General features: G+C 41.0%; 8 protein-coding genes and 1 non-coding gene across 17 annotated transcripts in view; 2 read left to right on the forward strand and 7 right to left on the reverse strand.

Annotated features, from left to right (window-relative positions):
* The window catches only part of maml3 (mastermind-like transcriptional coactivator 3), a 102,449-nt gene extending 95,591 nt beyond the window's left edge, over positions 1-6,858 (reverse strand). The window contains exon 1 of the mRNA XM_076091118.1: positions 6,401-6,858. Coding sequence (XP_075947233.1) covers positions 6,401-6,772 — 372 coding nt within the window. The 5' untranslated portion in view covers positions 6,773-6,858. The remainder of the gene's footprint in view (positions 1-6,400) is intronic.
* A 16,953-nt stretch (positions 6,859-23,811) lies between these two features.
* On the forward strand, positions 23,812-27,379 carry scoca (short coiled-coil protein a). Of its 2 annotated transcripts, none has more exons than XM_076091123.1 (4): positions 23,812-23,941; positions 25,076-25,147; positions 25,260-25,340; positions 25,640-27,379. In XM_076091123.1, exons 2-4 carry the CDS (start codon positions 25,129-25,131, stop codon positions 25,780-25,782), a joined length of 243 nt encoding a protein of 80 aa, XP_075947238.1. In that variant the 5' UTR covers positions 23,812-23,941; positions 25,076-25,128; the 3' UTR covers positions 25,783-27,379. The 2 variants fall into 2 exon arrangements, with proteins under 2 accessions (XP_075947238.1, XP_075947237.1); XM_076091122.1 differs by having other exon boundaries at positions 23,880-23,937.
* Positions 26,534-35,266, reverse strand: clgn (calmegin). 3 transcript variants are annotated; one of them, XM_076091121.1, is made up of 15 exons: positions 35,073-35,266; positions 32,728-32,988; positions 32,530-32,603; positions 32,298-32,356; positions 31,848-31,989; positions 31,566-31,647; positions 31,166-31,358; positions 30,852-31,041; positions 30,539-30,652; positions 30,302-30,458; positions 29,847-30,062; positions 29,577-29,693; positions 29,267-29,456; positions 28,979-29,124; positions 26,534-28,339 (listed from the first exon to the last, which is right to left on the reverse strand). In XM_076091121.1, exons 2-15 carry the CDS (start codon positions 32,986-32,988, stop codon positions 28,265-28,267), a joined length of 2,016 nt encoding a protein of 671 aa, XP_075947236.1. In that variant the 5' UTR covers positions 35,073-35,266; the 3' UTR covers positions 26,534-28,264. The 3 variants fall into 3 exon arrangements, with proteins under 3 accessions (XP_075947236.1, XP_075947235.1, XP_075947234.1); XM_076091120.1 differs by having other exon boundaries at positions 28,979-29,130; XM_076091119.1 differs by having other exon boundaries at positions 28,967-29,130; positions 35,073-35,265.
* A 684-nt stretch (positions 35,267-35,950) lies between these two features.
* On the forward strand, positions 35,951-40,099 carry exosc9 (exosome component 9). Its single transcript, XM_076091131.1, has 12 exons — positions 35,951-36,110; positions 36,370-36,464; positions 36,891-37,010; positions 37,139-37,241; positions 37,325-37,462; positions 37,762-37,844; positions 38,208-38,340; positions 38,602-38,690; positions 38,802-38,948; positions 39,055-39,248; positions 39,509-39,587; positions 39,677-40,099. Exons 1-12 carry the CDS (start codon positions 36,045-36,047, stop codon positions 39,738-39,740), a joined length of 1,311 nt encoding a protein of 436 aa, XP_075947246.1. The 5' UTR covers positions 35,951-36,044; the 3' UTR covers positions 39,741-40,099.
* Positions 40,100-40,220: 121 nt separating this feature from the next.
* Positions 40,221-40,292, reverse strand: trnaq-cug (transfer RNA glutamine (anticodon CUG)). The gene has a single exon. It is a non-coding gene; the product is annotated as a tRNA-Gln (tRNA).
* A 3,554-nt stretch (positions 40,293-43,846) lies between these two features.
* On the reverse strand, positions 43,847-64,373 carry LOC142949473 (high affinity choline transporter 1-like). Of its 6 annotated transcripts, none has more exons than XM_076091125.1 (11): positions 63,964-64,373; positions 63,067-63,113; positions 57,420-57,495; positions 56,655-56,863; positions 56,382-56,495; positions 55,102-55,257; positions 50,626-50,774; positions 49,354-49,497; positions 49,058-49,211; positions 48,077-48,294; positions 43,847-47,154 (listed from the first exon to the last, which is right to left on the reverse strand). In XM_076091125.1, the coding sequence occupies exons 4-11, from the start codon at positions 56,836-56,838 to the stop codon at positions 46,612-46,614; spliced, it is 1,662 nt and encodes a 553-aa protein (XP_075947240.1). In that variant the 5' UTR covers positions 56,839-56,863; positions 57,420-57,495; positions 63,067-63,113; positions 63,964-64,373; the 3' UTR covers positions 43,847-46,611. The 6 variants fall into 6 exon arrangements, with proteins under 6 accessions (XP_075947240.1, XP_075947239.1, XP_075947242.1 ...); XM_076091124.1 differs by having other exon boundaries at positions 63,021-63,113; XM_076091127.1 differs by lacking the exon at positions 63,067-63,113.
* A 1,216-nt stretch (positions 64,374-65,589) lies between these two features.
* LOC142949475 (high-affinity choline transporter 1-like) lies at positions 65,590-78,347 on the reverse strand. The gene is made up of 8 exons (XM_076091132.1): positions 77,939-78,347; positions 77,614-77,727; positions 77,163-77,318; positions 76,926-77,074; positions 74,254-74,397; positions 72,821-72,974; positions 71,882-72,099; positions 65,590-71,713 (listed from the first exon to the last, which is right to left on the reverse strand). Exons 1-8 carry the CDS (start codon positions 78,192-78,194, stop codon positions 71,162-71,164), a joined length of 1,743 nt encoding a protein of 580 aa, XP_075947247.1. The 5' UTR covers positions 78,195-78,347; the 3' UTR covers positions 65,590-71,161.
* Positions 78,348-81,149: 2,802 nt separating this feature from the next.
* Positions 81,150-93,478, reverse strand: LOC142949974 (multidrug and toxin extrusion protein 1-like). The gene is made up of 16 exons (XM_076091872.1): positions 93,014-93,478; positions 91,534-91,635; positions 91,328-91,396; positions 90,958-91,106; positions 90,024-90,066; positions 89,834-89,878; positions 89,646-89,743; positions 88,788-88,885; positions 86,516-86,697; positions 85,735-85,843; positions 84,978-85,053; positions 82,430-82,499; positions 82,202-82,334; positions 81,989-82,083; positions 81,462-81,525; positions 81,150-81,379 (listed from the first exon to the last, which is right to left on the reverse strand). Exons 1-16 carry the CDS (start codon positions 93,191-93,193, stop codon positions 81,150-81,152), a joined length of 1,743 nt encoding a protein of 580 aa, XP_075947987.1. The 5' UTR covers positions 93,194-93,478.
* Positions 93,479-114,996: 21,518 nt separating this feature from the next.
* On the reverse strand, positions 114,997-135,476 carry frmpd1a (FERM and PDZ domain containing 1a). Its single transcript, XM_076091981.1, has 14 exons — positions 135,358-135,476; positions 134,852-135,015; positions 129,088-129,190; positions 128,908-128,953; positions 127,728-127,832; positions 125,342-125,437; positions 124,729-124,854; positions 124,428-124,547; positions 123,469-123,605; positions 122,886-123,105; positions 122,573-122,755; positions 121,237-121,381; positions 119,847-121,124; positions 114,997-118,538 (listed from the first exon to the last, which is right to left on the reverse strand). Exons 1-14 carry the CDS (start codon positions 135,474-135,476, stop codon positions 114,997-114,999), a joined length of 6,384 nt encoding a protein of 2,127 aa, XP_075948096.1.
* Positions 135,477-144,179: the final 8,703 nt, after the last annotated feature.

The following is a 144,179-nucleotide window of genomic DNA, read 5'->3' on the forward strand; positions in this document are numbered from 1 at the left end:
TTACCGTTTGTGTGTATGTGTGAGTACATGAGGGGTGAATAGAACAAAGATGGGTTCTCATCATTCACATTTAAGGGATCTGTTGGTCAACCTGTCTGTTCATGTTACATGTTTAAGTAAAAATAAAATAGTATATTGGCTAATATACTGTTCTCAGATTTTTTTTAAGCCTTCAAAAACGGATGTTAGCCTCAGAAATCCAGTATTGATCGGGATATAACCTCTCGACTCAGTGTGCTGCATCATAAGAAGGGCGGGAACTAGGGATTACTTTGGAATTACTTTCATTAGTTATTACTTTGGAATTACTTTCATTAGTTATTACTTTGCAGATTACTTTCAAAATCTTCAAATGTCTTATAATTTATATATTTTTTCAGTTTACTATTATGACATGACAAAGAAAAGTAGGACATTTTAGAAACTTTTCAATATTTCTACTTTAAAAAGACAAAATCAAAGTCAAATCAAAGCCCGCTGACCGCTTGTAACAAACCTTTTCATTTCACAGTGAAACAGTACACGAAAATATGTTTCTGAAAACATTTGAGGCGAGAAATAGGCAATACAGTTACAGCATCTTGATCTAATTTGATTAACGCGGTCTTGTTTGACAGTTTGATCAGAGTTCACAAGCTTCGTGGGCAGTTCAGTTACCAAGTGTAGCCTTAAGCAGGAAACTAAAACACAGTTGTCAGGTGGTGACTAAAAAATGAAACTAGTTGAGCAAATATTTGAGGACTGAAACATGAACCAGGCCTTCTGTCATTCCCTGTTGAACCATTACTGATTACAACCTTCTAAACAGGTATGCTTGTAAGTAATTGAGTGCATGACATAAGATTATATATTACTAGTTTGATTAGCTTTGAGCTTTATCTTAAAGATATTTACTTCACTTTGAGTGATTGAAACTTTCTGGACAGGAGTTTGTTGTCGCGTCCAACTATACGGAGGGAACACTGCTCCCTCGCTCATTCACACCGAACGTGTGTGTGTATGTGTGTGTGTTCCTGTAGAACATGTGAACAAGCGTGGGTGGAAGGGAATGTGGTCGCAGCCGCCGCAAATCCAAAACATCCAGAGTTTGTGTGTAGGGGCCGAGGATCAAGAGCGAGAAGAAGCACAAATAAGTAAGAAGTGACAAAAAAACGGGATAAAGTGCGCATGAAAACAGAAAAGATGAAAGGACGAGTTTGAAAAAGACAGTCCACAAAAAAAGAGGGGGAGTCAGCTAAATAAGCACGTAATGAGTTAAAAACAGCATGCCTGTGATGTCACGGGTGTGCGTCGACGTCACACTCTGCGTGTGCATGTCGAGTGTCAGCTCCATGCCAGCTCAGTGGTTTAAATATAGCACTTGGGTAACAGTCCCAGTAGATATTAACAATGCTATAGCCACCGAGACCCATCTACACTATATTAGCGCTGTGCTAACACTGAAACCAGAGAAGTGGTGAACAGAGGGAGGGAGGAGAAGGAAGGGAGGGAGAAGGAAGGCCTCAGATTCATGAAAACTCAGCCGCCCACACTCCGGCCTCTGCTGCCAAGAGTTGAGCAGGACAACAGTGTGTGTGTGTGTGTGTGTGTGTGTGTGTGTGTGTGTGTGTGTGTGTGTGTGGGGTGTGTGAGACATTCCTCTGTGAGGTGGATGCCAAGGAGCGAGCCGAGCTGAAGACAGACTGTCCTGATCTACTGTGTTTTAGTGGAACTAACGAGCCCCTCAATGTGCACCTCGGCCTCGCAGCTGTAAACTTGTTAGCGATTAGGTAATCAGATCCGACTGGATGTTTTTGTCAGAAAGTACAGGTCACAATTCGGTTTTTAAGCAACACCGTGGCCCGTTGGTTCAGAGACAAGTGCCTGTAACTGAAAGGTCACGAGTTCGATCTTCACAACAGTCAACAAAGAAACCTGCCTGCTTACAAAAGAACAGTGAAAACATGACAGCTACTGGTGAACACGTTGTGTAGTTTGTCTATGCTCTTCGATAACTAGCCAAAAGTAGAGAACTTCATATCATGTTAGGACAGTGAATACAGCCACAATTAAGTTTGACAGCAGACCATTTTTCAGTGATAGAAAACGTCGACAAATGTCACTCGCTCAGTATCAACATGCAATTTTCATTTTTAGACTCAAAATGCTGTACTGGCATTTACCCATCACATAAAAGAAATAAAAATGACAAATCTCTCCAACAACACCGATCTCAACACTCCACAATGCTCATTTACATTTACCTCTAATGCAACGGTTAATCACAGACCGACAATATCAAACAATACAAGATTATTGAAGAAGGAATTCCCTGTTTATTTCTGGTGTTCTAATGAATGAGTGGCCCAGCCCATTTGAGACTGGATCCCGAACCATGAGAGTGAAACTCTAAATTCTGTCCTGGCATTTAACACCGTTTTGATCGTTCAGCATCTGATTTCACCTGTTGATAGCAGCACTGCAACACGTTACTGAGCCTTTCTTCGACTTGCCTTGTGTTTTTTTTTCACTATCAACAATATCCAACACAATCTGAAACCGGAGACGACACATGCAACCCAAGTTGACCAATCACAAAGGCCTGCGTGATGCAAATGTTGCTATCTGCCCATGTTCGCAAGGGTCTGCATGGACCCATGTGCGCCCACGCATGTGCAGCGGAAAGTTTATGCGGCATGTATGCAGACACCAAATGGAGTAAAAACAGACATGTGCACATGCACGTCCACCCTGCTGTATATTTGGTCATTAAAGGGGACTTATGTTCATTTTCACGTTCATACTTGCATTTTGCATTTCTAGTAGAAACATGCTTTAAATATTCAAAAAAAAGATGTTTTTCTCTGTCTGTCTGAATATCCCTGTATTCATCCTCTGTCTGAAACACTCAGATTTATTACCCGTCTCTTTAAGCCCCCCCTCATAAAAAGGCCCAGTCTGCTCTGATATAACTTGCAAGAAAAATATGATACACCTTTATAAAAGGTATAGTTCTCAAGCCATGGGTGGAGGTACTCAAAAAGTGGGGCAGTATATTCTAATGAGTCTGCAAGTGAAGGGGAGCCAAATCTGAATGAACCATGTGTTTTCTGATCAGCCCACATAAAACTCACTGGGTTGTCTTACTCACAGTTTGTGGGTTGGTAGGCCCTCCAGATACCCATATGTTTGTGCCAAACACTGAAAAAGCGAGACATTATACGATGTGTCACGGTTTTGTTGTAGGCCCAAAGAGGAGCTAATAAATATGTTGTCAACTACATATTTAGGAAGGTTAATCAGTTAGGAGAGTGTGAATCTAGTGATGATGTGGAAGCCACAGTTGTGGACCACTTTATAGGTATAATGTTTGTGTGTGTGTGTGTGTGTGTGTGTGTGTGTGTGTGCACGTGCACGTGCAATGAACATAGAGCTAATAACACGCCTTCAATATCCCCCGAGGAACTGTAATTATCGGCTTTTACAATGTGCCTGCAAGCTGGACACCGTCTGTTTGCTTCTAAACCATTATATCACCCATTTTGCCCACCACCATAACTAACAGCATTTAGCAAACAACTAATCCAGAGTATAGACAGTAGTGGAGAAGTTCTTAGTATGTAAATGAATCATTGACTATCCCAGTGTTAGTGCAATATTGTGATACATGGTTTCTGGCAGAAAGCAGAGACGTGGCCTGTTGTTTCACAAGCGACCCTCTCATTATCAGACAATTACGAGTTTGTAAGTGTCCATCTTGTGAAAGTGAATAGCAGCGATGACCGTGTCCAACCTCACTATCTGGCTGTGTGTGGTTACACTGGGATTATCCCACCCAGGCAGGTATACCCTTTATCTGCTGCTACTGCTGCTTCGACTGTTTTGTAGTTGCTGCTATTCTGCTTTAGTGATGTCAAGGAAATGGTGGGAAAGCCAGAACAAGCTCCCAGTGTCTTCTTTTCCCTTCTCAATAATAGTTAGCCTATAAACACAAACACACGCTCTCCATAATTATAGGCTTGCCCCTGCCTCGATGTGGGTGTGTCTGAGAACCGTTAGACCAGAGCGCAGTGGGATGCATATGACAATACCGAATGCTCCAGAATATCACACCAAGACAGTGTGTGGACCGTGGAATTACAAGTCTATTATTTCCAATGAATAACTACAATCTGCCATAGCTGAGTAACCAATTTGTCAAACACCGTCTTGCCCCTTTTAGAAACACATTGATTTTCTTCTGTTTACTTTTTGCACATTGTAGACATTCCTGGCATTCTTCAAACTGACAATTACCACGTTAACACTGCAAACTAACCAGTACAACAGCCAAAGAGTCATTTTTGTCACTTTAGCCTAATGTTGCGAGGACTTCATATACAACTAAAATCATGACATGCGAGCATATTTGCCATCTTTTTGCTGTAGGTGAAACTGCCTTCAAACACACCTTCTCAGCACAGTATACTGTCTGTAACAGTCTGTAACATTATCCCTACAGATTGCAGGGTGCACTGTGAATGCGATGAGTAGTTACATCTACAGCACACTTGGCTTTCCTAGAATGCCTGCTTCTGTAGTGACTACATACAGCCATCTAGCTGCAGCTCTGTTCCTACGAGGAAAAAAACGGGAGAGGGACGGCAGACTTTTCTCTCATTTCCTTTTATCGTCTTAACAATTCATGCCTAAACAAGAAGGACTTACAATGTAGCATAAGAAGGGTACGAGCATGGAGATCTCTGTAATTCAGCTATTGGATGCTGTGTGTTTGCATTTGAGGTGTCTCCATCAGTGACTGGGAGAGGAGCAGATAGGCACAGCGCGGAGGGATGCCACTGTGTCTTTAAGCAGTAATCATTCCATTCTCTGAGCATTTGTTGCCGGCCATCTAATGGGCGGTTCAGTTTAACGTCCACAAGGGCCGCTGGGAGGTCCTGCACTATTAAAATCACTACCCCTCTCCCTCTCTCTAAAGCCGGAGCTGGTCAGGCTCGCATGGCTCCTAAATAACGACAGAGGCCGTCTCAGAAATCAAAGACGTTCTGATTTTGCATTTCAAAAAGGAGAGGAACTGGGCTCATTGCAGCAACAAAAGGGGACAACAATGTTGACATTCCCGATGTATCCTTTGGTCTTTTCTAAAGAAAACTGGAGCTCGCCCACAAGAGATGCGGTGTGGCAAACTACACAGTTTGGTGGTGTCTGTCTCCATCTCTATCATGCAACAGCATCTAAACATCAGGGCATTTTATTTGTAAATTTCACAATTTGATCCTTTAAAGATCTGATCTGCAGACCGGTTAAGAGACAAACACCATGGTCCTCAAAATACAGCCTTAAGAAACTGAACAATCCTCCATATGTAGACTGCCCCCTACCAACAGGAAATCACTGTAGCATTCGTATTAAATCTACTGTGAGTTTTCAGACTCTATTGGACTTGCAGTATGTATATATTTACTGAAGCATCACTGCATTATTATACAAGGACATTTTTGTGGTTGAAGTAGAGCCTCCTTGTGAAACGTGTCATGTGATCACTGTGTTATTAAGGTGACACTACAGTCAATTATGAATGAATCTCCAAAAGTTAATTGCAGTGTGAAAATGTTCAGTAACTATGCCATCTGAAGTATGTTCTTTTTTTTTTAAGTCTGATGACAGGGTACTTTCAGTGAGTGGGTGGCTGTGATAAGGTGTTTGCAACACTGTGTGGAGTGGCTGTTTTGAGAGTATGTTACAAAGGTTACAAAACAGGCTGGAGCATAAGCTGCTACTGCTGAGTGCAGGGAAGCAATGTTGCAACATCAATGCTGTCTGTCTCGCAGAACAATCTGCACCTAATAGCAAAGGAACAAGAAAAAGAGAAGTTGCTTTCTTGTGTATATATATATATATATATATATATAAAGGCTGCCATCCTCCAGAAGTTAGTTAGAAGTGTCTGAGGTGAAAATCTAAACTTGACAATTAGCAGTGCCTTCCAAATGTTCAGCCTTCCTTTGAGCAAAAAAGCAGCACTGATCTTGCTAAAGATCAAATATCAGCTGTCAGGCTTGTCATTTCTGAATCCTGCAGCATTCAAGCACTAGCAGCCTTTTTTTGCTTTCAGCGAGAGTTGGATTTCTTTGTAAACAAAGGCAATAGTTTGCACTCTGGTTTGAAAAAGTGAAGTGTGTGTGTGTGTGTTTCCAAAGCAATTGCCAGCGCTCAGTCAACGTGTTTTCAACAAGTTTTCACAGTGGTGAACAAGTAGTAGGAGTGCAGCTTGCAAGCCTGAGGGGGGTCCAAGAATTTGGGGACGGAGAGATGGAGGGGAAAATGAAAGACAGAGTGTATACTGAAGTGTATGCTGTGTTTATGTGTGAGTGGAGGCTGTCTCGGGCAGTCTTGGCCGTGGTTGAGAGCTCGTCCTTACCGCTATAAGCGTGTTATTCCTCTGTTCAGTGGAGGAGGCAGAGTCCGGGTCCGGCTGCTTGCTCTGCGGCTGCTTGCTGCTGCCGCCGGCCGACTTCTTGGCCCTCTGCTCCAGACTCCGCTGGTACAGGCTGACCGTCTCCCTCCGCTCGATCTCCAGCTGCTCGGCGTGCGCTTGCTGGTACCTGCTCTCGCAGTTGACGTGGTGTCTCCGGCAGCCCTCTATCCGCTGCCTCAGCCTCTCCACCACGGTGCTGTGCTTAGGTATGCCCACCGCCCCGGCGGGCACCACGCTCCCGGCGGCCGGGTTCATGCTGTTGTTGATGCAGATACTGCCGTTGGGTCCGGCAGCGGGGGAGGCGAAGTCCCCCATCACTAGGCCGAGTGGCTGCTATTTTGGAAGAACTTTTCTCCCCGTCAAGCTCACCACCACCGCCACCTTCTCCTCCTCCGGCCACCTCCTCCTCCACCTCCACCGCCTAGTGTCCTCTTACTCTCTGTTCTCCCCCGGTGAACGGTCCCGAGCAGCCGGGACAGAGGACGGAAGGTACGACCGGTTAACAACAGGGAAGGTTTAAAGGGCTTAGAGCCTGGTAGTCATAAGGTTAGGGGCTCGTTTCTTTCCCCCCTGCTCGGCACTGTTTCCAAAACTAAACCGCTCCCGAAATCACAAATAACACCCGAGCCGTACTCAACAATAAAGCCATTGCCACGCCACTAACAACAACTCCACGAGAAAAACACAACACTACCGTGGAAGTATGAACGTTAGCAGGCACTCTACGGTCATATGCACACAATCCGTCCCACGGTGGAGCAGCGGCGGCGGCAGCAACAGTCCACTCGCCGTTTTACGGTGTTGTCCTTTGAGAAAAAGTTTTGCTGCCTGAACCGAACGGGCTCCGGAGTTTCCCAGTGAACTTGCATCTCATATGGTTTTGGTTTGAAAGAAATCCCGGTGAAGATGTTGTTGAGTTGGTGGGGGGGGTTGAAGGGGGGGGGCACACAAGCGCCTTCGGTAGTCCGGTTGTGAGGCAACTAGAGTAGCCCAGACGGCGCAAAACGCGGATATGGGAAGCAGTGGCGGAAGTCTGTAGTCACTGGCTGCCGCCTGCCACCATCACAATAATCAGGTCCGCTTCTCCACCATGCCAGCGGAGTGATATCAGGACAGGAGTTGAGTAAAAACCAGCTAGAGGCTGTGAGGAGCCCGCTGATGGTACTCAGAAAACCCGGACTGGAATTAGGAGTGTATCCCGCAAAGGACCGGACTGATCCCACCTACGACCTGTGTGTTGTAGAAGGCCTAAGAAAAAGTAATTTTGTCTCGGTCTCTTTCCCTCTCTGTCTGTTTTCTTCTCCAATCTCTATGCCTTTGGTGTAAATAGATCAACTAGCCAGTTCGCTAGCAAATAAGCTTATTTCTTCATTACCACGTTTCATATGAGGTTCTGACTCAAACAGATTAACCTCTCCCTTTAACATAAAAACATGCAGAGCTGCATACAGAGGCCCAATTAGTCAAACGTTAATTATAGTATAAATTAAGTAATGGGCATCATAACATCACCACCAGAAGCAAGGAAATAGGGCAGTGATGTAGAGGATGAACTTTTATTAAAGAGAACACTTTTCATGAGCTGGCTGTATAAAAACACCATGATACTGAAGCACAATTAACAATTTTGAATTGGAAAGTTTTAGTGGCAAAGTGCTAGACAGTTTAATAATAGAAGCAAATTTAAACTATCTATGATACCATTATCATGATATTACCTTTATTTACAGGTTGCTGTGATGCTATTACATATTTTGGGTTTAGTAGTGAAGTGTGAAGCTGGTTATACAAATGACACCAGCTACTTGTACTTGATATGAACATGTCACACACACACACACTTTATATAGAAAATACATTACATTTCTTACATGGATTGAGAAGAGTGGCGTTTGGGAGGTTCAGCGTCAAAATGTATTATTATTATTATTGTTATTATTGTAATTATTATTATTATTGTCATTATTATTATTATTGCTATTAACCCTGAAGTAATGTTTTTGAAATGCACCATAGAAACTCATGCTGCAGTGTGCAAGTTACATGCACCACTACAACCATAAATCATCGGAGGTCAGATCCTTTCTCAGAATTTAGATAATATTCACTGGATTGTGAAAAGACTTGCAAGAAAACTTAGATTTTTTGTCGTTGATGAATCACGACTAAATTAATTGAAGCCAGATCAAATGTATTAAGTGCTGATAGCCTTCGATGTGAGCTATTGGTTAGCCTGCTCATGTCATGCATTGTTTGGGTGTATTGAATGGTTTGTGGAAATACATACTGCATAATATGCAATACGTAGGTTAGTAACACCTGGATGAAAAGCTGGGGGCTGGAGCTTCCCTACAGTAGAATACGTTTCAGTTCCATTTAAAGACAATAATAAGGAGAAGTATATAGCCAGTGTGCTAAACTATACAATTTCTCGAGAAAGAAGTCACGACTGGAGATGAGTCTGTTAAATTAGATATGAGTTTTATCTTATTTTTTACCTGGGCCGATTAATTAGATTAATCTATTGTTCTTAAATTGGAAACTCTCATCTCAAGCAAAATTTCAATCCAAATTTAGCGCAAATCTGAAAAAAAATCAATAAAATCAGTGAAATAAAATCAGAATCAATGCATGTTTCCATCCGCTAATCTTGTGCAAATATTGGGAGCTAAATTATCCAAATAAACAGTTGGCGGCAGTACTAGTCAGGTGCCATTAAACCCTTACAGAGGAAGAGGACGTAACAAGATGACTGGATTAAAGAGCGCCAGCCAAATGTCAAACAAATGAAAACACTGTGGAAACCGTGATGGAAGGTCACAGTCTCCTCCTCAACCAACACACAAAATCAGATTTTATCCGTTGTATTTTTCCATTGTTTAAGTTACATGTTTCAAATACATCAGGATTCCATTTCCTTTGTCACATATTGCTTTTATTGATACATAAACTTTTCCACATCATTCATTCATTCATTCATTCATTATCCAAACCGCTTATCCTGTTCAGGGTCGCGGGGCGCTGGAGCCGATCCCAGCTGACATTGGGCGAAGGCAGGGTACACCCTGGACAGGTCGCCAGTTCATCGCAGGGCACATGTAGACAGACAAACATTCACGCTCACATTCACACCTATGGATTGATATGGATTTTGTTTTTATTTCCAGCACTAATAGACAAACAATAAAACAACTGATGTGTACCATCTTGTCTCACCACTGCTAAGATAATAAAGCTAACCTTTTACGGTAAACAGTTAAAAGCAGCTGAATGGATGAAAAAGAAGACCAAACTTAAATAACTTCTCCCAGGAAATATTATTCTTAGTAGCCTAATGTAGATACTGTTTGATCACCAAGTAAACTGTGATCAGTACAAAACCACCAAACAGCAAAAACATTAGCTCCAAAATGTAAAAACAGGGAACTCTCATTCCATCGTGACATGACAATGGCATGGAAAGAATAACAGTGGCAGAAGCAAATTAATATTACTACACTCTTTCTGACTGTTGCATCATCCCCCATCTGCCAGACTTGAAGCCATGAGGATTTTCTTGCAACATTTGGGCTTTCTCTTTTCTTTGTAGTCGGAGGAAAGGCTTTGGTGTGCTTGTTGTTGTTCTGGGTTGCGCGAGGAGATGCCTCCACTAGCCCTGGGCGAAACGTTGGCTCAAGTATCTCTTGCCGGTGCTTCTTTTTACATGGTTATAGTGCACTACACCTTAGAAGAGAGTGACCTCTTGACTGAGAGAGCACCTTACCAATTTCAGCCAGTGACTTAGGAATTGAAATTCAACAATAGATTCCTGCACCAATGATTCTTATTTTTGTGTGAGTACACAAAGTAGCCTACTGCTGGGCTATTGGGCCACAACTAGATGCATTTTCTCCAGACCCAGATTATATCTATAAACCTATGAGATGTCAAATAGATTGGTGTGGTAACCCTGTAAATTATTGTTCTTATATATAACAGCTACATAGTTGTCCTAGTACTGACAAACTACTGGTTAGTTACCTCTGACAACGTAGATAAAAGCTTTCTGGCTTGCAACCCCTTGTTACCTGCTCTGTAGCATCTGAAGCTAACGCTAGCTTCACGGACTAGCAGCACAAACTGCTTCACAAGTCCTGAATCCTGGAGCAACAGATTCAGCTTTTAATTTAATATGCTAAAAAACTGGGTTATTATGATTTAAAAAAAAGTTTACCTGGGAATTTCTATAACTACCAGTCATTATCTGCCAGCTGTCAGTCAATCGATTACCAATGAGCTCGGTGGTGTGTTAGCTGTGTGATTAGTCCAATCATCCAGAGAATGTTCTTTTTGAACAGCAAAGACACACAGTCCACTCTTTATCTTTTACATCTTAAAATGAATGCATAATGGTGCTTACTTTTCAACAATTGATTTTGCAGTATGACCAACTGTCAATTAGCTAATTTACAGTTTTGTAAATCTTTGCTAATCTCAGCACGCTAATATGCTTTCAGTGACAGTACAGCTAGGCTGATCAGAATATCATTAGTTAGTATTTGGTCAAAAGCCAAAGTATTGGACAAAGATTAAAAGTCACGAGATCAGCAGAGTCAGTAGGATTCATCCTTGGGGAACAATGAATGTCTGTAGCTAAATTCATGACAATCCATTTTGTTGAGAAATTTCAGCCTGGACCGAACTGATGGGACGACTCACAGTCCAACAGACTGACATTACCATCCTTACAACCACATTGCTACAAAAATGAACAGTGCATCCTGTACTTTCATTTGTTTACCATTGATGTGCACCATTACTGTGGTTTCCACCTCTGATCAAATACAATTCAAGCAATTCCTTCTTAAAAGAGATACCATGATTCCCCTTTCCTGCTGCAAACACTATGTTTTCCTAAGTTTATTTAATAAGACTGGGAAGTCTTATTAAATAAATGGGATTTGATTCCTGCAACGACCATCATGACAATTAATGTTACTAATGAAACCAAAATGAGTGAGTCATGTTGCATTGGGCTGGACAATGACAGAAAAGTAATGTAAAGTCAATGTTATAAATGTCTGGACACTATTACGCTGTCCTTATTTGCTTTCTATTCAGTTTCGATTCAAGACAAAAGGAAAACATGATTTGAGAACATTTAGTTTTGGTCTTAGCCTCACATTGGCAGAAAAAAAATCACAAATATGAGTTAATGTGGAACCTCGATTTCCAAGTTGGTTTATCAAAGAGAGTGGACCAAAATGCCTCTGGACGCAATTGGACAGACCTACAGTCAACTAAACACTTGACGTCGTGCTGGTTGTGATTGGCCCGTCAGACCTCAAGTTGCCGGAAATCTGTTCAAAGCAGAGGGCGACCAGACGCATTGTCCAAGTAGCTCTACAAGCACAGTTTTAGTAAGAGACTCAGCTGTGTGTCCATGGATGTGTTTGTGTGTGTGGCTGTAACTGGTGCTCCGGTGCTGCTGCCCAGCCTGGCTGGTTTAGTTCATCAGGAATGAATGGAATGTTGTTTTCCACGAACACACACACACACACACACACACACATACACGCACACACACACACACACACACACACACACACACATGCACACACACACACACACACACACATACATGCACACACACACACACACACACACACACACACACACACACACACACACACACACACACACACACACACACACACTTTCTTAATTACTTGTTTTGACCCAACTTTACTCGTCGTCTATGTTTCTTCTCCCTCTCTGCTGCAATAATACTGACCGATCTTCTTCTTCTAAAACCTTTCTTTTGAAGTGACATGGTTTTATTTTTTATGCATTTTGGTTGTCAGCACTGACATTTTGGGAGAGGATGTGGATGAGTGTATTTTGACTCTGAAACAGCCATGGTTAAGATAAACTACGAGTTTCTTAATATAAAAAAGCTCCAGCCTGAGCTCTTTCAGTGATGCATTAGAAAGCCTATGCTACAATGTGCAAAGGTATAACAGTGCTGCAGATGACTTCTAACACTTGTAGTTAGCCAGTCATTAAAGAAGAGAGTTGTTTTTGAAAGGTTAAAGTGATTATTAGGAGATGTTAATAGCTGTTTTTACTGGATCTGCTTCTGCGGTGTGCACTTAAAACAAAAGCACAAAATATAATTTGTTGTTTGCTTTTAAACAAGGGAGAGACGTGTTTCTTCTCCTTTCTTACTTTCATGCCGGTTTGTCTGCTCACAACGTCAAGTGTGGGAGGTAAAGAATGAGTTTACACAAAAGGCACACACATAGAAACATGCTCAGGGTTGAGAACTAAGAGCTGGAGGGAAGTAGTCAACAGGGGCCGTAACAATTTTGTTTTGCTGTGTGTTGCTGCCTTTGTTCAATCATAAACCAATCAAACACATTCAGACCAAACACAAACATCCACAAATAAAAAACAACAGAGTTGTGCTTAACCTAATTTGAGGATTTCCTCCCACACGTACACCACATATCTCCTACTCCTCTTCTTTTTCCATGTGGCCTATTCTGTGTTCCTCTGCGCTCACAACATCGACTTCCACGGTGTTTTGACATTCAGACTGCGCTGTTCACCCTGTGATGACCCCCGACACACGCTCAGTGATACCCAAAGGGAAAACCGGGCTCTCCCACCCTTCGGGCTCTTCCGGAGACTCCCCTCCCTGGAGTGGCAGAGAAAAAGAGAGAGAGAGAGAGAGAGAAAGGTCTGGAGAAGTTGCTGGGCTGTTGCACTAGACCGTCTGTCTCTAAATATTTAATGTACACGGCACTGCCACAGAGAGCGAGATAAAGAGAGAATCAGGGTGGTTGATATATTGATGAGCCACAGGGAGGGAACAGGATTGGATGGAAGGAAGGAGGAGGGGTGAGAAATAGAGGAATAAAAGGAGAAGGGAGGACAGAGGGATATGAGAGACAACCTTGCTCAATTTTAATTCAAATGCTGTTAAAATATTAAATCCAAACTGTGTTTCCGCATTGTTTTCTTAAAGCTGACAGACATATTTTAACATGTGGATGGTGCCGGTGTAAATGTGAGGAAATTCCCAAAGTCAAGACAATGACAAGCCATCCAATATTTCCAATATATACCGCTATGTAGCTAAAAAGGAAGAAGCTATTATGAGCAGTCTGAGAGACCCAAATTAAGTTAATATCTCCCTAGCACAGTCTTTCTAGTACGAAATGCCCTCGTTGAGTTTCCAGACACTCTTTCCTTGCTGAGCTGCCATAGAGGTAACACAAAGAGGGAATTATGTGCTAAACAGGCTGCAACTTTGGAAGATATAGACTTAATTGGTCCAACTGTTGAAGCCTCATGTTACAACTTGTTGCATCTGACTGAACAGATAAGCTTCCATTTTAATCAATACAGCAACACAGGCCGAGTAACGCATCTAATTGCTGAAGCATATTTCTACCAAGTTTATTTTTCTCCGTTTTATGTGCATAACTACAGTGATTGTCCCTGCATACTTATTCTCTCAGCTCTCTGCCTAAACATGATGTATTTATAAGTCCTCAGTATGAACATGTTAACAATATGACTATGAGTAAATTACAAGTGTAACAATTCTATTTTTAAAGTGGTGAATTGGTTGTATAACATGAAATGGTGCACTTGGTAAGCTAGGTAACTCAACTAGTCATTGTACTAAAATTACTTTGACTTTTCATGGCGTGCTAAGTCTGGGCTGACAGTATTGCTGACCTGTGCATATATATTGATCCACGTATTTCTATGTTATTGTATTTTGTATTGTGTATTGTGAAGGCTTGCCAGCTAATAACAGACACGTCCATGCGTGTTAGGTCTGAGGTGACTATCTACAGTAATAAAAGGCAGCTCACAAACAGAAAAAAGCTGCCACACAACTCAACTCAGAGTACAGGTCAGTCGTATGAATACTGTTTTTCCGAGAGTGCACCAAACGGACATACTGTACATCACATGAAAACATGTTACTCCATTATCAGCATTTTTAGATGAGCTCTTTTTCCCTGTAAAAGGAACTCACATAAATGAAATGATAAAAAAAAGAGCTGATTAACAAATTAGATGTTAATTTGACAATTTGACAAACACATATCATACATCTGTATGGAATTTATACTTCACTTTTTGCACTGGAGTGAGCGCTTGAATATTACCATCCTGAATATACTGTATGAAGCCAGTCTACTATATGTGACTGTGTGGGATACATTAGTCTTTACCCCCAACACCAAGGAAGCTGTCGAAACTGAAGATGAAGCATACACTCCATCCTCCAGACTAGACCCTTCTTTGTCTGTATGTACCATTATAGAAAGCTAGTAGGTCTAATTTTAAGTTTGATGTCCCACTTCATGTTGCACATGGTCTCATGGGAAACGGAGAAAAAGATTATGAGGAGGAAGAAAACTAAATCCCTCAGAAATCAATGCAGCTACTACTGTGTGAGTTTCACTTGTCGAAAAAACTGTTGACAAGAAAGTGTCTTATTGGCAAATATGACGAGCCAGTGCACATTAAATGAGCATACACTCTCCGCAGTGTGTCCATGGCCTGGCATTTGACAGTGATGTGCTGCAATAACTGCTGCTTTGCATACAGGAATGCTATTGTTACCCACACATATGCACACATTACCACAGTGTTTACTCCCAGTGCACAGTGCCGCAACGTTCTAAAACCTCTGGCTGGTAGACAAGAGGTGGTGACCGCACTCGCCCTGAAGGCTGAAGAGAAGAATCATATTGTTTTCTGCTTGATCAGCTGTTTCAGAAGAGTATGAGGCAAAACAGAAAAACTGTTTGAAACTAGACTTCTACTGAATAAGCCTGGTCTGAGAATTAAGGTACAATTTTATTTTTTACTGTTGATTATTTTGGAGTAAAAGAGACTGACAATATTTTCAGATGGTGAAAAGAAAAAAAAAGAGGTATGAATCAAGAAAAAAATGAGAGATGAGATATGAGATGTGAGAAAAGAACAGGCACAGAGACATGGGGGTGGACTTCACTGCAAACAATACACACATACGCACACTTATACGCAGATCTACATGTACGTGTCATGATCACAAAGGATGCTGGGTAATTATGCTAATTATCCCATACTGAGATGCATATGCCCTCTCTCATTAAGGAACGACATCTTCTTTCTTTTCAAAATATGTTAATTTCTTAAGAACCATGCACACGCTACTGAGACACACACAGAGGCACACACACACACACACACACACACACACACACACACACTTATGACTGACACATCTTAACCCTGTATATATATACACAAAAACACACACAGGCCTACACCTTGGCAATGCTTACAAGCACACATACACATATAAACACGAGGCACCATTTGAAAATGAGGCAGATAGACCTGAGGAAATGATGCGGATTAAATGGCTGCCATAAACAATACTGTGACATCAGCGTTTATGGAAAACACACACACACACACACACACACACATACACACACTCACATTTCACAGATCTATAAAGAAGCTCACCTGCACATGTACATATACTGTATGCAAAATGTCTGCATACAACAGTTCGTATGAAATCTTATGAAAAATATTTTTTAGTATTTAGTTATCTTTTGTGCATCCTTCTGGGAATGTCCAGCAAACATGAGCAGCATGCTGAGCAGAGCGTGTTGTTCGAGTCACAAAACTACTTGGTTAGATTTAGGAAAAGAGCGATTCATTCTGACTTCCAACATGTCAAGAACCAACGCTTGGTCAGTGGGCCAACGCTTCCCACTACAATGCTTTACGTACCCCTCTAGAGTTTTGGACGCGGCGGGGAAGGTGTGTCAGTTTCCACTCATTACAGGAAAAAAAAGTCAAAATAAACCTCTGTCGTTACTTCGACTGTTAGGTTTAGGAAAATATCGTGGTTGACATGAACTTGACTGACAAACAACTTTCGTGACTACAGAGTGACTACCGACTGCCATGACAAAATATCAATGTTTACTTTTTGCTTTGCATCGGGCGTGAACAGCGATGTCGTCGTTTATACTATGTTAGTTGCTCTGACCTTCTAAAAATGACACGGGAGGGTTTACACTGGAGATAAAAGCTTGGTGCATTGGTATCAGACGGCGAGTGGCACTGACAAACCGTCAGTATTTGACGAGTTGGGAGTGAGACCGGATTGAAAAAATTGTATATGTATGTTTGAACTACTTGGTCGTGTTTAGACAACAAAACTACTTGGTTAGGTTTAGGAAAAGATCATATTTTGGGTCAAAATAACTATGTTTGTTACTTAACTTACTTCGGTGGTGCTAGTTCAGTAGGTAAGTTACATAAGTCACCTTTTGGCTTCACCTGGGTGACAGTCCGTGTTTATTTGATCTCTTCATCCACCCCGACCTCCTGCCTATGCAGACTTTGTCTATTTTGTCTTTTTATACTTTGTCACCTGACTTCCTGAATGACAGCCCTGCACGTCCTGCCTCACGAATATCGAGTTATGAGTATTACAGTGTATTATTTTTCATCGGTGTATGTCACCAACAGTGAGTGAGAACTGCTGTACAATTCCAACACACACAACGGGGTCAGACCTTAAAAATGAACAGATAAAGTTATGATACAATTTAATGATTACTGTTTGATCCAACCAAATCTGTTTTAATCCAATCATTCATGTCAGAATCAAAACAACTAAGATTTACACACACACACACACACACACACACACACACACACACACACACACACACACACACACACTCAACACAGTGACACATAAACGATATGACAGTCTGACTTCTAAATTTAGATCATAATATGTGTTCATGACTTCATGGGCGCGTTTATGGCTTCATGACACTATCGAGACATTCCATGTCCACACAGGTCAGCTGGAGAATCACCACAACTGACTGATGTCAATAACTCGACCACACACATGCTCACACACGCTCACACTGACTCATATCCCTTAATGAATGTTATTTGACCCTTTCTTGCCATGTCATGGTGATGCAAGGCAAAAAGAACAATTAAATAGGACTGTTTTGTCTATGCAAAAACAGAAAAACAAGGTGTCCACAGCTCTGCAGCTCTGAGGCCAATTTATTTTTGTTCATTTTATTTGAAAGACAGTTCATCATAGTTTTGTAGCTCACATTTAGTTGCACAAAACCAAACTAACTGGTGTTCACAGGGTACTGCGAAATGCTGAGGAAGGTGTCACAAAGAGGAGATCTTTTAGCCATTCACTTGAATGGTAGCATTGGTAGCATGCAGCAAAGGCAGTACATTGCCAATCTCCTCTGCTTGGTTGAAGAATATGACAATCAATAATATCGTCCCCATTCACTTAAACTGCACATGGATTCACTTGTGAGTCTGCAGGCCTTGGGCCTCTCTTCTTACCTAGAGACACAGAGGTGAAATCTGATTGGATAAAAGCTCTACTTAAAACAAGCTGCACTGGAAGCAGAGCAACTGAGGAAGACAGTAGCTGTGCAATGAGAAAATAAGTTAATGCAAAAACTATTTTTATAAATTATAATATATATAGTGTATTTAAGAAAAATTATAAAATGGATATAGCTTTGTGATTCTGTTTAGGCCAGCAGAGAAGGCCTTGCAGGCCCTGACGGCCCACTGCTGAAAATGAATGCAATCTTTGTAGCAGTTTGTAATTATTCAGTTACTGAGAACTTTAAGTTATATTTACCATGTCTATGTTTTCCAACGTAAAAAAATAAAACTTTAAGTTTCTAAAACATGCTGTGCTGCATGGTAGGTATACCATAGGTTGGTACACTGTTTCATTAATTCTGGAGTGTCAGACAGTGGAGCAGGTGAGGTGGACGACTGCTGCTACAATCCTCCACTGCTGATGAATCTACAGCTCTGTCCTGTCCTGCAGACAGAGAGTCAAAAGAAATGGCAGTTAAGAGTGCAGGCGACTACTCTACTCGCTCAAGTATTCCTACAGGGGCGTGTGTGTGTGTGTGTGTGTGTGTGTGTGTGTGTGTGTGTGTGTGTGTGTGTGTGTGTGTGTGTGTGTGTGTGTGCGTGTGTGCTGCCCCGCAGAGTATGTGTGAGTGGGATGAGATTGAGGCAGGAAGAATAGAGTGAGGGAGAAAGGGGGAGAGGCGAGAGGAGGGTAGGTGAAAGGGGGGGGGAAACATGTTGGGGAAGATCGTAAACTAACACTGTAGCCTTTTACAGCTGCCTGCAAATCCTGGAGTGGACTTTTACTGGAACAGGACAGACGGATTGATGGACGGATAGATAGATAGATAGGTAGGTAGGTAGGTAGGTAGGTAGGTAGATAGATAGATAGATAGATAGATAGATAGATAGATAGATAGATAGATAGATAGATAGATAGATAGATAGATAGATAGATAGATAGATAGATATAGATCAGCTGCTGAATATTTTAGTGCAATTCAATAAGTCAAATGGATAAAGCTACAAGGCGGGACAAACACACACATTTAGCAAGTGGACACCATCTCTAAAGGCGTGCACATGGACCAGAAAAGCTGGTGACCTTTATTAGCTGGGTGCTGGTGATCGTTTCTTTACCACAGACACACAGTATAGTTTGTATAGTGTGCATATGCAACTTTGCTTTATGTCTTTTTACAGTTTTTACCTTGTCTTTTTCACCTTATCCTTGATAAAAGACATACACAGCTCGACCAGTTACAGATTCCTCTCACAGATCGAGAAAGGGATTATGACTTCACTGTGCCTTTCTTTCTGTAGATATCTTTCCCACTTTACTCTCAATAAGAAACAGAAGAGAAAGGAATGAAAACACTGACACATAGCAGTTTTTTCATGGCTTGTAATCCCTCCCCATAAAAAAGGGGAACAACTCAGCAAGGAACAAAAAAAGTGTGCTCCCACCATCCTGCTATGTTGATTTGTCTCGTTCTATTTCTAAGGTCAGAAACGATGGAACAACATGTTCGAAAACATTACTTAATGAATCAGTAGAGGAACAAAAAATAATAAAAGTCAGAGATTACGGCAGAAATAACCCACTGTATACTACAAACGAATTACATTTTTACAATGTAGTACTACGTCACATTGAGAAAATGAAAGAAATCAGCATAATCAAATAAGAAATTTATTTGATTTTTGACAACTTTAAAAAACTAAATGTCACCGTTTGATAAATGTATATAACATATAGTTTGGATTTGGGACTCAGCTTGAGTGTTTAGGCCCTCCTCTGTTCCCCTTGACTTTCACTGCCTCACCTTGGGGGTTGAAAATACTAATTTATGCAATTTATGCATCTGAAAATTGTATAATTTTCTAATTTGAATTCCATAATCTCAAGGAAACAGTTTTGTCTTTAACCACAAGCAGAATTTAGGCAGAGATTCACAGTTGGACTCATTCATGCTCACACACGCGCACACACACACACACACACACACACACACACACACACACACACACACACACACACACACACACACACACACACACACACACACACACACACACACACGAGGACACTGTAGGGAGACACAAACATGCTGATGTGCTCAGTACCAGTTTAGCTGGGAGATGGGCAGATGGAAGAGTGCTCTTTTTACAGCCTTTTCTCCTCCATCTGTGTGTATGCATGTATGTGTATGCGTGTATGTGTGTGTGTGTGTGTGTGTGTATGCCCAATGCCTAGCATAACACTGGCAGAGCGTTGGTGCCAAAGTGGGCATCTGGTCTGTGGACTATCACAGGGGAGAGAGAGAGGGGAGAGAACAGTAACACCAACATAAACCCTCCTCTCTCTCTCTGTCTCTCTCTAAAGTTGTGGATGCAGTTAATCCTGCTTCAGATCATGTTCTGGTTTCCTGGATGTTGCTGCTTAGCAATAATTAACTACAGACACATGTACACAAACAAACCATTGTGCATTTAATGTAAAAAAACAGAGAAACACACACAAACCCACACAGGGGCCAGATTAAAGGTCAAACCCTCTCTGTCTCTGTGGCTTCACTTTCTGTCAGAATGAAGCTGTGGTGTGTATTTCTGTGGACTGCTTCCAGGTTGTGTAGGGGTCAAACTGTCTCTGGGGCCCAGAGTATCGCAGGTGCTAGAACTTAACACTGGCCACTAACCAGTACACATACCACACACACACACACAAACACACACTACACTAATAAATACACACCTCTTTCACTCAAAACGTCTAAACGGTGAAACATCATCCTCCACCAGCCTGTGAACTTTGAACCTTTGTTCTCTACTTGCCTTTGAATGTTATCGAGTGTCTTGGGTGGAACCGCTGCTTTAGTGTCACCAGCCAAGTTGAGTTGGCAGTGTCGTTCTTTATACTGTGAGAGTGATAAAGCTGATCTGTGGTCAGCAGCGGGCCTCGGGGAGAGCCGATCAGGCTGCAGTTTAAAGGTAAAGTTTGGATTATCAGCAAACTGTTGTGTGTTAACGGCTACCCCTTCCCCGGGAAATTATTCCCATAAATGTCATTGTCTTTCTGGCTTTATTGGGCGGGTGAATCCTCTGCAAACACACATGCGTGCGAACACACACTCACAAAACAAAACATAAAACAAGTGGAGACACTGATCTCATGGTCATGCAAATAGAATAGAGCAGAGATGCACTAAAGGACCATCAAATGGGAGCACGAGCGGATCACACAAATAAGTAATACAAACATAACACACACAAAAACACAGAAAAAGCAGATGCAAACAAATTATCTGTCAGACAACAAAACCACATGCTGCTATAATTCATACTATCTGCAATGTATTGGTTATTTTCAGCTGACACCTGATCTGACTTGCCTGCTAGAGTGTCCTTCTCTTGTTTGTATTATTATGCTATAGTATTTCCAGTCCTTTACACTATTATTAGCTTTAACATCTTTAAGCAGCATTTGTCTTCTCTAGCAACACCATTCATCACTTCATCATTCAGTAACTGGTAACAAAGCAGAAAAAGACTAAACGATTGAAATCCTCTTTTCCCCCAAATAATCGTAACATCGTGTTGTCATGAGCTCAGTTGACATTGACGTTCCATACTTAAGTTGTGCCGTGACAATTGAACAAACTCCTTCCCTCAAAAAGGCCACAACATCCGGTTGAAAGTTCTGGAAAAGCTGCAAAGTGGGTCTTGATGTATGTTTTTCCAAAATTCCAAAAGTTTCACACTTGTTGTAGGACCTACTATGGTACAACTGTAGTTTTTTTTGTTTGGTAGCTGTTAACTGTTTCCGCAAAAAATAATGAAGATAACCATAATAGAGTCTTAACTTGACCATGAAGGCCTCAGGTCTTCCTCGTCACTGTGTCTGTGTGTGTGTGTGTGTGTGTGTGTGTGTGTGTGTGTGTGTGTGTAAACTGCACCGTCATTGCAGGTTGCTCTCAGATGGAGCATGATGGAGTCTCTACTTGTCACTGATCTGCAGTGTTCAGCATTAACCACCAGAGTGCAGGCTGCTCCCACAGATCTAATGAAAGGGGTTTCCCATTCATGTCTCCCTTCCTGTTTAGGTCAACACTGCTCTGAGGTGTTATCTAATGAGGTAAAAATACACAAATAATTGTGGCAAATAACTAATTTATACTGTCATGCGTGTTACAGTACTGCATATTTGTGATGTTCTGGCTACAACAGACCAAACAAAAAGAACACTTGACTGTATTTACATTACACACACTCTTATTCTTCAGGTTAATGTGTGACCGAGTGTGTGCCTCCTTTATGGCTCCCTTTCACGTGAGCAGACTGAGACTTAAACCTTCACCCCCGATGGGGCAGTCTGTCTGTCTATGATTGTGTCCAGTGGGCACCATGGCGACCCATTCTCGTGACAACCCTGTAACCCGAGCCACCAGTCAGGTAGGGCAGGTATAACCGTGACGATGTGAATGATCCAGGTCATAGATGTGTGTGGAGGCGGGGCTTAAAGAAAAGAGACAAGAGACAAGAGCAAAGTTTAAACAGAGAGAAAGCTCTGACACTAATGAATGAGTCTGTGAGTTAAAAAAACAAAAAGGAAACATGCTGGAAGAAGGAGAGGAGACTCACGCCGTTGGTGCTGAAGAAGACGAGGATGATGGGACGTTCACTAACATCTCTCTGGCAGACGACACAGGTAAAGACTCAAGGGACTATTCTGCAATTGTTTTGGTCTTTTTTTTATCAAAGTAAGCCCATTTCTGCCCTTCATTTTTTGTATATGCACAAAATGACAGACACATGACAGACAGTTACATCAGTTGTTAAAAGTATGTGACTGAACAAATGAGGCCAGCTTGTAAAACCAGAGTAGTTATGTTGGTGTGTTGTACTGTGACAGGACGGAGGTGTGGCTCCTACCAAAGCTGCATGCCTTTCTTTTTGGTATTCACTGCATATTTAATTGGCAGAGTCATTTTCCTTAAACTCAAAGGTAAGCGTAAACATTAAACTATTATGTACAAATAGGGTTAGGGTTATACACAAAAGTATATATATGAAAAAAAAAAATCTGTTACCACAGCATTGGTATTACATAATAGTTTGCATTCTGAAGAGTTTGTACTCTAGGTTAGGGTTAGACAATACTGGGAGAGAAAAAGGGAATATTTGACTCAGTGTTAAGTTCACCTATATTTGTGGCTATCTGCCGTTTGATCTGGGTCTGGCGTGCTACACCGAGGTCAGAGTGCTCTGCAGTCTCTAAAATCTTAACTTGCAAATTGATTACAGCTTGGATCTCTTATGTGTTCACTCATAGCGTGGTTTCTGATAAATTGTCATGAAGAAAGTGCTGGAAAGTACATATTTTGAAATGGTAGTAGTTGGGGGTATGACAGTTTTGACACTTTTAGCCAGTGATATCTCACAGGGATTGGGCAACACACACACACACACACACACACAGTAGGAAAGCAAAAGAGAGGGTGAGAAAAAGATGGAGAGAGAGAGAGAGCAGACTGGTCATAGATGACTTTTAACTACAGCAGCCGTCTCCCCAGGGTTTGGTTTGGCTAACAAGCAGCAGCATATGGACTCCTCAGATCGAGCAGAGACAACACAGAGACTGCAAGAATACTACACCCACTGGGGAGACTCGGTGACATGTGTATATTAATGTTTACAAAGGCTGGCAACCACTCCATTCATGCATACAGACAGACAGAAGGACAGAAAGAAATCTAGATGCAGAAAAACAAAAACATGCAAAGGTCTGGTGGGAATGACATTGCTGCTCTCGTGATATTATAGCAGTGGGAATGACTGAAGGCCTGAGCATCTGTGAGGACTGCAGCAAGTGTGTGGTGTGTGTGTGTGCGCTATGTGTGTGTGTTTGTGTGCCCCCCCTCCCGTCGGCTGGTGTGGTCACGCACACTCGGTGACGTCGCTATCATCATTATCCTCACCATCACCACATAGCCTCTAGTCTGTTTACAGGGTCACTCCGCTAAACGGAGACATTTACTGCAGTAGGTGAGTCTAAATGCCGGCATGCGTTTTGTGTAAAATTAAATTTGAGTAGCTAAATCACAGCTAGCCTTTCCATTAGCAGTTTGAAGCTAATGCTAGCTAGCAGCAGCAGTTAGCTTGTAACGTTAGCAGTTAGCGGTAGCATAACTCTGGGTGTTGTCCGGTTATTAAATGTATTTATCAAAGAGTCGCCTCTGAATATCAGACGAGTTCATTATGGTTGGGTTTTGCGAGTAACTGACTTCACATTGGGTGTTGAAGTAGTTGCTCAGTTGGTGTAACTAGCCAGACCGCTGACATCAGTTAGCTTAGCGACATAGCTAGTAAAAGTACACGCGTCCATTATCGGACACGTCCTGATAATGATGAAGCTAACTGGCTGTCATGTATCTGTGGCATGTAACGATTGACTGTAATTTTGCCGTTAGTTGCTCGTTGTATGTAGCATCACCACATCATCTCACACCCAGTTTACTGACAGTAAACATAGACGCAACCATGTTTAGCAACGTATAGCATGTTTAGCTAGCAAATTCCAGCTAAGCAGTATTGTTTTAGTGCTCCTGTTCAGTGAATACGGATGTAGTTTACATATAAAGTCAAGGATGCTTCCTTTGTATTTATAGCGGAGGTAAGCCACCTTGCATGAAACAAAGGTCTCCTCTGCTAACATAGTAAAACAATACACCTTTACGAAATGACAAATTGAAAAAGAAAGGGGTGCCATTTCACACAACAAATGCTCTTTGTTTAATGTGACTATGTTTAGGCCATCATTGACTAACTTAAATGATCACAGGACAAGGTGGATCTAGATCTGAGTGGCTTACCACCTTGATGAGTTCATGAAGGAGCTCGGCACAGTATTAGGCACCCTTACTAAAAAATATATAGTTTATTTATTTTCGATTTACAAGATGAACGTGAACACACTTAGTTCCTCTTACCACCTTGACTAAACAGTTTCCCAGGGAAGCCCTGGTCCCCTGGTAATTGGTGTTATTCATATGAACAGGGAAGTAGATAATGGCAGGAGTCTTTGCCAGCATTTGAAATATTCATCATGCTAGAACCTCCTATTATCAGACGTATGACTGCTTCATGGAGCTTACAGTGTCTGTTCTTGTTCTTTTACAGTGGACAGTGGATCTGCAGCCCTGTATACTAAACAGGAGAACGAGCTTTTCATCATGAACTGCGATATAGATGGTGCGTCTGCATACACGCAGCTTTGTGAAACACTATTATGTCCGATAATGTAATAATAAGATAATATGTTTCAAGTGCATGTGAATAGCATCAGCGTTTGTATCTATTGCAGGAGACATGGAGAACCAGGTGGAGATGGAGGAGAAGACGAGGTTAATAAATCAAGTTTTGGAACTTCAGCACACGCTAGAAGGTAACACACACACCTTTATCTCCTCTCCTACACTCTCCCTCCATCTCCTTTTCACATTCTCAAAAATTATGAAAAAAATGGGAAATATATCTGTAACATGAATTCAAGATAGTGATAGTTGTTGAATCTGATAACTCTGAGTTACATAGAGTAACTTGATGGCCATAATAGTTTCACTAGGCTAAATGTCGCCAACCAGATGTCTGTTGTTATAAAAAAACATGTTATCCAGCACAGCTGTGGACTGTCAGAACTTAAAACGTAAGCCGAGTAGACCATGGACTTTGTCTTTGTTCCAGACCTGTCAGCGCGGGTTGACGCAGTCAAGGAGGAGAACCTGAAGTTAAAATCTGAGAACCAAGTCCTTGGGCAGTACATTGAGAACCTCATGTCTGCCTCCAGCGTCTTCCAGACCACCGACACCAAGAGCAAACGGAAGTGAGGGACCCTCAGAAAAACACAGTCCCATGCCAGCAGCTGGGAGAGGGAACCCACCACTGAGACATGGAGAGGGGTTTGTTTACTCAGCTGACCTGGGTTTCTGTAACCGTTACAGCCCACTTACCCGAGTCGAAACTAACTATTTAATTATCAAAAACATAAACCGATTTTGTCACATGTCCCGCTGACTCAGAAATAGATGAATTTAATGTTAGTTTGACCCAGGTCTGTTTTGCAGCAGCTCCCTCTCCACACTACAGAACCAGACTATGTATATGAAGCGGTTAAGGGTCATTTGTACCGTGAGTTTCTTCTTAATGCTCTCTGTCAAAGTAGTATCTGTAAAATAATTATTAGTTCTGCTTTACCTGCTTGGTTTTGTGTTTGAGGACAATTCAGATTTTCTGTGATTTTCCCAACTTTCTGATAGTGTTCCTGTCTCAAACTGACCTGTAAGTGGGTGAAAACAAATCAAAAATATTACAAATACTGGTTGACCATAAAGCTCATTTCAACACTGGTTTATTTCTTTTTGTAAAATATTATCTACATCAGCTGGAGTTTTTCGGTAGGTCTTGGATGTCATGTCTATATGAAACATGACTGTATTCTGCCATTTAAAAGCAGTCAAACTGAACAGTATTACTGAGAATAAAATTTATTAGATAGGTGCCATTGAGAGCTCGGCAACAATGCAAGTAAAAGCACAGAGAAACTAAAAGTTATGTAGACTTCATAAAAGTGTAAATCTTAACTTATCAATGTTTTATTGCAAGTGGTTCAATTTTTTTTTTTAAATCACAATTACACACGATTTTCATTTTGCACTTCAAAGTATTTGTAACCCTTTCAGTTGATCATGTCATGTATGAGGGTTATGGCCCAGACTGTAATGTAACAAAGGAAATGGACATAAATGTAGCCGGGCTGACTCGGAGACAAACCCTGCATTATTACATTGTGTGTACTCATCCTGTTAGAGGGGGGGGGGACAGATGGACTAAATGGGCCAGATGAGTCAAAAGACACGAGGAGGAGGAGGGAGGGGGGAAAGAAAGGGGGGGGGGGGGGGAGAAAGGGATGCCTTCCCCTTTAAGTAAAGAGGCCTTGAGTGCTATTGATCCATCCGGCCAGGCCTGGAGTACACCACCTGCTAGAGGAGGGGTTTGACTGTAAAATGTGCTGATGTACTCGGTGTGCAGCAGAGTGGAGGGTGTGTCTTCCAACACTTCTGCTGCATCAGGTACAAAAATAATGAGGGTGTAAAGAGATGAAGTCATGTAATCTGAACACATTTGCATTCCCTTTAAATGTATCCAGTTCAATAATGTCTGGAAAGCAGTAATTCATGTGTAAACATCAAGTAACTGTGGTGCTGTTTGAAAGGGGTGAAGTTATTATGGGAGGCTATAAACACTGTATATGATGTAATTTATTGAGGTTATTTTGATATTTTTAACAGGTGTACAGTATCATTTCTTCTGTCTGGCTATGAATATGCCCTACCTACACACGCCCTGGTACCAACTGTCTTGTGTGTAGACACCCTGCACCTTTGCCTTTAAACTGTTTTTTGTTTTAATAAAAACCTAAGATCACTCCTTTCTCTGGGTCTTTTGTCAACTAATCCTACATTAACTTTCAGGAGCGCAACAGAAAGTGTTGATATATATATATATATAGTTTTTGTATTAAATAGTTTTATTTTCAAGAGCAATGTACAATTTGCGAACAAATGTAAACAGGGATTCCTGCCAGAATCTGGCAAGAACATGATCTACAAAAGCTTGAGACAATAATATAAAACAAATAAGTTATCATCAATGTTTTTCCCAGGCAATAATCTTGGATCTGAACTCCAGCTAGTCTAGATACTCTGGGAAAGCGCTGCTGTGTACTGACTGAATGAGACGTGTTTTCGGTAGGTTTAATATCCAGTGGTTTGCTGCAGAAACCTACGAATCTTGTCTTATTGACAACGGATGGCCAAGGCATTCAGTGTTTGGATCAGACCTAGACCTTTGAAACACACCTAGGTTCAGAATAAGCACATCAGTGGCATGTCGTATTTAAGAAAACTGCCTCAACAGGAACAGTGGTGGAAGAGGTGGGCCTTTTCAGGCTGACAGACATTGGTGACAGCAACGGCTTAGAGGAGAGAAGAACGATGAAGAAAGCGCGGAAGCTCAGGATGGAGGAAGAAAAACATCTAAATGCACAGAATCTCCGGGGGATTGATTCATCTGATCGTTCAATGAGCAGGCAGGGAGGAGACTAGACGAGACGAGGGATGCAGGATGTGGTTTGGGAGACTGCGGCCCTGTGATGGGTGTAGCCGAGGAGGTGACTGCAGGCTACCGGGTGGTTGGGAGGAAATGCATGCTGCTCTGCTCAGAGAGGGCGGAGCAGCAGCTGAGACGGCCCTTTCCACCTCCTCCGCATTTAGGGGAGAAAGGAGACGGCAGGCGTGGGGGTTCACCTCTTCAGTCTTTCCGTACCCTCCTCTTTCTCACAGCTTGTTTGTGGCTCTCTTCAGTGACGTCTCCTCCCTCCTTCGACTGGGGGCCACAATCGGAAAGAAAGAGAAAGGAAAAAAAGGCAGATTTAATGGATGAGATACAAAACGTCCCTCTTGCATTTTTCACATGACCGACATGTTAACAAATCCAAGTGTAGAGTTCGCCCCATGTTACAGGGTGTCTTGACTTTGTATCAAGTCAAATCAAACTGATTTAATTAAATTAAAGGCCTTTTAAATGCCAAGTAGAGTGATACATGATCACTCTCAGAAAAAGAGCCGAGCACATTTCACACAAGGGCAAGGACAGTGTCCGAGACGTGAGACAGTCTCAACACAGGGGAGGTGAGGGAACGATCCTGTTCAGTGTATTGTCTGCAGGCCACAAGAGACTGGCTCACCATGTGTGTGTGTGTGTGTGAGTGTGCGCATATGATAAAAGAAAGTGGGGCATTTATAAGTCCATGAGGTGCTTTGCACCTTGTATCAGTACACCAAACGGCAACATTTTAGCTAACTTTTTAAACATAATGTATTCAAGGCCATGAGTATGGTTAATGAAATTCAAGGACCTGGTTCTAGGTATTAATTCCTAGCGTGTGCATGAACCCCAAGATCTCTACCAACACCATCAGCTCATGTTGCTCTGCAGGTAAGAATAACTCACCACGACACCCACCTCCTCTTCTAATGTTCGCTCAGGAGCTTTGCTCTCCTCTTCTCCTCCCTCCTCCTCCTCCTCTTCTTCCTCCTCCTCCTCCTCATCCTCCTCCTCCTCTAGATTGTCACCTCCCGCATCGGCTTCATCCTCCTCCTCCTCCTCTTCTGTTGCTTTTGAAGGAGACAGAGTAACGGTAATGACAGTAAGGACAAAGAAATATGAGTCTAGAACAATGTAGCAAAAGACCAATACTCTGATCAATAAAGCAACAACAGAAGAGTGTGTGTGTGTGTTTGACCCTCTAACCTGCAGCTGGAGCACCTTCTGCAGCCTCAGCTGCTTTGTCTTCCTCATCTCCTGCTGCCGCCGCCTCCTCTTCTTCTTCTTCTTCCTCCTCTTCTTCTTCCTCCTCCTCCTCCTCCTCCTCCTCCTCCTCCTCCTCTACATCAGCCCGGGGAGGATCCACCTTCTTGTACACGTAGTCGTCATCTGATTTCTGTGACGCAAACAGGAGATGGGATCACAGTCTGGTTTAGAGGGGGTCTGCTGGAGTGCTTCGCATAAATTGAGGATGGGAAACACACAATAAATAAATCCCTCATTAGGTTCACAGTACCTTTGGCCAGCAGAAGAGCACACCCAGTCCAACAGGCAGGCCAACTGTCAGTATGTAAATCACCCATAGCCACGGCCGTTCCTCTGCTGCGATCATCAGCTGAGCGAAAATCCCCGGCTGGTGGGATCGAGGAGCGAAAGACAAGAGCAAGAGCAAATAGTGAGCCTTTGTGAACCTCTCTCACACAGATACTGACAGTAAATTATATGCACACAGTGATAATGTAAGTGTCTGTGAGGGTGCTGCTCCTTACAAAAACATCACACTGACCTCGTTAGCGCTGGCCACCAGTTTCTTCAGCCCCCAGCTGTCGGAGGCCCAGCGGTCGGCCACTTCCTTGTGCGAGGTGATAATGAAGTTGTCAAAGTAGATATCAGCGGTCATGGACCACAGCTCCAAGCCCACAGCCTTGAAAGGTGTCATCCTGAACGGCTGCAGGTCCTCAAAATAATCCGGGTTATTGATCTTGTGCGGCTTCCAGACTCCCTGGGGACAAGAATGTAGAGGGAAAACAATTATGGTGGCTTCAGCTGGTGCACAAACATACAGCGTCTCCAACAGGACAGGTCAGAGGTGTTACAAGTAATACAGAGAGTGAACTGGCAGAGTGCTGTAGCGTGCACCTCATTATTTGTGCTCTACAAAAAAAAGAAGCTAGAAACAGTTCCTAAAAGAGAAATTAAATAAAACTCCAAAACACCTGGTTTAGTTAATGCTATAGTCACCTGATAGTTGGGATTGTCCACCAGAGGGGCTTTCCACTTGCCCTTGTACTGAGGGTTGTTGATCTGTGGACGCTTCCACTCCCCACAGCCGGGGGCCGTCTCACAGGCTGGGTTAGGAATCTGCGGGGCTTCCCACTCTCCATCCATCTCCTCATCCCTGCACACAGAGAAGAGCGGTCAGGCTTGATCGTTCAAACTGCCGGGTGTGGGTTTGTTTGGTGACCATGTTCATTTTACCAGTCTTCTGGTTTCTCAGCGTTGGGGTCGGAGACAAACTCTGGTTCTTCGTCCAGCCAGTCCTCTGGCTTCAAAGCGTCAGGGTCTTCAATCTTTGCTGGAGCATCTTCGTCCCTGACACACACACACACACACACACACACACACACACACACACACACACACACACACACACACACACACACACACACACACACACACACACACACACACACACACACACACACACACACACACACACACACACAATTGATGACTAGGTCCAATCTGCAACAGGATCTGTACTGTCTACTAGTATGTGGCTTGCGGTCACCAGTCATCGGGCTTGGCAGCCTCGGGGTCAGGCATCTTGGCCCTCTCGTCCCAGTCCTCCGGCTTAGAGTCATGTGGGTCGTCTATCTCTTTGGGTGGGTTGACTGGAGGCACCACGTCGTGCAGCAGGCTGCCGCGGCTCACGCTGGACTGGTCTATGAACATCTCGTAGCTGTTGTCTGGGTTCAGGACTAACAACGGGGGAAACATGTGAGCAAAATGAGAAATGTACATTTTATTTAAAAAAAAGGCAGAGATAGGCATGTAAGCTATTACATTTCAGACAGATGTAAAAACGTATATATTCTCCTGTACCCAGAGTGTAGAGGTGAGTCTTCTTGTCAGTGTAGAACTTCTTGAGGTCGACATCAGCCCTCTTGGCATGCTTCTCCTCCGTGTCTTTGTTCAGAGGATTCTGGTGGCGGAAGATGAAGTGCAGCTTGTAGTCCTCGCCACACTTGTCTGGTCCGAACATGAGAGAGTACGATGTACGGTCGTGGAATTGCTCCTTAAGTGAAGAAAAAAAAGTTTATTTTAAAAGAGTGTACACAAGACAGAGGAGGAATGCTCTGAAGGTTTTGGATTCAGGTCAAGGTATCTTCAGTATTTGCTTCAGTGTAAGATGCTTTTGATAGACGTGCCCATCAAATGGCCTGTGCACATTAAAACATTACACATAAACAGAGCCAGGGAGAATGACGACATGTATACCAACCAGATTGAGATTGCCAGTGTCTGAAAGCAGTTTGATGTAGGCTCCACCACAGTCGATGCCATCCTGGAAATTCACCTCATACCTGCAACCAGAACACAACAAAACAACTTAACAAGTCGCATTATTTCACATGGTTTAGTAAACTTGAAAATGCAAATAAGAAGATTTAAGTCACACACTTATCCATCCACGAAACACTGTAGCTCATGGAGAAAAAAGTCCACTTGCATGAACTAAAAAAATAATGTTTTCACGTGTGTGTGTGTGTGTGTTTGAACTCACTGTACGACCAGAGGTTCATCCTGGAAGACAAAGGGTTTGTTCAGCATTGCGGAGATGGCGTGGTGTTTGGCCCGGGACTTGAGCACCAGACCCTGGTCTCCTGGAACTTTGTTCTCCTTCAGCTGCTCCACAGCCCACTTCCCTACAGACAGAGAGACATTCAACGTTTATTATCACGGTGTGGTCGCAAAGTCTCTGCTTGAGGCGGCTTTAGTGTCGTCTACATTAAAGTCCAACTGAGGCGTTGGACCTCATATCACAGCAATGACGCTGCAAAGTGTTATCCAGTAGCGATGGTTGCCCAAAGAAAAATAAGACTAAATATCTTTATTTACAGCATACATGTGTCTGTGCGAAGTAAAGATAAAAACAGCCAGTTGTGCCTCTCTACAAGCTCTCGTACGCACACATTTAGATAAGCCAAGAGGGCGGGAAGAAAAAGGAACAAACCGTCATATTTGGCGATGTCGTCATCTGCATCCCCCTTCACTGTCTTTGAGAGCTGCCAACTATGGAGATGAACATCACAAAACCCTCAGCTTCCACACATCAATATGTGAACACACTACAACCACTGATTGTGTAAGTTTATCTGGGGTCGGAGGCTCATCTATCCGAGCAGGAATTAAACATTTACGCTGTATTTTTAGCCACCCTTGGGGGTAGATTTGTCAGGCTCTACCTTTCCAGAGAGCCGTCATCAAACGTCTCTGCAAAGTACACATCTCCAGTCGGGACGGGAGTCTTGTATGTTACCTGCGGAACAAAAAAAACATAAATTAGAAGTTATTTTACAGGCCACGTTCCCCGAATCCAAAAAAGCCGTGACACACTTCAACATCACAAATGAGCTTTACTTAACCTATGACCCATTTCTGACCTGGAAGGAGACATTTGCATCCATTCCAGCCTTCCCACTTGCTGTGCCGTCTGTCTCATCGAAGAGGTTTTCATCCATCACTGTCGCTGCTTCCTCCTCCTCCTCCACCTCCTCTGCCATCAGAACCTTTAATTCCTCCTCGTCCAACCCCATATCTTCATCCATGTCTGAAATATCAATGTCCAACTGTGTCTCCTGGGTCGCCACAGCCAGCGAGGACAGGAGCAGCATGCACCACATCCAACCCCTTTCCAGCTTCATCTGTAGGGGGAGGGTAGAGATAGCAGACGGGTGAACAGAGTGTGTGATAAGGGCGTCAGAGATGAGCACGGTGTGAGGAGGGTGAGGGAGGATAAGGGATGGGAGGAAGGGGGCAGGTGTGAGATGTTATTTATGGAGAGGAAAGGGATGTGTGCGCGGGGAGGAGGTGGACATCAATGATATAAATAGAAATCACAAGTGCGTAAAAGGATGAAAGGATAAGAGGGTGAGAGAAAAAAACAAAGAGATTGCCATCACATTAGAACAGTGTTACTTGATGTAGGGCCTGTGTCCTCAGATCACATCCTTATCTCACAAGACTGACCCTTCTCTGCGGCAACGCATTCCCACCAGCTAAATCAAAAAGACGGACTCCTTCTAAGCAGATGCCACTAACATCTGTACAATACAAGCCTCTTTGGATTTATAATATGTCCTCTTTCTAAAATACCCTTACTAGTCCTAATTTGTGACGCATCGTATTAGAATCTTTTTTTGTGTGTCCTAAAATGCATTTGAAACCCTACCTGGTGATTACTGGTACAATTCAGATTTTTGTGACACCAAACAACAGCTGTAATGACCTATCGAGCTGGCCACACCTGCTTACTCCGCTTGAGAGCAGCAGGACTTTAAAAAGCATCAGTGCAGACGGCACAGCAGCACGCTCCCCTTCATTCTTAATCAACTTTGATTCCCATGCTGCTGTTGTTCTGTTAGGTAAACGGAGTGCACGGGGATCAACAGGGTAAACACAAGGGAGAGATGATGAACAAATAATACATCTTGTCTTAAAAAGCATCAGAATGTGGCTCAGTTATTTGCATCTTTGGTCTTAATGCAAGCAATGCAACAGTTTGTAAGAAATCATGGCCACATCCCATGTTTCTGATAGTAGGAACACTTCCTGCACACAATCCTAATATTTAATGTATGAGGTGGTCACATGTGGCAGTGGATTAATCAATGAATTGGCTTCTTGACTTCAACAAGAGTCAACGGTGGTTCTCAACCAGTGACATTTAGAGTCAAAACTGTAAGTTCTTGGTTCTTCTATTCTAACCAATGACTTTCATTTGCGTCAATAAAAGAAGTACCTGCTAAAGGGGCACAATACTTTGATGAAGGCTCAGCTTCTTTACAATGACAAAGGGCCATTTACCTTCACAGATGAGAGCATGGCTCTTGCAGAGTGCACTTTATGGCAACCTCAACGGTAAAATTAACCATTTGAGGCAAACCTTTTACTAGTTGAATGCATTCATACCCCATATGTCTATAAAATGTCAGGGACAGTGAACTAGGTCAATGGTGACAAGGAGGCACAGTCAGGTTAATACACCAGTTTTAGATTAAACAGTGCAAATGAAATATTCCTCTCAGACATAATCATTCCAGTTTTGGAAAATGTTCCATATGATTTTAGTTTATAAAAGGATAATACACATTACTTAATATTTCTATAAATATACCAGTCTTAGTGTCTTTTGACGTGTGTGAAACCAATCAAGTGATCAGGAAACAGAAAAACATGAATACAATAATACAGCAACAATATCCACTATGTTGTACATGTAGAGAGCAACTCAAAGCACAACACAGCACAGCCAAGCCATACAGATTATAACCATAATTAATTAAAATACGGCAATCATACTTTTTTTCAATCTCTTTCTAAGAAAAGCTTATTACTGAACAGATCTAGAAAGTACACAGAAAAGGTCACAGGACAGGGTTAAGGAGCCAACATGGCTGCCACCGAACACTGCAATATCTAAACTATTGTAGATAAATGGCTCTGGCTGCAACACCTAGCTCGCTATGCTAAGTGCACATCGCGCAAACGTTAGCATAACACGAGCTCATCTAGTAGACTAACGGTAGACTAATGGGCTTATACGATGAGCCCGCTAATCAAACACGCCCTGGAGTTAAAAACGCTAAACGAAAAATATGCATTTCAAAGCAAAGGGAGGCCGAAGACTGAAGAAATGATTGGACAGCTACGGTTAGCTTGCTGAATTAGTAGTAATGTCGCACAGGGGTGCGATGGGAGAGAATGAATGAGCGCACACAAAACAAACCTTTTGCGCCTTCTTGTCAATTGCAGAGAAAATGTCTTGATAACAGCTTTTTCTACAGAGTAAGTATCTTGTGCGTTTCTCCTGCTCGGAGGATCACCGAGGCCCGCCGTGTACAGATACACGGTTCTCGGCTGGAGAGGACGGAACGTAGATGACAGCTTGGCCCCGGATAACGGTGCGCGGTTGATGAGCGCGAGCAAGTCCCTCAGCAAATGGGCATGACGCATGCGCACATTGCGCAGGGTTAGAGAGCGTGAATGCTGCCTTCACGTGCAGCAAAATATTAGCGGAGATGAGAGCATTACCGGGGGCTGCTCGGAATAGATAACACTCGTAGGGGCATTTCACTCCAATATTGCTATTATTTTGCATGAGATACGTTCTGAATAAACTACAGTTACAACTGAAGCGATATAGAATAAATTCTCCACCTTTGTAAAAAATATTTCTTCACGTTTTATGGAGCACCATTTAGTTGTAGTGTTGTTTTGAAATGTAGTTTTTAACCTTTTATCAACGATACTCAGTTTGTCAATGAAGTTCTAAAATACAGTCACCAAAAACTCCTTTAGCAACAGGATTCATATTTACTCAATAAAATGCTGGAAATATTTAGAACTTTGAAAGCCCCAAACAACGAGTTCACTTTAGGGCATCAGAAATTCACTTTGCAGCTGCCTTTCAAAGTAAAAGCTTACTTTCTACTAAAAATGTTCCTTGGTCATATACTGCTAACGAATATCTGGATCATAATAACACAAGCACAAATATGCTAACATAATAACAATTATGTACAATCATTCCGAAATAGTCAAATAAAGAAAATGATTTACCCCAACCTTTACTATGGCATGTAGTATGCACATCCGGGGTAGAGTTCAGAACATTTCTATGGTGGCCACATGCTTGTCGGCAGTGCAGTTGTGAACTGCATTATTGAAATCTGTCTGCAGTCACCCAAGAACCCTCAGAATGAAGGACACACCGCTGTCTAACTGCGAGCGGGATTTCTTGCTCAAAGCGATCGAAGAGAAAAAGGTGAGCTGGTTTCTGATAAGTTTGCACTTAAATATAAAACTGACGACAAAATACATGTTGCACAAACGGAAAGCCATACCGATGTAGAATAAATAAGCTTTCGGTGTATCGTGAATTCCTTAAATACACGCCGGAAACTATAACCAAATACTACAGTGAAATTGGAAATAGAAAGTTCTTCAGTGAGTTTGGTTCATGAATGTCTGCTTTGGAGGCTTTGTTGTCCTTAGTTAGAGTTTCACCTGTCGTCTCCCTGCAGCGTCTGGATGGACGACAGACCTACGACTACAGAAAGATGAAGATCACATTTGGGACTGACTATGGATGCTGCTTTGTGGATCTGGGAAAAACCAGGTATAAGCTAATGCTAGATATATGTAAAGTCAAGTGTTTAGCTTTTTCACCCCGTTACCTCCTCATGAATCTTTCCCCAAACTTTGCTCAATTAACCTTAGAGTTGGCCATAAAGGATTTTTTTGCTGTACAGTTTGACAGCTTCATATACAGCGTTTCTGTTTTTGCACCATTCTATCAGATTGGGAATTCAACATGTCTTGTGCATTATTTTATAAACTTTTTCCCATCAACTTTCACGTTTATAATACACGTTAAAATAAAGGGATGGGATAAACAATGCTTGGCACTGATATTGTGCAAAATTGAAGTGAGCACTTGCCCATGTCATGCACCCACACTCGTATGCATTTTTTAAAATTTAAAAACACCGTGAAGTTATATATTTTTTGTGTTAATGGAGTATTAATGTGCTGCACTCTTCAGGGTCATGGCCCAGGTGTCATCTGAGCTGGTGACTCCTAAAGAAAATCGACCAAACGAGGGAATCATGTTCTTCAACATCGAGCTGTCACCCATGGCCTCACCAGCATTTGAACAAGGCAGGTGAGGAAAAAAAACCTTTTTAGTTTTTATGTATTAAACTAGAACTGTGTCTGAGACATAGTTCATTTGCTCCAACTGTTTGTGCAGAGAGTGTAAATCATCTGTGGTGTTTTGTTTGTTCTCTCCAGACAGTCTGAGTTGTCAGTGAAGTTAAACAGACAGCTGGAGAGATGCTTGAGGAACTCCAAGTGCATTGATACTGAGTCCCTGTGTGTGGTGTCTGGAGAAAAGGTGACACACACACACACACACACACGTAAAAGAAAAGAAAAGAAGAGAGAACAACCGTATAATGATGATGTGTGTGTGTTCAGGTGTGGCAGATCAGAGTGGATGTTCACATGTTGAATCATGATGGGAACCTGATGGATGCTGCCAGCATCGCTGCCATCACCGCTCTGTGCCACTTCAGACGTCCTGATGTCGGCATCCAGGGAGATGAAGTCACAGTGGTGAGTCAGCAACAAACGCAGCAGGTGGTGTCTCTGCATCGCTGAATCTACTGGGGAAAGCCTGACGCTCCAAACACCAAACTGCTCCGTTATCTGAATTTCTTTGATGATGCTCACAGGGAATATAATGTGCCAAATGTCCTGCTTTAATTCCACAGTGGCCACTCTTTTTTTTATGTCAGTGTCAATACATCTTTTTTTACTGTCAAAACAAAAACACCTCACAGTTATGTTGCACCACATATTTTTCATACTTTGTGGTTGTAATTCAGTTTTTTTTTTTTCCTGTGCTCCCTTAGTACAGTCCAGAGGAGAGAGACCCTATTCCTCTGAGCATCTACCACATGCCCATCAGTGTCAGCTTCTCCTTCTTCCAACAAGGGTAAGGCATCACATTTAAATACAAGACGGAATCTTTTTCTGTGCAAAGTACTGAGTAGGTAAGATTTTTATTTGAGGGGCGCTCACCCATGTGTATTCAACAATATTCAACCCTAACCCAAAACTACGTCCTACAAATTAATCATACAGTTGAATTGACGCCTCTCTAAAACAGTTTCAACAAAAACTAATAGTTTTAGCTAGGTGTACCTAATAAACTGGCATCTAAGTGTATACAACAAACAATGATTATTATAATAATAAAAGTATCCAGCAGACTAATTGAAGCTCGGCAGTCATTGGATGAACATTACCCTTCATCATAGCAAGCGTTCTTCTTCTGTTCTTCCTTCTCGCTCTGCAGAACCTACCTGCTGGTCGACCCCTGTGAACGGGAGGAGCGAGTGATGGACGGCTTGCTGATGATTGCCATGAACAAACACAGAGAAATCTGCTCCATTCAGTCCAGCGGGGGCATCATGTTGCTTAAAGAGCAGGTAAAAAGAGTCATGATAATACTGCGCTGTTGATTTTGGTTTGATTTTGATGGAGATCAATTGTTTTCTAAAAAAATAATGTCACTCTGTTCACTGTGGAGCTTCGCAAACGCCCGTGTTTGCTGGGCGAGGTGCTCTGTAAAACACACACAAAAGATAAAATGAACACAAGTGAAGTTTTAACAAAAAGAAAAAACCTATTCACGTGAGAAAAATACTAAAATGTTAACACCAGTATATCTTTTGTGTGTGCTGTTGAAGGTTATGAGATGCAGTAAAATAGCCAGCGTTAAAGTGTCTGAAATCACAGAGCTCCTCAGCAAAGCCCTGGAGAACGACAAGAAAGCAAGGTGAGCAGTGACATCACATAACCACACGTCAGCATTGTGGAAGTGGACACTTTGACCTCTGTTGTTGCCGTTAGAAGATATACAAGAACTCTGTATTTTTACGTTTTCCAGGAAGGAGGGTGGTAGGTGTGGTTTTGCGGAGTCCATGCCACAGGAGCGAATCACAGCACTGAAAATAGACGAGACCTCAGTGGAGATGACGGATGTGACGGAAAGAGCCAAAGACATCGTCCAGAAAGCCGAGGCTCCACCTCAGATGTATCCTTAACTCGGCAATAACGGCAGCACCTACCGGAATGTCTAACTTTTTATCCGTCACTTTGCCATATTTTACCCACTGTGGCTCCTTAACCGTACATACCAGGGTGCGTTCCCCCGTGGTGCCCGTCCCAGGTGTGGGTCAGGTAGGGCAGGGACTGCAGAACACCTGGGGACTGGAGGAGGAGGAGGATGAAGAGGAAGAGGAAGCAGAAGAATGTGACAACAGTGATGAAGAACAGGAGGAAAAGGTTACAAAGATGGAAGAGGAACAGCATGAAAAGGAGGCGAGCAGAGAAGGTCTGTTAACTTAAAAAACAAAAACAATCTTATGTCAAGTAAAAGTTATATAGGTATGGTTTCTGTTTCTAAAGAGGACAGGAAAATATTGTTAACAAACATAAAAGTAGTTTGATATAGAAAGTGATGCAACAGGTTGGAATCTGATGTCAAACCAGCACGCCGATGTGTATATATACTGTGTATTTGATTAATATTTAAGCTGAGGTGATATAAGTGATTATTCTGTCAGTATGTTTAATTTTTGTTTTGGCCTACAGGAGATGTGGTTGAGGTATCTGACAGTGAAGAGGAGGATGTGATCATACTTCATCCAGAGACACCAGACAAAACTCCGAAGTGGGTGCACCTGTTTTTCTATGCACAGCAACTGAGAATGTATGCATGTATGTTTTTTTTAAAATTTACATCCTTTTTCTTGCTCCTAGAAATACAGAAAGCAGGTCCCACCAGAAGGGGGCAGCAGCATCAAAGAAAAGACAGAAAAAATGAAAGACTGATCCCATGGAGCTTCCTGCAGCCAGAGATCTGCATATCTGCAGCAGTGCCAGACACTGCAGCACCTCCTCATAACAAAGACCCCCATTCTGGCTAAAATGACCCCAAAATGCCATGGGTGAGGATTGGGATCAAATACGGAACAGAAACACTTCCAAGTGTTGGATTTTTACACATGGACTTTACTTCTTGTTTGTAGCCATTTGAACCGATTTAGAAACGGACTGCGCCTACAAATGAATAGAAAAGGATTTTTAACAATGAAAGGATTTTGCAAAGTGCTTTATTTTGTGAGGAAAATGGGATCTGTGGTATTGTATATCAAAATAAAAAGATCAATATAGTAACCTTTATTTTGTCAAATGTTTATGGAACTTCTGCCTCTCACAAATATGTACATATATACGTTTTGTTTGCATTTATTTTCAGACAGGTAAAATAATCACTCATTGTAAAAAATGTGGTATAAAACTCAGGTTCCACCGAGATTTGAACTCGGATCGCTGGATTCAGAGTCCAGAGTGCTAACCATTACACCATGGAACCCCAATGACACATTTGTCTGATGGTCTGAAGATAAAGGAAAACACTACAGGACTGCAGAGAGACTATAATTGTCAAAGGTATGACAATGAGGAGAAATAACACGCGGTGTGATGGAGTTATATTTTCAACTAAAATAGTCGTGGCCAGTACGGGGATCGAACCCGCGACGTTGGCGTTATTAGCACCACGCTCTAACCAACTGAGCTAATCGGCCGCATGTTAAGTATCAATCAGCAAATATTTCCTTGGGCGGAGGGATCCACGCAAATTTGTTTGTAATCATGTTTATTTCTCCTCTAAATTTGGATATTTTAACATGGGGGGTCTACGGGGATTGCTTTTGGAGCCAATTAGCTATATCATGATTTTTTTTGTGACTTTGGTCGACATAGCCTACTATGACTTATTTAGTTGTACTATACTATGACTTTTGTATGCCTTTTTTTGGTATACTATACTATGACTTTTTAGCTACTTATTTTATTATAATATACTATATTATACGCCTACACTGGGATAACCAGATCCAAATAGACCGGTAGCCACAACTCTTTTTGTTGGAGCCATATCAAGCACACTTTGAGGTGCCAGTGTTGACAAGTCCTCTCTTAGCAGATACACATACCTAACTGCTATGTAATAGAGCCAAAAGAAAATGAGGTCGTGCACATGCTGTGTGATTGTGAAATCATGCCTCTGATTAAATCCTCCCCAGGAGTTCAGGACTTAATCAAAGCTTTGCTTTTTTTTTTTTTTTTTTTTGTCTTTTCCTTCAACTGTATCTTCTTCACAAAGACACACGCACACATTCAGCCCGGTAGTCCAACAGTCCAACACACAAAACCACGATTGCCTTCTCAGTCTATTAAAGGACACACAGGGTTGCTTTTTGAGATTAAGTCACAGACCTGCAGTTATTCTTGTCACTTTTATTAAATGTAACGATAATCTCTCCCTAACCGTAACCATACCACAGCATGCACGCGTAGATATTGCAGAAAGCAATTTACACATCTTTGCAACCATTGCCATCGAAGTAATCCAGCATTTTGCAGAATACCAGTGTCAACTTTCTTTCCACAGGACAAGACAAATATTTCCCGTGCCTTTCAAAGTGAGTTTATAAAACCTATCCGTTTCATTGTGTGGGTGTGTATGTGGTTGTTTATACAGTATGTGTGTTAAGGATGTATTTTTTTTCTGATTGCATTGATCTGACAGCAAACATCCCCAATGTGTGTTTGTTAATGTGTTCAGGAGGGATGGTTGTGATGGTTTTGGTTTGTTAATCTTATTCTATATACATTATCCTGCAGTTTGTTTGTATTGCATTTTTTTCTAGAATGTACTTTTTGTTGTTGACAAATTCAAAAAACAAGTGGTGCTTTTGGTTGTAGACTTTGTGTATTCATCTCAAGAAACATTTAATCGCAATGAAAAGAAAAAGACAATCGTTGCAGGAGCATGAAGAGATTGTGTTATTATATGCATCGTCCTCCATGGTCTCTCTTTGTAGATTAGTCATGTAATCGGATCTGCTTTGTATTTGATGCTATGGGAAACAGTAAGAGATATGAGAGAAACAGGAACATGTATGGACCCGATGTTTACATCTAGTTCCTGTATATAAGCAGAAGTTGTGTCTTTTTACATTTAAAAGCATTGAGCAGACAGTACTGATCAGTTAAACTGAGATAACGTCTAATCTGTATTGTATTGTGACCAATAGGAGGGGCTGGTTTGGGACGATTTCTAAAAGGATTTCTTACCTTAAAGGGGAGATGGCATCAGTGTGTTTCCCTCCTCCAGACCCTGGCCTGAAGACTTACATGTCAGTTCTCAAATGACCAGGGTGGATGAAATGACAGACCAGCTGCTGAAGACCAGTGAACAGGGACACATGCGCATCACTGGGATAGGAGACTAATGAAATGAAAGAGACGTTTTTCAGGTTCGAGGACTAGAGAGGAGAATGGAGTAAATCCTGAAAACTAAAGGAATAGACTGGTCATGACATTTTATCATAGCTCTCTGGTCTATAAAGAGGATGTTGTCTGACCTTTACTCATGGAAAAATAAAAATACCTGAGTAATAGAGTTAAAGCTGAATCATAACAGTGCAGTGCCCTTGCTGAAGGACGGTTTTCAAATAGGCTAGCATGCTAACATAGTTCTACATATCTAGTTAGCAAAATAACATTCAGGTAACTTTATATTGCACTTCTTAACATTCTGCATCACACAGTAAATACTTTATGGCTGTCAGATTAATAACAATATCGACTTACCCTCCAGAGCGAGGACTTATTTAGCTAACGTTACAATTACAAAAGAAAACAAATAAAAAAATCTGGTATTTTTTCCTGTTCGGTTATTATCTTTATGATTTAGAGTTATATTCAAACCCTAACCTCGACTGTTCCGTGAAAAGATTTTTTTAATGTGGTGTGACATTTGTTTTTCTGCGAAACCATCTGCAATGATATACCAATTAGCTAAAGAGCTGCTATAATTAAGAGCAACAGTATCCTCTGTTTTGAAACACGATTGCATGTTGATTGCATCAACCCGTTATAAATAGATTGAGAATGAAGTGAGAGCACGGCCCCTTTCCTCCACTGAACTGGCAGCTTTAAGACTTGTTGTTTTAACAAGAGATGACAATATATTTCATCTAGCAGTATGTTTTGCTGCCCAGGCATTTCGTCACCAACCAATCAACCAATCAACCAAAGAGCTTTACCACTTGATCCATTACTGAAAAAAGCCAAACCAATCCTCTGTTAACTTATCTTACTTATCTGAAAACTGGAGCATGGTCGTTTGGTCTTTTTTTGTCCTTGAGAGTTAAGCAATGGTGGATAAGCCAGATATCAGTGATATCTTCTCAAGCTGAATATGATTGAACAAAAGGGAAGAGCCTAATATTCACCCAATAGAGTGAGTACCAGGCTCAGCCTCAAGTAGGCGATGTATGTTGAAGCCATTTAACATAGCTGGTTGCTTAGCTCCAAGCACAAGTGTCGTCCTTGTGTCAAATTGTTGCAACAGAACTGTTAAAAGGTAACTTGGTCACATGAGAGAATTTGCGCATAAGCAGTTTTTATTAATAGTTCTATTTGACCTCTGCATTTAGCCCATCATGAGCATTATGGGCTGCTGTAATACTAAATCTCACGAAAAATGTTCAGTCTCATGGCTCTGAATGGTTGGACAGGGTGCAAGGAATATTAACTATTTTACAGCCAACACTATTAAATCATGTGGAAACTTTAATTCTCAACAAACCAAAGTGCAGTTTCATTAACAGGAGGATGACGCACCTTCCATGGCTTCTCTAATCACCAATACAAAGCATTTAATGTGTATTATGTACTTCGCGTCATTGTTTTTTTGTTATTTTGTTCCAATTTACTCCCGGTGTTTTTTGAGAAGCTCGGTCGCCATTAACCAGTTAAGTTATTTGGATGCCTGGGAAAACAATTTATACATTTTTGGTAGGCTCACAAGTTGCATGAGCCACTAAGATCCTAAAGACCCCAAAGAAACAGTGATTTAGTTTCAGCCTTTATTCCGACAGAACATCACCCCATGGGTTTTCCATTAATTGATTACAAAGAGGGACCTTGCCAAGTGGCAAGAGTGAACAGTTCTGTATACAAACATCATTGTTAATGTAAATCAACATGGATATTAGTATACAAACATATTGGGGGATACAATATACTACCAATTGATATTGTAAAACTTACAAGTGTTCAGTACTTTCATAAATGATACTTGATTTACCCCACATGGAAAACAAAACATTTCTCTTCAAAAAGTGGTGTAATGCACGGATGACAATAAACATACACTCCAATATGAAGGTGTTGCCATTCTTCATTATATTGTGGATGGCTTGCTGAGGACTGCAGGCAAGTTTTCTTCCATCAAATCATGTCTGGAGACGTTATCAAGCCGGAGTGTTCATCCTAAATGGCCAATACTTTTTTCCTGTGATATGTGTACAACACACAGCTGGTAAGAATCACTGCACTGACACAAATAAACTGCCACCCAGTGATTTAAACATGTGTGAAGGTGAAATTACATTTCATGTTCTGCAAAACGCAGGTGAATTTATTTCACTATAATAACATCGCTAACTTGAGATAAAATACACTTTTGTGTTTTTCTTCTAGAACTCATAACGCATAGCAATCAGCTTAGATAAAAAGTGTTAATATACAAATCATGATGATGAGGACTGTACAGTATACAAGAGTAAATACAGGTTGAAATTACAATCACTCAAAAAAAGATGGATGCATTGTGCAGTTTGTTCTGTGCAATCAGTCTTTGGAAAATGACATTCATACAGTTTTCTTTGGATAGAAGTTAGAATCATAGGTTGAAGTTGTGTATACTTAGAGCCACCATCACCACTCCATGAGGTATTGGAACAGTGTCAAGAGTATACACCCCTTTTACAATGACCAGCAAATAAACGCTGACAGTGGAGTGAGACCAGATTCCAGTGATTTTGTGAGCAACAGTATGGCAGAGAAAGGCGTTCTTACTATCCCTTGTTAACAGGAATCTCTTTGCACAACAAAACTACAATAAGGCTCAGAAAAAACACAAAAACAATCATTGAACAGTCTGAACAGTCAAATTTGCACTGTTGTGAAACTATACGTATATTCTCAGGAATTTAGCTGCAAACACTTTCACCACCACATAGGAAATAATGATCCCACTGTAAACTACAGCTTTGCATATAGTATACAACAGAAGAAAAAGAAATACAGCTCAAAGTCACTGACAAACTGAAAGGCACATCTCTCACGAAGGATATGTTTGGCGTTCTTTATCTCCACGCAGTTGTAGAAAACTGCTACATTCAATCATTCATCATGCGAGTAAATTGCAGGTGAAGGGAATGGGCTGATGATAAATGCTGGGAGATCAAGTTCTGCAGTTTTGTTTCTCCCTGCTGCTAGTCACGACAAAACAGTCAATTTTAAATTATTTAAATAGTGTTTGTGCGACTTCTGTCTAAGTGCTTTTGGTTGCCGTTTTCAGATTTTTGATGTTCCTTGCATAGCAAAGCCACCAGCCATGCACTGCGACATAACTCAGCATCAGTCAGACAGGTTGGGACACTTTAGTCACCAGTACCTGGGTGGTTTACAAACAAAGAGTCTGAAACTTGATGGTGTCTACGGAGCAGTATTTGAGCAATGGAGGTAAACGTTGCTCTGAAAATGCACATGTAACTATGAATCTTCACATCTTAGATATGTTCACAAAACTGTGATACTCTCTCTTTGCACACAGATTCATTTTTCTATCTTCAGGAGTGTGGACTGCTGCTAAACAGAAGTGTCTGATAATACGCAGCTAAGAAGTTTGGAAATCAGAAAACAGCACAGTCTTTCTAAAACAAAATCAAATTGGTGTATAAGCAATTGTTTTATGTGAAGGGAGAATTGATCTAATATTAACAAATACGCAAAGAAGAATCACAGTGAAATAGAGCTTAAGGCAGCAGATCAACTATATAAAGGAAAAGAACAGATCACATTAAAATAAACTGTTAAATATAGAAATGTCTTTCTCAAATGTGCCACAGAAACACGCAGAGAGTGCAGGCGTTCGGAGGTTCACACTGAGAGAGGGGTTAGGTGCACCTGCAGTGCAGTACAGCCGTGAGACACGTTTCCTGCTGGTCTAGGTGATGAATTATTTTTCAGTAAAGGAAAAATCAGATGTCTTGATGGTTCCTGTTTTTGGAGAGAGTATGTGAAACATGTCTTTTGTGTTGCCACAGCACAGTTGTCTTTGGGAACTGATTTCAGGTCTGTCAAAAATCAAATCTCAATTTGTCAAAATGTGGAAAAAATGTATTTGTATAAATCTGTACAAATGTAAAAGTCTGTTTTTAGGGAGGGGTATCTAATGGATAAGAGATTAAAGTTGTATTATTGAGAACATTTAACTTCTGTTTAATCCTTTTTTATCCAAATGCAAAATTATTTTTTAATGGCTTAGCAGATGAACTTTGTGTGCATCCATTTCAGTGATGTATGATGATAATGATATATATCTATATATATATTCTCTGTAGAAGGCAATGAGGCAACTGATGAAGTAGGGTGCGAGTAGCTCAGATCACACTCCACTAATGTAAATATTATCGCTACAAATTCACTGTGATACTGCCAATGTCAAGCCTTTGCCATTGTTCCCCCTCTGTGAACGCCTGCTTAGCAGATGATCAAACATGTTCGCCTCCAGCCAGTACACCATCTTCTCTCCCTCCTCGTAAGCCTCTTCAGCAGCTGGTGGTTTCCAGGAGCTGCTTGGCCGCTGAGGCTTCTTCGCTACCAGAATTGGTCTTCTCGTCGGCCACTGCTCTGGCTGTTGGTTTCTCCTTGCGTTTGATCTTGAACACATCCCACCTCTCAGGCAATAGACCCTTGTTGAAAATGATGGATGTCAGCCAGGAGACGAGCAGGATAGACAAGAGCGAGGTGACCATGATAGTGGTGCGGAAGGGGAAATACTGGGTTAGCTTTCCCTCGTCATCCATACGGCAGCCAGGGAACTGGATGGCAGGCGGGAGGCCAATGAGGGGCTCGCCGCTCAGTAACCTCAGGATGATTCCCATCAGGTAGCCCAGGGTAGCTCCATAGCCGTTGGACACTTTGAAGAAGAGGACGCAGACCAGCTGAGGGAACATGATGGTGTAGGACATGTCCACCCCCACAAGCCAGAAGACCAGGACACTGCTGTCCAGAAAGGTGAGGGCAGTGCCAATCAGACCCACCACCACCACTGAGATACGGATCACCCACTGCATCTCACGGTCTGACGCCTGCAGTAGCGGAGAGAATGACAAGAAGAAACACAAAGAGAGTTAAGTTGCACCTTGTTATAGTAACGATCATTTGGTCTTGAGACCTTCTGGGTGTGGCTGTGTCACAGCGGGTTGTCACTTAACAGTAGATCGGCAGTTCGATCCCCGGCTCCTCCAGTCATTGTGTCGACGTGTCCTCCATTGGTAAGATACTGAACCCCAAATTGCTCTCGAAAGTGTGCCAGCAGTATGTGTGAGTGTGTGAATGGGTATTAGGTTGATTCAAGGTGCTCTTTAAGATTCAACCTGGTTGAATCTTAAAGAGCACCTTGTATGGCATATCTCATACTCTGTGTACATCAGTGTATGAATGTGTGTGCGAATGAGTAAATGTTGGCATGTAGTGTAAAGCGCTTTGAGTGGTCGGAAGACTAGAAAGGCCCTTTATAAATGCAAGTCCATTTACCAAGAGATCCCCTCACAAAGACACAGTACCAAAGTTACAGCACTACAAGAACATTCCTTGGGGGCGTAATAATGAAATCGATTGTTGTAATAGAGCAAACATCATACACAAGACTCTGTGTAAAACAGTGGACATACTGTACAGACTTTACAGTACAGTTATTGTAAAGTCAATAACTTGTGTTGCTGCCTCCAGCTTGTGTTGTGAGTCCAGTATAGTGATACAGTCTCTGCGGAATTCACATGATTTGATGGTTAATCAACCTTTAAATTACATATTCAAATGCATCAAATTAAAGATTTTTAAATCTTGTTCGGTCCGTGACTATGATAGGATCAGATTACAAGGAATAACATTAAGATTTTGTTACACAGTTTGGAGCCTTCAAACTTTAAACCCTCTTTTCTCAACAGTAGTATTCAGTATTTGGTTACAGATATGCACAACGTTTATATTTTTCTCCAAGATTCTCACCTGCTTCCTGAGGATGTTCTTGTATACATTTGAGGAAAACAATGAGGCGGAGGACAGAAGAGCTGAGTCCATGGAAGACATGACAGCAGCAGCTACAGCTCCAATACCGATGATGGAGATGTAGGGCGGTGTAAGGAACTGCAGGGCGATGGGGAGGATTGAGCCTGCCTGGTTGCGCTCATATGGGGTGGGTAATCCATAACTGGTTGAGTTCCAGTCTGGGAGGAAGGATAGATGAATTCTTGGATTGAGATCAAAGTATTGCGTTATATCTAAGAAACAGATCTTAATTCTGTAAAATGATGAAAATAAATGTATAAATTCTGATTCATTTAAATGAAAACGACACCATAATCATCGGGCGGATGACACATGACATTTCATATCTTGCAGAGTGAAAAAAAAAATAATAAGCAAAAGGATTTTAAGTTCCTGGGAATTAGCATCACAAACAACTTGACATTGTCATCACACATCTCCATCATGAAAGGCTGTATTTGTTAAGGAAACTTAAGATGGCAAAGCTCCAGTGCCAAGTTCTTGTCAACTTTTACACAGGAGCAATAGAAAGCATCCTGACTGGACAAACTGGCATGGATGTGCACGGCCCAGGACAGAAGGGCTCTAGAGCGGGTGATTAAAACCGTCTGAAACATCATTGGTACCCATCTCCGAGCATCATTGATATTGGTGACAAGAGGTGCCTGCGAAAAGCCCAAAGGATATTAAAAGACATGACCCATACCAGCCACAGCCTGTTCACCCTGCTGCCATCTGGTAAAAGATACAGAAATATAAGTTGCTTTACCACCAGACTTCAGAGCAGCTTCTTTCCTCTTTTTTTTTTACGTAGCAAAACCAAACTACAACCGCATTTCGTTGTGTTACCCTGTGTCGTACAATGACAGTAAATTAACCTTGAACCTTGAAAATGAAAGCAGACTTAAGAATATTCCAGGGCTGTAAGTGAAGAGTGTGTACCTGTAGAGGCAGCCACAGCCCCCACCAGAATGGAGGGGATACCCAGCACCAGGCAGAAGCCTGAAGAGGCGTAGCAGGTCACTTGAGCCTGGGTGTAAGATGAGGCGGACAGGATTCTTTGGTAGAACGCCTGATAGGCCAAACCACCCAGAGCCTGGCACAAACACAAAGTTCAGACATGAAGACGGGAATCAGTTTGCACAGCAGTGCAGGACAAAAAGGAACAATCCTCTCATGCCTTTGCTTTTGTTGTGCTTGGCGGTTGGCTCATCAAATGAAATAACAAGCCCACTCACCAACAACATGAAGTCATCAAACCACTTGCCGGCCTCATCGAACTCCACTGTGCCGACCCAGGGAGCCTGAAAGGTCTCGTTGTAGGCCGTCAGTGAGATGTCCATAGAGTGAGGGTTGGTCAACAGGAAAGGAACACACACCCACTGTATACACAAACACAAGGATACAGTTAATCTGATTTTGGGCTTAGCACTCAGTTTCTGAGTGCTGCACAGCACACCTATGCCACACAATGATTCACTTTACACAGGTCATACTGATCCAGAACTCCCTCTTTTCAATCATATCACATGCTCTTTATCAGTGGGTGTAATAATGAGCAGATTTCATGGAATTTTAAATGGAATTTCATGGAGCTCATAAAGCTCAACTTTTAAGTCAACACGGACAAGAAGTCTTTAAAGAAATTAATTTGAACATCTACAATTGGGCAAACTGCTGCTGGTAAAGATCATGTGAAGTGATTGAAAGCTCCAGCAGCTAAGCCTTTTTGGGGAGATTATTTTGTCAACCACTATTTCTAACGTTATGAACACATTTCTTAGGCTAAGGAACTGTGTATACAACAAACAGGGGTGCAGCTTTAAAGCCGTTTCTCACCAGTGCGATGTGGAAATGTGGTGCAGGAATGGGGAAAATCTGAGTGCAACTATGTACTCTGGGCCCAGTGTAAATTATGAGCATTGCCATATTCTGTTTTCGTGAAATGTAAAAATAAATTGCTATAACGTTATCTTAGTACAGAGCCAGGCTAGCCATTTCCCACAGTCTTTAGTCTTTGGGCTAAGCCAATCGACCAGCAACATTCCTGTATTCAGGTTTAGTGAATGAGGCCCAATGACTTTCCTCCTAAATAGTGTCAGTGTCCACTCCACACAACAAAAAACTATCCAAACAGAGAATGTCAAACAAGATAACGTTAACGTCTCAATACATAAACTAATCAGACCCCAAATTTGATGCTAACGGTAGCTGTTGTGGCCACAGCCATCGAATGAAGGCTGGGACACGCTTGAGCTGTGGGGTATGACACATGTAACTGGAGCTGTTATTGAATAAGCTAATGAAATCAGTACATGCTTTAATTTAGCAGGTCAATTAATCAGTCTTCTTTCATCAACTTGTTACTACAATGTAGTTGAGTGAGTAATAGGGGTACATGCATGATGTTCATCATTCAATAGAAGAATGAAGCTGGAGCTATGAGGTTACCCTCCCCGATTGTTCAAGATGGTGCTGTGTGAACAGGTCAATAGCTAGATGTTACGCACCAGACTGACAAAGATGAGGATGAGCTGGATGACGTCTGTGTAGGCCACAGAGTAGAGCCCCCCGAGCAGTGTGTAGATCATGGCCACCACTGAGGAGATGATGATGGAGTAGATGTAGGGCAGGTCCAGGATCACACTCATAGTTCCACCTGGAGCAACACAACAGAGCGATGAGCATTGGAGGACTGACGGACAAAAAGTCTTACACCAAGTTGTCTAATGTACAGGCGTTGGTTGCTACAGATACATGCAACTGCTTGCTGTGATAGTTAAATTGCGTGTTTTATTAAGTTCTCAATCTCTTTCAGGCTAAATATTTTCCCTCTCACACAGACACGCATTATACATGCATAAGTATGTACTTATACTAAAGACGCAAGGCAATGCTATTGTCTTGTTTTACTTTTCGTATCTTAATGCAGTTTTTTCCCCAAAAAACACAAATAAATTAAACTTTTAACAACAAAAAGCAAAATATTACATTTGTAGTTATTGAAATCAATAATAAAGCTACACTTACGCATGGGAGGCTTTGGTTAAACTTTTGAAAAGCACCCTAGAGCTTAGATAAAGCAACAAGCCAACATAAAACGATACAATTGTAACAAAAACAACTGTACAGAAACACATAACAGTAGCAGCCTATTGATTGTGACTCCAAAATAGATGTATTAGATGAATTATCACCCTAATACTGATAATTCTTAATTAAGTAAACAAAATCAAGCAGAAGGTAAAGAGAAGTGTCTTCAAGTAGTGAAACAAATGTGTAAAATACGTATAAGTAGAGATAAACAAGTGAATAATAAAAGAAGACATCTTGTTACTCAAACAAGGCAAGCAAAACGACACTACCTTCACCAGCTCTTCTCCCACATTGCCAGGGTCTCCCCAGCCGCAGCCTGCAGCCACACACAACAATGCTCTTAAACATAAAGAGTGTCAGATCGGCACCATCGAGCGCGACTTACCACCCTGGTGACCCCTCAACCCCCTAAACCACCCTGTCTTTGCATCATCTTGATGATGCATATTTCACAGTTTTCAGTTTGTCCTTTCACCCCATGACATTTTTTAAATCAAACCTATTTCCCTGAAAGATTTGTCACCATATTATTTATCGGCTGCTTTATCATATTAACTAAATTAGTTTGTTGATGTTTCTTTACCCTGCAGACAGACTAACCATCACTTAATTGATATTACAACAAGATAGTAACTAGGTACCACAGATATTCACCACCTGTTCATACTTTTTTTTAGGTAAGCGCTGAATACAGATACATTACATTGAATGACAGTTACCTAATGTTTTTCACTCTTTAAGTCATATTCACAACTTTTATTTTGAACTTGTTCTCATCACAAGTTTTTCTGTGTTGCTTTGCTGTGTTTTGTTTACTTTTGTAATATGTATAAATTGAAATGTGATCAGACTCTATCCACAAGCGGTCAGTTGAGATGCATTCTGATGTTATGTGTAAACTGGAATCCATCTCGACCTGATATGGATATATCTGGATATGCATCCAGACTAAACAGGGCACTGTATCCCTATCTGTTCTGTGCTGAGCTGTGCTGTTCCCATCCATGCTAAATTAGAAATTGGATGGGGATGGAGAGAGAGAAAGAGCTGCCTAAATACCCCTGTGTTATTTTTAGATCCATGTCCCACCTTCACACTACTCATGCATGTGCGTGCGTGCACAACCACCACAAACATACCGTTTGCAGCCTTTCTGTTCTGTCCCCGATTCTTTCCCGGAAGAAATTTGACCTTTGTTGATACTGCACACAGCACATGGGAAGTGTGTTTTAAAAGTGAGTTCCTTTCTGGCACTGAACCACCCAAGCCCCCCCCTCCCACTCTCAAGCAGACCTGAAGCTCAGTTTATACTACACTTATACACACACATAAACAAACAGTCTCCCAGCAACAACTCCCTTGGGTCAAATGCTCAGTGCACTCTCTGGAGTGTCAAGTGTTTATGTGCGTGTGTGCAAAGTGCCCGTCGGGGATGAAAGCATAACTTTCCCAGAAACAACGACAGGAGGTTTTACTGAGGAGTGAGGGGTCCTCTGGTTCTATATTGGTTTAATAGGTTTGGGACATTCCTGCCTCCCAACCAGTCCTTTTGTGGAGCGTGATACAGCATACAGTGCTACCTTGGTGACTCAAACACTGTCAATGGATTTCACTGTTTCCCTTCAAGTTTAAAAAGACTTAAAGAATCATAATGTCAAGTCAGTATGTAACATGTTCCCTCTGTCAATCAGTTAGAGCCCTGGCACAAACAATAGTAAAAATATTTTGATGACTCTAATGACAAATTATAACAATCTGGTTTGAGTAATTGATCACCTTTCACAATCAACAGGCTGCTCGATGTTTAACCCCCCTTTTCAAAAAACACTGGAAAAGAAAACAGTATTAAAAACACACACAAGAAAACATTACGTATACACATTCACGTTGCAGAGCACCTGCACTATGAAAGCACAGAAACAAACACGGTTAAATTATCACTTACAGACTAGAGACACAAACAACAGTGCCACTTTTTTTGTCACCTGAACAATTTTCCACACTACACAACAATAATCCCACATTATAATAATAATAATCCATGGATGGTGGCTGACCCTGTTTGTGCTTATAATTATGTTTTTATTTTATATCAGGAAGACAGCCGCTCAATTGACCGTTTGCTAATGACCAACAAAAACAACTTCAAGACTCTCAATGATGTTGCTATGGACATTATACGTATCAGAAATTACATGAAGTCGTTGCCAGGTTTCATAGTATGGAGTACCTTTCGCCGATACTATAAAACCTGACCATATAAGTGATAGCATTATATCAATTAATATTAAGGTTTTACTGAATATCGCGTTTTTGACATTTGATGTTTACGGATGAAGCTTCAAATGTTTGTCGTCATATTTTATAATGTCATCAACCTATAAAAATGGGGAAAATATTATTTTGTGTTATGGTGGTAATATAAATGTAATTTATGGTGCTGTTAGATTGCTGCTTGTGTTAGACCACCCCTTTAATACAGGTAAGATCCATCCAGCAAGCCGGAGAGTAAACTGTTTTTTGACCTCAATGAAAATTATGTTTTAGAATGGCTAAACGCCAAAAAATATAGTTTGAAGCATACTATTTAGTGAGATAAAAAGAAGTGAATTTAAGAAATGATTGGGCTACATTTATCTGTTTTCAATAAATTCGTTTTATGGACTAGCCCTGTGAATGTGAGAGAGAGAGTGAGAGAGAGAGAAAACAGAAGTTGGACATGCAATGTTCAAATATCAACATTATGATTGAAGCTTTACAGCTTCGAACTACTCAGTACAGCCCTAATTAATATAAGGCCTGTTATTATCTATCTTTTCGGCATGCCTGCGTCAGTGACTGAGTGTGCACCTTTGTGTCTGTCCACAGCTAATCTTGCATCTGCTGCAGCAAACTGCATGATATTTTGTGTGCCCAATTATCTCTGGGTTGGGGTGACTCACACTTACTAAAAACACCTTTTGTTGCCTGTTTGATTGGGCCGCTATTGATAGCACAGCTGAGTGCATTGCTGACCCTGGTGTGTTTGGCTAACAATTAACAGCCAATGCAACTACCAGTGCACACAGTGCTGTACCTCACTGCAACTAACCCACTGCTAACCAGGCAGAAAGCTTGGTGAGTTAAAACATTTTTTTGGGCAAAATTGTATGACATGTATTATACAATGACTTTGAGGCGATTGTTTTTGCCACTTGTTTTTGAGTTTGAATTCAGTATGTTTGAAGACTGGGTTATATTCATTCCATCAAACAGAAGCAAAACACGAGGACGTAACACATAATAATAAACACATATGCTCCATATGATTCAGTCCAGTCATGAATGATGAAAACCAGTGCAATAAAGCTCAGCATTTACACTCATTACAATAACATGCTTCCTTGGCACCACCAATAGAAAATGCAACCACATTGTAACCTCTTTTACACAGTCTTGCCCACTAAGAGCCCCTCTCCAGTGTGTAGAGTTGAATGTGAGTTTATTCTAGTAAACATCTGATCTTGCGAAACTTAAAGTTTTCGGTGGAATGCCTGCATCGTGAATATAATGGTTTGAACGGGAAAATTTGTTAACTAAAATTCCACATTATCAATTTTTTTGTTTACATTTACATTCCCAGTGTAAAAAGGCCTTTAAAGGCAAGCTGTAGTTTGAGGTGATAATTTTTATTATTAATTGTCAGGTGTTACTTCTATTCTTTTCACATGCTTTCTTGCAGTAATCCACAGTGCGGAGCCAAAAAAGCACCAACCATCAACATCCAGTCTACTCTGGTGTCTGTGCAAATTGTGTACTCAGACCTGTGGTTGCCTACATGATTGCATAAGTATGTAAGTAATTAAGTAGTATTATATTGCCAGAGAGTTTTACAGAGTGAAGTAACTTACCCAGGCTGACGAGTGTGCGTGCCACCCACAGGACATCAGCCACCAGTGCGGGAAAGATCAGTGCAGTGCTCAGAACGTTCCCATATTTCTGTTGGAAGGGGTCCATCATTGTCACATACTTGTTCTCTCTCATAGGCTTGGCAAAGAAAAACCCACCTGGAGCAGGAGGGAAGGGATTAGCATAGAATGATAATCTCTCTCTCTTGAAATGATGATCTTTCTATCATTTAAAATCCCAATGAGAGAGAAGGGACAAAGAGGAAGAGGGTCAGCAAGAGAGTGAAAGACAAGAACAATGTTCCCCCCAAATAACACAATAAACACCTTCAGCTGAAGCTGGGTCTACTGGGCCAACATAGGGAATGTTGTATTTCCTGATCAGGGACATTGGAGTTTCCATTTCCTATTACTCTCATACCAGGCAGGCCATTGGGACATTGGGACTGCAGCGCTGATGTTTTAGTTTCAAATGCTCACAGACAGCACACTGAGATTGTCGATTTGATGAATTGAGGAGTGGGCAATGTAAGTCTCTGGGGGAACTGTCCCTTTGCACCTGTTGCCTCAAGTTACAATCCTGAGCTGATTTATCATGGTCCTATTTTTAACGTGAGCGACACATTTATTTGTGCGTGGAGTCAGATGGGAGTTGGGGGCATGGCCGCTACCTTACTGGTCAACAACGCTTCAGCTCGAGACAGAAGTCTGTGAAGTTCAATTTGATGTTTTATCTTGTGAACTGTGTGTAGAAACTTAATTTTAGAGTTTTCCCTGAAATGGCTAAAGTACTCTTTTGATGAATTATGATGAAAACAACAATCTAATACACACTTGTGCTTGTTGTTAAAATATAATTCAAATTGCCTGAGTGTCATACTACATGACTTTCATTTGTGTAAAATAAGGTATGGACTGAATGTCAAATGTTGACAACAACAATCTTTCTTCTTCCAATACTGAGTCCTGACCTCTCAAAAATAATCTAAATCTTAAGTAAGGCTTTCCAGTGTGTGAATGTTACCAGCCTGTGTGGCAATTTACTGGTGCTTGCAGATGTTCATTTCCGACCCTGCATTCAAGGCGTAGTGACGCCTAGTCACTACATCGTAGTGACGCCTTGTGTAGAAGACTATTTATGTTAGGCTGCATAAAGTTCATGTCTATTTCATCAGCACAGTTGTATCCCTGATTACAATCAGTAAGATAAAGACAGTAGTAATTGTGTGTGTGTGAGTGTGTGTGTTCATTGTCAAAGCTTGCGGGTCAGAGGTGCTACTCACCTAAGAAGAAGGTCAGGACATAAGGCACAGGCATGAGAGCCCATACTGCACCTAGTGTTGGGTTGTATGTTGCCTCAGCTATACCGAGGATGAAGCCTCCGCCCACCCACGTAGCTGCAGAGAGACAAACAACTTTTCTTGAGACACACCATTACTATATGTCAGTAACCATTTGCATTTTTCTTTCTAACATAAATAATTATAGTATCTAATGCAATGAACATATCAGGAAGAAAATAATCAGTCTGATTGAATTCCCTCTGACTGCTTTACCTGTAAGAGTAAAGATGCCGACTAGCAAGTTGATGTTGCGTCCGGCCAGGAGAGTTATCTCCATGCCGTCTCCTGAGCATTTCTTTTCCTCCTTCTTGGAACGCATGGACGCCCAGATGCCCGTACCCAAGATCAGCAGGTAGAACCCCGCCATCACCACCAGACCCGGCACATTGAGAGTCATCCTGAACTACTTCTGAATGTGTTTCCTGTAGAGACATGAAAAAGAAAATAAAAAAGACTTGAATTGCTAACAGCTGGTAAAAGAAATATGCAAATGATGTTTGCAAAGCTTGTGATGTCACTGTGATATACAACTCAAATTGCACCCACAAAATCACATTACAATACATATTCCATTAACTTTTTATAGAGAAAGTATTTGTAGGACTGTAGGGCAAGGGTGTGGGGGGAGACAAGTTTGCTTGTCATCTATGATTCTGACAATCAAAAGGTACATTCATCATAAGCAGAAAGCTAAAAAGCGCAAATCATAACCAATAATGAATAGAAGCCAGCAGCTTGTATTTAAACTAATGCACGGAGGAAGTTGAGCAAGGAGTAAAAATAACTCTTATGTCTTCTTAAAAATAAAGACAGTAAATAAAGAAAAGGCTACAGTGAAGAAAAAGAAGAAGAAAAGAACAGTACTATCGCGAATGAGCTCTGCTTGCTTTGCAGATGGGGGGGGAGAGACAAGGTGTTGAGAAGAGGGGAAGTGGAGGGAGAAAAAAAAAGAGTCAGAGAGGCGAAAAGAGATCTCACCATAATACTTGCAGCACTGACAAAGATGGCGGACAGATGTTGTCCCCCGTCTTCAGTGGTTGGGCAGCCCGAGTTTCTAACCCAAACATTGTGAAGTGAACACAACACGTTAGTGTGCACACATGTGTGCCTATGTGGGTGCGGTTACTGAAACTGTTAAAAATCGTAAAAAAAAAAAAGGATTAAAAGATGAGACGAGCTTTTGGGCTTATAAAAAAAAGAATTAATCTTCAACTAAAAGTTTGCACCTACTTGCACCCACATCTCTGCACATGGCATATGTTGACTATACTGTATCAACTGTGTTTTAATGCAGTCAAAAAAATGTGAGGGACTCATGACACGTTTTCTATCTAAAATATCACAGGAAGGCAGTTTCTTAGAAAGCTTTTTCTTTATTATAAACAGAAAAGCACAGCCATCATTTTCATGGTGACAAACGCATAGCAGCCATGGCCCCAACCCAAAGAAGTGGAAAAAAAGAAGAATTTGTTATACAAAGAGCTTTGGCCGGGATCATAAAACTCGAGGAAGAAAGAATGCATAATAACGACTTTGGAGAAGAGAGAGGAAAATAAGGAAATGTTTGTGAAAGGAATGGACTGAAAATATGGGTAGGACTAAGAGGCAAATGTGTGTGTGTGTGTGTGTGTTGTGTCTTATCTGAGAGCATGGAAGGAATGGGTGGGGGAGTTACAGGCTGCTTGGCTCTGCACCAAAGTCAGCAAAAGCATGAAAACCTTACTTTAGTGCGCCATGTGTTTTTTTTTTTTGTATGTGTGTGTGTGTATGCACATTGTTGCAGCCTCTACATACCAGAAACTGCAGGGTTCAAACTGCATCTTTATGTTATATTACAGCACGGATATTTTCTGGTGAAAACCTGATTGGTTCAAAGAACCAAGATCTACATTCTGAAAAACATTCTAGCTCATGGTAATACATACAGAAAATACATTTTGTGATACACAAAAGCAGAAGCCTCCAGTTACTTTAGTGGGGGACTAGCTACCCCTAAAACCACAAGTAGCCTATACTTCTGAGAATACAATAAATGTTTTGAACCCCCCCAGGGAGGAGCAGAGCGGTAACAGAATTCCAAGTGGGCTGCTGGTATTTTTTTTCATTTTGTAAAACAAAGGAACTTTTCAAGAAAGAATCGTTCAGCAGGAATTTCAGGGAGAGTTGCTTCAGAGATATTTCCCTTTTAGGAACCCAACGTTTCTGAATTCATGAACAACAGATGTCCCCCCTTAATTGTTATGGAATAGTTACTTATTTCCTTGAAGCTGCATCCATCATCTATCATTTGGAGCCAGAAAAACTCTAATACATGATAACAGATAGAAAACCCTGACATATTACTGCCTAATAAGAGGTTTTGGCTAACGTGCTAGCAATAAGTTACTTTCACAAATCCAGCAGTTATTATAATTAATTTAGAGCTATATGTTTTTGGCGTATATTCACTCTCTTTTTTAGCTTTCTGTGTTCTTTAACTACTGAGAAAAATAATTAGCTTGCTAGCTAGCCATGGGTAATAAGACTCCCAGCAAGAGGTTAAAGCAGAGACAGTTCAGAAAGGAGACACCCTACTGAGTATCAGTTTCCTGTATCTGTGTCACATGGGTTTCTCCACTGCCCCGCCCCTCTAGGAGACTAGTGGCAGGTGATGGAGAAGTGAACGTGAATACAGATTATGACTGCTTCTTTCCCTCCTTAGACACCAAAGGAATTATTGGACTCACTTTTTACAAGCCACATCTTCAGAACATTCTTACACTGAAATGGCATCCGGAGAAAACTAACTTTGTTCGAGATCTTGCTAGATCTGGCAACCAATAATCAGAAATGCCTAGCTTACTAACTTGGTAATGCTAAATATGGTTGTTAGCCGTGTAAATATCTAATGTAAGCAAAAGAAAATATGAATATTATGTTGATATAACCCAATCTGCTTTTATCCATCTACACAACATTCACAACACTAATGAAAGCTTACTGGTGCTCCTGGACATTACATTAATGAGAGCAGCAATATTAAACCATGAAGTTAATGTGCTATATGACAAAAAACTATGAGCTTAAACAGGCCACAATGGATTTTGTTAAGGTATTAGGTTGATTTGAGAAGCTTTACATTCGTGAATTTGTTTGTAATTGACTTTCTCCTTATACTTAACTGTATGCTCAGTTCTTTTCAGCTTGCTAGGATTTTCACAGTCCAGACTACTTTAGTGAGCCCACTCACACTTTGTAACAGCATGCAAGATATTTCACAGAGCAGGGAGAGGCCTGGGGTCCCTCTATAGGGATATGCACACCTATTGACCTACTTTGGAGTCGAACGAAATGTCCCATTATACATTCCCTCCTTCACTAAACACTCACATACTACTCACACTTTCCTCTCTGTCGTCTTTCTAAGGATCTCATTGCACTCAATGTCACATCACAGTCATGTCTTTATGCATACCTGCAAACTCATAAGAGGTTAAAGTGATTAGTTTTCATCAAACCCTGTTACTGTATGGCTTTATATTAACTTCCACTGTTACTGTAAAGCTGTTAGAATTGTGGCCTATCTTCTATTTGCAATTAATATGCATTCAAACCGGTGAACGGAAGTTACCATATTTTGGAATGCAGAGGAGTTATGTATACGGCTTTGGTTGCAACAGCGACCTGTCAATCACATTAAGCCAGCTCTTAAGCATACTCTGCTTTATTGTGTATTTTACTCTAAACCGGACCATTTTTTACTGAATGAACATTGTTGTATTGAAGAAGACTTGAAACTAGAGATTGAGACCATAAACACGTGTTTACAATGTTTACTGAGGAAATAAATCAAGTGAGCTGTAGGGTCATTTTCTCATAGACTTCCATACAAACAGTTATTTTTGCAACCGGAGTTGCCCCCTGCTGGCTGGTCGAGAGAATGCAAGTTTTAAGACACTTATACATTGCCTTCACATGGCAGAATCGGAGGTTGCAGCCTGGTAAAGACGGAAGTTTATTTTGAAAGACGCTATGCATGTAACAAGTGTATATTAATACGCTATTGCTGAGAAGTGCAAAACAGACGCTAAAGGGGTAGGTAGGGCACATAGACTGTTAAAAAATGGATGTTGTCTCCATGACATCCCTCATAGGTTTCTGAAAAGCTGTTGTGGAGCTCAAAGTGGGTGGCTCCGTACATCGCCTTTTTGGCAGTGACAACACAGTCTACTCGGCAAATCAAGAACTGGGCCGAGAGGTAGATCGTCAGTGGAGCTGACGCCCTAGTGACAAAGCAGAGCAGAGCAGAGCAGAGCAGACAGCTAGCAACCAGCGACCTCTGTCACCCCAAGTGGACACACCCTAATTAAGTCTAACTTCAAGTCCTAACATAACATATACTGTGAGTCATTTAACATTAACCCACCTACAGTTGGCATGAACGTGGGAATTAGCTATGGAGAACAGAAACGTTTTTGTACCAGGCTGAAAACATTTAAATCTGCTGTTAAGTTGGGCAACTTGCATGTCTATGGGGAACGGCCGTGTTTGGCACTTCCGCGTTGACTTAATTTCTCAGCACCAGAGGTTGCCAATTTGTAGAGCGTTATAGTTTGAAGCTTAATGCCACTGACCAAGCTGCATTATTTGACACACTGGTTTGAGAACGAGTTGGTCTTGCATAGGTGGCCTGTTATCAAATGCATAATGTCGCTCCACCGCTTGCTTTTCCTGTAATGCCTCTTTAAATAATGTCTGACCCTTTGGCTTCACTGTTCACTGGCGCTACGGCCTGCTTTCTCTCTACAGGATTGATTTCCTCTGTTTTGAGAGCCTTATGCCGTGTTCACACCGTTGATCGCGTCATTCGCGCCGCCGGTCTCGCCGGGGACTATTTGTGTTCATTCGCGTGAATCGCGCTGGACGTGCCGGATAGGGGGCGTGGCTTATCGCCCTGAAAGCCGTTCAACTGTCCGCCATCAACCAGGGAAAAAATAACCTCTATTTCTGCTTACTACGTGTTGTGGAAGTCCCAGATATCACGGGATATTAAACGCCGTCATGTCTGGGTTCATAACATTGTTCAGAGGAGCACCGTGGATTTTATCGAGAGGTGTATTCACTGTGTCTAGCAAGCCACACGTCGGCTGTTTACTACAGCTGTATGAACACAAAATAAACTGATTTGGCTGTGATTTAACGTCAATAAACCGACAAATATTGACTCCGAAATAACTACGTAATGATGCCGATTTGTACTTGTTTTCTCAATGGAGCTCGGATCGATCGGTAGTAGGCTATGCTAACATTGTAGCAGCTCCAGCATTGAAACACTCACAATAACGTCATCTAGACGTAAATACGGCAGCGTCTTTTTCATTGTTTGTACCATATGGTTTACACACACACATTTATAGACATAGTTTGGTCCGGTCTCTATTGATATGAGGTATCGTAGAGCTCTGGGTGAACATAGACGGCTACAGTATTTATTTATTGATTCAACAACGGCAGGACGTCAGTGATGACAGGAGAAGCATCTCAACGCTGATAGCCTATCGCGCCACAGCGTCACGCCATTTTTCGCCGAAGTTGAAACATTTCAACTCACGTGTTTGGGGCGATTTGGCGTTTGACGCAAATTCGCGCCAAACGCGCCGTTCCATCGCATATTCGCACCACTCCAGTCTCATCGCGTCTGTGCATAGACTTTGTATGTAATCTACTCGCGCGAATAATTCGAGCCGCGTTGGGTGTGAAGGCGTTCACACGGCATGGCATTAGTCATGAGTGCTCTCTCTGTCTATGTGGTAATACAGGTCCAGAAGTGCGTCTTGGCACAGGCGTAGCTACACTCTTTCACTATCACAACGCACGTGTGTGGAAAATTACACACCTCACGTCCCTGCCTCTCAGTATTTTTCTGTTCAGACCGACTCAGCTGTGAACTCCACCACCTGCAATTTGGAGATGTGGAGTATTTAGGGATGTCATCATGTGCTATAAGCGGGGAACACTGAACTGAGTGTTAATGGTGATTTTCACTCCAAGTCTAATCACATACACACATGCTGTGAGGAGGCTATAAAAGTTCAGGTGGATGTATTGCAGCAGTGAAATGTGACCTTGCCATACACAAACATGTTGTCTTTCACAGAGAGAGAGAGAGAGAGAGAGAGAGAGAGAGAGAGAGAGAAAGTGAGAAGACCAACAGACAGATCATGAAAGAAAGCAGCTATCTGCCTTTATCTACCTTGTTCGTTCACCCCCCCCCCCCCCTGTTTCTTGGAAAGCGATTACCAAGACTTAACAAGCTAAAACAACGACCCAGACAACTACTAAGGAGTGTTCTCTGTAGTGGTCTTTGTAAACAGCACATTTAATTACTGCTGCTACATGGGTTTTAAAAGGCACAGAACTATCAAGGATATTAAATACTGGCTGTAAAAGTTGACTCTGGGAGAAAAACATTGCGTCTAAACCTACAGTATCTGTAAATTTAATACTATGCCAAAAATGTAACATGTTTCTGTATAAAGTCAATAGACATTATTGTAGTTTGTGACCGATTTCTGCTTTAGATGTTACAAAGTAGAGTACCTTGAAACAAAGATGAACTTTCACCATTTCTGACAAAGTCACTCACAGGATACGGAGGCTGGTGATCAAAGGTCTGGCAGGCAACAAGGGGATCTGTTGAAAGTACATGTTGGGGCCATCAAAGGCAAACGGGGACAAATTAATGCTAATCTCTTAGAGGGAGCTGCTCACTTTGTTAATTCACTCGAGGCGCTGTTCAATGCGATCGGGGATGGTGACATTGATTAAGAGTGACAGCGATAATTGGAGTGATAAGAGGAGGAAATACTTGACAGTGAGGAAGTCAGTGGTCAGGTGAAGAGAGTTTTTATTTCACATGGAAAACTGCCAGGAAATACAGCGGTGAAAAAAATAATTGGGGAACCAGCAAATAATAATAATAAATAATTCTACAAAATAAATGACAGCAATCCCTCACTGCATTCTATACAATCACTCTGGATTATCATTTCATTAGTGATTACCACAAAATATCAATAAAAATAGATTTTTCAAAACAAGATGTAATCATTAAAATGTAAATAAAATATATTTCCATTAGTTTAAGTCAGCCTAATACTACTAAGTACTATATCTATACTGCAGTATGACTATTCTCTCAGTCTCTGCTATGTCTACGACCAAGTGCAGTGGAAAATTACAGCTTATCAAAACCATTGATGGAGAGAAAATAAAAAAAAACAGAAGACAGCTGTAGTCACAGAATAGACACCAGAATAACCTATTTGGCTCCAACCCAGTGCCCCTCAGTGCTATTTCTAGGATAGGCATGCATCTCACTTAGTGTGTCCTAATTTGACCAAGTTTAAATAGACCTCTCAAAGAAAAACACAGTCATACTGTACACGCACAATCATGGAATTGCACATAAAGTAAACAACAACATTGAAAAAAACCGAGCACAGGAAACACAAGTGAGCATATTGAATGACTGGATACATACCTAGGGTTAACTGTACGTGTCAGTTCCTAGTGATGACGTGAAGAGGGAACGGAGGCTATTCTCACAGGACAGAGAATAGGCAAGGTGATAAATTCAGTCCAGGAGGAGTACGATTGATGTGACACTCATCCACAGTGTTTGGGAGTGAAAAAGTTTGCCAAGAGATGGGAAGCAACACAAAAAACAACAATAGATGCTCTTCAATCTCTCACACTTAAGAAGCCAAAAAGTCTAATTCGGTTTTGTTTTTTTCTTCAGTTTTTTAACAAAGTGCTCTACAGTGAAGAAGGAGAAAGGTCTGAGTTGATGTTCAAAACTCATGAGGCTAGGTCAACAAGGAAGGTAAGAACTCTCTAGAATCAGCAATCAGCGGTCCCCTGGTTTTAAAACTCACAAGGTGGGAGGGTCCGACAGTATATGAAGGAGAAAGCAGTCACTACTGCCACCCGATTGGTCAGTGCATGAATGCTCCTGCGTGCAGCCAATAAGCCGTGTTCAGCATGTGGGGCAGACCCAGCCCGTTTGAGTGTGATCATCTCATTAACAACCTCTCCTTTCTCTGTTCAACTCCGCTTCTCTGGAAGCATCTCTGTCTTTTCCTTTTAATTTCCCTACCCACTGTCTTCAAATGGTTGCAGCTTCTCTCATCAAAACTCTCTCTTCGAAAACTAAAATCAGAAATGACTGCACCTCTCTGTCTCTCACCTATCTGCCGTGTTTCACAGTGACTGTACAGTTAGCATGACAGATGCCACCAAGTTCCTCACACACCCGCAATACGTGGAGAAAAACATCTCCTCTTCCAGAATGTCCCTGTTTTTTTCTTCAGTTTTAGTTTTAGTGTGTGAGCGCGCACACCCCCCCTCCTTGCCCAGGAGTTCCACAAAGCTTTGCTTGTTCTGTCCATATGGTTCAGTGTATCAAGCATTTAGTAAATCACATGGAAAGAACCAGGGGCAGCAGTAGTTGCAGTTAAGAAATAGGCATGACTTTGGTTATAAATAGACAGAAAAATTAAAGTGTTGTGCTCATGTTTGCAGAGGAGCACCTTTCTCAGTATAAAATGATTTATTTTTGGACATAGGTATATCAAAGTCTGCCTTGATTTAGAGACTGCTGTAAAGGCTTCTTTGTATGGTCCAGGTGACTATCATTGTCAGACTACTGGGGAAAGCAACAAGAGAGAAACATGCTGACGTGTCGCCTCAGGGCAGCTCATCGCTACCGAGGTTAAATGTGAACCTACCGTACTTTTCGTAGTTGTGTGCACACTAACAGGAGTATTGTAGTAGTAGTGTTCACATTTCCATGGGGTGATATCTACAATGGCAAAACTGTTGGCTTGTTTACAACCTATGAACATCTGACTTCTCATGTTTCTTGCTCCATAGAACCTGTCAAGTCAAACAGGATTTTTCTTTTAAGTAAATAGAAGCAATATAAAGGACTGAAAAAGATTTAAGATAATTGTAAATAAAATAATATGTAAAGCAATTTGTAAAGTAATTAATATACTGACAATCTGAGTATTCAGAAAAGAAACAGGGAGGAACAACCAATCTGCCTCTCTAGATAAGCAGACATGCAGTGTCACTGCATGTCTGCTTATCTAGACTGCGTGTCTGCTTATTTACTGTATTAGGACTCACAGTAAACACGTGAAGATCACTGCCGTCACCAGTTTGGCAATAGCAAGAGAAAGGGTTCGGGGAGTTCGGGGAATAGCAAGAGAAAGGCTTCGGTTGAGCAAGAGGGATTCATGAGATGGAAGGTTATCTGTTAGTGATGACTCTTAAAGAAGAACAGGTTAACTTGTTCGCGAGCGGGAATGATGCCAAAATCCTACACTGAAAAAAGTGAAATGACCATGTAATTTACGGAGCATTTTTATATTGGTTTAATATAAAATTGTGGTTTCCTGTTTAAATCAGTTTTTTCAGTTTGAAAGCAAATGGCAATCCCCACAGACTAAATTAAAAGCAATACTTTTACCAAAAATTGTATTTTCACTTCAAACCAGAAGTTTTCATGTGAACACATGGCGTCACATCAGATCGCTCTCTTTCGAATTTTGATGTCCGCCATTACCTCACTTCAGAGATAAAGACCGTCTGTTGTACAAGAAAACTCCTTTAAACAATGTAAGAAATCGTCATTTTGCTGTTTTAAGAGGCTCGCACCACACAGACGTAAAGAGAGGCAGCAGCAATGCAGAGGGGAAGGTGGTGAAACTCCGTGGACAGAGGTGACGTCCGTTCGCCTGCCATACCTCCCACACAAGCTGATATATTGACACAGCCACAGCTCGTTAACTGTAAAAGGCATGTGTAATCAGTTGTAAAAAAGAGTAATTCAATTAGTTTATTTGAAAGTAAAGTTTTGTCTTTGGCCAAAGCAATATTTTGCTTTGGCCAAACTAATGTTTATTCACAATTACAGTCTGATATTTGGCAGTTTTGAAGCCATATTGGTTTGTTGATTGATTAATTAAATGTCCAATCTTGGTGAATGTACGTACACACGCACACACTCCCTTGATGTCTTGTAAACCACTAAAGCAGAAGTGAATTTACATTTGTCCAATCTTCCCAACAAAAACGGTAGGCAAATATTGTCAAACACAAAATATGTACACTAATCTGGGAAGACACATAACTTGTACAGTCAGGTTCTTTCACACCTGAAATAAGCTCAGGCCTGTCTTTGCTATAGCACAATATCAAATATACTGTTGATACAGAATTTAACATGATGATCATTGTGCTGGAACAGGATCCCAGATTTGGAACAGTACTCGTGATGTGTGGCACTTCATTTTGTCAAGTTTATGTGCATAAATCAATATCACATACAATGTCCCAATGGGCTTTACCGGGCTGCTACAATAACAGGTCCTCACTCAGCCCAAGCTGTCAAATAATGTGTTCAGACATAAAGTGAAGCAAATTTGTGTCTTGCATCATTCGCACAAATTTGACTGCTGGACCATTTGTGTTTATTTGCTCCAATCAGCTAACGTAACAACTGTGCAGATTTTAGCTATGTTTTTACCAGCCACATACTAGGAACTTGTCTGTGTTTTTTTGTGCCAGTTATTTTCTTCCAGTCTCTCTTCTTTATCCTCTCATCTCTGTACGTTTCTGAAGCAGATCCATAAAGCACCGGAGTACGCACACATTTTTCAATTTGTGCTGCACCAGGCAAATTTACATCTAATTGCTTCTTCCCATTGACTCTGTACACAATTGCACCGCTGGTTTGCGTTCCGTCTGAACACAAGGAAGACAAGGGTGAAGGACATGGACGGACAGGAAAATGGAAGAAAATAAAAAAAGGATCTCATCAGAATAACAAAGAACACCCGTTGATGTGTTGACATTTAGGAAGCCCCCAGATATGACTCATTATCCAAAATGTGTTCTCGCTTGCTCTTAAACCTGAGAAAACGAGATGTCAAAACCTTTATTCAAATTTTATTTTATTTCTACACAGTAAAACAATGTTTGCTTGCCTTAATTAACATGCAATCGTTTCCTCTCTGTATGTATTTGCCACATCTGTCCAGCAATGTCAAATTCATACTTAAATTAATAATCAGACAATTTAATATTGATAATATTGGTTGCTTCTAGAAAAGAGAAACAGCTGAACCTGTAATGCCACACTGGGCACCAATTAAATTATTCAAGACGAAGGTTTAGCTTAAGTCCAAGGTGGGATACAGATTACTACAACTCATTTCAGCAGCTGTCAGCAGGCAGGCAGTTTAAATCAGGCAAACACACATGGTAGAATTGGAAGTGAGGTGGAATGTTGGCAACAGGGAGCGAGTAACAGAGCCAGAGCTGAGGTCGAGAATAAAGACAGACTGACTGGAGCAAAGGGCGGGGTGGACATATGATAGATGCAGAGTCGGGCTGAGGCCCAGTAAAGGTTGAGCAACAAACGCAGATGATTAGGCAACAGGAACATGTTCTAATAGTGAAAGACGAAACAGGTTTTACTGTTAACAGCGAGATTCTGACATGTTCAGGATAAGGGACATAGAGATCAGAAAAACATTAGGAACAGGAAGTGTCACAATCAGGCTTTGCCTTGGGTGTTTTGTGTGTGGTTTTCTGTAGCTCCTCACTTCCTTCATCTGTCCCTAATTAGTTCATTCAGTGCACCTGCCAGTCACACTCTCCCTCATCAGCACAACTCTCCTCACCTGCTCTAGTCACTATTTAAACCCCTGTCTTTCACTCACTCACTGCCAGATCATTGCTTTTGTTTCCTACCTACCCGCCCGTTTTGCTCTTCCTGTTCCCGGTTTCTCAGTCTGTCTGCCCTGTTTTTGCCCTGCCTTGTCCTTGGATTACCTGTTTTGTGAGTTATTAAAACCCTTTTGTTCACTACTCTGACTGTCTGCATTTGAGTCCTCATTATGTCACGTGACAGGAAGAGACAGAAAAAAAAGGCTCTAGCTCTAGCAGGAACGCTGGGTCAGCCAAAGCTGGTCTCTCCTGCCAGCTTGTATTAAAAATAACTTGACATGTGTTTTAAGAATGTACAAAAACACAAGCATTTGTGTTTTACAATAATTCATACAATAATACTATATTATTACACTATAATTATGCTAGGTGTTTGTATTGTTAAGTTGAGGTTCCACTGTATAAACTGAAGAACACATATTTCTGTGGTGAAAGGGAAATTCATCTGATCATGCACAATGTAAACAAGTTAACTTTTCTTATGTTTGATCATGATGAATCCTGTACAATGTAACCTTTGACTAAATGAATCCTGGCCTCATTGCCTAAATTAAGACATTGTTGCCTACCTGGCTGTCATCAGAAGGCTTATGAACCCTTTGTCTTTTCAACAAAGAAATGCAAGTTACCAACTGAAAGAAGCGACCAGTGGGGATGACAAAGCCAAGGTATAAAGAGGTAGAAAAACTTCCCTTCGGGGTGCACATTTCAATCTAACCCTTGCTGTGCACAATGCTCTGAGCATGAAAAGTGTGACAATATTGTAAGAGACTTTTGTTTTAATTCCTCGTTGTCAGAGTGGGATTAGTTTGAATTGGATCGGGTGAATGTTTTTGTGCTGAATAGCACAGGGACATAATGCTCATCCTATCCTGGGCATAGTGGGCAGTACCTGATCTTCGTCTCTCCCCTCCTTGCCAACTATTTTCCAACGAAAGTAGCTAGCAGCAGTAGGACTTTTTTCGACAACAACAATTTCAAAAAAGAATCCTGCAATTTCAAAAAAGTCGTTGAAGAAGATTACCAAACTCGCCTTTAACCCAGTGGCCTGAGGCTCTGTACAATCTGTATGACTACTACACCTACAATGGGATAACCAGATTTAAATAGACCGGTTACACACCTCCATACCTTACATTTCCAAAGCTGACGGATATTCATTTCATTTTTGTCTGTCGGAGTGAAGAAAGTAAACACATGTTTGCTGTATAGAGGGGAAAGTGCATAGATCAGCTGCCTGTCCGGTTTCCTGAAGATACACACAAGCAATGACGGCAATCAGATGAGCAAGTCGGTAATCTTAGCATTGTACAATAACTTTGCTCCACCATAGTCGAGTTATTTTTAGTCAAAAAATACCGCAATGGTGGGTACGGCCAATGAGAACCCAGCACATGTAAAGGGGAAACTTGGGAGGGGTTGCCTGTTAGTCCTTCAAAAAAACTGAGGAATTCGATAAACGGCTAAATATATGAACAATTTATTTTACAAATAGAATGGAATGCTTTGTTTTATAACTGTATTGACATACTTCCTTTGATTTAAAAAAGAAATAGTGCAATGTTGTGTTTATTTATAGATATTCTTTTCATTTAGAATATTTTCTTTGAAATTGTTCATCCACCAGATGATTAGACACTTTCTAATGGCAAAATGTGCTAAAATCATAAAACACAGAATTAAGAAAATTTTTAATGGAAAACGATAAATTTGGGGAAAAATTAAATGGAATCTGTAAAAAATAAATAAAAGGATTACATAGGTCCCTATTTGCTGTTGAAAAAATATTTTCTTTTATTTAAAATGGAAATCAATTTTAATCCTAATATTAATGTATTTTAAAGAATCTAAGTTAATTGAGAAAGTACCGGGTTACTAAAGCATTGATAAGAGTGGTAGTATCGATACTATCCTCAAGATACCCACCCTTAGTTCTAAAACCCAGTGTGCAACACTTTCCGGTAGCAGCGTCTCACTTTTAGCCGTCACTAATCGCTGTTTTTGTTCCTACGACTCCAACAGAGTGAGGACTCTTCTTTACATCTTGTGCCATAACATGTTTTGTATCGTTGAATTTTGCAAAGAATTGGAAAGAAGAAGATGAGACATGCTTCCAAAAAAGGTCAAAACACAGGGAGACTAGATGGGACCCAAATTGTCCTGAAAACCAAGGTTCGAGCCTTGGCTGTACTGTACTTCAACTGGAAAATTTTCCGTTTTAAGTCTCACCTCAAGTGGCAGTATATACCTATGTAGATTGTTTTGTTTTTTGTATGCTCAGATTTAGAAATAACCACTTTTGAAGCTTCTATTGCTACCCCAGTACAAAGGAGGTGAATGTAATAATTTTTCTTTGGTAGAAAGTGGTTCCCATGAACCTGTTCAAAGGGAAGTCTGTGAATTACCGGAAGTAAGAGACGCTGGTTCTGGAAAGACGTCCTACTGCTGAGTCTTTGAAAATTCACAATACTTTGAAGAGTACAAATCTGTGCAGATTTAAATAGCAACAGGTTCCTGTTTCATTGACAGGTGCCCAATAATGCCTATAGCAAGCTGGACTGAACAGGCATGCTGCTTTAGCAAAACAATTCTTAAAACTTCACAATAGAAATAAAAGGTTAGTCTAGGTTTAGCACTATTGTAATTGGATCACAGACTATCGACTAAATGGAATTTTGAATAATTTATTATTTTTCTTTCTTTCAATTTTAACAATGTATTTTGTGCCTGAATTATTCTGTTTTTTACATATGTTAAAATGGCCAATACTGACGACTGATATAACGGGTGATTCCAGACTTTTGAACAGCAGTGCACCTCATCAGCAACTATTAGCAGTTAACAGCTTAAAATTAAGGTAACTTTAACTTGTGATTTCTCTAAATATAAACATTCATCAAGATCATAATACAATTTAGGTTAGCAACCGGTAACAATTCAGTTTACATCACTGGCTGTAAAGGAACTCCATTTATGTTCACGTCACACTCGGCGTCACTTTCAGCTTCTTCTTTCAGATTCTGTGTGATGGGATCCACAGGAGAAGTAGTAACATTACGTTTTACTTTGAAAATGTCCCACCTCTCAGGTAACAGGCCATGATTGAACATGAAGAAAGCCAGTGAAGAAAAAACTAAGATGGTCACCAAAGTGCAGAGCATGGAGACTGTCCTGACAGGGGACTTTTGGACGTAGACGCCCTCTTCCAATGTGCAACCAGGAAGACGAAGAACAACAGGAAGACCTACGACGTTCTCCCCCAACAAAATTATTACAATCAGTCCTATGATGTAACCCACCATGGCACCGTAACCATTTGTCACATTAAAGAAGAGCACGGTGACCAGATGGGGGAATATAAGGGTGTAGGAGACATCTGCTCCGAGAATCCAGAGGACCAGGGGGCTGTTGGTGTAGAACGTTATGCAAGTCCCAACCAGACCCACCACCACCACTGAGACCCGAATCACCCATTGCATTTCTTTGTGTGATGCCTAGGAACACGAAGTCATACAAAAGGAGACGCTTCATTATTCATTCACATACCTGTGCTTTCCAAAATGGATTGATTTGATTGTACTATTTTTGTGCATCCTAACCCTCATCTCTAGAGACACATTGTGCAACCGAGCCACCATCATCAACATTTTTGTACTTAATACCTGTTTACGTAGGATGTTCTTGTAGATGTTTGAAGAAAAAACAGAAGTTGCAGACAACAGGGCTGAGTCTGTGGATGACATGACAGCAGCGGCCACAGCTCCAATTCCAATGATTGAGATGTAGGACGGAGTGAGGTATTGTAGGGTCAAGGGTAGGATCAAACTAGGCTCACCACGTACATATGGAGATGGAGAACCGTACAGCGTCAGGTTCCAGTCTGGACAAGAGAAATAATAATAATAATTCTTGTAAAATGTCCATACAGCACTCATACAGAAATCTGGGCTCTATTCTATAATTGAAAGAGTTTTGCGGGTAGGTCTGTACCAACAAGAAAGTTAATTAAAATTAATTTGTAGCTGTGTCTTTCGCCACCTAATTTAAATTCCTGAGAGAAATTCAAGGATCATTTATTGTCATTCTGCAACCCAGGATTGCACAATAAAATGCAGCTGTAGCCTAGTTAATTTATGCTGCACAAGAAAAAACAAGAACAGCTGTGCATATCTGGTGGGCATTTTTTAGAATTTGCATCAGAAAGAATATATAGTAGCAACAAAAACACTGGTGAATTCTCTGGGCAGATAATATGGCCTACATCTTAACAATAAAACATTTGACATTGGGGGAACATTGTAAATTAACTTTTACTATGTTTGAGCACCAAGATCCATTGATGTAAACACCTCTAGTCCACCTCTATATTTGACCTCTTCTCACCACCTGCTGTATCTACATACGCCGTCATCCACCTCTTTAGCTTCTAAAGGCTATTCAGAGAAGCAGCTCTGTTGATTACTGAGCAAAATGTCTGACAAAAGATAAGCAATGAGTATCATACAGATATTCTGCAAATAATTTGACCAAACAATACAAATAGCTCCAGGCCACAATGTAAGTCTGAAATAAAGCTCTGTCATCTCTAACCTAATTCCTACCTGTGGAGGCGCCAACAGCCCCGACCAAGGCAGGGGGGATTCCCAGTATGGCGATGGCAATAGCAGCAGCATAGCAGGTTAACTGGGCTGTTCGTGATGAGGATGCAGACAACGTCCTCTGGTGGAAGCTCTGAAATGAAACACTACCAAGACCCTGGAAAAAAAGAGCACAGGGAGAGGAGAAAGATGCATGTTGATGACAAGAGAAGATGAGGAAGGTAACCAAAGAAGGAAATATACTAAAACACAAGTGGTACTCCCTCAGATTGATAGAAAACCAGTGATTGAGTTCAGGGAGAATCAAGGCTGTGCAGTTTTCTAATACTGTTTAAATGATTGTTCTTCAAAACTATCGCTGTTATAATTGTTGAAATTCTCTTTACATTCCGACAGCAATCAACAAACCAAGTGCTCTGACAAAAAAGAGAAAATAAATCCAGTACATGTGGCTGTAGCAGTTCTGTAAAAATCTCCTCCAGTCCTTTCATTTGGGCCGAGGGAATGACTGGACAAGCTCTTATTACTTAGCACTTATTGTGGGTCACTGGAGTTTTCCACATGCAGCTAGCTAGACAGCTGGGAGTACCCAAAATAACCATGTTTATTGTTTGTGTCCATTCTGAAACATTTCCGTTCATAATAATAATAAGGGTGTGCCTTTGGAGGGATGCGTGAAGGGCTGGGCTGTCAGTGTTGCACAATTGGTAACTTTCTTGCAAGATTTAGCGTCTTTTAGAGCTTGTGCTGCTAACTACTTTCAGTGGAAAAGAGTTGGCAGCACTGGGCTGGGTTTTTCAGTTGATTCATTTCTAATCTCTAGCTAACTCTTGTTAGTTTCTCAAGATTACCAACCCCAGATTTGAGTCCATTTCAAGCCATTGGTGTTTTTTCTGTCCCACTGACATGTAGGGAAATGTAGCTAAGCTTTGAGTTTATGGATTGAATCAGGTAAAGCTGACCTGCATGCTTTGAAGCTTCAATCCATGGTAATTGTCATCCAAATCAGTATTCAAATTCATGTGGTTTTTTAATTTATAAATATATGCAAAAATCCCAAATAGCACATGATATAAGGAATAGCAATGCAACATTATTCATCAACATTAATTATTATGAGTAATTCTCAGATGGGTAGCACTGTATGTAGAGGGTGTGTGTGACAGACAGCCTCATTTAACCAGGTCTCTTATTTAATATGTTGACATAGGCTACAGTACATCTATTTATTAATTTGTTTATAGGCTTACATCTGAGATTGTTCTCTTTTTTTATGGGCTATCGCTGTAATTTGATTATTGCACCATTTTCCTATAATTAAAAACGAAGAACCTTGAAGTCAATTTTTGATTTACTGAAGTTTCCAAGACCCCAATATGATATTTGAGACAGCCCTAGAGGCAGGACAGTATGATACTGATGAATATTAATCTTACAATCATTAAGAAGTCATCAATCCACTTCCAGACTTTGTTCTGCTCCAGAGTGCCGACCCAGGGTTCTTGGAACGTGTGGTTAAAAGCAGTCTGGGCAATGTTTGTAGATATGGGGTTGAGCAGCAGGAAGGGGACACACAACCACTGCAAATAGATATTGAAATCATCAGACTGAAGACCTTGATAAAAGTTAGAAGTTAAAAAACAAATATGACATATATGACATTCAATCCATTGCTGTTTGGCATAGATGTCGCTCGCTGTGTGTATGTGTCTTTTTGGAAAATAAGAGCACCAGTTTCAAGCATTAACTCCAAAAAAAGACAACGTCACTGAAGATCCATCAACATACAGTGGGTACGGAAAGTATTCAGACCCCTTTAAATTTTTCACTCTTTGTTTCATTGCAGCCATTTGCTAAAATCAAAAAAGTTCATTTTATTTCTCAGCACCCCATCTTGACAGAAAAAAACAGAAATGTAGAAATGTTTGCAAATTTATTAAAAAAGAAAAACTGAAATATCACATGGTCATAAGTATTCAGACCCTTTGCTCAGTATTGACTAGAAGCACCCTTTTGAGCTAGTACAGCCATGAGTCTTCTTGGGAATGATGCAACAAGTTTTTCACACCTGGATTTGGGGATCCTCTGCCATTCTTCCTTGCAGATCCTCTCCAGTTCCGTCAGGTTGGATGGTGAACAGCCATTTTCAGGTCTCTCCAGAGATGCTCAATTGGGTTTAGGTCAGGGCTCTGGCTGGGCCAGTCAAGAATGGTCACAGAGTTGTTCCGAAGCCACTCCTTTGTTATTTTAGCTGTGTGCTTAGGGTCATTGTCTTGTTGGAAGGTGAACCTTCGGCCCAGTCTGAGGTCCAGAGCACTCTGGAAGAGGTTTTCTTCCAGGATATCTCTGTACTTGGCCGCATTCATCTTTCCTTCAATTGCAACCAGTTGTCCTGTCCCTGCAGCTGAAAAACACCCCCATAGCATGATGCTGCCACCACCATGTTTCACTGTTGGGATTGTATTGGGCAGGTGATGAGCAGTGCCTGGTTTTCTCCACACATACCGCTTAGAATTAACGCCAAAAAGTTCAATCTTGGTCTCATCAGACCAGAGAATCTTATTTCTCATAGTCTGGGAGTCCTTCGTGTGTTTTTTGGCAAACTCTATGCGGGCTTTCATATGTCTTGCACTGAGGAGAGGCTTCCGTCGGGCCACTCTGCCATAAAGCCCCGACTGGTGGAGGGCTGCAGTGATAGTTGACTTTGTGGAACTTTCTCCCATCTCCCTACTGCATCTCTGGAGCTCAGCCACAGTGATCTTTGGGTTCTTCTTTACCTCTCTCACCAAGGCTCTTCTCCCACGATTGCTCAGTTTGGCTGGACGGCCAGGTCTAGGAAGAGTTCTGGTCGTCCCAAACTTCTTCCATTTAAGGATTATGGAGGCCGCTGTGCTCTTAGGAACCTTGAGTGCTGCAAAATTCTTTTGTAACCTTGGCCAGATCTGTGCCTTGCCACAATTCTGTCTCTGAGCTCCTTAGGCAGTTCCTTCGACCTCATGATTCTCATTTGCTCTGACATGCACTGTGAGCTGTAAGGTCTTATATAGACAGGTGTGTGCCTTTCCTAATCAAGTCCAATCAGTTTAATTAAACACAGATGGACTCCAATGAAGGAGTAGAACCATCTCAAGGAGGATCAGAAGAAATGGACAGCATGTGAGTTAAATACAGTATGAGTGTCACAGCAAAGGGTCTGAATACTTATGACCATGTGATATTTCAGTTTTTCTTTTTTAATAAATTTGCAAACATTTCTACATTTCTGTTTTTTTCTGTCAAGATGGGGTGCTGAGTGTACATTAATGAGAAATAAAATGAACTTTTTTGATTTTAGCAAATGGCTGCAATGAAACAAAGAGTGAAAAATTTAAAGGGGTCTGAATACTTTCCGTACCCACTGTATATAAATCCCTCCTCCATAGGTATCCATGAAGTGCTCAATGGCCTCACTTGGCTAGTTTAAACTGACATCTTGTCCACCAGCAGAGGGCATGTATTCTGCCTTAAAAAATGAATAGAGACTTAAACCATGAGTCCTGCAGAATGTTTACGGTCTTCCTTGACTTTGGAGATGCATTCGGGACTCTAACTCACAATCCGGACAAAGTTGTCACTTATTTGGTGACAGCAATGTGCTTTCCTACGCTGTGAGTATGTGGATGAAGCATTATTAAATTGTACTGATTTAACAGCTGGCTAGTTAGCTTCCTAACTACCTACCTATCAGAAAATAAGCCCAACAGCGGGTTGATGGCCAACATCATCGCTGGGTCTACGGTCCCTCTCCCACTGGCGAAGCGGTGTGCCAGCGGGGTAGGGGTCGACTAATATGGCCGAATTGGTCAATGTTAACTTTCTTAATTAAGTAACACTCGTGGTCTTGGAGAGTGAATGACTCTGCATATTGAAAGAGACATGTATTTTCTTTAGCCATTATAAAAAAACATCATCAGCATTAACTATCGTGTTCAGAGAATTATTATGCCTCCACCTACGCTCTGCCCACAAAAATACATCATCATGTTTCCCAATAGAAAAGGGGTAATACACATACCTGCAGATACATATATGAAATAAACATGACCTAATGTACAAAGCAGTTACTCACCAAACTGAGGAAAACTAGACAGAGCTGGATAACATCAGTGTAGGCCACTGAATAAAGGCCTCCTAACAAAGTGTAGATGATAGCAACAGCTGATGAGATCCAAACACAGTAGGCATAGGGCAAGTCCAGTATCACAGTCATAGTTGCTCCTGTTACACAAACACAGAAATTGAAATGCTTTAATTGTGTCCTCTAATGAAAAACGTGTGGTTTTACTAGGTATGTATATATGTTTACCCAAGCCAAGCAGAGTGGATGAGACCCACAGCACATCCACCAGTATCGAAGGCAGCACCAGAGCCCCACTGAGTACATTGCCATACTTTATCTGGAATGGGTCCATCATGGTGACATACTTCTTATTCCTCATTGGCTTGGCAAAGAAAAGTCCACCTTGTGCAGTGGATGAGATATTAAGCATTACATTGTATTCACTCTCTGAATAATTTATTAAAAACTTTACTTTGTTGATGTTGTAGGCACTGTGCAATGCAAGCTGCTGGTATCCAGTACATCAAGCTCCACAAAATTAATTCCTGACTGTTTAAAGCGTTGTACATTTACCGTAGCGGTTTAATAAAATATTCATAAAACAGATAAAATAAGCCACACGGAAATAATAAGTTTATGTCTGACATTATCAAGATCAGTAAAGCCTTCTTCCTCTATAGTATACGGCTTGTCATACCTATTATGAAGGACACCATGTAATGTATAGGCATAAGAGCCCAGATTAAGCCCATTTTAGGAGAGTACACCGCCTCGGCCACACCCAGGATAAAACCACCTCCGACCCATGTAGCTACAGAAGAATGACACAGACACTTCAATTAGAATATATTGTACTTTTGAACAGTATGTGCACAGTGAGTATTGCAAGGGTGAGTAGACAGAAGCCTACATATTTTCTTTCTTTGCACAACACCCATGTCTTGCTAGCAAAAAACAAAACAAATAACGAATAAAAAGAGCTGATACTAACATGAGTTTCTAAGCGCCACAGAACAACTTACCAGTCATGGTGAAAATCCCGACCAGCAAGCCGATATTTCTGTCTCCAAGGAGCGCCACTTCAATCCTGCTTCCATGGCTCTTCCTCTCAGCCTTCCTGGACTTACGGGCAGCCCACAACCCTGTCCCTAGAATAAGGATATAGAACAGCACCACTGCAATTACACCAGGGATGTGCAAAGCCATGGTGCTCAAGAACTTCAGAGCACCTTGACAGGAAGATAGACCTAATAGATAACAAATACAGATTCTGAACATGGACCAAAAGCACGCAAGTACCAAGGTGACAGACCACCCCTTCTTCTGATTTCATCCGAGTTTGACATATAGCTTTGGCAAGTAAAAAGACCAAGTTAAAATAAAGATGTACTTGTCACAGGAAAGGGTTGAAAATTAACTTGAATAATATTTAATTTGGAATGCGACCAACCATGACTCAAACACACAATTCCTAGAACTTCTAGCTTTTGGAAACACCCCCTTAAATAAAGTCCAGGCAACCCACCGCGCTATTGGCAGTTTCACATTAGTTTTTTTAGTTGAGTTTAGGTAGTTTTTAGTTTATTTTCTACCAGTAAAAACAACCGCTTCTATTGACTCTACAACAATTTGCTTTACACCACCATTACCTATAAACTTGTCCTCTCCTTCTTTTACTAGACTACATACTTGACTCATACTACTTCTGTCATCTCTCGTATTTAAAATGATACTATATGTTTTAATGACAGCTTAATATGATCTTAGGGTCTGCCTCTCTTTGCTGCATTATCTCTCTGCTTAAACTTTGTTTTACTAGTCTTTGTCCAGACCGTTATGCATTTCGGATTTTGCTAATAGGGCAAAGGCTAAAGAACAATGACACAGTATGTTGAAATAGAGCCGGTCTGAATGCTGAATTACACAACACATGAATCAGGGGCAGTGAACGAGAGCAGTGGGTGAAGTGCCAAAACCACATGTATCAATCATTGCATTAGAGATGTACTGTGGTTGGTGTTTGTGGAAGTGGATATGGAATTTAAAAATGGGCAAAGCCTTGCACAACATGGCACACTGAAACCACTTATATGAGAGAGTCAATAGTATTAGAATCACTGTGATAAACCTGTAACTGTTTATGAACCAGTCTCAATTTAATACTGATGCTCAGCGAGAGAAGATTGTCTATTTCTATATAGTTATTCTTAATGTTTGCCATCGGTGCCACCGGATTGGATTCCAAGCGTTAAATCATGCAGGTTCACTAAAAAGTCCTTCAGCTCAAGCTCCAGCAGGGCCTCCTGCAGCGACCAGCTCACTGCAGACAGACCCAGATCCAGCTTTGATGCTGCCTACGACCTGCAGTCGGAAACGCTGGCGGGACGACGTATCCTCCACCAGCCAGGAGCAGAGCATCTCCTCGCTGCCCCTCCGGTCCCTGCTGGGCGCCAACACTGACTCCACACTGCTTTAGGCCCAGGCTGTATTGCTGCGCCCACTGGAGAGAAGGGAGGCACAGAACAACCAGAACCACCAATCTGCCCCTGCATACATTATCCCAAGGAAATACAACAATATCGACAGAATGATTGAATAACAATCGTGGTAGTTAATAAGTTCATTGAGGAGTTAACTTGTGTTTCTATCTTTAGAAAACAAACGTTTCTTAAGAAGATACCTAACCTGTTAGCACGAGGAGCAGCTTTGTTTCTAAGCCCCACAGAACAACATTCAATAATGAATTCAAAAGTAGTGTATTGCGCACTTTTATTTTAAAAGTACTGCTATATCAACAAACGTGCAATAACGTTTGGTTTGCAAACACTTTAAACAAATAAGGTGCTTTTTAACAGCAGTATTCCCTTTACACAGTAGCAGTTAAAATACAGTTATAATGATTCTGATAATAGATATTCAGCCGGTGTTCACAACTTTATCTTCATGTGTGTAAGAGATGCAATTTGAAATCTGAAACCATGTTTTTTCCTTTTTTTTTTTAATGTTTGATAAATTCTCAGTAGCGATAACTAAATGATATGCTTATTATACATATTCCAAACAAAAACACTTAAAAAATAAATAAATAAATAATTTAAATGAATCATTTATTTTTTGCTTTTTTTGGTATTTTGGTCAGACACATGCTGATTTCCATAATATGTGTGGTATTTGTTAAAAATGTACATTGGTACATAGAGGGTGATAAGAAGCTGTACATAGAGGGACTTAGGACCCAGGGGAATGTAGGTGAAGGAAACAGGAAGAGACGCCACACAAACAGCTGTTCACTGCTCACTGCCAGCCGACCAGCGATAAGAAGCTGTACATGGAGGGACTTAGGACCCATGCTGCAGGGCACTGTTGCGATTTCTTAAAGAAACGGGATTAGGCCGTAGGATTAGTTGTTAGTAGGTGTTGTTTAGGTTTATTTATTTATTTATATATATATTATTTTATTTTATTAGCAGAGCAGTGATGCAACTTTTACCCTGAAACTGCATACTCCGGTACAGTAGGTGGCGGTATGCACCTATTCAAGTTGGTTGCGATCCGCCAATCAAATTTAAAGAAGAAGAAGAAGAAGAAGACTTAGGACCCAGGGGAGTGTAGGTGAAGGAAACAGGAAGAGACGCCACACAAACAGCTGTTCACTGCTCGATGCCGGCCGGTTCTGGTGTTAAAAATGTCCGCTTAATAATAATTTAAAAAACGCGATATAACGCGCGATAAAATAATTGTCGGCGTTAACGCGTTATTATCGCGTTAACTTGCCCAGCACTAATAAAAAGTAACGTAAACTATCCAGTTCTATTTGCTACAGCGGCGTCAACAATAATACGATTTGGAAACGCTAGTGGGGGAAAAGCTGAAAAGATGTCTATTGCCACTTTAAGCAACTATGTGCTATAAAGACTTTCAAATTGTTGTACAAACTGGTTTTGAAAAGGTTTGGTCCGCCAACTCCTCAAAAACTATCTGGGTCTTTTTGGCTTGCTAGATATTCCACGCATATCGCCTTGTTTAATTCTCTGCCATATATGAGAGGGTTACTGGCTAATAGCTGCAAAAAGCAGCAGGCTAAGGGGTTGATCCTCAATAGCACCAGTAACCCTTTCATTACAAGTTAATTCATATTTCAATAACTTGTTCCCTAGAACGTATCGTTTAACGGCCGATCCATTGATCCAGACCGCCATCAGTCTGACTGCCAGCGTTATGTTAGCGGATGACTCATTTCAGTAGCATGGTGAGGAGGCTGCTTGCGAAGATTCCAGCGACAAGAATAATGACCATAAGCAGCAATGTGAGGCCACGTCGTAAAACCAGCTGTGGTATTGACAGAATATTTCCCACTGTAGTGGTAGCGGATATATTTTGTATATCCATATGCACCTCCTCATATGTGTTGCCCCCCTCAGCACTCTCCACACTAGATGCAGTAGCGTGGTTCTGAGTCGAGTCTAGAGGATTGAGGGAGAACCTTTAGTATTCACAAAATAGCATCACACAAGGATGTTTCAGGGAGTGTGCATTGCAGCTTACCTGTATTTTCCATCACGACCATCTCTTTTTCTTCTTTGATCTGGACTCCTGCTCTTACAAGAGCCTGATTAGAGACATTCAAGACAATTAGTAAAGGGACAGATCACCCATAAATCAATTTACATACCTTTCCTTTTACATGTAGTGCTATTTATGTCTGCCTTCTCACTAATATAATGGGACTATATGGCACTTGACTTGTGGTGCTCAAAGTGCAAGAAAATACATTTGAGAAACTCAACAGCAATGTCTCATGACCTGGTTATTAAAGATAATCCAAAGACCGCAATGTGAACAGTTTCATGTAGGAACTAAGGTTGAAGGAAAATAGTGCCATCCAGGCAGACATCTCTACGGACGATATCTCCAAAACTAGGCAACTTACACCAAAACAATCTAGGTTGACAAATAGCACTACAGGTAAGAGGGAAAATAGGCATTTTTGATTTTGAACTGATTTTAACTTTCAAACACAAAGACAAATTAAAAAGTCTGATTTTGATTGGTTGAGGGATGTAGACACGCACCTCTTCAGCTGCCTTCTTCCAATCGAGTTTGAACACAAACATGATGAAGAAAATCGACTGCATCAACACACAAACGGTGAGCCCTATCCATAGTCCTTTTACAGAGATGAGAGCAGCGTTTGAATGGCTTTCCAGAACACTTCTTGACATGCAGGAAATTTTGACAACATGCAGCACTAATTTAAGAACACTGAATTACTGGTCTGGTCTTACCTACAATGCCCATGTTTGCTGCAAACATTAGGGACACACCAATAGGGAAACCAATGAAGTAGTATCCCACCAGGTTACACAGAGCACCAATCAATTGTTTTCCTGCTCCTCTGAGAACACCTCCAGCCACACCCTGTCCATGTCAAACAGAGATTTGGTCAAGTTACATTGTGTATAGTTCAATACAGAGTCTGAAATCCTGATTACTTGGATGAAATTGTTTCTTACCGCAACAGCATCAGCAAGATGCATGAAGCCAAATACGAGCATGACATCAGAAACCCTCTTCAAAAGGTCTCTAAAAAAAATGAAGATAGAGATTTTTGATCGACATTACATGTTTTGGCAAGGAAATGGACATGAGAGCAGTCATGAGTTATTTAGTGTATTTAGTTTTAAACAAACCAAACTCAGACCTCTTAAAGTGGACCAACAGAAAAGGGACTCAGTTCCATTTGCGTTAACATCCTCACTTTATTTGAAAGAGGACTCAGTTCCATTTCTTGTCCACAAAACTATATTTATTCAAGTTTCTCGCCAAAAACTTAATTTTACAAGATTGCAATTTAACACGTCATGATAAAGTTATACCTTTCGCTCAATATTTTTTACTGAATAGACCCTGAATACGTCACATTGTAACTCAATGCAACCTCCGTCAATGTTGTTAGCGGTTAGCTCCGTTACTCAGCCTAGCTGGACTGTGTTGCCCACTGGCAGCGGTTAGCTCCGTTACTCAGCCTAGCTGGACTGTGTTGCCCACTGGCAGCTCCTGCCAATTTATCATGGATTGGCAAGGAGAAAGCATTAACGCCGATCTTCCGATCGCATATTTTTACTGAATATCAGCCGATAATGATTGGCGGCCGGTCAAACAGAGCATCCCTAATGGCAAGCCTAGCGGGCTAGGACACAGCGAACCCAGAGCGCGAGTGACGCCGAGAACGAAACGTGGCCGATGGTATGCCATTGTTGTTCAGCGGTATATACCGATGCCTGGAGAGGTATGCCACTCCTTTTCTAACAGCATATACCTTTTCCTAAATGCAGGTGTCGCTTGAAAGTTCATTATATGTATTAGTGGTATATGCCGTTGAATCAAAGTGGTATGCCGTTCACATCAGTGGTATGATCCCTTTATTGTCATTTCAAAAGCCTTTCATATATCCCAACAAGAAAATAGACGAGATAAAATAGATACATTCCTTTATTTAAGGTGCTGTGTTGCGCTACTTTGTCAATAAAGTCAGAAAGAATATATTGACGGCATCACTGTTCGTGAATCAAACCAATTTACATTAAATGTGCATATGCATCAGGAGACGGCACTGGTGTGCCTGTCTGACAGTGGACTACCACTTTCAAGCGGCACCTGCCTTCAGGAAATGGTATGTGCCGTTGGAAAAGGAGTGGCATACCACTCCTGGGATTGGTATACGCAGAACACAGTGGCATACCACTCCAGGGATCGGTATACGCTGAACACAGTGGCATACCAGTCCAGGGATCGGTATACGCTGAACACAGTGGCATACCACTCCAGGGATCGGTATACGCAGAACACAGTGGCATACCACTCCAGGGATAGGTACATACCGCAGAACACAGTGGCATACTACTCCATGGATCGGTACATACCGCAGAACACAGTGGCAAACTACTCCATGAATCGGTACATACCGCAGAACACAGTGGCAAACTACTCCAGGGATCGGTACATACCACAGAACACAGTGGCATACCACTCCAGGGATCGGTATACGCAGAACACAGTGGCATACCACTCCAGGGATAGGTACATACCACAGAACACAGTGGAATACTACTCCATGGATCGGTACATACCGCAGAACACAGTGGCAAACTACTCCAGGGATCGGTACATACCGCAGAACACAGTGGCATACCACTCCAGGGATAGGTACATACCGCAGAACACAGTGGCATACTACTCCATGGATCGGTACATACCGCAGAACACAGTGGCAAACTACTCCAGGGATCGGTACATACTGCAGAACACAGTGGCAAACTACTCCAGGGATCGGTACATACCGCAGAACACAGTGGCAAACTACTCCAGGGATCGATACATACCGCAGAACACAGTGGCAAACTACTCCAGGGATCGGTACATACCGCAGAACACAGTGGCAAACTACTCCAGGGATCGGTACATACCGCAGAACACAGTGGCATACTACTCCAGGGATCGGTACATACCACAGAACAACAGTAGCATACAATCGGCTGCTGCGGAGTGCGTTGCATTAATAATGCTCAGGTTAATCGAACCGCAAAGCGGACTTGAAACCCCCACCAACTCCTGAAGGGGTCCGGTTCATTTTAGAAGACTTCTTTTTGAGTGTTCATATAGGCGCAATAATGCTGACTAATCGCTCCGAGTTCATTTGGAAGGCGGGCATGGATAACTTGTGAAAACACCCATAGTGAGGTATTTGTGTATAAAAACATCTCCAGCTGACAGATTAGGTTTGTTCAGTTTAACTGAAATGGAAAAAAGCTGGGCCATAGATATTTATGGAAGACTTTTTGAAAATAAATGTCTTAGCAGTGTTTAATGTGAATCACCAATAAGGAGTTTAGTGTTTGTGAGCCAGCATGAAGATGTTGTTCTTAGTTAATGTATGACAGTCTGGACACCAATATGAAACGAAGCCTGGTATGTCACCTGGGCTGCAAATTAGGGTAAACGAAATGAATCATTTTGTCAGTGCAAGAAAGTGAAGAATAATGTGTCAAAGATTTTACTCACGGCTCTGATGTGAAGATATATCCAATGACATTTCTGAGAATGCTGAGGCTGGCTCCAACAATGCAGGCAATTATGACTGCAAAAAAAAAAAAAAAAAATATATATATATATATATATATATATATATATATTGAACACTGAACGAAAAGTGAGTTATGAACAATTTACATATTAAAATTACCAGGGGAAGAGGTGAACACAAGAAAGTGGAATATTGCAAATGGAATGGTTCGAGTGTGAGAAAATCTGTTTAGTTTATACATTAAATTCCTCCCTCGGGCCATTCTGTGAATTACATGGCAAGTCTTGAAAAGAACGTTCAGACCTAACATCAATTCAAACAAAATGCATTCATGAGATTCAGTCCAGACTACGTTGAGCTGACATATACAGCAGGAGTGGCGATAAGGCCCAGAAAAAGAGCTAGTGGACCATAATGACCCAGTAGACCGCTTGATCACTCCATCAAGTATCTCTTGTTTTTACTCTGTATTGCTTTAGTACATTTATGTATTAACACTGTATTTTCAGTTGATTGGCATACAGTTCTAATGTATTACTATGTATAGTTTTCAATACCTGATGTCTTGTATGACATGTCTGCATTGCTGGTAGTGTTTAGAGGACTTTTTGTGTTAATGAGATGTGAATGATGTCAAATATATTTTTAATACAAATGGCCACTAAACTATCACTACCGCTCAAGTGAAAAGGTTATTCAGGCAACATGTACTGCACAGTTTGCATTGGGTCTTACGTGCACAAATGATGGGGATTTTGGAAGACAACTTGGCCTGCTCTATGTTTCCTGCACCAAGAGCATTCCCAACACGTACACTGGCAGCAGCAGACAGTCCTAATGGGAACTATGGGAAGTAACGGGCAAAAATGTATTAAAGCTACTTTTCCTAAAAGAGATAGTTTGGATTTTCTGGAGTAATAAAAGGAGAAGACAAGAGTACCAGCACGGAAGAATATTTTCACGGCTTTATCTTGCCATCAGACCGCCCTTTACATTGGGACACTGAAGCGGTTATCTATACTCTCTTCAAAGCCACCAGACTCCATTCACAAAACCAGTAATTTTACCTCACAGAACAGAGGAGTTGCTGGCCTACCGCTGCCTCGATTGGTTAGTTTGTTTGTGTTGTTGTTTGACTTTGGGAAATCTGAATTAACATAAACTTTACGTCATGGAACAGAAAATTTCTTAATATAGCATACAATTGAACAGATTTTTTTAGGTAGTCTTTTTCATGTGGCTAAAATATGTTTTGCTGCTGCCCCCGTCCACATCAGTACGTTGCTTTGCTCCCGTTACGGTACTCTTGTTCGCTTCTCCAGATTGGGGGCGTGTCGACCGCCATCTAGTGTATACATTGACTATGGATAAGACCAACATACAACCCTACTTCAAAAGATGCAAACTATCCCTTTAACTATAATTTCATTAGAGCAGTGAGCAACACACAAGCAGAGGGTTAGCCTTTAAAATGAATACATAATTATTGGTAGGGCAAAACATATAGAGGACTTACCATGTAAGCTACAACCGCCAGCTCATAAACTATGGACTGAGCTCCCAGCTCAACCTCACTAATCAATCCGGCCAGGAATCCTCCTATTTCAAACATCCACCACTCCAGACAAAGCATGAGCATACTGGGGATGGCCAGCTTAATGAAGGGTCCCCATTCCTGCAGACAGTCCAGTGACCAACCTGTGGGACGGATGTCTTTACATTAAGCTGTTGGGTATCTTTTCATTTCTTATATCATGTTAGAGCTAACTCCTGTGAGCAGTTGGTTATGCTAAAATCACAATTAAAAAAAAAGGATGGACAAAGACCGAAGTGACAAAAGACAAAATCTATCTGCATGAGTATATTATTCGAAATGATTCAAATATTGCAAGTGTATTTTAGAATTTGTAAAAGTCAGAGTTCATACACATTTTGACCAATTGATTTCCATAACTTTAAACCAAATTTCCATGACCAAACATTTTGTGAAATCTCAGTGTATACATGAAAAAGTGAGAAAATGTAGTATTTAAAGTAACAATGAGAATTCCAAAGCATACAGTATACCTTAAATGACACAAACGAATGAGAGACAATAGTTTCATTAAAAGAATAAACATTTATAAATATACTCTGGTTGACAGGCATTCATAACACTGACACATCAATAAGAGCTTTAGTAGGTAGTAGCATCCAGCTAGTGCACATATTGCTTTCCCTTTTGTAGTGCAATTTTTTCATTGAACCCTGTTACTGTAGGGCTTAATATTAACTTCCACTGTTACTGTACAGCTGTTAGAATTGTGGCCTATCTTTTATTTGCAATTAATATGCATTCAATCCAGTTCAATTATTTAAATGAAAATGATAATCTACTCTGGCTAAGGTAACTTATCAAGAGTAAAATAATAGCTGTGATCTATACACACCTCTGCATTAGCAACCTGCTGAAATGAAGGTAGGCCTACAGGCACCTTAACCCTCTCATTACTTCAGGGTTATTGAGAGCAACGTGGGACTGTTAGTACACTGGCTGTGGTCATTACAGTGAACAGTGTGTACAGTGTGATGAGAGGGCATGCGAGCCCTTGTTGCTGTAGTTTATCTCCTTGGAGCAGAGGCTGCATTTAGCATACCCTGCCTTATCAATGTATTTAAAATACTGTGACAGCAGGAAGCTGTACTGCTCTCCCTTCACATCTGTCCACCTTTATCCAGACCCAGCTCCACTCACAGCTCAGCCCTGCGTCAAGCTGCGCTACAGACAGCCTCCTCTTCCTGAAGCTCTTTGACCTCATCATCTCATCAGTATCTGGGCCTCATGTTTCGTGGTCATGAAAGTTATTCTGACCACGAAATCATCCTCATTCTACTTTGAGTTAAAAAAAACAACCTGCAACCAGATGTGCCGGTGTTCCGGTTTAACGTTAATGAGACCGCGTGAACTGAACCGGAACACGGGGGGCTGCATGTTTCATTACGTTACGTTTTTTCCTTCTAAATCGCGATAATGATGAACGTTAAAAGTCGATAAAGTTCCGCATGCAGTGGACGTTAACTTAACCCAGCAAGTCTGAACGGTAACGGAACATAACGTAACTTAAACTTTAACGGAGGGAAATGAAGACGCTGTAGACATCTTAACGCTGATTGGCCAAGACACGTCAAAGATGTTCTATTGCGAAGATCACGACATCACATTTTCTCCTCGTCTCACTCCAATCTGAGAAATGCTGGCTGGCAACTCAGCGTAAATTAACGACATGAAAATATGAATATAACACATTTCCATGACTTTTCCAAAACTTTTGGGATATTATTTTTTTCAAGCACTTTTCCAGGCCTAGAAATAACCATTTTAAAATTCCATGACTTTTCCAGGTTTTCCATGACCGTACGAACCCTGAAAAGTGGGCTTAAAGCTAAACAGAGCTCAGGTTGAAAAGGTTCAGTCAGTTTATACATAAGTGTTAAGTTAGGTCAGAATGGCTGTACTATTGGCAAATTATTGCTAGTCTTATACAACATCCTTACTTAAAAGTAAATCCTAACTCGGGCCAGCTGCGTCATCCCAGTAACCGCTCTGGCCCACTACGTTAAACATTTATAGAGTGCAACTTTATCTTGTCAAACATTAAGAACTGGAAAGTTCATAATAGACAACCAATAAAGAAGTTGCAAAATACCAGAGGCTTGAATGATGAAAGAGAATGAAATTACTGGATAGAATAAGATAATGAATGCAGTCAACCCAATAAGAAGAAAAATCTATATAAATTACAACGGACCTCCCCATGTGGCCTTATGCAGACCCCTGCAGCAGATGTAGATGTATAAGACCACAGCCAGCACATACTGTGAGATAGCATTGGCTGCAGCAGATCCACTTCAAGAAAGAAACAGCAGATTTAGACCAAAGAAGAAATGAGAATCATATTCACATTTTGTTGACAGCTGTTCATGGTTCATGGTTATGAAACTGTACTTTATATACATTATGTGTTCAGATGGTCATTCGGATTAAAATAAAATATGTTACTGAATAATAACACACTGAGTGACAAGATAAATGTATGTCTCTGTACAATGTCATCCAATACAACAATCTGGTAATAAACACTACATTAGTGAAACTGACAAATAATATTAACTGTTGAATTGGACAGCTGTTTGATTAAATTTGTAAAACATATATTACTGAAAAACATAAGAATGGTACGGACGGATGGACAACCTGAAAATATAATGCAGTCGCTGGTATGGGGTCATAATAAATAAGATCAACTATGTTGCAGTTTACTGCTCCAACCTAGTGAAAAGTCCTCAACATATATTCAACATTTTGGTGAACTATATTCAATATATTCCATTAACTAACTCAGCGAGAACGACCAACAGAGCACAGCTGTAAAGGAAAGGTGGGGTGCGCATATAAGCGTCACAAGCCAAAATCATATTTGAAAATTAAATTTGATTAACCATCCAACCCTAGTGTATATACTGTAGCATATTCAATGAAACTTACTTATGTGATGTGGCATGTTGATCATTATAAGCATGCATCAGTGAATAGACATCAGAGTGTTTCTAAATGGCACAATTGAGTGTTAAGCTCTACTACAAAATAATGATGTTGGAAAACTCACGCAACGCCCAACTCCAGACGGAAGAGGAAAACGTAGTTGATGATTGCGTTGAGGATATTTGCAATTGCTCCAGTCACAACCTGAGGCCATATAATTCCCTGTAAACCACAACACCTGGTATTAATATCATTTTTAATAACTTTGGTCCAGCCATAAACTTTAACATCAGTGGGTTTGTATTGCTGCACCTGATTTTGAAGATACCTCCCTTGCAGCTGGTACATAAAAGCAGCCTGAAAAATAAAATAGAAAATGTAATCAGTGTCACTTTGGCATTCTGTTGGCAAATTTGACCTTGAGAGTAATAATCGAGCAAAATCCTCTGTATGCATTGTATCATTATCTTCATACAAAGAGTTTAGAATGCACCAAACTCACCGGCAGGGCAGGCATGAAGATCATCACATACAGCTGGGCGAGACTTCATGCAGAAAGGTAACAAACAAATGTGATTGTGAGGTTGAAACATATGACTGTACATATAATGTATATATAAAATAGGAGGTTATGATTCATTGGGATTCATCCTCTGGTGACAATGGTGGGTCTGGATCTAAATCATGAATCTAACTATAACTATAACTATATTTCTTTAAAAACTGAACATAATTAGAGAATGAACATAGATGAGCATTTAGCAGCTAAAAAACAAGATATTTCCTTCAGGAGTTGGTGGAGAGTAAACCAGAGCTAAAAGGAGCGTGAATATTGGACTTTAATTAGTCAGGTGGCTAGGTGAAATGAAAGCTATAGTTGCTCGTGTCTCCAGGATGTGTAAATAAGCAACAATTTGCCACTATAACCATACTTAGCTGACAGAGTTGTGCTTATAGTTTTGTTCTGCTGCCCCTGTGTGGCAAAACATTTAATTTAATGCAGCTTTAATGTAGACAGTGTTAAGATGTGACATTCATTCCACAACAGTTTGTCAGTCTAGATAAGGCCACATGTCCAGCAGTGTCACTAAATGAGATGCCGAACGAAAATACTCTCATCCATAAACTACCATTTGAATGTTAATATGATCCGGAACATAATTTGGCCCTTTAAGATGGCAATGTTATCCATTTTGGGGAACTCTGATAGATAGCCTGTAGCTCATTGGAAAATATGAGAATGTTGGAACAATTTTCCAGGACAATACAAGATTTTCAAGGACTTTTCTCAAATTTGTTTTCCAGAACAGGAAAAGTGGTCAACTGTTTTCCAGGTTTTCCAGGAAACGTGGAAACCCTGCCACGTGTACAGCAGAGTCACTAAAGGGAAAGATGCTGAAGGTGTATATTGTTTAGGAGATTGAATAATGGCTCACCTGGCAATCTCTGGGCTCTGTTTGACAGCAAGTAGGAGAGGTTCAGTGTTGATGAGGATAGCCCAGCAGGGGAAACAGGCCAGCAGCAGAATCAGGATCCCCCTCTGGAGAATCACACCCACGCGCTTCAAGTTACCGCTCCCATACGTCTGCATGACACAGGTAGACGGATACCCAAATAAGCAGAGTTAGAAAACACCAAATCACACCAATGACCACGGGTGTGATGGGTCAAAGAAAACTAACATGATACGAAAGCTCATTGTTAAGTTGTTTTAAAGGGGACCCCAGGAAAACCTGGGAACCCAGCAGTAACAGTTGTGTCCATCTTGATCAAATTAAGTGAAAGAGCAACATCTGGTGACCCTACCTGAGATATGAGGGTATCACAAGTCAACGATAATCCAGTTCCAATGGAAATACCAGTGACATTGACCACCTGCGAAAAAAAAAACGTTAATAAAAATACATAACTCAGGGAAAAAAAACATATATATTAAATGATAATTCAGACGCCAGTACTGTAAGGGGGGATACCAGTCCAAACACAGTTAGGACTCCAGAAAGTCTCCTCACCGCTATTGATAATGCTACTCCTGCTAGTTCAGTTTTCCCCAGATGACCACAGAAGACAGTGCTGACGAAACTGATCATGAAGACCATCAGCTGGGAAATGACCTGAAGTACAAAGACAAACACAATGCCCTTCTTCATTTTCTTGTTTATATGAATGGCAGATTCATTGATATAAAAATAAATAAAAACATGAGGTACCATAGACAATTTCAGTGAGTAAAGACCTAATAGATAGTTAGCCTTACCGCATTCAAAATAACAAATAGCCTATGTAAGGGCTCATGTGTTGTTGTGGTTCTCACCATCTTTGGAAGCAATTTTACATGAGAAGTGTAACAATTTGATAAATATTCTAAATAATGAACTAAATACCATTGGTTGTAGATTGGCATTCGATTGGTTAGGTGGCTTGCTGTGTTTTATTTAACAATGTAATGATCTATGACAAACTAAAAACACAAGCAACTCCAATACATTCATGCACATTGAAACATAATCATGAAAACAAGCGAGTGAGTTAGCCTATAAATAAATAAGTAATCATACAGTACAAGGTACACTTAGAGTGCAGCCTTTAAGTATTTAGACAATGAGTGTTTTAACTTTTGCCTTCTATCTGAGAGCAAGTGTTCATGGACCCCAGACCCTCAAGGAGCCAGTAGACTCCAGGTTCCCCATGTTTTGTTTGTGGTAATTTGGTTATTGCAAATATGTTTGACAAAACTGTAAGCCGCACTAAAACCACAATACAAACTGGAATTAAAAGGAACCTTAAATGACACCTGTATTGTCTGGCCTACATATTCTTAAAGCCCCCCATCTTGTAGAGGGGTCTGGGTTTATTTCATATATTTACATAGCAGAGATGCTCACAAATATTTTTGGGCAAGTCAAAGTCAAGTCTCTTTTAGTTGTAATGAATGTTGCTATTTAGAACACCGCACTGCTATATCTAAAAAAAAAAAAAAAAAGCATGTATTATCATCGCTACATTATCTAGTATACATTATCAACATTAATTAGGTGTTTGGTATACGATCACTTTAAACAATCTATTGCAATGCAAAATGAAAAACAAAAACACAATGAAAACTTTCCTTTAAAGTAAATCACCATCTTGTGCCCCTAAAATAAAGATAGTCAGGGTTACGGGAGAGTATTCCTCATATTGTGTATGCAATAATAGTAATAGAGTATAACACCAGGTCTCCAATTAATAACAGTTTATGATCTACTGTAATTTAACACATCCTTGTAGCCCCTCAAACCCTGAGATGCTCACTAAGTTAAGTCTCTTCTTAAAGTTACAAAAAACGAATTACTAATGCTTACACAATGCACAGCAAGTGTAAGAAACATGAAGACATTAATTTAACTTGGAACATTTAATTCCAAGTTAAAAGTCAGCACTCGAATATCCGTCAATGTTTCATTATAAGTTCATTTCAAGCATAAAACACACGCAGTAGAAGAGTCTTACCACCGGTCCAGCCAGTTTGCCAAGTTGAACCAGCTCTTTTCGAAAATCGGGCGGAATTAAATCACGTAGTTTCTTCAGACAACAGTCCCAGCCATCTCGGGGTCCCTGAACACAGCAAGGCGCTTCATCTGCTTTCACTCCTTCGGAATATTGATTTGGTGTTTTACTGGAAACGTCCATGGCTGCGGTGTGTTCTCAACAGACGGGTTGGGCCAATTTTTCGTTACTGTTGATTTCCCTTTCACAGTGACAGACAAGGTGACACGCGGTTGGTTCAATTTGTGACCGATAACCGAGCACAGGAAAGGTTACACACGTGTCGTCACCGATATAGGTCCCAGCCAACCACCTCGTGCAGCTATTTTTGGGGCGTCACTGCCATTGGGAAGACCTAATGTTGCATTCAAGTGCACATTATGAGCTTCAGTTTACTTAGGCTCGTCGTTTGAAGAGATTGTCCGGCATCCGAGTGCAGCACAATGCCTATGAAAGTAGTTGAAGATGTACTCAGATCATTTACTTAGATAGAAGTAGGCATACCACAGTGTAGAAATACTCTGTTGCAAGTATAAGTCCTGCATTCAAAACACTACTTTAGTAAAAGTACAAAAGTATTAGCATCAAAATATACTTGGAGTACAAGTACTCTTAACAGTATGGCCCATTTCAGATATATTGGATTATAATTAGTGATGCATTAACATGCACATCACTTCAGTGTAGCAGCAAAGGTGGAGCTAATTTCAATTACATCATACTGCTGTGCTGGGTCTATCTATAAGAACATATAATGTATTTGTTGATTTATACTTCAACTAAAGTTATCAAATAAATGTTGTAGAGTAAAACGTACAATATTTGCCTCCAGAATGTAGAGTAGAAGATTAATGTAGCATAAAATGTAAATACTCAAGTACCTTTTAAATTCATAACTAAATACAGTTATTGAGTAAATGTACTTAGTAATATTGCACCACTGCATAATGACATGCAAGTCCAGTCACTAGTCCAGTCCAGTGTGTGCCATAGCTCTAGTTTGTATTTCATATGTAGTATAAGCTCTTGTTTTACATATTACAAGCAGTTGTACATGTTAGTAAAACAACAATGGGTGTTTCATGGAACTGATACAAATTCTGAGTTTAGCTCGGCTTATTTGCAGGAAATATGAGGTTTAAAAAGGTTTGACAACAAGTGGAAACTCATCTCATCCTGGTCCCAGACATCACTTCAGGGTTACAGACTTCAGGACTGAAACAGATTTGCATTATGTTTCTCTTTACAGCTGTGAAAGTGTGAACATAACACAGCCCATTTCAAGCAATCACAATTTAACTCTTTAGCCCGAGCGAGCCCCAAATGGGGTTCTCGGGCTCAGAACCCCTCAAACTCAAATGCGGAAAATAGCATGATTATTAGCCAGTAGCATGTATGTGGCAAATTTTTTTTTTTTCGATGAAACAGCAACGTATGGGCAACAACATCATATAAGTCACTTCTGACACACTCCCAACACAGCTATAGGGTACTCACATAAGCAGAAAAATATCGTGGCATAAAAGCACCAAATCCTGGCCCGAAATCGGCGTTATGAGTACAGTAAATCAATGTTTGTACCCTCATGCTAACGGCTACCAAGTCATGCAATGCATTTATTAGCATTAGCACACGTGGCGGAACACGTAACTAACTTCTGTTTTACGATCCGTAGAAACACTAAACTGTTGTGAGTGATCAAACGTACCTTCGTGCTGCCCTCCGCCGAAATAAATCGTAGGTATGCGCCCAAGTTTTATGAAAATATGGATAATAACGTCGCCGAATTTCCGTTCCAAAGCTGTAGTCATTGTTGCCAACTGCATACTGTTGACTTCCGACTTGTTTCCAGAATAAGAGCGGTCAAGCAGGCTTGGGCGAGTGGTCAGACTGCCTGCGACCGGAAATTTCCGCCGGGGTACACGCGTCACTTCTGGCAACTTTATTGTATGAAAACTTTTGCCGATCGCCACCAAACTCGACACAGGTCTTCCTGAGACTATGACGCTTCGAACGAGGGGTTGTTTTTTTTAAATCGACCGAGGATAGGCTGCCATGCAGCCACATACACACACATGAAATGAGAAAATCCTACAGATGACAGATGGCTCTGATGATGTTATGAATATGAATATGATTCCTATTATCTGTATTTGGATGTATTGAATCATATGAGTGATAAAGAAAGTGAAATATATAGTTATATAGTGTATAAAAGTACAATGTAAGAGCAGCAACAGCTGGTTCGAAAATGATGACCTCGCCTGACTAAAACCTCTTATTATTCACTTTATTCCACTTTATTCCACTTTAACCTTTTTTTAATAACTACTGATCAGTTATGCTATGACTTGGGAAAGTTTTAGGGAGATAGCTGCATTATTTCAATAACCTTTTATCAATGAAAGTGCATTTTTCCAGGCGAGGCTGAATATTTTCAATTTCAGCTGTGTAATCTCTTATTTTCCTATATTAACCAGCAACATATACACAATATTACCTATCTAAACTATCTCACAGGTGTTGTGATCTGACTATATCAACAAAAATTATTAAAATCGACCTTGTAGTTACAGAACTATGGTCAGTTTTGTAGGGCTATGCTTTTTCGCTCAGAGACCTCAAAAACGGCTCAGGGCTAAAGAGGTTAATGCTTGCACGCACTCACGCAAACAGCATCTGCAAAGTATTACAGTGAAAACATGTAACTCCACTGCAAAATATTTGCCTTAGGCTTGAATGAGTAATTCGTACTTTAATTAAAATGAAGCAGGCTGTAGTCTCCTGGCTGTGAGTGTCCATTTGTTGTTTGAATGTCATGTAAAAATCCAAAAATGCTGTCACTGAGAGAACAAGGAAGTCACGTATCTGAACATATTCAAACAAAAAATATTTCTGGAGTCTGTTATGTCACTCGCAAAGGCCGAGGAGCAAAATCCAACTGACAGACTTTAAGATGTTAGAAAATGCAGGTTATAATACCTAACCTGTGTAGGGTCTTTCCTATTTGACACTTCAGTGTCGGTCTTGCATCCTGCACATGCAGGTTCATTTTCAACACCCATGAAAGAGAGAAAAAGGACCACGTTCACACTTGCCTTGAAGCCAAGACCACGTGGCAGAAAGGTCATCTCTATTTATGTCAAAGTCTGAGCTGACCTCTATGGGCTGTATGCTGATAAAGTTTTGGCTTTGTTTATGACATTTCATCCATTGCATTATATATCATGTGCTTCTCTTTGACATATGAATGTTGCAGTGTTCTCTTTTTTTTCATTTTGAAGTGATGAGATCTGCACTTAATGTATTTGGCTCTTAAGTGGCTTTATGGAACAACTTAATAATTAAGCTCGGAGCCTATTTGTAGGTCTCTGCTCGAAAATGGCATAGCCCTACAAAACTGACCATAGTTCTGTAACTACAAGGTCGATTTTAATAATTTTTGTTGATATAATCAGATCACAACACTTGTGAGATTGTTTAGATAGGTAATATTGTGTATATGTTGCTGGTTAATATAGTAAATGAAGACATTACACAGCTCAAATTGAAAATAATCAGGCTCGCCTGGAAAAAAAGCACTTTCATTGATAAAAGGTTATTGAAATAATGCAGATAGCTCCCTAAAACTTTCCCAAATCATAGCACAACTGATCAGTAGTTATTGAATAAAGGTTAAAGTGGAATAAAGTGAAGAATAAGAGGCTTTAGTAGAGAGCGGTCAAGCGAGGTCATCATTTTCGAACCAGCTGTTGCAGCTCTTACATTGTACTTTTACTTTTATATACTATATAACTATATATTTCACTTTTTTATCACTCATATTATTCAATACATCCAAATACAGATGTTAGGAATCATTTTGAGATTCATAACATCATCAGAGCCTGTTTTGGCTGTCATCTATAGGATTTTCTCAGTTCATGTGTGTGTATGTGGCTGTATCTCAGCCTATCCTCGGTCGATTTCAGTAAATAAGCCCTCCTTCGACGCGTCAGAGTCTCAGGAAGGCCTCTGTCGAATTTGGTGTTGATTGACAGAAGTTTCAACCAATAAAGTTGCAAGAAGTGCCGCGTGTCCCCGGGTGTAAATTTCCGCTTGCAGGAAGTCTGACCACTCGCCCAAGCTGGCTTGACCGCTCTTATTCTGGAAACAGGTCGGAAGTAAACAGTATGCAGTTGGCAACAATGACTCCAGCTTTGAAACGGAAAATCTGCAACGTTATTGTCCTCATTTTTCATAAAACTTGGCCACATACCTACGATTTTTTTCGGCGGAGGGCAGCACGAAGGTACGTTTGACCACTCACAGCTGTCCAGTGCTCACACGGATCGGAAAACCGAAGTTAGTTACGTGTTTGGCCACGTGTGCTAATGCTATTAAATGCATTGCATGGCTTGGTAGCCGCTAGCATCAGGGTGCAAACATTGATTTGCGGTACTCATAACGGCGATTTCTGGCCAGGATTTCATGCTTTTATGCCACGATTTATATATGCTTATATGAGTAGCCTATAGTTGTGTTTGGAGTGTGTAAGAAGTGACTTATATGATGGTGTTGCCCATACGTTGCTGTTTCATCCGAAAAAAAAACTGGGCCAATCCACACTACTGGCTAACAATCAGGCTATTTTCCGCATATGATTTTCAGGGGTTCTGAGCCCGAGAGCCCCCAAATTTGGGGGCGTCGGGCTAAAGAGTTTATCAGGTTAATTCAAGCCAAGCTTAAGTTCAGCTTTTCTGGGCCTTGTTTATGAAATACTTAGCAAAAAAACTATTTTGGCAGAGAAGCTCAGAACTGAAGATGTCCAGGTAGATTGCCTTGCTCATACTCACACAGTTTGACATTCATACACATATTGACACCTAAAAGCTGCCCAGTATATCCACAAATTAGCCAATGCCAAATCAATGGATTTCATTTGTTTGCTCAAAAGAACATTTTTTTTATCATCTTTGGAACTCATTAAGTTATCATTAAGTCACATTTTTTGATGTACTTCATAAACACGATAATTTTTTCATTAGAAATATAGACTAAGTCTGAATCCATGACTGCACCAAGATTACTGATTTAGTTTCCTTCTTTGAGACATTTATTTTTAAATGATCATTATTTTAGTACATTTGAGGGTCATACGAATAAATATGTTTCAGAATGTTGCTGTTTTCATCAAAACATGGGTTTGGGAGAACATGTAAACTTTGAATAAAAGTGGCTCAAGGATTGACCCCCAAGGAACTCCACACAATTTAAGTCTGATTTGTGCTGATTTTAACAACAAGGTGAATCTCTATCTGGCAAATTCCCGAAGAATGGATTGCGGCCGCTGACAGCACTATGAATAATGCTTCATTTGGAACTGCTATCTATCCGTCTCAAGGTGTGATTCACAATGGATGTTACGCTAATGATATGACAGCACAAACACACCCATAACATTTTGCAGCTGAGTGCAAATAGCCCTTTTTTGCATCTGATTGCAATTGATTACGTGGCAAAGTATAACTGCTGCATTTGTGCCAAGAACACACAGGCCAAAAAAATGGCATAAAACGTTTTGGACAGGGAGCTACAGGTCTTGACCGATGTAGGAAATTTGGGTTTAGAACTGTGCTTTAAGAAATTATAATAGTGTTTAATAATTCATAATTAAGAAATCATAATTAGAAGTGTCTTGGAATACATAATTAGAAGATTCATAATTGTAGAAGTGTTTTAGGATTTGTAGTTTTAGAATTTGTAGTTAGAAGTGTATCTTAGTAGCACCTTTATATTTGCTTGTGAAACTTGTGAAGGTTTTTGCCAAAAGTTGCAAATCCTTATCTTTATATATAATGTTTACCATAGAAGTGTTAAGCCATAAAAGACAGTCATTGAATGTTTTAAACTGTAAAGAATAGTATGTTGGGAGTAAGGGACAGATAGATTTCTAGATAGGCAATTACAGGTCATACCCGTGCGAGGGTCCTGCGAGGAGGAGGAGCCAACTGGATTTAGCCAATAGGAACTACGGACACGAGGGGATGTTTTTTGAACTATGTAAGGCGGAGAAGAAAGAAAGTCCGGTCTCTTGCTCCTGTACCACTGGGTGGGTGGTAACGACTTTTGGGGTGAGCAGGTCATATTCGGTGTAACTGTAAATGAGGTACTCCACTATGCAATTGTTTTAGCATGAGAGGTATTAAATGCTTTGTTCATAATTGAAACCGGTTCTCTTTGTGTAAGAGGCTGGATTACATGCGGTTTCCACACAGTCTAGAGGTTCCATGAACCTAACACCGACAGGGTGCAGGGGGTGCACAAAAGTCATGTAATCCTTTTGTAAATTGCCCCTATATATTCACTTAGCACCTAGAGGAAAACATTTCAAAAATATTCATCCTAAAATTGAAACATCTTTGAATTCACATTCTAACACCACTGATAGCCATATTCATGTTTTTACATCACAGCTTACTAGCAAAGTCCAAGCAGAACGAACAGAAAATCCAACGGTGGACAGGAATGCCTCAGAGGTGATATATTGTTGTACTGTGTGGTACTACACAAACTTATCAAGTTCTTATGGCTCACATAAAAAAATGTGACTGAAGTAACTTCAGTGGTGGGCCGTCAGGGCCAGCTAAGCCTTGTCTGCTGGCCTAAACAGAATCACAAAGTTATAGCTATTTTATAATTTAATAATTGTTTTCCCTTTATCTTATTCTTTCATTGCACAACTCCTGTCTTCCTCTGTTGCTCTGCTTCCAGCACAGCTTGTTTTAAGGAGAGATTCAGCCCGGTGTTGCGTTTGCCGGCCTGCGTTTCGTTAATGCCGGCCGATGTTACGATAACGCCGGCCTGTGTTTCTTTCGCTGGCCGGTGTTCATTTAACGCCGGCCGGTGTTTATTTCGCCGGCCGGTGTTTCGTTAAGTTGTTCAGACACCAGGTCACCAGATGGTCAGTCTCCCACCTGTAGGCGGACTCATCTCCACCAGAGATGAGTCCAATGAGGGTGGTGTCATCCGCAAACGTTAGGAGCTTGACGGACTGGTGACTGGAGGTGCATCTCCCACGTAGTGGTCGTGAACTGTGGTGGAATGTGGCCTGAATAATGCACTTTCAGGTCCGTGTCATCTTCCTCAGCACTAACAGATCTGGATAGAGTAGTACTGACTTGGGCCTGGCTTTGAGTCTAGACATTTGAGACAGAGTTTGAGAAGGAATGTTTGGTATTAAACACAAAAACTGTAACACAAGACTCAAAAAGTAGAGTGCTTGTGCTTGTAGTCACCGGTGTTTTCCAACTCAACCATATCTTCTTCTTCTGTGATCTGAACTCCCACTCTAACAGCATGATCAGAGACATTAAGAGACAGTTGCTCATAGTGTGATTTAACTTCATCTTAAGACAGTAACAAGATAAATAGAAGTGATGTAGCAACCCACGTTCTCAGCAGCCCTTTTCCAATCAAGTGTGCACAAAAATGTGATAAAACCAATCGCCTGCAGTGGCCTCACCTTACCTAAATCCATAGTCCTGTACAAAAATGGTAGAAGAGATTTAATGGCTTTTCTGAATGTTAGTCGTCAAGCAGGACACGGCACAAGACACGGTAATGCACATTAGTTGTTTGGTCTTACCTACAACTCCACTATTTGCTGCAAACATCAGGGACACACCAATGGGAAGCCAATGAAGTAGAACTCCACCCAAACAACACCTGTAGTCACACCCTGTATATGTCAAACAGATATTTGGTCCAACCACATTCTGCACGCGTCAAGGTGTCTAAAATGCTATGGATTACATACATGAAAAAGTTAATTGTGAATTGTTTCTTCCTGCAGCAGCATCACAAACATGCATGACATCAGCAACTCTCTAAATAATTTCTCGAAAATTATGCAAATAAAAATTGTTGTTAGATACAAAACACAATTATACCTGAAATGTAAGAGTATCTGCATTATAAATTACCCATAGCCAACTGATATATAAGATGAAGAGAACGTGTGAAAACAAATTGTCATCCCTCCCCCCGTACAGCTTTTAGTTTGTTCAACTTATTTATTCAGAAAATAAGAACGAAACTAAAGTAATAGGCTGACTCTGGATGAGCAGCTTACAGTGTTAAATTCAGCATCACCAATAAACAACTGAAAGACTTGTTAAACATAACCGATCACAGTTCAGTGTTTGTTAGTCAGCATGATGAACTTAGTCTGGCTGGTATTATGAAACCACGGCTGTTATGGCACATGGACTGCAGCTAAAGATGCACCGAATACGTTTTTGTTTCTGTCAGTGCAAGAAAGTGAAGGTTGTTGTGCCACAGAGTATCCTCACTGATGTGATGTGGAAATGTATCCAATGACATATCAGCCGGCGCTGAGACTGGCTCCAACAAAACATACAACAATGACTGTGTTGGAATGAATAAACAAAAATACAGTATGTGTTGTTCATAAAGTTGAACAATGTGTGATTGTAAAAACAGAAATGTTGAAACACAAGTGCCTACTGTTTTTTAATGTTTAAAGAGTTTAGAGTTTTAATTTGAGTGGATGTGACTCTTGGTCTGATGTAGATTTTCTTTATACAACATGGTAGTTGGTAGACTACTACCACCACTGGCCTGAGTGAATATGTGTTTTTATTACTTTAATGACTTTCTGTAGTAATGCAGACATGTACTGTGCTATGCATCGGGTTTCACATGCACACATGATCGGGACTTTGACAGACAGCTTGGCCTGTTACCTTACAAACATGAGAGTGGTACTGAACTCCTCATCTAACTGTGGCAAGACAGTGAAGAGTATTTCAGAAAACGATTCATTTTGGTCTGTGCTCTTCTCTATGGTGTGAAGGGGGCAGGGCTCAGTTGGAAAAAGCTGATGTGACATATTTCTGTGCACCAATCAGAATCAACTTGTTTTCTTCTGTTGCCCTGGAAACTTGCGGGTCTGAAAAGTGAAGCCATGTAGGCTGTAATGTCCTCCTATTTAAAATATCCACCATGACCGACAAATCATGAGAATACTGGGAATGGCCATGTTGACCAACCTGTGGCTGAACAGTGTGGAGTTAAAGATTTAAAATGTATCAAAATATGACATGAAGGAATGTCATGAAAGATGAAAGCACGCTGTAAAAGACATGAATGATAAAGCAGGTTGAAAGTAGTATAACAGGAGTATTATTATTATAACATTATTAATGCAAGAAAACATTTCGAACATTAAACTCATGTCAACTTCAATAGTATCATGGAGAACCAGCTGATTTTAGAAAAAGAAAAAGGAGAAACAAATAATAATTTGCTGAGAAATGTCTGCATTTTGTTGACAGTGTTTATTGACCATCAAAGGTCATTATGATTATTTTCAAATTCTGTGTTTCTCAACCAACTTTCACGGCAATTAATCCAATAACTATATCATATATCGGATATTTCATTCTGGAGTGTTGGGTCAGATGAGCAGATAAATTACTAAAATGATACTGTTCATTTTTATCACAGTTGTAATTATAATAATTATCAGAAGCTAAAACACATTGATTATGCTTGTGTGATCAAATAAATTATTATACATAATAAAGAATTATTCATGAATAATTCCCTGTAAATTACAGCACAACTAGTCTAAATGTTGATTTCAATAACTGCAATTCAGCCATTATTAAATCTCACATCAGTAGCTTTATGTCAAGAGAACTCACATCACTTTGAAGATGATGCCTTTGCAGCTGGTACATAAAAGCTGACTGCAGACAAGACAGAAAATTCAACAGTTTTAATTCTATAAAGAAAAAGAGCAAATGTTATGTAAAAACGAAGTAAAAATTGACAAAAACGTATTTAAAATCTGTTGAACAGTGATCAGTTACACGACAATATATAAAGTGAGAGAATAAAGTTGTATTTCTACCCTTCAAATATCTCTTTATTACATCACATTATTGCAAATCACTGAGAAAGACTGCGTTGTGTCAATATTCAATTTAAAGGCTTTAAAAAGTAGTGTGCTAGATTACCTTGATTTGTAAGGTATTTAATTCATAAGATAAAAAACAAACAGATATTTCCATTTGGTTATTTAATCTACAAATGGTTTCTCATTTGAGTTTATTCAAAATCTATATTAATAGTATTGTAATGTAAATGTATTTATAAGACTTTGTTGATATCACTCACTATTAACGGAACAGGAGGGAAAACAATGTTCATCAAACTCACTGGCAGAGCGAGCATAAAGAGAGAGACACAGCGAGATCCTTCTTGTGGCACTGGCACCTCTGTGGCACTCAGCGGCACCTCTGTGGCAGTCAGCGGCAGTCAGTGGCACTCAGGCACTCAGCAGCAAGCGTCAGTCAAGTGCCACAACTGTGGCAGGCGAGCGGCACTAGTTCGGCACCCGTCAAGAAACTGACGAGCTGAGCGACATTTCCTGAGAACACCCATTGTTGTTACGAGAGGTCAGCTTCCGTAAATCAGTTTTATGATTTTAGTTGAGTCACCGGAGCCACCCGTTCTCTGTATGCATCCTTAGAGTAACCACGTTGTACTTTTGTTTGTCATTCATTTTATTTAAGTATGATTTTGCTGGTTTTGCAACAAAAGGGAACATAATACACTCTTTCCAAATTATTACTTTTATAGTCATTTACAACAATCGGCTAAAATAATGAAAATAAATCGACCGTTTTATTATCATTTAAAAGTATATACATAAAAACGTTTTAAAATTAAAACCCATAAAATGTCCAATCCAAAAATACATGTCTGAAAATATCGTCACTCTTCCTCTGCTTATGTATATGTCAGTAGGTGCCACAAGCTGCCAGTGCCAATAGTTGTCACAGGAGTGCCAGCAGTCAGAGGGTGCCAGAGGGTGCCGCCAGCAGTCAGAGGGATTAGGAATTTTTTGAATATTCTAGAGTCAAACTTTCTATATCTCAATGGCAATAAAACTGAAGAAATTTTATTTGGACCACAGTATTTGACCAACATTATATTGACTGGTGAAACAGAAGAAGTCATCTTGGCCTTTTAACTTCTTCTGTTTCACCAGTCAATTCAGGATTTAAGTGCGACAATTAAATCAATGAATTAGGTAAATTAGGCTTAGTGTTTGAAAAGAATGAACCAAACGTCTCTTTATTTTTCAATTGTCATTTATTGCTTCATGAACTACACATGCTCACTTTTCTATTACATAAAAATAACAAGTAAATACATGATGTATACAACTGGTTGCAAATTAACCATCAACATCAAATGAAATAACCTGCATTAAATACATCTGTATCAATAACTTAGATCAGGGCTCTTCAACATTTTTCAGGGGAACGACTGCCAAACTGATAGAGAGATGGAGCAGGGACCCCCGACTATATATATATATATTGTATAAAATTGTGTTTTTACATTAAACTGGGCCTAGTGCCATGTATAAACATACCTTGTCATTGTGCATTCAACACGAAGCTATTCAAATAATACACAGGTTCATATATTCATGTTTTAATTTTAAACATGTGCAAGGTACAGTGAGTAGGGTGGCTGTAGCGTCCAAACCTTTAGCAGAATGTAAACCTTAAGTTGACGCGTGTTTCTGGCCCTACCTACATAGCTCACACCGACACCGCTCATAGGTGAAAGCAATACATGTTTTATTGATCCAATCTCTCTTGTACAAATTAGTCAAACACCTTCCTTGTCAGGCCGAGGGGCAGATCCGGGACTCAATCGCAGATAAGACACAAGAGACGAGGTGAAGTTCAAACTCAGGAATCTTTACTTGAAAAAAGGTCAAAAACAAACTTAAAGCAACTCCAACGGAGCGGGCAAAAATATCCAACCGAGCAAACACGAGGAAGGCACAGAACGAACAGACAGGGAACAAACAAGTACGATCTGACAACCAGAACAGGGAAAGCAGGGGAGTGAGTGGGGTGATGAGGAGATTGAAGGCAGCTGGGTGGCCTGGGCAAGTGAGTGGAATGAGTGTAATCAGGGGAAACACACACACACACACACAGACACAGGAACACACACACAGAGACATGAGGAAGCTAACGGGATGTTCCATTCCTTTCTTCCTAAAAGTACCCCGATTACCTCGACACACTTTAAGGATTCACAGGTTAATCCACATAGCACGTTTCATATAACACGTTTCATAACACGGTCAGAAAACTGTGCGGCTCCATTCTGCTTCAGATATTACTCACAACCGTAACTAACTGTCGCAAAGTGTCCTTAAAGTGATGGCAGTCTGTCACTTACGTGTATTTCTTACTATAACAAATTATAACAACATCCTTGTAACATTCAAAGTAGAAACAGATGTGATAGTTAAACATGTAAATACAAGTACATATTTAACAGCACATTGAATTTGGCTCTTACAGTGGCCATGGCACTGCCATTTATAAACATACCTTGTCAACTGATACCAATGCCAATATCAACATTGTCTGTCAATTGCATGATAATCATGCATACAAGCTATTCAAATTGATGTTTTCATTTTAAACATAAATGTGGAAACGAAAGTGTGAGTGATGGCCTATTAGTGCCACTGCCATGCATAAACACACCTGTTGTCTTGCATACAATACTGAACTATTAAAATAATGGACAGATTCATGTTTAGAAAAAAAAAATAAAAATTGTCTAATCAACCAAAAGTTTCGCAGACCCCCTTGGGGTCGCGGACCCCCTGTTGAAGACCTCTGCTCTAGATGAAGTGTCCACTCATTCAGGTATTTATATATTAAGCCATACATCGCCAGTGTCCATGGAACGTTTTGGTTTAGGTGAACTGAAATAACTGGTTACCTTGGGTGTCTCTTCAAACACTTCCAAACCTGTTTATCCACATAACTACACACTGCTACACTGTTGTTTGCTGGTGGTTGATTTTTGCACTACTGTTTTTTACCTAGTTAGTTAATTTAACACGATTATATTTTATTGTATATATTGTGCATTTTTTAATACTTAATATCTTTGGTTACTCTGTTACTTTGCTTACTTTTTATGTATTGCTGCTGTAACATACAAATTTTCCCCTGGGGATGAATAAAGTATATATCTATCTATCTATCTATCATTCACAGACTCCATCCTCCCCTCCACTCTGCTCCTATGAAGACAAAAAACACATTGGGATTGACCTGGCAACCTCTGGGCTCTGTTTGACAGCAAGTAGGAGAGGTTCAGTGTTGATGAGGATAGCCCAGCAGGGGAAACAGGCCAGCAGCAGAATCACACCCACGCGCTTCAAGTTACAGCTCCCATACGTCTGCATGAAACAGGTAGATAAACAAGTGGAGTTGAACGTCACCGATCACGCTACTAAGCAAATATATGAACAGGCCAAGAAAACAAACATGATACAAAAGCTCATTGTTGAGCTGCTTTTTTCAGGGGACAGGACAACCTAACGCAGATATGAAGGTTTCAGTTTTAGTGGATGACAAACCAGTGCCAATGGAAATACCAATGACATTAACCACCTGCAATTGACACAATATTATTAATCAATAATAAAAATTCAAAGGCAAACTTATAATGTATAAGTCAATAACATCAAATGTGATGTCAGTATGAACACAGATAGGGCTTAAAAGCATCTCTCCTCAGATTTTCTAGTGGCTGCTTAAGAAACTCCTGCTAGTTCAGTTTTCTCCAGGTGACCACAGAACACTGTGCTGATGATACTGATCATAAAGACCATCAACTAGGTAATGACCTGGAAAACAAAAACATCAAACGTGTTCATAAAACTGTCAGTGTTAATAATACAAAAAATAATTGAATGCGCGTTTGTAATGAAACAATAGTCGAAACACAAGTTGTCATAGAAACTTTAAACCAGAAGACAGAATGTTTTGTGTAACTTCAAATGCTTTGCACTGTATTTTTCATGTATACACACATGGGTACGTATTGGGAAAAAAAACAACCTCCTGTTAATATCAAGTTTTCTTATTAACTTTAAGGGAACACAAGAAGTTGAAGTCATCTTAAAATCAACTCATCACTTTTAATACCAGATTTAAGTACATACTCACCATAGACAGCTTGCCTGACAAAGTTATCTTTACATAGTTATTGAAGTAATTCAACAATCGTTTGCTGTCTGCTTGAATGTAAAATAGCATCCTGTTTTTCTACTAAAGTATATAGAAAATATCATTGTCCTGACTGGAGTATGTTTGATATCTGTACACACTAACACGCCACTCAACAACTCCCCATAGTTCACTAAAATTCATTACATCTGCAGCAAAAAGGTATAAGCACTACACTTCCAGTTAACTGATGAAATGTGTGTGTGTGTGTGTGTGTGTGTGTGTGTGTGTGTGTGTGTGTGTGTGTGTGTGTGTGTGTGTGTGTGTGTGTGTGTGTGTGTGTGTGTGTGTGTGTGTGTGTGTGTGTGTGTGTGTGTGTGTGTGTGTGTGTGTGTGTCTTTCTCAGCCAACGATGTGGACTCGAAACCAAGTCAGCAGCTGCAGCAACTATAGAGAATGAAAAATATACTTAGTTTACCGTAAGTTGCTTCAGTAAATTAAATCTTTTGTTCTGATTCAGGTTTGGAGAGAAGGAGGAGTACATGAGCTTCATGAACGAATTCCTGCAGCAGCACTGGGATGGAATGAGAGGTTTTCTACAAACGGTGTCAAATCTAGACACAGAAATCCTAATGTCTTCCTTTGATGGCTATGTGGATCTGCCTCTACGCTTGGCTGTGCTCCATGGCCTTCTGGTAGACATCATCTATCAGAGGGACCAGGTAGGACAGAAAAGACATGAGTCCAGTTTGGTTGTTAGTTGTAAAGTTTTGTGTAACTCTTGAAGTATTTAACATTTATGACAGAGCGTGAGCTTGACATGGCAAAGCGCCTGGAGGACTTCATTATCCAAAGCCAGGACCAGAATGCAATGCTGCAGGCTGAGGTGACCGAGATCCGGAATCAGCTGGCTGTTAGAGAGGAGCAGCTCGCCAGCGCCACCTTCAGGTAAAACAGTCGAGCTCAAAAGTAATGTACATGTTGCATTTGTCAGCAAGTTTTCCAGTTGTTTATATTTAAAAAGTTTAAAATAAGTTTTTTTATTTCCTGCATTTTGTGTTTTTACCATGAATATGTGTATTCAGTCTGCATATACTGTATTCCACACTTTATAACTTTAATTAGTCTCATAAAGATTAATAAAGCTGTTAATACTTAGATTGGACCGGGTGTAGACAGTTGTAGGCTAGGCTGTGTTAACTGTTACTAATTAGCAGTAAAATATTAGATGGTTCCATGTCATTTTGGTGTTTATATGAACATATCTTCCATCTGTCACAGGCTTGGTGTGATTGAGGAGGAGAGGGAGGAAGATGAGAGGAAGCTAAGTGTTGCCACTGCAGCAGCCGAGAGAATGAACGTACTGGTAAGAAGATGGAAAAAGCTGATTTTCAAGCTTCATTTGTTCATCTCATAATTCACTTTTTATCTATTCATCCACATGTCAGTCAAAACTGCACTGAACTTTGTATAACAATAAAACTCTGTAGTGTATAGTTCATTGCTAAACACAGGCTAACTTGTAACTACTGAGTTCAATTTGTTAACTTCTGCAGCTTCAAGGTGAAAAGCATTCATTTCAAATGTTTTAGCAGTATATTTGCACAATTTGTGTGATTCAATGCTAATTTTTTAAATATTTTAAATACATGTGAGAGTGAGTGTGTTTGTGAGTGTGTTTGCTGCCCTTTTAGTCCGTTGAGTACTCAACCTTTATCCTAAGTTTGTTTAACTGCCATAAAGGTTATTCATGTCATTGTTTAGTATGCTTGTTTATATGTTGTTGTTTTATGTCAGTATGGGTTTTTGTTTTGTATAAAAGGGGGGAACTATTGTTGCGTGCTTTGTTGTACTGGGACGTGTTTGACTGTGGCACAGTGACAGTGACAGCAGGATGATACGTGAAGCCACTTAAGTCACTCAAAGTGGTAAAGTAAACTAAAAGTTAAAGTGTTACGGTACAAGTTAAAGTGATCATCTTTGATCGTGTTTCAAGTGGACTCATTCCCTCTCGGTTGTGTGCAGCCAGTGAGGTACGTTACGCATGTTAAATCTGTCATTGTGCATATTTGCGTTTAAACTGTGTTTATGTAATGTTAATGTCGGATTGTCTGTATGTCTAAATGTAATTTATACAGTTCGACGGTGGATTGAGGACGGTGGTGTAAAAGGAGAAATAAATCCATCAGTAGAAAATAACTAAAGGTATCGTGTATTTCCTGGAGGGAGTGATAGTTTGAAATATTGCATTCTGTCAGAAATCAACCACTTTCTGACCTCAACCCCTTTGTATTTGATCACGTTTCCTAAATGTTAACACATATTAGTGTGTGCTAGAAGGTGGTTTCAATAACTAGAATGACCAATATTTCAGGAAACAGGGGACCTCAAAGTTGACCTACAGCAGAGGTAGCCAACACGGTGCCCGCGGGCACCCTGTCGCCCGCAGGGACCACGTGAGTCGCCCGCGAGACATGTTCTAAAAATAGCACCATTGGAGCTCCGTCTAAAATTGTAGTTGCTGTTCTTTTTTAATCAAAAACGCTGACATTAGTGTAGATTTTAAAATGACAATATTTCTTGTCATAAGAGAGTTGGGTACCCAGAGGCGCACGGCGGACAGCCAGGACGAGGCCGCTGCACTAGGTTTTCAGGTTCCGAATGGCGGGCGCTTCCCGTTGGCGCCAGACGCGCGCCGCGAGCGCACCCCGTCGTCAAGTCTGTAAATCCTCGGAACAGGCCGCGGGGCAATCCGACCGAAAAGGCCCAGACTAGAGGTTTGAATGCGGGCGCCCTAAGATGCTCGCGCGCCTCGGAGGGTTGGATCCCCCACTCGGCTATAGACGAGACTGGTTACTAGTTTCTTCGTGGAGAAAAAGGTACCATTGGAAAAGCTGGTGTCGGTGATAACAGACGGTGCTCCCGCGATGACGGGCCGGCATGCAGGCTTCATTGCGCAATGCAAAGGTGACCCAGACTTCGCAAAATGTCTACATTACCACTGCATCATTCACCAGCAGGCGCTATGTGCAAAAGTAACCAGCTTTGATCATGTGACGATACAAAAATATCAGAGATGTGATACCTCTGACTTTCAAATGTTGAAACAGATTAACAGAAATAAAAGTTGCATGTTTAAATATATATGTGTAGCTATACCATCATTGTTGTGGAAATCATTATTAATAATTATTGTGAGGAATAATTAACTGACGTGATCAAACAGTCTCTTCACATATATTATTATTATTATTATTAAAAGGTGATCTGTGCAACTTTGTTATTCAGGAAGTTTGTATCAAATAAGTAGCCCTTCGTAGTACTCGGTACCCTTGAAGTAGCTCTCAGTTTAAAAAAGGTTGGTGACCCCTGACCTACAGTATATTGGACAAACACCCCACCTAAAGACACAGATATCTTCTTTAAAAATAAACGTGCCAGTATGGTTCTCTGATTATCAGAGAGCTTACAAATGTCATACGGAACATTTCATCTAAAATAAATAAATATGAAATTGAGTTGATTTTTTTCTTAATTTACTAAAAATGCATCGCAGATTACCAGACATGTTGCATTCTGAGGTAACTACTGTAGGATGGGCAGAGCAAATATTCAAAGTAATAAGATTACTACAGCTAAAACATTGCATTTTGTTAAGTGTTTGACTTATTATTAAATTATTTTAACAAATAATTTAATAATAAGTCACAAGGATTACAAAAGTGACTGTCCTATTTTACCTGAACATGTCATTGGAGTGAGGTAGGGGTTCTTGATGTGTTTGAAGGGCCAAGGTTTCAAAATTATTTTTACTTGGCAACATATTTTCTTTACGAGAATATACCAAGATTCATAAAAAGTACATGTGAGGTAGTCTTCAGAAGTTTATCTGGTTTTCTTGACAATCTTTTCTTTTATTCGAACTATTTATATTTCACCTAGATGTATACAATTTGGTAAGCAGATGTATCCCATGTAGACTTAAAAAAAAGTCTTAGGGGTCTAAGCTCTAAACCGAACCAGAAGTCAGCCATTTTGAATTTTGTATGAATTTCTCGTGGTTCTCTTCCATTTCCAGGTGCTGTATTACGAGCTCCTCCTAGGGAATTAATCCGATCACCTTAGAATTTGGTCAGAACAATCTAAAGACCTTAGCGATTAAAAGTTACTAAAAGCTTTAGGTTTCATCGACCGACGTGGATATGGTGCGATGGCCATTTTACATGGTTCGCCATCATCCATCAAGCTGTTGTAACTCGAGTGTACTTTGTCAAAACTGTCCCAAACTTGACATGCTTGTTGACTGTCATGGCTTTAGGACTTCTGCATGCCAATATTAACTCATTGTCATAGCGCCACCTACTGATAAGCACGGACGTAAGCAGGATTCTATAATTACAGCGGCCCAAACACTGAACTTATTGAAAGGGTTTGTGGGCACACCATGAGAAAAATACTTCTCTGATCTAAATATGTGCAAACTAAGATGCTTGGAGAGCAAAAGTTAGATAACAGTGTATTTTCAAACCATGTCAGTGGGCATTAGTATAAATGATCTGTCCAGAGCTTCTTCATGACAATCAGGTTAAACGTTATAATGAGTGCTTCACACTACAATCTAAAGTTACAGAAGAACTTAAAATGAAAAGTGTTAAATTAAAGTGTTCAAGTAACAGCAAATGGCACTACTGTTTTGTTAACTTTCATGTAAGTCCAAATACAATCAGCAGGACACTGCAGGGAGTTGAACCCCATCCCAGTAAACTGACAGTCTGTTATGTTACAAACACTGAAGCACATTCACACACATTCATTTTCTTAATGATCTTTAAAGGCTTACATTTATGATTGTATCGGATGTACACTCAAAACATTTGAGTTTTAAGACCTGGCAACATGATCTTGCTACGCTGCTGGTCTACGCAGGAAATATCTCACTCGTGCACGCAGAGTGTGATGGTCACAGAAATTCATGGCCGCGTCACCCAGGGTCCTGCCAGTACCAGGAAATACCATTTAACTCCTGCACGCAGTGTATGATGGTCACAGAAATGCATGGCCAGAGTCCTGCTAGTACCCTCGACGTGCGTGAAGTTGCGAGGGCCCGATCAATGCTGCTCGCAGCTTTAATTACTTTTATAATTTTAAATAATTTTATATTATTGAAGATTATTTATTCCAAATAATTCTGTTTTTCAAATATTTTTGTATTAATGTTTATTTAAATTCATATCATTGTTTCTCTGTATCATTCTGTTGAGTGCAATGTTTATATATTTAAATGTTTTTTCAATAAAGATTGAAGGAAAGGTGGCCCCAGCAGCTTTTGCTCTCGTGCACAACTTGCTAACTCCTAATCAGATCAATATGAAAAAACCCAAGACGTATCAAATATATAATCAAAATAATTGAAAGCCATGACATAATGAAAAACCCCGTTCTATTTCTTGTTGCTGATTGAGAAAAAGTAAGTAAGTTAAAGTAGAGTATGTTTGGAAATGTTTTGAATATTCTAATTTGGGAGACTTATAATTTAGTTGGATAAAAGTGATAGGCCTATAATAAAAGTGTAAAGTAATGTTTTTTTCTGAAATAATCTTGCAGTGAAAGGATGCCCAAAAATAAATAGATGCCTGCTCTATATATAATAACAATATCCATAATATACAACATGTAATATGATGGATGTTCTGATGGTATATCATGACCTACATTATGCACCATCTTCCGCAGAGAATCTTTGTTCCCTGGCTCAAGTTCAGCAGTCTCTTACACCCCATACAACTTTTTTTTTCGACATTTGTAAACTAACCTGTCCTGGTAATTAGAGGGCACAAATGGGTAAGCAATAAAGGAATCATAAAAAGAAAATCTTAACATTGTTTTTAATAGTGGGAGTTGAGCATTACAAAGCAAGAGCAGACGTCATCATTCAGTCATTCACAGATAAAATCCCTGATGAAACAACAATTTCTTTTATGGCTTATTACAGCATGCTTTGTGAGCACAGACTATTTAAAAAACATTTTCCATCATTTGTTTGGGGCAATTTTCTCATGGAGATCATAGTAAATTAAATTCTTCACTGCTGAAAATTGGGAATAGAGGAAATTATATTCTTTTGCATCCCCAGGGAACAAAACAGGACAAGTTAACAATACAGTTTCAATTGCCATTATAAATATATACTATATGGAAACACTGTTCGCAATAGATTGTGTTCCCTGCACTGCAGTGGTGAAATTACTTTAATTTCTCCAGTGAACATGCAGGTCCAGTGTGCGTCAATCCTTTTTATTTCAAGAAACATTCCAAGTGAAAATGCTGTAACATGTCGGCTTATCCACAATAATAAGCTTCACGTAAATCAGTGTTGTACATGATTCGGTGGCGAATGTGTTGAGTTTAAGGAACTCCAATGATAGGCTGTCAACCAATGATTGGGTCAGTTTGACGTTCTCCCTCTCACTCAATATGTTAATCAAAAGATGGAAAAGCACATGCAGATAGCCTGTGCTACATACTGTAATCCTGCACTGCTTGGGCTATCTGTGCCCATGTTCAGTCACTGGTTTACCACTATTTGTGGTCATACTGGGAAATCTGTAATAATAATGCACTTAGTGTAAGGGACATAGTCTTAGTCTAAGACGCTCCTGACTGTCCCCAAAGCTCAGAGATGCGTGCAGGTTTTTATGAGCTTGAAAAGCTTGCAAATTGCTTCAAACTTAAGATTCTTAAAATTCCCATAACCAATGTTACATACCATAAATAGCTATTGGGAAGTGTCACCAAGTCTCCGACTAAATTCTGGAGATTCTTGTTCTCACCGGACATGTTAGTACTAAAGAGAAAAAAATAGTATGGAAAAGACTGGTGGTTGACAGCCACATCACCATGCAGTTCAGTGTTTCCACTGGAGGTGGAGAAAGAGAGTGTTGACTAATAAACGAGAGAAAAGCTAGCAAATGTATTACATTTCCATAAACCATACTGGATGTGTGTACAAAATGAGAACAAATTAAGTGTGCAAAGGACTGTATCTCATCCAAACTGTTGTTTCATAAAGTCACATAATGCACATACATCAGCATTCTGCTACTAGATTTATAAAATGGCAAACACAGTTTCAGGCTTGATTTGTGGAATTTGAGCAAATCATTTCTCACTCTAGTTTTTTGGTTTTGTAAACAGTAACATTCAAAGAAGTCCTCACTGGCCGCCTGGAGAATGTAAAGATATATAAGCGTCAGTAAACTGCAGTGTTTCTTATCCTAACATGGTCAGTCAGTCACACAGAAGGCATGTGTATGAATGGAATCAAATACTGACTCACTCTGTGTATTTGAGGTTGTGTGCTTGTGTGTGTAAAAGGCCCACTACTCCTCCGTCTGAAAATATGCCTGTAAACATTTCCAAAATGTCTTTCTCCCTTGACTTTACATTCCTTATTTGCTCACTGTAGTAACCTGTAATTGAATAAATAAATAAATGAATGAATGAATAAATAAATATAATCGATAACATAGAATACATTCAAGTACATCAGTTTGTCAATACTGGAAAACAAGCAGCACCACTCTGCAGTCTGCTTGTTGGCTGACTCTTTGTTTTGTGGGCTACAGTACGTGCACAGCATGAAGTCAGTAACCACATGCACCTCAACGATCTCAAACTGGCTTTATGATGTTGAGAGTTCTTGTTGACACCGCTGTGTTTCTGAGGTAACCTCCCCTCACACTGCCCACCCTAAACACGACTGTCTCGAGTCACACTCTGGCCATCAGCTGTGGGCTCACTGGTGACCTCGTGTATCTGAGATTACACACCACAGGTGGCTTCAAGGTAATCTCAAAAGACTTCAGAGAGGTTCACTCATAGCGCGGTGAGGGTGCGGAACAGCTGAGTGAGGCAGAAGACGGAGGCGGTGAGCGCGGTGCACTGTTTCGCTAGCAGCTTGGAGCTCAGGTCCTGGCAGCTGCGCTTGCTGCTGGCCCGCTCTGCTGCCAGACAGAAGTCCCTGAAAGACCGAGCCACATCTGCCAGACCCGCAATGGCCTCCGCGTTCCTCCGGTCACACCTTTCGCAACCGGAGAACCAGAGGCATATACCAGCCAACTCCACCAGGGTCTGGAAACTGTCAGCCAGGGAATGAAGCATTTCCTCTGGGCTCTCGCCAATCCCCACCACCTTCTGGCAGCCTGACATCAGCCGCCGTGCCTCTATCTGGAGCACCCTCTTGTTCTCTGTAAAGTGGGCGGGGCAGGTATCCCTTGGGTGGCGACCTTCATGGCCTGCTACGGATTTGTCAGCACCGGTACTTTCCAAAATGGAAAGGAGCTGGTCCACGTCTATGCGGAGTACTTGGAAACCCGTTGGGGGTTCTGGGTAGCGCTGCTGGCCTAGCCGACTGATGGTGTCCTTGTGCGTTTGGGGCAGGAAACGGTCAGAGGAGTCCGATAATGGTGAGAGGAGAGGGCTGAGCTCAGAGTTAGAGGAGAAAAGGTTGGAGCGTGGGAAAGAGGGAGAGTGGGTGGAGGAGGTGGAGAGAAAAGAGGAAACAGGCGGAGAGGTCATAAGAGGAAGACCTGCTCCAGAGGTCTGAGTCACTCCGCTGCTCTGTGTGCGGCAGGAGAACTCGTAGACGGTCAGCTCCTCATCGAAGCTGTCCCCGCTGCTGAAGCAGTTGGTATAGACTGTTGGGCAACCACAAGCCTCCAGCGGCACCTGCAGCCCTTCCACTACTGACTCACATCCAGACGCTAGCACTGAAGTGCAGCCAAACTCAGGCTTCAAGGGTGGGGTAGTCCCCACCATGGCTGGGCTCTTTGTCTGGGATGGATCCTCACAGATAGTAAACACCCTGCAGCCTGAATAAAGTGTTTTTGTTGAGTCTGAATTCTGCCCTGCAGGCCTACAAAGACCCATCAAAGGTCTGTCACTACTGGTCCGTCTTACTTTCTGTGCCGGACGATGGAAAGGGAGCCCTGGTCCATTTAGATTATGTGTGGTCACCACTATCGGATGGGCGATAGAACGTGACTGATTGTTCATTTTAAAATCTGGAATGTCTTCACCTGGAGTTGTAACCTTCATCTTTGATTCTGGAGTGTCTTTTATAGGGCCAGGAGTGTCCATGTTTAGGCCTGAAGAGTCTCTTTGGAGGCTGTTCACTATGGAGGCAGGAGGCTCTGTTATTGGTCCTGGAGTGTTCTTGATAGGTCCAGTGTACAGAGGCAGATGTTGGTGTTGGTGTTGGGGTTTGGGCTCAGTCTGGACAGGCGATGGACGGCTTAATTCCTTCACCTCTGACACTGATTGAAAACTCTTTGCTGAGTTTGTTTCAACAAAAATCTCCCCGTCCACCTCAGATCCTGTAACCGTTGTATCTGAATCGTCCGACTCCACAGATTCTGCAGTTGTGCCCGTTTCGAAGTCTATAGTTTTTGTGACGTCATCAACGTCTGTAACTTTGATGGTGATCTCGACTTCGTCCCTACTGCTGTCCTCAGCTGAACTCTGAGGAACATCCCCCACCCCAGCTTGGTGGAGGGTTTCCTGGGAGCGCGATAAATAAAGGGACAACTGTTGAATCTTCCCCCTGAGTGTGGAGGCAGATAAGCTACCCATAATGTTCGGGGAACAGGTCTGGAAGAGGAAGTGAGTTGGAGAAGGAGGCGTCTTGGAGAGATTGTGTATTGTGACTGGGTTAGCTTTCGCTAAGCTAGGACTACCTAAGCTATTTTTAGCTTCAGCACTATGCATAGTGGAATCACGTATGGGTTTGTCTACATTTTGATCCAAACTTGAAGCATTTTCATTTGTCACCTCACACCGCAATCTGGTACCTGAATTAAATGTAGGAGATGTGGCACTTGTTGCAACTCCGAGCTTTGCAGTGATAGAGTTTATAGCACGGGTATAGTCAGAATTTACTGAACTAATTCTTGTATGAGCTTCAGTGTTGGTGGGAGACTTGATAATAATTTGAGACTCACCTTCACTTGCTGTAGCCAAAGTTGCACTGATGCTATGTCTAGTAGCTATAGCCCACTCATCTTTCTTGTCACTTGAACTTGAAGTTAAGGAATTACTCATGTCATCATCAAAAAAAACATTGTCTGAATTGGTGCTGTCTGTAACTTCATCGCTAATAGTCATAGTAGAGCTAACAACACCGTTGGCATCATCCTCAATAATACTGGTGGTGACGTCTAAATGTAATTGTGCTTTGTTAGTGTGTCTTTGTGGCATCTCCTCGGAATAAGATGAAGACATTTTGGTTGAGGTTCCCGTGTTTTCGCTGCCCTCTTCTCCCCTCAAATAACAGTCACTTTTGGATTTATTAAGAACTGGTGTTGGAGGAAGAGGGGATGAGGGTGGAGGGGGTGGTGGTGAGTATGATGGAGGGTTTGACTTTTCACACACACCTTCAAGCATCTGTTCCTGCACATACAAGTTTTGCTCGAGGGCAATCAGATGGGCTCCCAAAAGGCCATTACTCCTCTTTTTAGTCCCATCTATCAAACATGTAGGCATTGTGTTGGCCTCTGGCTGCCTCTCGGCACCAATGAGTGGTCTCTTTGAGCTGGATGAGTTCTCTCTCACCCCCTCTCTCTTCTCTTTTCCCCCCTTACCTTCCTCCTCTGTGCTTTCTGTCAAAAACATATGATTAGTGAACGTCCCTTTCCCCGACACACCTCCTGTCTCTTCCTCCTCTCCCTCCTCTTTCCCCTCACTCATCTCCTCCTGTTCCTCCCTTTCCTCCTTTCCGTCACCCCTCCGATCAGCACTCTCCTTTCCATCTGGATCCACCCGGCAGCGGACAACGGTGATGGTAGGAGACGCTGCCTTCACCAGATCTGTGACTGATTTGGATTCCATTGCGTCCGGTTCCATCTCCATTTCTTGTTTCCTGGCCCTGGAGGTGGCCTGTGGGTCTCTAGTCTGCTCGTGAGACCCCAAACCACAAGGAGAGCCAGGTCCATGTGAGTGGGGTTTAGACAGGATGGGCTTTGACTCAAGCTGAGCCGGTTCCCCTTCAGAGTGGGTCAAAGAGGAGACCGTAGGACTGGGATTCTGGGTTTGCTCTGAAGGTTCAGGATCTGAACTCAGCATCTGTGCATCATTGGCTTCTGCTACGAGGTTCTTATGAAGCCTACTAGAGACCAGATCCTGCATTTTAGGATCTGGCTCTGGATATGACACCCTAGAGGTGTAATCGGTTTCCATGAAGGAACGGCGCTTACGGGATCTTTTTCTGAGTTGGAACAATGTTTCTCTGCCTCCTCCTTCCTCGTCTCCTTCTTTTCTGTCTTCTTCCTCTTTTCCATCTTTGTCTGCCTCTGTCACCGAGACTCTGATGTCACTGAGGCTGAGTGTGCTGAGGAAGTCCAGTTTCATCTCTGTGAGAATATCTGCAACATAGTAAAAAAGTCTCAGCTTCAGCAATCTTTTGTTGAAAACAGAGTGTACATCAAAATGAGCTTTTTTGTGTTTCAAACAAATTCCTCAGTAATTAGAAGCAGGAAGTAAACATAGTGTAGGTAATCCAAATCAGTTCAATAACATGAGCTGAATAACAAGTATCAGGTCTCCATCAAGGAAAATAAACACGTTTTTTAAGTAGGTTTGGTGCATTAATAATAATAAAAGCAATTTGCATTGATTTTCAACAATTTCTTATGGAAAGCATGTTAACCAATGTAATCTCAGTGTTTTAGTTGAAGAGTTAGGTTAATTAAGGATCTGAATAATTTAAGTCAAAGTATTAATACAACAATATAAAAACACAAAGTAAAAGTACTTAAGTTTTATCAGCAACATGTGCTGAAAGTATCAAAATGTCACCTGTGACTGATACATTATTATGTATGACATTAGAATATTTACTGTTGTAGCTGGTTAGGTTGTTAAATTCAGTGGTACCAAGGTTGTAAGACAAACCGGAGGGTTTGTGAGATGATTAATGGGACATAAAATAAGAAAAAAGTTCTGTTGCAGAATTTTTTATTCATTTTTGTACTCATTTTGTACTCTTGTGAAATATTGGACAATTTGAGCTCAATTAATGAAACCACCTGGGAAGTCTAGAGGTGAATTCTCTCTGTAGTGGAACTAACAACTCATTGACAGACAAACATTTGACAAAGGGGTCCAATCAGGACAAAGCTTTTTGTCAGGGGTCACATGCCAGCCAAAAAGGTTGGGAACAACTGGTTTAATCTTTAACTTGCATTGTATCTCAACAGTAACTCGTGAATATATCTGTTAAATAAATGCAGTGGTGTCAAATGTTTCCATCAGTAAGGTAGAAGTATAAAGTAGCACCAAGTGGAAATACTCAAGTTAAGTACAAGTACCTCAAAAATTGCACTTAAGCACAGTACTTGAGTATGTGTACTTAGTTACTTTCCACCACCAGACTAATAAATATCTTTGGACAGTTAAGTGTAATGGATGAAATGCTGTCTCTGAGAGCTTGATTGCACTAAGCTCTATAGGCTCTATAGAGTGAATCCATACAGACAGTGGACCTCAAGTCGACGGTACAGTGGGAGTGGTCAGAAGTTTGCTCTACTACTTTCTGGCAAGGACGTTTTATTACTCTTTAGTGCAATGTTGTCACTTTTGTGTGTACAAATTTCAACCACTAGATGGCAGCAAAAGCAGCATTAGCAGCCTGTGTTTTCATGTGATCAGCCTCACAATGAAAACCAAATCACCTTTGTGCATGGCCCCCAAGGTTGGGTCTTCAGGTGAGGTGAAGCGATCTCTGGCGTCAAAGAACTCCTCTTCAGAGCTGCTGTCTCCAAAGCCAGGTGGTGGCTGAAGGATGGGGATAGGCTCCAGGTCAACCGCCTTAGCCGGATCTTCCTCCACCTCCTCCCAGGGTTCTCCCTCATTATGATGCAGGGGGCGGGGAAGGCTGCGAGCACTGTCGGGGGTGATGTTGGAGCAGAGTTTGTAGTAGCAGCGAGCGTCGCTTTGGTCAAAGTTAAACACAAACTCGATGTGGGAGGACGGGGACGGGGATAGTGGATGTTCTTTAAAACTGCCCTCGCTGTTTACGCTTCCTCTTTCACCTGCTCTTCTCGCCGACTTTCTCCTCCTCCTCCTCAACTCCTCTTCTTCATCGTCCTCGCTGGCCTCCGGAGGGCTCGGCAGGAAGTCCACAAGGCGGGAGAGCTCAGCGAAACACATGGAGCCGTCATCAGAGCCGGGGTTACTTGAACACTTTTGGATGTATTGAGGGGGAGAGGGGGAGACCGGTGCGAGGAACTGGGGATCAGCGCCGTCGCCCGACCTCCTGCAGTCCCCCCCTCGTCTGTCGTGAGTTGTGAGGTGGATGAGAGGGTGGGCGTGAGCTGGTGGAGGGGCGAGGAGGTGGGGCTGAACACGCCTATGAGAGTAGGGATGAAGCTGAATGGGAGAGTGGCTATGAATTTGTGAGGGAACATTGGAGTGGATGGAGGAGGAAGAACATGAAATGAAGTCATCTTCCTCCAAAGCATCGAGGGAGTCCATGGAAGGGCTGGTGATGACACGAGAGTCAGTATTACAAGAATCCGATGCTTCTGATACAGACGGCTGCTCCTCGGCTGCTCGCACTTCGTCTCCACCTTCTTGTCCCATTTTTTCCCCAGAGTCATTGTCCGTTATCTCCGTCCGTGTTTGCCGACCATCCTGCGCTCTTTCTGTCTCCTCCTTGTGCTCTGCGTCTTCATTCTTTCTCTCTCTATTCTTATCTAGGGGAGACTTTTCCTTTTCAGTGTCAGCATCCTTTTCTTCCTTTTGCTTTTTATTCTCCCAAGGTTTATCTCCCCTTTCTTTGCCATCTTTGTTTCTCCTTCTGTTTCGGTCTTTTCTTTTTCTTCCCTCTGGGTCTGATGAGGATCTGACTCGATGGCAGGGCCTCTCGTCATGAGACACCAGGGTGACCAGCGCTTCCATGTCCAAGTCTGAGGAGGTATCTGAGTCGCTGCCGCATCGTGACACATAACCTGTGAACATACACCAACATAAGACTGTTATTTATGATTTAGAACATACTGGTGTGTGACTTTATGGATGTATGGCTACATTTCATGGCTGTATATTACTGTAAATGTGTACCTTCCTCAGCAGACACTCTGTGCTTCTTGAAGTCATGTATCCAGGGGAAGACGTTGAGGTTGGGGTCAATAAACACTCGACAATAACCTGCTATTAGGCAGGACATGTCTTTGGCGGCCGTTGACTCCAACAGCAATGTGATGGGCTGATATGAGTTAAGACAAGAAAAGTAGAGGGATGGAAAGTCAATTTCAGGAGTGGAAAAACACTTGGTAATCCTGTCGTATCCAAAGGGGTCACAATATTGATGAAAAAGCATTTCTACTTATTTAAATGCTTAAGTCTGCACATTGTTTACAGGAGGGGGTACACAACATGATGTAGACAGGTCAGTAAAAAAACAACCTCGAAGAAATTAATCACAATTAAAATGACAGCTACATGTTAAATTGTATGCTAATTCATAGTAATCAAAATGACAAATTTTCCCTTTTACCTGTAGTGCTATTTATCAATCTAGATTGTTTTTGTGTTAGCCTATTTCTGGATATATCGTCCATAGAGATGTCTGCATTCTCTCAAATATAATAGAACAATTGTGGTGCTCAAAGAGACAAAATAAAACATTTGAAAAACTCAAAAGCAGTCTCTTTTCCAGAAATCATGACTGGTTACTCAAGATAATCCAAAGACCTTGTTGTGAGCAGTTTTTATGTTGGAACTTTTTTCTTTCTACCGAACTACACTGTCAATCGAACCACCGCACAGAAGGAAGCGTTCATCTACTCATGAAGCTCGTGCCTGTGACAGCTGAAATGTAAACATTGATGGCATCCTCCACGGCTGAGCTGTATTAGCTACCTCAGTGGTGCTAGCAGTATCGAGTACAGATAAATACTTAATTCTGCTAGGTGATAAGATTGGTGGGTGTAGTTTGGTAGAAATAAACAGCTTTTTAAATATATTTTTTGGGAACTTTGAGCACCAAAAGTTGAATGCCATATAGTCCCATAATATTCAAGTAAAGGCAAACATCTCTACGGCCGATATCTCCAACTAAGACCAAAACAAATCTAGATTGATAAATAGCACTACAGGTAAGATGGAAAATATGTATTTTTGATTTGGGGTGAACTGTCCCTTCAAACTATGAAAGAGGCAGTTTCAGACCTACAAAGAAGCTAAATCTCCTGTGACCTACCTGCAGGTGCATCAAACTGCACCAACAAAGGGGGAACAAATAATGCTAATTAGTACGGAACCCATTATAACCCACCTTTGTAGCAGTGCTTGTAATGCTGATTCAGTTACTTCAAAGTAAAAGTGCTTTTAGATGAGGTTTACAGTATTTTGTCTTCCCTCTGTATATTACGTGCGTGTATTTTCCTGCTCTTACCTTGATGTCCTGCAGGTATATTTTGACCAGGCTGACCTTGTCGGATTCAGGCAGCAGCTCGATGCGTGTGATGCTGGTGAACTCTGTGAGGGTGGACAGGATGCTCAGTTTGTGGTTGACCACCTGACTCACCCCATAGCGCGCCCCCACCAACAAGGTCACCATCGACTCCCTGTCCTGAAGCTGAAGGGTTGGGGGAGCAGGGGGAGGGATCGTTGAACAGATAGGCATTATAGACAATGAGGAGATTGGAACTTCAATCAACCACCACTTACCTAAATATACATGTACAGCGAACAGTTCAAAGCCCTACCATCATGGTGGCACTGAAGGATTTCCCTCCAAATGACTTGAGATCACTCAGTTCCTCCAGGTAGTTTATCCGGGTCTGATCGACTGACAGACCCTTCTGCTTGGGATCGTTCTGTGATTGGCTCTTCTTCATGTGGTAGCCGATGGCCTTCCTCAGATCTTTCTCTCGCATGTTCCTCAACAAGGTGGATGACACAAAGTTCTCTATGCCCCACGTCTTCCTAGAGCAAACACAAAAACACAGAGTGAGAGAGAGGGTCTGTTTGTGTGTACAAGACTAATAGAGAGCTGAAGCTGTATTCAGGATGTGTGAATTTACAATACATGTGATTGGAATAGCATCCCAAAACCCCTTTTGTTCCTTGAAGACTATAACAGTTCCAATATTAAAATGCATCCTTAATGCTTATTGAGTGCTAAAAGACTGCATTTCTTCTATACAACAAAAAACATTAAGTTGTCCAGTAAATATTTATTTTTGTCCCCCCAAAAAGATAGGACGTCCACTGCGGTAAAGTCCTTTGTTAATTATAGTTTAATTTAGTGGATATGAATAGAATTTAAACTCTGCGTGTGTGTCTCACGTGATTATCTTTAAGTTGGTCTTTGGTGACTGTCCACAGCTCGCCAATCTCTCCTGGATGTGCAGCGCAGCGAGTCGCAGGGCGGTGTTACACCTCATCTCTATTGCAAAGCGCTCCTGCAGCACATCATTCACTCCCTAACACACACAAAATGTACAAAACGGTACAAATGGTGAAAACGGACAGAAAAAACCCCCGCATTTCAGGACCATCTATGGTTTGTAAACTACTTGCATGTCTCATTTGCAGCATTTACGTTTGTACTTGTGAGCTGAGCAGAAATATCCACAACAAAAGGATGTTACTTATGCTGCATCTTGATTGCATGGTACAGCACGTGGAGTTAAAACAATGCAGACCAGTTATTGCTCAGAGAGCATCGTCGGGCCCCTTCTTGCTGTGAGGCGACAGTGCTACCGTTTTTTTTTTTTATTAACTCAACCCAGATTTAAAAAAATGTCATCCTGCAAACCTGTTCTGTACACTACACTGTATAAATGATGAAATGCAGACGTTCCTCTGCTTGTTTGTCCACGAAAGGATTCAGCGTCGCGTAAACGATGTCACGGCAGTTTCACACAGCGTCACTATAGCAATCAGCTGAGAATCCCAACTACGCTGTTCTATCTGCAGTAAAAAAACGAAATAAAGGAAAGGACCTGGTTCCAAAAGGGAATTGAGTTGAGACGAACCATGCAGTGACACAGGAACTTACTAAGTACAGAGCGGGAATACAACTATGGTGGGATTTGATGAAAAACTTTCAGTTTGTTGATTTACATCACGGTGAAATGTGTCAACTGCAACAATAACTGGACTTTAAGAGGTGTCACACAACTTCACTCGAGGGTAAGTTAAGGGTATAATGGAAAACCTATGAACTATCAAAACAGATTAGAGATAGGAAGAGTTAACTTCCGCCTGGAGATTAATGGTGGGTCCGAAGTTCATCGATCTACCTGCAGGTAGAGGTACTCAAAGGCTGTGTGATCCTCCTGCAGCAGCGTTTGGAGGGTTTTGGGCATGAAACAAACACGGAACAGACATCTGTAGTCATGGGCCTCTTTCTTCTGGACCACCTGAACACACACACACACACACACACACACACACAGACACGTTGCTCCAAATGTATTGCTTTGAATTCAATTAAAAGCAGTCACAGATTAAACCCACTCTCAAATGCAGCTTTAGTGTAGATTTAGATATAGATGTACGTAAAACAAGAGTTAGTGTGTGTGTGTGTGTGTGTGTGTGTACCTGCTGTATCCTCTCCTCTTCATGTAGCAGCAGTATTTTGGAAATGCTGTGTTGCTGCTCCAGCACCAGGGAGAAGTGTTCAATATGGCTCAGAGGAAGCTTTTCCTTGAGTGTCATCACAATGTCCTGATGCACAGGGAAGAACATTACCTCTTGAGAGACAATATTTTATGACATCAGGAAACATAACTGCTGAGGTGAGCTGATCTGAGGTTTGTCGGTCTCAATGGAGCACGATAAGGTCTGAGTAGTTGGCAAATCAAGGAAACTGATGCACAGTATATATCATACTGATAAAAAATGAGAGAGGGAGCGAATCACATCAGTTGTAGCTTTTAAATCAGACCATACATACAATCCAATATCATCTCAGTTCTATAGTTATATTTAAATGTAAGGCTTACTGCAAACTTTAAACTATATCAGCACAGTATGGTCGTAAAAATTGCGACAGTTTTTGACTTGATTAAGAATCACAGAAAAATACTTCCATTACAGAATGAACCTCAGCTTCATCTCTGAACTCCCAAAACTCTATTTATAGTATCCAGTAGAAAATAAATAAACAAGAGGAATGGATATCAATATGGTAGACTGTATCACTGCATAGTACCTTGACTGTGGTGCTGGGGTCAAATTTAAAGGCCTTGGTCTGCCCGTTCTCCAGATAGACCTTCAGAACATTAGGCAGGAAGAGCAGCGAGTTGCCCTGCAAAGCAGACATGGGGTCAAGGGAAGTGTCAAATGAAACTGTGAGCGTTGTAAAACTTGGTGGTTCATTCAAGGGCATTGTAAGTAACAGCCTGACAGCTTGATATGAGATAGAGTCAAGAAAAGAAAGCAGTTTGTGTCTCTGTGTTTGAGTCGGACAGCAGATTTATTCAGACTAGTTCATTATTCCTGTTCAGAACGGGCTGAATGCTTGGCCTGTGGTGTTGCAGTTTGCTCATACTAACAACTTCACACTCAACACTGTGCTTCCTTTGGTCCTCAGCAATTCACCTGCCATGACACGGTAGCGTCATACACCCAAGCTACTAACTACTCACATTGTGAAACAACAGTGAAATACACTCTGGTTCACAGGAAAAAAAAAACACCAGGGGCAGACTTTACCTTTAGGCAAGGAAGGTAACCTGGGTCTCGGACCCCAAACTGAAAGGGCCCCCTAACAACTATAGATTTATTACAATGTTCAGTTTTTATGTTTTTATTCAGGAACAATAATTCCTCAACGGGTTTCAGCTTTGGGCGTCATCAATGACGGCACTGTTCTAAAACAATACGCGCTTCACTGAATTACTCGACACACTCTGAAGCCTCGGCACAGCACATTACATCACTAGGTGCTTCTGCTATATCTTCTATATAAATGCTCTGAATGTTGTATATTGGTCCTTTAAAGTTGGAATAAAATAACACATCCAGGTGTTTGGACCAAGGGAGGACTGCAATTCTGTATGCCGATTGTCAATATTCTGGAAATTTGGTTAAAATCTGTGCTACATTTGGCCTTGACAAATGAATGACGTAATGTGTTTCAATCTGCTCTTGTTATGCGAATAATATCGCTAATTCTGCAGCCACGTATATCAAGATGATATAACTAAAGAGCACCAGTCAAAGCTTAAATGGGGGAAATCCATATGGAAAACATGATGGACAAATTACTTTTCTGTTTGCTTCATGTATTAATTTAAGTGATTCTACAGTCTCCTCATCGCTCCACACAGAGCTGATGTTTTCTCTGCTGCTATTTTTAGTCTCTTCAGTGAAGATTCAGGGGGCGTTTAAGTCACATGCTTCATATTTGTCATGATATTTCTTAAATCTGTTTCCGGGCACTTTGGCACATTTTGCTTTTGATCTTCGATAGACTAAAAATGCACGTAAAAACAAGTGCATTGAAATGCCTCTACTGATATGAATTTCAGTTTTATTGGAATGTAATTGAATTGCCTTTATACCTAATAATAATTGTAATTTTAAGCCAGATAAAAAAACAATTACACCAGGAAAGAGAGAGATAAGCTTTGACTCATTTTACGCTCTTCTCTCAGAGAGTTTTTTACCATCATCTTGCCTGTTTCTGTCTGCCCAGCCTGCTCACTGTGGTGAGTCATCTTAAGTGTTTTTTTCTGTATTGACACTGTGATGTAATGCAACATTGTCTGTTGTCTGTATGTTTTAAAATTCAAATGGCGAGCTTTCAAATTTTAAACAACTCCTCCCTTGTCACCCTCCCATCCAGCATGTCCCCCCCTCTCTTCTCTACCCCTTTCCCTTCTCTGATGCTTATTGTCCTGTAATCACAGACATTAGGACTGGAGGATGAGGCAGATATCGATCCGTGTTTTCTCTGAAATTAGTAATGGCCACTCAAGCTTCTGTGGTTTTCCTCCTCCAGCTAATTTCACATCCGCTGGCAGGATGAGAACCTTGACCAACCAGAGCCAGGCTTATAAGAGAATACTGACCAATTATAAAACATCCCTCCTCGTCATTGTGCAATGCTACAACTAGTAAGAATAAATCACATTTTAAAACACTTTGCAAAGCGAACTTTAAATCCACCGTTGTTTACATCCATGTTTGCTAGCTTCTTCAACTTCATGTTATGACCATCTGTTGATCAGTGGCATAGTGTGAAACGACTGCATGCACGGGTCACAAGATTGTGTATCGTGTCACCACCAGTGCACTCATGTGCAAAAACAGGGACCCAGAGGAAGCGCTGCTCAAGGTTTAAAACTCCACAGCCAACCTTTAACTCAGCGGTACAAGAGAAAGGTGTTTATACCTGTCTACAGCAGAATAATATACATGGTTTAAAGTTTAAAAATGAATGTGAAGAATACCACTTGTCTGAAGGAAATACTGCAAACAGATAATAAATTAGTATTATAAGCTAACATTGAAGAGAGGGATGGGGGATCTAAAGCTGATTTGTAAGCTATTGAAGGTTGGAGAATAACAGTATCCCGTGTTCTCTCACTCACTTGAGAGTGTCCATTGACTTCAACTTCCTCAGCAAAGTGAACTTTCACAGGGTTGGACCTGAGCTTGGCCCTCTTCTCTGGTGTGATGAATGATGACTTTGGGCCCTGGGAGGGGATACAAATCAATAAATCAGCTTGTCATAGTGTTTCTTTTAAAATTATTTAGTAAGACTCAATATGGTACAGATACTATTTTGGCGCAGCAATGTGAAGTGCTTATACTGTATATGAGGGGAATAAAAAGACACACAGCCCGTTGCTTTTGCATGCATGCACAAATTTTACCAAACACATTTTATTATTGAATGGTTTGATATTAGAAAACATGTTTTTCTTTGGTGGACTTCTAAGACTTACAGGAAAGGACATTTTGCCAGCTTCAATGTCACTACTGACACATTGCAAATCATTGCCTTCATTACTGCAAAGCCAGTTAGTGGTGGATGGTGGATTGAAAGCCCCAGAAGAAACTGACAAAACAATCCTCCTACTCTTATATACCTTTTGATGTTTTGTCACCATCAACATGCATGACAGAGATGAATACTTTCTGGGAAATGATAATCATTTCTCAAACCTCAATAAAGATTTCTTGGAGGAGCTGTGAGCTATGAATTAGATGGTAAAAAGATGCTTCCATCAGCAGAACTGCTGATGAGAATCACTGAGGAGCGGCCATTCATTTACCGATCTACTTCACCTTAGTGCAAATACACACGCCAGCTTCACAGAGTGAGATCCACAACCTACATACACACACACACACACACACACACACACACACACACACACACAGTAAACACACACATACGTATGTAGCGATCATGATAGAGTGTGTGTCTGTTTGAGTCAGTCGGGCAAAGTTTTTGAGGGTGATGTCACTGACGTAGTTGTGGGAACTTAGTGACAGGATGCTTGTTAGCAATGGCGCTTGACCCCAGATCCTCATTGACATGATGATTAATGGGTTTGTTGACAATCAGCATTTTAAAATCCCAGGTGTATAGAGACACAGTACATCTATAGAATGTAAGTATGTGCACACATACATGCCTGTGTATGTTTTTACAAGAGATGTTCTGAGTTCATCTTGAATGTTGCTGGAATTGGAGCCATCATCCAACTGAATGTGTTTACGTCCAACTATGTGTTTGTGGTTAGTTAGATGCAGTAGACTCACCAGCATCGTTCTCAGGACAGTCATTGCCAATGAATCTTGACACTCCCTGAAAAACAAAAACACAGGGGGGATGGTAAGGTTAGACTTGATGTGCAATGCCTAATTTTAAACAGTATTATTTTGTGGTGTATGTACTGATAATCATGTGTGTGCGTGTGTTTGTGAGCCGACGGTGTCGACCTGATTATTTCAGCAGCCTGCTCCGGGGTCAGGTCATCGACAGCGATGTTATTGATCTTCACAAGCTGGTCGCCAGGGACGAGCCGGCCATCTGCAGGACCACCTGGACACACAAAATGTCCTTGTGTTGTCATGCCTGAGGGTGTTTGATTGGCTGGGGTTGATGCCAGGCAGTAGCTAGTATTCTAGTGATCTCCTTTCATCTCACAGTGATGCATAATTTTTCACACCGCTCTCCAAACCTAACTGGGCCACCGCAGGGAGACCAGCAATCTGATCACTATGCATCTAATTTAGGGTGTATCAAACAACTGTATATCCCTCCGCCTTCTTTATGTGACGCATTCTATCATCAATGTCACTGTTCATTTATTGTCTCTATAGGCCAGCATCCAACACTAAATGGCTGCACAGCTGATGACATTAGGGGCAGAATCTTCTCTCCGTGTGATTCTCTTCAGTCATGAATAGACACGTAAACCTGTTTGGTAACACTTTCTATGACAGCCATATCTATAATGCATTATCAACATGCTTATCATAAATTATAATCCGCTTATAGCATTATAAGAATGCAGAAATATTCATAATGCTTTGTAAAAATGATCATAAAACATCATAAAGCATTTTTGAATGACATTAGGTCAAGTATCATGATACTTCAATTGCATTTGCACATTTGGTTTTTCCGGACATTAGTGTATTATAATTCCCACAGTTGAAATGTATTATAAAAATGTTATAATACATTATAAACACTGTTACAATGCCTTTAATCTGATTATAAATTATTGTAAGTGAAAATAAAATTGTTCTTGCATAGATTTAATTATATTTTTTCACGTGACTAGTTACATGGTAACTAGTGTTACCACGTGGGCTAATGTCATTGTATTAGGAGATGAATGGAAGAAAAACCTTGTATACAACTTAACAGAGTTGTTACTGTGGATTTTAACAATTGGAGATTTCTTTGCACATCCTATGGTCAACATCTTTAAATAAGTGGATGATGATGCATATTTAAAGAATGGTTCGCACTTTTTAAAGTCTGTCTTAAAACAATAGCCAGGTTCCCACATAAGGATTGAAGCATGTTGTTATTGCTGTAATCATTCCTCCTGTTCTCACTATCCATTTTTAATCCCCCATTACTTTCATTGGCAGCATTAAGAAGGGATATTTTAATGGTCAGAAGTAACAGGAGGAATAATTATAGCAAGCAAAACCTATTTCAAACTCCATATATGAACCTATCGTTTAACTTCTCCCTGGTCAAGCTATTACAGAAAGAACTGTTTCATTAGTGCATTAGTGGAAAAGAGTTTCACAATATTAGATGGAGGTATGGCAAACGATCTGTCCGGTGCTTTATGCCAACATGCTGAATATTGGGAAGATTTCATTTTACAGAGCTACTGATAGCTCTAACTCAGGTTTGTACATGTTAATAATGCAAAATGTAACAAGACACTTTCTTTTCTCATTTAATAGATCTGATTTTATAGAATTAAAATCCTGGGATAAAGCATGAATTTCTATTTTTGTGCACAGTCACAAAGGCATGAACAGTGTAAATGAGTTTCCACCATACAATGTACAATGTAATTCAAGGCAATAGGCACCACAGCAAACACTGGTTCTCACTGTAGACAGCTTACATGAATTCATGCAGGCATATGCACAAATTCATATCTCCAAAGCACAAGTGATGTGCATAAATTCAACACCACATGCACCAATTAGTATGGATGAAAACTCTGAAATGATGTCGAAGAGTTTACTTATTTGGGGAGTCTCCTCAGTTAGGATAAAGCATGCAGCAAAGACATCAGCGTCAGGCTCGGGAAAGCTCAAAGTGCTTTTGCAAGTAAACGGTACAGCCTAAAAAAACAAGATCACAATTGTAACTTCAAATCAGGTTTGCTGTACGGCTCAGAATGCCGGTGAATGGTTGAGAGTGACATGATTTATAATAACAGATTCATGTTTTTCACAATGAATGTCTCTGGAAGATTTGCGGCATCATTTAGCCAGAAGAGATCTCCAATGAGGACCTGTACAAAAACACAAACTGTTTACGTTTGGTGCTGGAGGACATTTCCTCAGAACGGACCAGGACCGCATTCCTAAAGTAGCCTTAAGAAAATCTAACTTGAGGTTGTCACAACACAGGATCAGATGGAGGCAGAGAGTAGCAGCCTCAGGGAACAAGGAGGATTAAGTACTATGGACTCAAGAACTAATTTAGTACTTTAAACTGTGTGTAATCTACGGACACTGTGTCATAAACAGACATCACCCCTGTCACTGTCTCCATAGACCACTCCCTGCCATCGTCTTCCTGTTACTGTCATCGACACCATCAGGTAACCCTACAATACTGAGCTATTCAATTGAGATACAAGTACTTGATGTTCCATCCAGAATGAACATGCAGGTGACACCGATAGCTCTGAAAAGGATTCATATTTCACTATCAAGATGCTGCAGCACGTGCCGGAGAGAAAGAGAGAGAGGAAAGATTGAACCAAGGCTTAGTGGGGCCACTGGAGACATGAGCAAGTGTGTATGTGTGTGTGTGTGTGTGTGTGTGTGTGTGTGTGTGTGTGTGTGTGTGTGTGTGTGTGTGTGCGTGCATGCGTGCGTGCGTGTGTGTGACAGGCAGAAGCAGATGGTGATAGAGCAGACTTGAGCCAGACTGTCGAAAGCGAGGTAATCGGCCCCCTAACCTCAGGGGGTTTCAGATCCTTGTGGCTCGACAGCTCAGCAGCAAAATGCACTTCAGAGTACAGTTATAGGCTGAATATAATATACAGTATGTATTTAATGACTTAAGTAAATGTTGAACTTCAGACTGATGAGAATAGTACAATTGGAAAGCTGTTTTTCTTTTGTGGATTTGCAGCACTTACAGTGCAGGTTTTTGTTTTAGCATGCAGTGTATTTCTCTACGTTAATCATACATTTTTAAATTCAGATATCCTATTTGCTTTATAGTATATATAAAGGCCATGTCATTGTGATTTGCTGTAGCACATTCATGAATACAGCATCTAGCTATACAGTCCAGCATTATAGCAAGGTACACATATAGCACATGCACTGTAACTGGTTCATTCACATTGTTGGAAGAATGTCAAAACATTTATTTTGTTTCCCTTTATCTGAAGTTTGTTCAGATAGTTTGTTTTGTTTGTGAGACAGTCTCAATTTAATACTGATGCCTCGATATGATACTCAAATAAGTACAAATTAGTTAGTTATTAATAGGAATATACATTTAATGTATTTTTGTCAGTTGGGGACAGTGCAAATATTGGTAAGCGGCTCATTGGCACAAATGTAACTAATACTGTGATGTATTAAATGCCACAACAAAGACTTACAGTGGTCGAAACATGTTGGCTCTTTTAATGATTTAGCCACTATAATAAAGGCTTTTTAATTTGTCCGGATTGCTTGGATTGCCTTCTGGTGTAACCTTTAACTTAAAATGGACATATCACACTTTAGAACGGTACACTCAACCATGCAAAATACGAGTGGAGGGATACACCAATATTGCGAGGTTAAACATACTGTTAGCACACACGGCCATTTGGAATGCAATTTCAGTCATCTTTGAATGATTCACTCAGCATAGCCTGGTATCAGCTCTAAAGGTAATTAACCATGAGGGCTGTAATGCTGCGTTCACACCAAACGCGTCGCGAATTATTCACGCGAGTAGATTACAAAGTCTATGCACAGACGCGATGAGACTGTCGCGGCGCGAATCTGCGATGGCGCGTCGCGATGGACGTGAATTTGCGGCGCGATGGACGCGAATCCGCGTCAAACGCCAAATCGCCCCGACGCGCGAGTTGAAATTTTTCAACTTCTGCGAAATATTCCCGTTACGCCCTGGCGCGATAGCCTATCAGCTTTGAGTTGCGCCCCCTGTCATCAGCGACGTCCTGCCGTTGCTGAATCAGAAACAATGAAGGAGAAATTAATAGTGGCGCGTCCAGTGTGCTTGGCGCGATTCACGCGAATGAACACTCGGTTCCCGGCGTTTTGACCGGTGCCGCGATGGACGTGAATATGCTGCGCGATGAATATGCGGCGCGATGAATATGCGGCGCGATGAATATGCGGCGCGATGAATATGCGGCGCGATGAATATGCGGCGCGATGAATTTGCGACGCGTTTGGTGTGAACGCAGCATTAGTACATTACATTACAGTCATTTAGCAGACGCTTTTATCCAAAGCAACTTACAATTCAGATTCTATCTGACTAGCGACTAACATGCGACTAGCGGAGCCGGAGACCGAACCACCGATTCTCTGATTGAAGGACGGCCCTGCTCTCCACTTAGCCACAGTAGCCCTCAAGTAGATCACACTCAAGATACAGTGTGTTATGCATAATTCTGCAGCTGTCCTTTAGATGTGACAACATTTACAGCGGCCAATCACTGGAGAATAACTTATGTTGTTGTGAACTGAGGAGGCCCTTTAAAAACATGCAACATGGATAACCAATAGCGTCAAGTTAAAAAGGGTGTACCAACAGTGAGCATATCAGAGTAAGTTTTACATTGTGACCAGTAGGAGGTGCTGTGCCATGAGATCCTCACAGGTGCTGACACACCTTTATGCCAAGGTAAAGGCATTTAGCTGAGGACTTGTTACCTCTGAGTGAAGCTTCCAAGGCACGCTGTATGCACATCCCTTCTCCTTCACTGAGACCCCGATCGAACCCCTAAGCCCCATCTTACCCACCTATTACATAACAGAAAGTACATTTGGCATTCGATTGGAAGAGATTCTTGGCGACAGTACACAGCCTAAGAGGAAATGCTGCCTGAGAGCTTCAATAAAGAGAAAATAATTCCCTCTGCTTCAAAAGCTCCTCCTTTGTTTTGCCTCCTCATTATACTGAAGATGCTTCACACATACACACACGCACACACCAGTGCCACAATACGTTTCTTTTGTTAATGCAATTTTGTGCACCGGCATGCAATATGAACATACAATCTCAGCCTCCCTCTGAGTTTCCACTTTTTACAGCTTGTCTTGTACACTGGCCAGAGGCCTGCAGTGGTCTGGCACAGCTCCACTCTTACATTTTCCTTGGAGACTATATAGAGACTAAATAAGAAACAACAGGGAGAGAGACAGAAGAAATGTTCTGTTCCTGAAAGAACAGCATACATTTGATTTTAACACCCTCCTACCAACTATGCTGTAGAGTGGACCTGTGAGCCGAATCCCATGCACACGTTGTACACACTGCAATTAATTAATTATTTTCTGTCTCTACAAGCACATCATATATCAATGTATTAGATGTAGCAGCGGTGCCTGTTGGGCAAGAGACACTGACAAAGCAGACCAAAACACTACAGTGCTTGGCAATGGAAGCTGGCACGTAGAATGGGATCTCTATGGGGGAAGAAGTCTGAGCTGGTGTTGGGGAGGATGAGCGGTACCAACCAGACATTAGCTGGGCTCACGGAAACATGCAGTGTCAGCTATGAGATCAAACTCCCTAACTCTGAGTAGTGCTGTATTTCTATTACTCATTAGCTGTTCAGGGTAAGAAGTGCTGCAGTGCTTTTAGGGATAAGGGCTCTGTGCGTTGAAGAAACCGTGGATAAAAACAACAAGGTTTGTACACAGTATCGGATGAACTAAATCATATTTATCAGCACTTCTTTGTACTGTTGCTTTGTCCTTCTTCTACATTTACAGTTCATACGTCTCGTCATACCTGGGGTTACCTCCTGCACCAGGATGGGGGTCTGCAAGGACAGAGTGAGGCCATGAGAGTTGAGGTCCGGGTCCCGTTGGATCTGGATGATGAAGCGGAAGGGATAATTCCTCTGATCAGAGCTACTGCACTCTGCTGACTTCCCATCCGCTGCAACCCGGTCTCTGGAGAGCAGCAGGTGAACATATATTAAAAAACTAAAATGATTAATTCAGAATCTTACCTCGCATATCACGCATTTCCCTTTCTGCTCTGGCAGTTTAATCAGTGGAGATCTTTAAATTGGTGTCGATGAGACGTATAAGGAGAGTAATAATAAATACAACAGACTAGCAAGATGCAGCACAAATTAAAATAATGCAGATGGTTTAATGGGTTACGAATGTGGATTTCCTGTGATTTCCATATTTTCTACACAGGTCCCTCCGTCAGTCAAAAGACTTACAGGTTAGATTAAATGGAGAATCTAACTAGTGAACATAAATAAGACAGAAACAGAGGTCTACCTGCTCAGAGAGTGAGACCTGCTGCCCAGGTCTCGGGACCGTCTCAGCCATCGTCCCACCACCTGCTCCACCCGGCTGGTTCTACGGGATGGGGAGCGGCTCCTGTCCTGCACCTCCATTTACCTACCAAAAGGGGTTATGCATACAGTACAGTTGTTTATATGGCTCTATGTTAACGACAAAAGACAACAGGAAATAGAAACAAATCTAAACAGAGGCAGAGAGCTAGGATACTAACACTCAAGTTCAACACAAGACTGAAAAATCTAACTCCATCAGATCTTTGCAATCAGAATGCAAGATGCGAGTTCATCGCAGAAGTGACAACAGCTTGCAAAAAGCAGTGCTTCAGTCACGGAGTCGGCTTGGCTTCTTGTGGGCCGAGGCCAACAATGATGTCACTTCATGCAGCCTAATAGTCTCTTAGCCTGAGTTATGGGCCATTTGCCTGTTGCATTCAAGTCTCGGTAAACATCGATAAATAATTGCTAATTATCAATAATGATGGTGTCTCCTTCAAATGGGTCCCTGTTGTGTTTGCTGTGAGGCAGGTGGTCGTCATAAAAGACTGAGGCGAGGCTCTGGTGGTTGGTGAGAGGGATGTAATGGACACTGGTCGCCTCTGGTGCCTGTCGATATATTAATCGCTTTGTCTATAAAATGTTGGAAAAGTAATACAAGCTCATTATAATATATAAAATAAATATAATTTCAGAGCCCGTGGTGACATACTCAAATCCATAGATATTCAATTCACCATGACACACATATCGCAAAGAAAAACATCAAATTCTCACATTTGAGAAGCTGAAAACAACAGATTTGGCCTTTTTGCTTACAAAAATGACCTAATGAATTAACAAAATACTTTTTGTCAATCTCATTGGGTGCCTACACAGTTGTAATCACATTCATCGGCACATACTTTCCTCGCCTAGAGTCTGTGCGGTCATTCATTTAAAGCTGCAAACACAATTTTCGTAAAAATAAAAGTACAAATACAAATTACATGGATACATTTTGCCAACACACCAAATATATGTAACATATACATTTAAATGTGTCTATCATGGTATGGATCAGTCACATGAAAGAATGCTGTGGTTTACTGTTGAGCAGCTTTTATGGGTTTGTTTGGTAAACTAGCATACAGTAGGCTTGTTCAGGGAGCTAAACATTTGCTCTCAAAGTCTTCCTCTCCACACACAACCGTCCTCCCAGTCTGATGACTGAGGCAGTCAGACAGAGACTCGGTCATTAGCCGTTACCTAATACCCCCTCACATCATCAAAGGCTGAATCTACTCGACCGTGAGTGGAAAACAGATACTCATGTACTACTGAGTATTTATGTGGAATCACCTCACTCTGAATGACGGATGAATAAGCATAAAAGCCATGAAAGAATGAGTGAATGAATGAATCATTTTACAGTAATACAGTAATGAACTAAACAAGGAGGATGTAAGAGTAATGAATGGATGGATGGATGAGAGATGGAGGCAGATAATTGAATGAATTCATAGATGGATGGGATGAACGAGTGAATGATCTCAGCAGGCCTGTTGTGTCCCTCAGTGAGCAGATGCAGGAAGGAATCTCCCCCGGACGGACGTTGCTGATGATGGGCATTAGCACCAACCATTAGAGAAAACAAGAGGGCAGCGCGGGAGGGAGGGAGGGGAGGGGGAGTTAGGTATCTGAAGTCCGAATAGAAAAGCGAGGTGTCCGGTGCATCATCAGGCACAGTGTGATGTGACAACAGCAGAAAACTGAATGAGAGTAAAAAAGTACAATAGAAGATGAGAGAGGAGGAAGGCTTAGTGATGAAAGTGGCAAGTGACACACCCAGACAGCAATGTCTCCTGGGAGATCTTGAGTCATAAGCACATTATCCATCCATCTCTCTGTGAATATCACTCTCCTGCTTCTCTCTCTCTCTTTCCCTCTTTATATCTCTCTCTATTCCTGTTTGCTTCGCTCACAGTATCTCGCGTCTCAGGTTACAGAGACACAATGCAGAAGTGTACTTAGGTTTGTTAGGGTTGAGGGTAACCTAACTAGCTCACCAGCATGGTTATCTCACAAGATGGATACATACACAAATGTAAAGGAACGTACTTTTAAGCTCTAGAATGGTGGATTTCTAGAGGAGTTACTTTAGTTTAACAGTGGATGATCAGGCATGGATGGCAGTCAAATGTCAAAAACACTGGGATGAAGCCTTTGCACACATCTAATCCCCTCTAATCCCATAAACATGTTTACCTTCTCAAGTGGCTTTGATTGACTTATACTGATGAAGTACAAGCCAAGTGGTCCAGTGATCCAATCCACTCTGGTAAAAAATTGTGTTGAGAAGGCACAACAATTCCTGTTTTGCAGCAGCACAGCACAGCATTCAAGGTATGAGATGACAGGAAATGTCGGCAGTTTTTTAAATTTTTTATTTAAAGGTGTAACATTAGAGGCTGCTGGGAATATTATACTGTACTTCCCTCGCACATCGCAAGATAACAGTGCTGTTCTCAGCCTTAAACTTTTTATGAATATTATTGGTGCATCCATCGCTGACTGTTTTACTATTGGTTTCTTATACTGGAAATAATGGATTTTTAATATTTTCTACTTGTTTAGTCATTGTTATCCATTTTTTAGAACAGATTGATGAGTCATGAGATAGAATTAGAAAAGGACGAGGTTTCTTAGTTGACCCTGGGACTGACAATTACGTCACTTTTACACCTGCTGTTCAGTTCAGTCTTGGGTCGACCAGCACTCCATTTTGTCGACATATTGATTAGTTGATTTGATCGACGGATCAGTAAAAATGACTTTCTCCACAAAGAATCACACAAAAGCACAACTTTAAACTGTATGTTTACCAGAGATGTGCTCATACGTTTCTTGGACATAAGTCCGCGGTGGGCTGGTCGCTGCTGAACGCCCTGCTTGAGTCTGAGCTAAAGGACTTTCTGGTGAACATGCACGATTTCGTCTAATTTTGCATGGAATCGGACCAATGACGAGCATTAAGAATAACTATATATATGTGTATATATATATATAGACAGACAATCTTCTTGCTGATGTTCTTGTTTACTTATGTAGGTCACATAGAGGCATCTGTAATAAACTGAGACTGTTAAACCAGTTAAAGGTTTCTCACAGTTGTACTTGTAATGGAGTATTTTCTAACAGCGTGGTATATCTTTTACGGAGGTAAAGGGTCTGAAAAATTCCTCCGCTACAGTAAACAACAGACTGACAAGTCATGCTGAACTGAACTGCACCATTTATCTTCTCCAGTGGTCACAAAGAGCCAACATAGACGTTTTTGAGGTTTTGAGAGTTCCCAGCCTGCAACTGCAAATGGACCACATGTGATGAATAATGACAGACGGCTAGAAACCAGTCGAAAACAAGACATCTTGTTCTGCAATAGTGGGAGGGGGCAGGTGCTTTGTGATTGCTATGTTTTTACACACACAGTTTTTATAATGTAATGAGTAGCATATGCATGGTTAACAATTCATCTTTCATAAATCTATGGCTTGCTTATTGCTGACAAGACTCTTTCCCAAACAGTTCCCCAAATTAACACATGGATCATGTAAAGTTAATGGCATTTAGCTTTTGACAAAAAATATACATTCTATCACACGATCTTGTGATTGTTCTGGATTACATCGAAACTAGAAATGAACCACAACCCGAATTGAGGTGTTGAGATGTTCCCTTTCAGTCTCAGTCGATCCAATTGTTTGGTCCGCACCAGACTTGTGTTAAAATAAACATGTTAAAATTGACAACTTGCTTCAGAAAGGGAGAGTCCAACATTTGGGGAAAGAGCTGGTGGCAAAAATCAACATAAATATCCTCTCCGTGTCCAGTATAGAGGTAGGTAGGACATGTTTCTCTAAAGAAGAGTAAAGAGCTGACGATGTGTGTTACACTTTATTCTTTTCTATCTATCTATCTATCTATCTATCTATCTATCTATCTATGGATAAATAGATATGACAGTGGGACATTGTGTTGGTCTTAATTGCCTCTTATATTTTGCTGGCCCAGTCTCAACAAGTCCACTGACGAGATCATATAGAGATCTATCTGTATTATCTAACAGTTCACATTAACATGTCTAAAAATAACTAGACCTACGTTTGAATTTTTAAACGTGGATAAATCTTAATCATTTGGTTGCCTATATATGGCGTCATATCCCTTTTACGCATACATCAGAGCTGTGGTTGCCCGGCAGGAGGAAGCAGATCCAGTTGGTCCTTTTCACACTGGTCCTTCTTTTCATCTTGATTCATCGTCTCTTCTTTTCACATGAATATATATTGTTGCCATCACCATTCAATCTCTCACCTGTGTGCCCCCCTCCATGTTTGAGATGATTAAACGATTGTTTAAATGTGGGAAGAACCAGATTTCTCACATCTGTTTCTCTGTGCCTCTTACATAAAAAAGGCAAAAAATAGAGCTTAAAGACAAACTCCACCCTAAAAAAATGACAAGTCATATAATTTCATACTATGTATCATATTACTTTTCTACATCATATTATATTTCAGACATAATCCATTCATTTAATTTAGTAACGAAAGGCTGAAATTTGTTTTCATTCTATTAAATGTCATTAAGATATGAATGATCTCCTGTGTGGATGGGTGTGTTATTGTGTCCACACCCACACACATGGGTCTCTTTGAAGTTCAATTCATCATTTTAGACGTACTTAAATTTAAAACACAGCACATTTTATATTTCCTGTTAAACTGCAATGTGCTGCTGGAATGCCAATAACACCTATAATAAGTTTATAAATATTAAACAGGTGCCGGTGAGGAAGAAAACCTTTGAAATTACTAAATTGTGAGTTTTAAAAACGTGAGTGGAGGTAGTAAACTCTTCCATCCAGACGAGAGAGGTCAACTAAAGCTTTGTGCTCTCATTTATAGTAACTCTTTGAACTCTCATATAATCAACACAGACAAATTGAAAAAAGCACTGTGACTTTTCCCAATCTATAACACCTTTCTACACTTTTCCTTTAAGTTCACATTATGACAGCAGGAAATGCCATCTCCCAGTAATGAGCTTTTGGATGGACGCTGGGGATGGGCAGGGTAAGCACTGCTGCAGAGAAAAAAACACACACACACACACACACACACACACACACACACACACACACACACACACACACACACACACACACAATCTGAGTAATGGGGCTGCAGCAGCACTTACCGGATAGATTCCCCCCACCACACTTAAGCTCTCTCTTGTACCTGCATTCATTTACCTTGTCACCTGTCACTTCCCTTTATTCCCATTTATCTCAGTATGTGTGTTTGCATTTCACACATACTGAGAGTGCACAAAAGATTGTAATCACCTGTTTTTTCTATGACACAAGCTAACCAGATGAATTTGTTAGAAAACGATTCAGTCACCCATGAAACAAACACACTAAATCTACAATAATAAATATGTTTTGGACAATGTTCCTGTAATAACCACAATATGTGCGAGTGTATGTGCAAAAACAATACAAAAACACGAGCTGTGTGCACCATGTCAGCTCCTGATAGAATGAATTTCATCACATATTACAAGAGCTTTCAGCCAAACAAACCATATTTGTATCCTGACAGAAATCTGAGGGAGAAATCTGTCATCTTAAAAATACGGTAATATATATCCTGTGCTGTCAAATTTATATTATACATTTTTTTTTTCTTACAGTAGGGCTTATTTAACCTATATGCTTATTTAACAAACAAGCAAATACATTTCATGATAAAAGCAATGCGACTCAAGTGACATTTTTATCAATTACAATGTTTCTATTAAAAGTACTGTATCTGCAAAACACTTCCTACAATATCCACTCGACACATGATTACCATTTTTATGTATCTGACATAATAAATCATGGAATTTGGTGATTTACTGAAGCATGAGATTGGCTGCATTTAATATTGTGATGCATATTAAACCAAATAGATATATAGAAGAAGAAGAAACATTCCTTTATTAGGGGAAATTATTCTCTGCATTTGACCCATCCCTATATATAGGGAGCAGTGGGCTGCCAATTACAGGCGCCCAGGGAGCAGTTAGGGGTACAGTGTCTTACTCAGGACACTTCGACACAGGACACGGTGCAGCCAAGGATCGAACCGGTGACCTTTCGGTTGTCGGACAACCCACCCAGTAAGCCACGGACGCCCCGTATATAGGTATATGTCAGTTTGCCAGAGTCAAAATATAAAAAGGTGCCAGTGTCTAAAAATTACATTTACCAAAGTTAACTAGAAGTATATAAACATGTTTTGCACAAAGCATGGTTGAGTGTAGCATATTGCTGGAACATGCAGTACTCACAAGTTGATAACCAACTTTTGCATAATGCTCGAAAAGTACACACACACACAGAGCAGGCAAATAGGATTACAGAGTGTGTCTGCAGGGAGTTTGTGCGTCACACCCGCTGAGCCAGATTAGACTGAGCTTCGCCTCAACCTCACAGGTCTGTTTAGGACAACAGACTCAAACTATAACACAGACACTTTCCGTCTGTGGTTCACAACTCACTTTCCTCTCACGGTCGGTCTGTCTCGTTCTCTCCTCATCTCACACTCTTTAATATTGTCATCTTTCTTTTTGTGTACACACACACACACACATGCAAACCCAACCTGAGACACATTTGTCTTTACTGAAACACACACACACCTGCTGTCTGCCCTGTGTATCAGGGCTCCATGAAGGCCCCAATTACAGTCGCGCTCTGCTTTCTCTCCGTCCATCGTTCTGCTGAAGAGGACCAGCGTGACGCGTCTTCATCTCCTGCAGGCACAAACAGCGTCACAATTAAGAGTGTATACGCTGTGGGGTACATTAGATGGCTGTAGTCTGAATCACACAGTACAAATCATTGTTGAATAGTCAGATTGATGGATGGTACATCGACAGAAAGACGATGCAGGAGTATCAGTCCATCAATGTACTAAAGTACTACCGATGAATGATTTTTTAAGCAATCAGAGCAGCAGGATCTGAATTTGCATTGATCACTGTCTGTGTAACATCCTACATCTTGGCACTACTTTTTGTGCAATCTGAGCCTCCGTCTGCTACAAATCTTTGCATGTAAACTGTTAAAAATCAGTAGTGTTTTTAAGAATTGTTACAGTATTATAAAACATAATATTGCTGTACTGAAGTAGTTGATATTTTCTGACATCCTTAGTGAGGAGGTAAAGAGAGGGAAAGGAGAAGGGATGAGAGGATGAAGCACAGTGGAAGAAGACAAGACCAGACCGGCCCCAACGCAGCAGGACGGTCTTGCTGCTTATACTGTTTGCGGAGTCCCACTTGCCCCTGCTCAGCTCCAAACACCATCCATATTTAATGAGGCCCTCACAAAGCCCTGGGAAAAGAGATGCTGGGAACTCTTCTGTCCTCCCCTCCCTCCGATAAGAGTGTTCATTTTAGTCCTGTGCATTTCAAACAGAAGGACTGCTTCTTGTTCTCTTAAAAACAGGGTTGGGCAGAATCAGCTGTGTTCTCCCAGCCGTAAAGTAACAGCATGCACGTGTGCTGCCGCTCTCCTTCTTGTACTCACTCACATTCAAAAACAAATTGAGGCACATGCTCTTTGTGATCGTGTACTGAATGTATATGTCTATGTGCAACGATGTGTTTGATTTTATGAGTGAGTACTCAGAAGAGTGTGTGTGTGTGTCTGTGTGTATTAGTCAGAGTGCTGCGTGCATCAATAATGTATCTAGATAACGCAGCTGCTTCACTCTACCAGGAACAACTAACAGGCATACCGACGCACAGAGGAAGACAGAGCATGAGAGGGAAAGACACATGAGGTAGCAGAGAGGAACGATGAGAAAGGGAAATATGAGCCATGACAAAATGGAGCAAGAAGTTGAGGATGTGATGGGCAAGGAAACCAAAAGACCATTATAGAACATGTGTGTCACATATTAGCATCAATCCTCAGTGTTTTACCAAACTTTGAGTGGCTGTGTGGGCTTTATGCTAGAAGCTAATTTAAGTATTGTCAGTAACATTCTGGCAGGCATTGTTTGGTGCGCAAGAAAATATTGAAAATATCAAATATCGCATCGTTTTGTGATACGCTCTCGATTCTCCAAGATACGGTATCTTTATATATACAAATTAAACCTTTTTTATTCTGATTTTATACATAGTGTGTTCTTTATCCTATGACAGTTTTTATGTATTTATTACAATATATTGAATCGTAACCCTGGTATCATGATACTACATTTCGTACCAATACACAGCCCTAGTCATTCTATTGTGTGTATTATTAAAGTGTCGCAATTGATCCGCTTGTATTGCATATGAAGTAATGTACAAATGAACTCATATTACAGGAGATTAGATGGGTGGGGGATCTGTGCGTCTAACTTCTTGGAAAATATCAATTTGCAAATACTTCATCACTATATAGACTCAATCAGCATTTTTGGAACAAACCTGGCAGATTAATCTTAAGCAAGATATTTTGCCCATTGAATGGCATGGTTTGGTCTTATTATGATGATGATTTGTTTCCGTTTAGTTCTATTCATGATCCCATTTTTACTGATTTGTCGTTCATCTTTATTTGCACTCACAAAGTTGAGGACAAGGTTAAAACTTACCTCGACACAGGTACATCACAATACACCACATTCACAATAACGGAGGAGGAGCATTTCAAAACTTGAATTACTCTTATTTCACTCTATTACAGAATATTTTATGTGCAGTCCACTTCTG

Source organism: Anarhichas minor, unplaced genomic scaffold (genome assembly GCF_050575085.1).
Source record: "Anarhichas minor isolate MPS153535 unplaced genomic scaffold, ASM5057508v1 ptg000014l, whole genome shotgun sequence".
NCBI lineage: Eukaryota > Metazoa > Chordata > Actinopteri > Perciformes > Anarhichadidae > Anarhichas > Anarhichas minor.

Excerpts from the sequence above, each read along its gene's own strand:
- scoca (XM_076091122.1), top strand. Across the intron at positions 25,148-25,259 it reads CATGAACTGCGATATAGATG|GAGACATGGAGAACCAGGTG; the intron begins GTGCGTCTGCAT and ends TATCTATTGCAG. Across the intron at positions 25,341-25,639 it reads ACTTCAGCACACGCTAGAAG|ACCTGTCAGCGCGGGTTGAC; the intron begins GTAACACACACA and ends TCTTTGTTCCAG.
- clgn (XM_076091119.1), bottom strand. The coding sequence starts at position 32,988 with ATGAAGCTGGAAAGGGGTTGGATGTGGTGCATGCTGCTCCTGTCCTCG. Across the intron at positions 32,357-32,529 it reads GATGACGGCTCTCTGGAAAG|TTGGCAGCTCTCAAAGACAG; the intron begins GTAGAGCCTGAC and ends TCATCTCCATAG. Across the intron at positions 28,340-28,966 it reads AAGAGGAGGTGGGTGTCGTG|TCGAAGGAGGGAGGAGACGT; the intron begins GTGAGTTATTCT and ends TGTGGCCCCCAG.
- exosc9 (XM_076091131.1), top strand. The coding sequence starts at position 36,045 with ATGAAGGACACACCGCTGTCTAACTGCGAGCGGGATTTCTTGCTCAAA. Across the intron at positions 37,011-37,138 it reads CCAGCATTTGAACAAGGCAG|ACAGTCTGAGTTGTCAGTGA; the intron begins GTGAGGAAAAAA and ends TGTTCTCTCCAG. Across the intron at positions 38,949-39,054 it reads GCCGAGGCTCCACCTCAGAT|GGTGCGTTCCCCCGTGGTGC; the intron begins GTATCCTTAACT and ends CGTACATACCAG.
- LOC142949473 (XM_076091129.1), bottom strand. The coding sequence starts at position 56,838 with ATGACTCTCAATGTGCCGGGTCTGGTGGTGATGGCGGGGTTCTACCTG. Across the intron at positions 48,295-49,057 it reads GGCTGTGGCTGCCTCTACAG|ACTGGAACTCAACCAGTTAT; the intron begins GTACACACTCTT and ends CCTTCCTCCCAG. Across the intron at positions 47,155-48,076 it reads AGAACATCCTCAGGAAGCAG|GCGTCAGACCGTGAGATGCA; the intron begins GTGAGAATCTTG and ends CCGCTACTGCAG.
- LOC142949475 (XM_076091132.1), bottom strand. The coding sequence starts at position 78,194 with ATGTTCAGAATCTGTATTTGTTATCTATTAGGTCTATCTTCCTGTCAA. Across the intron at positions 77,319-77,613 it reads CATGGTGTCCTTCATAATAG|GTGGACTTTTCTTTGCCAAG; the intron begins GTATGACAAGCC and ends CCACTGCACAAG. Across the intron at positions 71,714-71,881 it reads AGAACATCCTACGTAAACAG|GCATCACACAAAGAAATGCA; the intron begins GTATTAAGTACA and ends TCGTGTTCCTAG.
- LOC142949974 (XM_076091872.1), bottom strand. The coding sequence starts at position 93,193 with ATGGACGTTTCCAGTAAAACACCAAATCAATATTCCGAAGGAGTGAAA. Across the intron at positions 86,698-88,787 it reads GCATAAGGCCACATGGGGAG|GTTGGTCACTGGACTGTCTG; the intron begins GTCCGTTGTAAT and ends TCCGTCCCACAG. Across the intron at positions 82,500-84,977 it reads TATATCTTCACATCAGAGCC|AGACCTTTTGAAGAGGGTTT; the intron begins GTGAGTAAAATC and ends CATTTTTTTTAG.
- frmpd1a (XM_076091981.1), bottom strand. The coding sequence starts at position 135,476 with ATGGAGGTGCAGGACAGGAGCCGCTCCCCATCCCGTAGAACCAGCCGG. Across the intron at positions 123,606-124,427 it reads TTGAGTACCTCTACCTGCAG|GGAGTGAATGATGTGCTGCA; the intron begins GTAGATCGATGA and ends TGTGTGTGTTAG. Across the intron at positions 123,106-123,468 it reads ACCAACTTAAAGATAATCAC|GAAGACGTGGGGCATAGAGA; the intron begins GTGAGACACACA and ends TGTTTGCTCTAG.